Genomic DNA, 139,875 nt, shown 5'->3' with positions numbered 1-139,875 from the left:
AATCAGAATACTCACTAAGAGTTTCCAAATTCTGGAGGGATCAGGTAAAGAGAAAAATTGTTTCATCTTTGTTCACAGAGGTATATGTTTTACTAAATTGCTGTAAGTCATAAGTAGCTCAAGAGAAAAAGTTTCCTTAAATCTGGAAAACAAAGATTAAAGAACCAGTAATATTTCAAATAAAAAGTCATAAAAATTATAATCATATTCATCAGTTAACTTAGTCTCATATATAATTAATTCTTGTTGATCTTGATCTTTTGTTAGCAGTTTTATGAATCCAGTTTTCCCTTAGAGTTCTACAAATTCTTATCCCGTTCAGTTTTATGATCTTAAAGTTATCAGAAACCTATTTGTGTCATATATAAGTCCTTTTTTATTCTTTTTTTTTGGCTGAGGAAGATTTGCCCTGAGCTTACATCTGTTGCCAATCTTCCTCTTTTTCTTCAGGAAGATTCGCCCTCAGCTAACATCCATGCCAATCTTCCTCTATTTTGTATGTGGGTCACTGCCACAGCATGCCTGCTGATGAGTGGTGTAGGTCCGCGCCTGGGAACTGAACCCAGGCTGCTGAAGCAGAGCACACTGAACTTAACCACTAGGCCATGGGGCCAGCCCTCAAATATAACTCCTTTTTATGAATCTTCTTTAAGATGAAGCATTTTTGTAAAAGCATCTGAGTAAAACAACTGTCTATAAATGACAAAAGACAACATTATAATGCAATTGACAAAGAAGCTTGGTTATTTCTTTCACATACAACCTTTTCAGATAATAACTGAAATTATGACTGATAATTATACCAGGACATATCAGAATTTTAGGAGTTCTATATAATTTGTAGAACACTAACATTCATCTGTGCAATGTAACCTAAGAAGATTTATCATTATTCATTTGACAATGTCTCCCATTTAATATAACATGCCAAATAAAGCCTCATTAGTTTAATATCTCTCTTTGAGATGTTTCAGGGGCCCTCTGAAAAATCTGAAAGTTATTTCCAGGTCAAAAGACTTTACTTGGAATTGGATTTTTAGGAAGTTTGTCAAAAATATCAAAAGATTTGGGAGCTGTCCTGGTGGCATGGTGGTTAAGTTTGTGCACTCCTCTTCGGCATCCTGGAGTTCGCAGGTTTGGATCCCAGGCATGGACTTATGCACCGCTTATCAAGCCATGCTGTGGCAGCGTCCCACATATAAAGTAGAGGAAGATGGGCACGGATGTTAGCCCAGGGCCAATCTTCCTCAGCAAAAAAAGGAGGATTGGCAACAGTTTTTAGCTCAGGGCTAATCTTCCTCACCAAACAAAAAAAAAGGTTTGGACTTCTGACTAAATATGATGACAGATCATAATGAAACAATACTTAATTATCTACTTAACCAAAGTGACAAATATTTCAAAGACAAATACAGAAAGTTGAAACAGATTACTTAAAAGGTAAAAAAATGTTTACAATCCGTTATCAAAAGCAGATCAATAGTCCAAGAAAACTTTGTCAGGGCCGGCCCCATGGCATAGTGCTTAAGTTCATGCGTTCAGCTTCGGCGGCCCGGGATTCACAGGTTCAGATCCCAGGAATGGACCTACGCACCACTCATCAAGCCATGCTGTGGAGGCATCCCACGTACAAAATAGAGGAAGATTGGCACGGATATTAGCTCAGAGCTAATCTTTCTCAGAAAAAAGAGGAAAATTGGCAACAGATGTTAGCTCAGGGCTAATCCTCCTCACAAAAAAAAAAAAGAAAGAAAGAAAGAAAACTTTATCCTCTTAACAGAGAGAAAAAACCAAATTCTAGTTTTGTACCAGCTTACTTTTTTTTTGATGAGGAAGATTAGCCCTGAGCTAACATCCATTGCCAATCCTCCTCCTTTTGCTGAGACTGGCCCTGGACTAACATCCGTGCCCATCTTCCTCTACTTTATATGTGGGATGCCTGCTACAGCATGGCTTGATAAGCAGTGCATAGGTCCACACCTGGGATGCGAACCTGCGAACCCCGGGCTGCTGAAGCAGAATGCACGAGCTTAACCACTATGCCGCCGGGCCAGCCCCTGCACCAGCTTACTTTTGATATTAAAATTCAGTCACTCGGTTAAGTTCATTCTAATCATAGCCAGTCCTGACCATGCATAAACCTTCTCTCCAAAGACTTCCCCTTCGTAAACCTTCTATATAACTTCCTTTTTACATCCAGCTTTTGTCCCATCCTTTCTCTCCTTTTTAGCCTCTACTTAGGATGAAAATTAGTTTCCTTTCCTTAACAAAATGCATTTCCGATCCTCATACCTTCTTTTACCAAAAACACATTTCTTTCTTTCCTTGAAATTCAGAGATGTTGTCCCTATTTACAGCAGTCTTAATTACATACATTAGTTAGAATTCTCAGCCCTTAGAAACGTTAATTTCTAGTGAGACCAGCATTTTTTTGGATTGGCAAATGTATGAATACATTTCATAATTTTTAGAAACATTCATTTTATCATAGCATAAATTTGTAAATGTGGTGCAAGATTATTAATAGACCCAAACATCTTTTAGTTTCTCTATAATAAGAAGCCAAAAGTAGATAAAGCTATGTTTAGTTATTAATGTTCAATATTTTATCTTATGTAGAAATGATCTAGATATTCAATGAGTTTCCATCATTTAATTTAATTTAGCAAAATTCTAAGGCTATAAGTTACGAAAGAGATTTGGGAAACTATTTTTTTAAGTACACATACCATAAAACATAAGTTGCTAAAGAGTTCACCCCGAACTCTTATCCCACTTACGTTTATTTAATTTACTTATTTTCAACAATTATGTTTAGATTACTCACGAAAATTTCATCGTATCAAGTTATTTTTCTTGCTGACAAATTTTGTAAGAGATAACATGAACTTATTTGACTTTTAGTAAACCTAGGTAGAATAAAAATTTTATACTTAAAGTTGATAACTCTAAAGATGTGTCTGTTTTAGTAAAACCAATGTAGGGGAGGAAGAGTTTCCTCTACCCACTCTGGGTCCTTTCTGGTTGGAGTACGAATTAAATTGACATGAGACAGAATAACAGGAGAAAATCATACAAAGCTTTGTAACATGTACACATGGGAGAGACCCAGAAAAACTGGGTAACTTGACAAAATGGCAGAGGTTCTCTTCTTAAATAGATTCAGGTCAAGACAAAGGAGGATGTTGGGGGTGAGGGGAGTCAGCTATGGGAGATTACCAGAAAAGAACAGTAAACAAGAATAAGGTTATTAATGCAGATTTAAGGCCTAGCTTTCCACATTGATAAGTTTCTAGAGATGAGGTCATCTCCCCTTCTTCCCAGTACAGAGAGGGAGATACCTTTACAAATGGAGATTTCCCTTACAAATGTAAATGTTTGGTAAACAGAACTTTGATAAGAATGGGCTCAGCAAGGACCCTCCCAGTCGATTGATACTCAGAGTTATCTATGGTGATGGCCTGTCCTGGGGACAGGCCTCTTATCTTAAATTCTTTCAGGCAGTTAGTGGTGGGGCAGGTCAAGGCTTCCCTTGGAGTCCCCTGTTCCCAATATAATCAAGATAAAGAGACACACTTTGAGGTGGCCAATTCTGATCCCCCACACCAACAAACTTAAACTAGCTTTGATATTGAATATTTTCCTAGATCACATAAATTTGAAAAGCACTTGGGTTAGTTTCTATATTTCTGAGTTTTGGAAAACACCAAATCCTTACAAGTGATTGAACTTCAACCCAACTAAATAGAGTGCTTTATAAATTAACTTTAGCAATACCGTCCAGAGGTAGAAAAATATCACACGTCTACAACATACACATATAAACACACACACAAACATACAGGCTGACACAGAGATCTTATAGTTTTTTTTGTGTGTGTGAGGAAGATTGGCCCTGAGCTAACATCTGCCATTCCTCCTCTTTTTGCTGAAGAAGACTGGCCCTGGGCTAACCTCCACGCCCATCTTCCTCCACTTTATATGGGACGCCGCCACAGCATGGCTTGACAAGCTGTGCATCGGTGCGTGCCTGGGATCTGAACTGGCGAACCCTGGGCTGCCGCAGTGGAGTGCACACACTTAACCGCCTGCACCACAGGGCCGCCCCTTATAGTTTTTTTTTTTTTAAGTCATGAGACAGGTACAATAGTACAAAATTCAACTTATAAAAGAACAATTGTATCCTATATTTTTTTTGTTTTTTTGTTTTTTTTCCCTCCCCAAAGCCCCAGTACATGGTAGTATATGCTAGTTGTAAGTTGTTCTAGTTCTGTGAGCCGCTGCCACAGCATGACAACTGACACACAGGTGGTGTGGCTCCACGACCAGGAATCAAACCCAGGCTCCCAAAGCAGTGAGCACCAAACTTGAACCACTAGGCCATCAGAGCTGGCTCCAAATTATTTTTTTGGCAGTTGGAAAAAGTTAAACATCTGCTCAGATGGCTAAAGCCTTTTGTTTTTAAACTAATATTTGGGGAGAAGACACAAGATTTGTATTTGTCTTTGATAAGTCAAGTTTCAAACGACCTTCCTCTTTTGTTTTTTTTTCTTTTTTTTTGCTAAGGAAGATTCACCCTGAGTTAACATCTGTGCCAATCTTCTTCTATTTTGTATGTGGGTTGCCACCACAACAATGGCCTCCAATGAGTAGTGTAGGTCTGCGCCCAGGAACTGAACTCAGGCTGCCAAAGTGGAGCACATCAAACTTAACCACTAGGCCATGGGGCCAGCCCCTTGGTTTGATATGAGTTACCTTCCTTAAGTTTGCATGTTAAGGAGATGGCCTCAATAAGAGTTAAAATTTACATCTCAAAGCCACAGGGAAAGAATGCAAGTTCCTACAGAATGGACTTTGGTTTCCCAAAGCCAATATGTACAAGCTTTTTAGGATAAATCATGGAGGTTTTGGGATTGGTTAAAAGAATAGGTGGGCTTTGGATTGTTTCTGGATCCACACTCTGGTCCTAGAAGATTCACTTTGTAAAACAAGGACAGCTGTTTTTAATTTCTCAAAGAATTGGGTTGCTGCCTAAATAACATCATAGATTGATCCACTTATCTAACTTGTACCTAGTTTCATTTTAGCTTAGGGGAGGAGGCCTAAAACACTTCCTATCAGGCTCCAAACATCAGCTATGGTCACAAGTTCAGTCAGACCAGTGGCTTCCCATCTAATTTTCTGCCTTTTTATCTCTCCACTAATCTCAGGAGGTAATCCATTCACAAAAACTTTTGAGGATCCTCCCTGGGTTTACAAAATTCTTTAGCTATGGCCTTTGCTTTTAAGTGCACATTTTTTTTTTGAGGAAGATTGGCCCTGAGCTAACATCTGTTGCCAATCTTCCTCTTTTTCTTTTTTCTCCCCAAAGCCCCAGCACATAGTTGTATATCCCAGTTGTAGATCCTTCTAGTTCTTCCCTGTGGGACAGTGCCTCTGCGTGGCTTGATGAGTGGTGAGTAGGTCCACACCCAGGATCCAAACTGGTGAACGCCGGCTCGCTGAAGCAGAAGATGTGAACTTAACCACTATGCCACCGGGCTGGCCCCTTAAGTGCACTTTTTAAATGATCTTATCCAATTGAGATCTCATCTAATTGAAACATTTCTCATAATGGCCAGTGTTCTTAATCTAATTTCTGTTCTTTCATCTTATTAAGAGAATTCCCAAGGCTTTTAGTCTTTCCTTAGGTATCAATAAGAGGATGAGAGCTCTCTAAAAATAATTTCAAATATAGCCAATTCAAAGGACCCCTTATCTGGCGATTGATGAGTGGGATCTCAATAGCAACTCAAACCAATAAGCCTTTTTATGGCTTAACCAAGGACATAAGAGGTGTCCCACAGGAGAAGGCTAAGGATGCAGCCCTCACAATATCCATAAAGTTCACTTCCAAGGATAGTCTAAGAAAGTAAAAGACTTCATTGCACAGGCAGACTAACAAAGCAACAAAGGTTGAGACAAGAAAGGCCCCTTATGGACTGGGACCCCTTACTGTAACAGAGCAAGGGCTTGTTCTGCTCACAGCAACCTTGAAGCCAATCAATTGCAAATGAGTTGGTGGTTGAGAAAGGGATTTATTCTATTTGCCAGCAAAAGTGGAAGACGGTGGACTCATGTCCCAAAGACCATCTTAAGCAAGCACATAATCTTGAGGTAGTTGTATAGGGACCAGTGGACTATGAAGGAGGCGCTCAGGAATGTTGACCATCGGTGACTGGAGACGCCACACCAGGTCTTTCAGTTGTCATCAGTGATGCATGCCAGCATAGATGTTCTTCTCTGAGGAGGTCACCATGTTCCTAAGAAACTCAAAAGAACAAAGTTATCATCCATCACTATTACGAGGTATATGTGTCAGTCAGGATTATTTCCCAGAGGGTAGCTATTTATCTCCTAGGCTACGTGCAAGGTAAAACACATACAGCTTGGGTGAGTCAGGGGTTCTTCTAAGCTACAACATGGCTTCCCTCATGTCAACCTTGCTTCAGGCCAGTATCATTATGACAAACTCCCCTGAGAGCTGGCACAGCCAGACAGAGATGCCAGTCACAAGCCCAGGTTGTTACCTGTGCTTCTGACCTCCTGGCACTGCTGTTTGGCATCCCAGTCTATTCTACCGGCTGCCAAGTGCACACTGGCATGTGCACCTTCCAGGTAGCCGAGGCCAGAGAGAACTGGCCACAAAGCCAAGCTCTCAGGACATAGAACAAGAGGAAAGGAAAACCTAATCAGACCAATGGTTTTCCTCCTTAGGATAAATGACACAAAAGACAGAGACAAAGAAAGACAGTGACCATCTCTGGGAGGAAAAGGATTGTTGATGCAAATAACCAATAACCATTCTATAGATGAGAGAAATAAGGTAAGGTTTACTTGAGCCAGAGTGAGGATTATAACCTGGGAAGGCCTTAGAGAGCTTTCTGGAGAAACATGGATTTCAGTACAGTCTTATTTCTTTTTAGATCAAAGAGCATACATTAAACACACCCAGGATACATTTTCAAAGTTTCAAAGGGGTATTTAGTTGCAAATTAGCAGATCAACATGACCCTGATGTCAGGAAAAGGACTAATATGGGCATTACCAATAGGGTATAGGAGGGGAAGTATGCATTCTTTCTTTTTTTTTTTTCTTGGTGAGGAAGATCAGCCCTGAGCTAACATCCATGTTAATCCTCCTCTTTTTGCTGAGAAAGACCGGCTCTGAGCTAACATCTATTGCCAATCCTCCGCCTTTTTTTTGTCCCCAAAGCCCCAGTAGATAGTTGTATGTTATAGTTGCACATCCTTCTAGTTGCTGTATGTGGGACGTGGCCTCAGCATGGCCAGAGAAGCGGTGTGTCAGTGCGCGCCTGGGATCTGAACCCAGGCCGCCAGTAGCGGAGCGCGCGCACTTAACCACTAAGCCACGGGGCTGGCCCCCAATGTATTTTTGATAGGCCATAAGTCAGGCTTCTTTAGTTCAAGCTGAGTTAGTTTTGAACCCAAATATTTACCTCACGTACCTCAATATGTGAAAATCTCTTGTCAGGATCAATAAAACCAAGAGTACTCTACCAAATTTACCATAGTCACTAAGCCCAACTGACTAGTTCCACAAATATTTTCTTTTCTTTTTTTTTGTAAGGAAGATTAGCCCTGAGCTAACGTCTGTCACCAATCCTCCTCTTTTTGCTGAGGAAGATTGGCCCTGGGCTAACATCCGTGCCCATCTTCCTCTACTTTATATGGGACCTCGCCACAGCATGGCTTGATAAGTGGTGTGTATGTCTGCATCCAGGATCCAAACCTGTGAACCCCAGGCTGCAAAAGCGGAGCACACAAACTTAACCGCTACGCCACCAGGCCGGCCTCTCCACAAATATTTTCTCCTGTTCATTCAAAATTTAGGAAAAAAAGACTCTTACCACTCTGGATTTTAACAGACTCTGCAGGCAGAGATCTGGGAGACTGACATTGTAAGAACTCACACCTTCTGCTGGCGCTTGTCAGAGTCCCAGGATCTCTCAGCTGCAGCAGCCTCAGAGGGACAGTGTCAAGCCAGGGAAGTGAATCCTGCCGGCTACGCCAACTGCCAAGGAGGACATTTTCCTTCTACCCTCTAGGTTCTTCTGGCTGGTCTAAGAATTAAATTGACATGAGACAGATTAACAGGAGAAAATCAAACAAAAGTCTAATAGTATGTATACATGGGAGAGACCCACGAAAACTAACTCGCCAAAATGGCCAAAGCTACCACCTTAAATACCATCTTGAGCTAAAGACAAAAGAGAATGTTGGGAGTGGAGAGAGTCAGTTACGGGAGGTTACCAGGAAAATCACAGTACACAAGAGTAAGGTTGTTACTTCTCCATTGGTTGCCTTCCCTATTGATGAGATTCTAGAGATTTAGAGTCATCCTTCTCTTCCTGGTGCAGCGAGGGAGACACCCTTACAAATGGAGATTTCCCTTACAAATGTGTCTTCTCTAAAGGGTAACTTCTACTTGGTTTTCAGAGTTCCTCCCGTGTACGCTATTTCTTAAAAAATAAACAGCCTAAAATAGTCCTTAAGCCGAAGAGACGTATTTTGGGTTGCAAATTGTTCCCCTACAGTCCTTTCACAGATACCTGCTATTCCACTCGTCTTTGCAGCTCGGCTGTGGTGTGCGCTCCAGGCCGCACACAGTGCCCCCCCACCAGTGGGAGGCTGGGGACGGGAGAAGCCTCAATTCCAGTGACAGTGGTGGTCTGGCCATGTCTAGTTTCAAAGCCAGCTGTTTTTCCAAGAGTATCCGGCAGCTCCCCAGAGTCCAGGCCTGTCTGTCTGCTGTGCAAGCTGCAGGGGCCAGGGCCACAGGGGTGCCCGTGGTGTCCTCTGGAGCAGCTCTGCAGAGGAATTTTATTTATTTTTGTGTGTGTGTGAGGAAGATCAGCCCTGAGCTGACATCCGTGCCAATCCTCCTCTTTTTGCCGAGGAAGACTGGCCGTGGGCTAACATCCGTGCCCATCTTCCTCTACTTTATGTGAGACTCCGCCACAGCATGGTCTGACAAGCAGTGTGTCAGTGCGTGCCCGGGATTGGAACCCCGGGGGGCCAGCAGCAGAGCGTGTGCACTTAACCTCTACGCCACGGGGCCGGCCCCTGCAGAGGAATTTTAGATGCTGCTCGTGCTCGACGGCTTCTAGGCCGTGTTCTCTGGCCCTTGCAGAGTCTGAGCTTCCTGGTGTCCTTTGATAAATCCCATTTCTGCTCATATCCACCGGCGTCATTCTCTGCGACATGCAAATAAGAACCTTGCCTGATAGATGACCCCTTGGCACTGCCTCCTGTCAACTGTCGAGTCACACAGCTGGTGGGTGGCACACCTTGGACAACTCCTGAGCTCGCGGTGCTGCCCTGCCTGCCCCACTGTCTGCCCAGGGAGCCGTAGATGGGAGCCGAGGAGTGCCCCACGAGTATCGGGGAGGGACCCATCCTTCCCAGGCTTCTTGGAGTCAGTGGGCCAGAAGAGTGAGTAACCTAAATGGGCTGAGAAGAAAGTGGATGGTTTTCTGGGGAAGAGACATTATACTGTGCCTAACCCTTTGGGCAGTAGAACTAGGAATGGTCTCGAGATCAGGGACTTGGACCCTGTGCCAACGTGTCACCCCCAGCCCCTGGCTCTGAGCTGACAGCAATGGGGAACAGAAAAATGAGCACTTGGCAACAATTAATTGCTAAGATGAAAAGAAAAATTGTTTTGAATGTTGAAATTATAGATATAACGCTATTAGGAACATGATTTAGAGTTTATGAAAACATTATTTATATTGATTTATTCCCAGAGCCATCAAGACTCCTTGAAAATAATTAAAGTTGACATTTCCATTGCTGAAGCTAAATGTTGATATCATATAATGAAAATTATATGCTTGGGATGGGCTGTGCTCTAGAAAGCATTAAAACAAACATCAACATCTGCAGATCTCCCTCCACGCCCCCATTATTAATTACCTCGCCACCCATGGACAGGCCTCTGAGGATCTTGGCCCCTGGCCCAGGCCCCCAGCCATCAGCCACCCAGGGCCTCTCCGAGCTGACAGGGACGGCCAGGACCAGCATCCCAGGGCCTAGAGCAAGGATGCTCAGCAGGGCCAGGAGCCAGGGAGGGGCAGGGGCCAGAGAGGAAGCCAGCTCAGCCAGGTCCTGGGTGGTGACTGAGCTACCCATGCCCGCTGGCCTTGGAGGAAAAAGAGAAGAGAGAGAGGAGAAGGGTGAGGAAGGAAGAGAGGACGAAGGAAGGGGAGGGAGAGCGAGAAGGTCTTCCTCCTTGCCGTGGGAAATTCCTTACAGGTCTCCCACCACAAAGCTGCAGACTCCAGGCGGGCAGCTGAGTGCCAGTCTCCGCTTTTCTTGAGGCAGCCCATGGCCATTAGAGTCTTCATTTGTTGACGGCTTTATAGGAGCCACTTGTCTCCTCTCGGGACCCTGTGTCCTGTCTCATCATCTCACCCTCCAGGGGCAGTTGTTCTGTTCTCTCTGCCCTCTTTCTCCACCAAGCACACAGGCCAGTTGGCCTCTCGCGTCATCTTTTCAAAACCCTAGAGTGGAAGGAGATGCTCTAAGACGCTGAATTCAAACATCAAGATGGAGACCCACTGGTGAGTAGTGAGATCAATTTCATGGGCTGGGACCAGCATTACCAAAAAACAAAAAGATCAGGTAGAATATATCAGAGCATATGCCAAGCAGTGAAGGGTAAGTTTCTACGACACCTTGTTTGAGTAAGCTATGTGCATGGATGTACGGCTCCTGTGTAATGTTTATTTTTGAAAACAATTTGAAGCCTGTTTGTTGTTCCAGGGTTTTGTCCAGATTTTAATGTTTCCATATCAGTTTCTGAAGTGTGGGAGAAAATGGGTATGTTCAACCCCGTTATCACTGTTAATTTCTATTTTGATTCCAAAATGTGTTCCTGAGGGCCAGGATGGGGTGGGGGAAGAGAGGAGAACCAGGTAGAACTACACACACACATACACGCACACACACACATCCACACACACACATTTTCATGCACACACTCACCGACCAGCAGAGACTCAGAGTCCATGCTCTGTCTACATATTCTCTGGGTGCATTTCTTGGCCCTGCACGACCCCTGTGGGAACAGTTAGTCAACACGACAATCCAGGCACCTGGTTTTGTGTTCATTAAAAGCCCACAAACGCGTAACTCACCCACACTAGGTTCTCCCTCGTTGGTGGCTTCCGCGGGCAACAGGTGCGGAAGCAGGAGCTTGTGCCGCTGCCACAGATAGTCAGCGAATCCCTTGTTCTGTGGGTCACCTGAGGGCTTCGGGGTAGAGTGAACCATCGCCGTGCAATACTGGGTGCCTTCGTTTGTCTTTTCAGCAAACCTTGAAGCATCTACTGCGTCCCACGCTCTGTGTTAAGGGCTGGGGATTTTGAGACGTAAGAGCCAAGTCCTGGCGTCGCGTTGTCTCCTCTGGTGGGACAGAGATGCCGGCAACCGTGACAACGCAGGGTCCTATGTGTCAGGCTGGAAGTGGATTTGGCAGCTATGGGCACCAAGGAGGGCAGGGTGGGTGCAAGGACCTTCCTGGCAGAGGACAGCACCCGACACAAAGGCGCAGGAGCCTCTGAGAGCCTGGCCTGGAGGGGAGCGTGTGGGCGCCTGGCCGGCAGAGGCCTCAGGAGCCCAGAACAGGAGTGAAGCTCTTGAGAGGGCTGGGTGGCTCAGGGGGCGAGGGGGTAGGAGGAGACGCTCCAGAGGGAGCGGCTGCTCCACAGGGCTCAGAGGCTCGGCTCACTCCTGGCGAGAACTGGTGCTCAGACTGTGGGTCAAGTCACTGTACCACATGTTTTAAGAAGGGAATTTGCATGAATGAAGGCGCCTCTCCCCTAGGGGATCAGAAACCGCAGTCAAGTGACCGATACCGCGATCGACTCTATAAAGTGGACACTTCACTCCCGTCCTCCCCCACGTCATAACTCAGCTCCAGATCAGCCATTCATGTGAGTGCATTGGACGGCAGAATCCCGACGTATCTGGACCCCGAGGGCGCCTGGGAAATGCAGTTTGTAGCTCTCCAGCCTCCCAGGGCAGAAAGGAAAGCACGGTGGAAAGAGTGGGAATGGAGGTTGAGCTGCCAACCCCCAGTGTCCCCCACACCCCCCCTCTGTCACTTCACTCCTTGTCAGTCCTGTGGGGGCTCCTGAGTCGGGAGCAGGGTTGAGCTCTCCTTGGTGTGATTCGAGCAGTGGAGGTCATGTGATGGGGGCCGTGGGGACCAAACATATCAGCCCGGCTTCTCAGTGACCACCCCACAACCATCTCCATGTAGTTTAAGCAGAAAAGCTATTTATTATGGGACATGTGGAAAGTCAGAGTCATTGGGAGGGCTGGACACCAGGCTTGGCAGCTCCCCAGCAAGGATTATCATCCAAAATCATCCTGCAGAACCATCGCGGCAGGCCCAGCATCCCATCTCACCCCACTGTCACTGAAGATATGACACCAAAACCCCTGCCACTATGGCCACGTCTGCAGCCACCCTCACCACAGCTGATTGCTCAGGGGCCGGCCTCTGGGGTCGTAGCTTCCATCTGGCAGAACACGGGTCACAGGCCTGAGCCCTGGCTGCAGGGGGGTCTGGGAAAGCGAGTTGAGATTCTATAGTGGGAGACAGGGACTTATGGAGTGGGAGGCCCCTCAACTTCTGAGGATCTAGGTGGCCAAAGACAATGACGAATATCACCTTCAAACCCCCAAACCTAGACCAGATGGGGTTAAACCAAGAAAGGGGCCACTGGAGGGTGGGTGGGCCTGCTGCCCTCTCTCACCCAGCCCCGGCCCCTTACACTCCTCTGCCCGTCCAGGCGGGGCGCATCCATCTCCACCTTCTGAGCCCTCCTCTGCCAGGCTGTGTGCTGGCACCTCACGGGTGCTGGCGACACGTCTGGGGATTGAGCTGAGCCGTCTGTGTCGTTAATGTGCCTGGCTCCTGTCAACACTGCGCGGGCAGCCACCTGGCGACGGGGCCATCGTGTTCTCCATCCAGGAACTCTGTGCAGAGGGAGAAGATTGTGCCTTTGCAGGCGTCCCGTTAACTGTCACCCTGACCCTAAAGCCTGGAGATGGTGTGGTGGCCGGGGGAGGAGAGGATGGGAAATCACAACGTGACACAAACAGCCGCTGCCGGTTGTCAGGCACAGAGGAGTGGTCCGTGCGCCGGCTGCAGTGAGGCTGCCTGGGTCCGCACCCCCCCCACCTTATCCATCTGTGCCTCAACTCTCTCACCCCTAAAATGGGGTGACAAAGTCGTATGTGAGGCTTTCATTAGTTAGTGCAAGAAAAGCCTTTAGAGCAGGGCCTGGCGCGAAGAGGATGGTGGCTTTTAAGCGGTGTCCTCTGTGTGCCCGGGGCAGTGCTAAGTGCTGGCAGAATCCTTACACCTGCCTGTGAGGTAAGTTCCATCATGAGCCTCCCTCCTGAGTCGCCTGAGGTCTACACAGCTGGTGAGAGGCAGAACTGGGATCTGAACCCAGATTTGTCTGACTCCAGAGACTCTTATCCCAAAGCTCAAGAGAAAGGGACAAGCTCAAGTCGTGTCTGCTCCCCCTGCACATCTATGCCGACGTGCCTACAATGCGCCTGGCACCGCGCTGGGGGCGGGGGCCACAGGGAGGTGAGCCGCAGACCACAGGAGGCAGCCACGATTGGGTATCTATAATCCAGGGTGGTGAGCAATGAGGCAGAGGTGGTCCAGGGTCCTCCTGGGGCCGACTGGAGGGCACGTGGCCCGGCCAGGGCACCCAGGATGGCTTCCTGGAGGTGATGGCACTGGGCTGAGCTTCTGTTTAAATTTACTTTATTGGGGTATACTTTATAAATAATAAAATGCACCCATTTTAAGGAACAGTTCAATGAATTTTGACTAATGCACGTACCTGTGTAACCACCACCCCAATCAAAGTACGGAACATTTCCATCACCCCGGAAAGTTCGTTAGCGCCTTTTTTCAGTCACTATCTCCCACGCCCTCCCAGGCAACCACTATGGCTGAGCGTTAAAAGATGAGTAGGAACTAGCTAAGAAAGGGAGACGGCAAAGGCACAGAGAAGTACGTGGTTGTGGTTATAGGAAGCTAAGAGCAGTTCCTTGTTATTGGAGTCGAAGGAGCAAACCAGGAGAAGCAGGAGATGAAGCCAGAGACGTGAGGAGGGGCCCATCGTAGAAGACCTTGTACACTTGGAAGGAGTTGGTACTTCATTCTCTGGACCAAAAATCACAAACCCAAATGCCAAAGAAGCCAAATATGAGACCTAACTAAGGGAAGCAGGGCACGTGTGAAAGAGTAGAGAAAGCCCAGTGGTGCTGAGAGGCAATAGGGAGTGGTGGGGACTGCGGCCAACCAGAGAACACAGGCTCTAATGGGAGCCTCCCATACTCAGCCCCTTTGCATTGTTGTCTGCAGAGACTTGGGCCCAATGGGCCCACATCTGGTTTTGTCTTTTCAAGTAAAGCCAGAAACACAGATTCATGTGTGAAATCTCCTGATTTTAAGAGAAACAATTAATTTAAATTTCTCAGAAACACTATGCAGGCCAGTGCCAAGGAGGTCATGATGCATCATGGCTGCAGGCTCTGTTTGACCTGCAGGCCACCAGTTTGAGGCTCTACTCTGGGTGGTGGAGGTGCTTTAAACAGGAGACTGGCAGGTTCAGCTTTGTGTTGTAGCAAAGGGCTCTGGCAGCTGTGAGAATAACTGACAGGCGACAGCCATGAGATGTGGAACCAGCGACTTCTCCACTCCGGACCCTGTACCCTGCGGCCCCCCTCCCCCGCCAGCTACACAAGGAGAGAGATGTCCAAAGTCTCCACCAGCCCCAGAGGCTGAAGACCCTCCTTAAACTCAATCTCATCCTCTGGAAGTCCTTCTAAGCATCTAACCTGCAACACTCTAGCTTGCTGCAAAACTTATGAGCAAGAGTTTGCTCCAGACTGAGAACCCGGGCGCTAGAACAAAGACCTCAGTTGCCCTGGGCTCCCCTCCACAAACCGCCCACCACTCCCTCCCAGGAAGTCTTGATGGAGGTGCTAGAGACAGGGTGCTAATGGGCTGTTGATGATGCTGCTGTGCGGGCAGGCGTGAGAGTTAATTACTCAGAGGCCAGGGACGGGACGGATGAATACTTCATAAAGCTAGAGCCACCCATGAATTATTCATTCATCCTCCATTGTCGTACGAGAGAGAGTGATGGGATGGCTCAGGAGAGGGGGGCACCCAGATTGCAGGGGAGGTCCAGGAGCTGCCTCTCACTGCACACCCAGAAGGACCTGTTCCTCTCTCTCCACCCCCAGCCCTGGCCTAGGCCCAGGTGGGACTTGGCACGACTCCCTGGGGGTCCCCGGGCCCCTCCCTTGCCCTCCCTAATCCTGGTGACACTTCCGGACTAGGTAGCATGCTCGGACATGGGTGTTGAATACCCGTGGGACGTCTGCCCGGACACAGCCCCGTGCCACGTAACCTGAAGGGAGGCGGGGTGTGCAGGGATTAAGACCTTGGCCTGCCACAGGGGGAGAGAAGAACCACGGCCACAATGAACTCCCAAGCAGCCCACGAGCAGGCAACCGCAGAGCTCCGGCCACTGTGGGCAGGAAAGGTGGGCGTGAGCATGCGGTGTGACATTTGCCTCACACACACACACACACACACACACACACACACACTCACACAAGGCTGCAGGGCGTGGGTGGCAGATGCCCTAGGGACCACCTCCCAGCAATTGTCATGGCAGCTCCAGGGCCCCTGAGGGCTTGGTAGGAGCAGACAAAAGAGGCAACTGGCCTTGGCCTGAAAGCAAGTGACACTCCTACAACTTCGTCCTCCTCGATGGCCTCATGAGCCCTCAGAACCTCCTGGGGGGTCCCAGAGGCCCCGTCAGCCATGGGTCCAGTTTATCGGCCCAAACATCAACCTCCTTCCTTGTAGCTTTCTCGGAGGAAGCAGGGGGCGCTGGGCAGGGGAGGGCAGCTGACTGTGTGCCTGGGGGGGCCCTGTGCCCCACTGCCCTGTTCCCGGGTGTTTGTGGCCTGCTCAGAGAGTTGGGGCAGGAGTCACGCTTGGGAATGCTGGACCCAACCCCCACCAGCCCGGGGTGCCTGGAGCAGACCTGACTCTCTGGGGATGGTCCTGCTGGCCCTCAAGGTCCAGGCTCAGCCCCGGGGGTGGTCTGAGGCCCCCCTCTCTGGCTCCTCCCCAGCCCAAGGAGCTCAGCCCCAGAGGAACCCGTCCTCCCACAGCACATAGCGATGGCTCCCTCCAGCCTGGACCTGGCCCTCCGGGCTGCATTGGACAGACGGGGCCCGGGGACCAGGAGGGAGATGTGAGCACAGGGTACACCACGGGGGCCCAGGGAGGGAGGGGAGGCTGCCCCAGGGGGTCTCCCACTCCTGCTTCCCTCCTGCCTGGGCTACTGGCACTTCCATTTCCACAGCCTCCCTAGACTCTAACAGCAGCCCTCATTGCAGGGAACTGAGGCCCCAAGGGGAGGACACTTGTTGGGGTGGGGGTCTGGGGGGGAGGCATCCACTCTGAGGCCTCCTCCCTGGGACCTCATCCCACCTCCATCACTGACCTTCCCTTGAGCCAGTCTCTTTCCTTCTCAGGACCTCAGTCTCCTCATCTGTAAAATGGGCGCTTTGGGCCTGGTGACCCCTAAGGCCCCTTCCTGATTCCGCCGGAGCTTCTTCCCTCTGGGTGAGCTGCATCTCCCAGCCCCCGGCCTGGATTCCCTTTGGCCTCTAACCAGCTGTGCCACCTCAGGCAGGATGTCAGCCTCTCTGAGCCTGGTCACTCCTTTCTACACTGGGGTAATGTATCTTGCTCTGCTGACCTTGGAGCCTGTTGGGAGGGTTAAATGTTATCAAGGATGGGAATGTGCCCTAAAGCCATAAAGCTCCCTGCAGATGTGCGGTAGAGAGATCCTATAATAAAGTGGTTTTAAAGTCGCAGCCCAGCTCTGCTCTGTTTGGCTGTGTGGCCCAGTGTAATTTCATATTTGAATGCCATTAGGCAGAGCACACACGGTCCAGTTTGCCCCAGGCCTCCCCTCCGCCTACTCTCTTAGATCAGCCAGCCATATCTTATGGCTACCTTTGTGTCTGGCCCTCAGTTTGGTGGTATCAGAGACCTTACTCCCAACTGGAAGCTTCTGGGGTCCTGTAGGTGCCTCCAGATAGAGAAACCACACAGCTGGAGCACACAGCTGGCGCGCGGGGTTGGGGGGGGGGTGCGGCCAGCAGGCTGCCTCTGCTTCCTGCTCCCCTCCCCCACCCTCCAACGCCCAGGCACCCCCGCCTCCTGGGCCTGAGGGTAGGAAGGGGCCCCCAGGCGCTGCCTCCTGCCTCGGCTCATGACAAATTATTCCCATGGGTTCTGAAATAGCCGCAGTTTCCCCTTTTTCTGTTTAGAAATTTGCCAAGGTTCCCCCAGCCTGGGCCCCCCCAACATAAACCCTGCCTGTGCTCCTCAGACCTTAAAGAATATTTAACCACCTGTTAAATGATTTATCCCGTCGAGGCTCCAGAGCTCCGGGCATCTCACGGGCCTCCTCGAGAATTAACTAGAGCCATAAATCAAAGCGACGTTTGAGAAATTTCCTGCCGCCGCAGACAGCAGGCAGTGTGGCTCAGGCCCAGACGGGGGAAGTGGCATTCAGGAAGGAGAGGCCAGAGTGCTGGCCGGGAGCGGCCTCCAGGCCGGCTCAGGAGGTGGTGGGGGCCAAGGGCGTCCTGCTTCTAGAGGGCTCTGTCGGACCGCAGGCAGGTCCCCTTGGCTCTTTTCGTCAAACGCAGGCAGCACCTTAACTCCTCACACACGCAGTCGCAGTCGGCAAAGAGCTTTCCCACCTGCTGTCTCATCTGATTTCAAAACAGCTCAGGGGACTGGCGCTGGGAATGAGCACAATCAGGCCCAACGGTGGGATTCTGGGCATCTGCCATCCGGGACAGGGGCAGTCTTGACTTGTGCAGCCCAAGAGTGACAAGCATGGCGGGACATAAGGACCAGACAGAGACTTGAGTCGAGGCACAGAGGAAAAGGAGACTGGGTGAGGCTGTGTTTGGACTCTGGGTCAGGGTTCGAGGAGGGCAGGGGAAGGAGGGTAGAAGTTGAAAATGAGCACCAGCCGTGTGCTAAAGCCAGAGCCAAGCTGCAGAGATGAACCCCTCAAATCCCACAAGAACCTAAGGAGGTAGGTAGAGAGATCTTTAAACCCCATTTTACAGCTGAGCAAACTGAGGTTCACTGACCTGGCCAAGATCACATAGCCAGCAAGTGTCAGAGCCAGGAATTGAACCCAAATTGGCCTGACTTCAAATTCTGTGCTTTTCTTTCCCACTATCAGATCTGCTAAAAAGAAAAATTAAAATGTACCGGCATTTGACAGTGTGCCTGTCACTCCACCAAGGGCCTCACCTGCATTATGGCTTGGAGTCCTTAGAACAACCCAGGGAGGTTGGTTCTCTCATTCTCCCCATTTTACAGATGAGGAAACTGAGGCCCCTAAACCCACAGCTAAGAAACAGTGTCAGGGCTCCCACACCGGCACTCTGACCCCAGAGCCTCTGTCTGCACCCACCACACAGCACAGTCTCCTGTGTCTGGAAGCTGTGTGGAAGGCTTGGTGGCACAGAGTGCTGAGCAAGGAGGCTGCAAGGAGTCCCTGGGGGTTCCATGGGACCCTCGTGCCAGAGCCGTTGGCAGCAGGCCTCAGGTGGGCTCCAGGCACCCAGCCATTGCTGGCTCCAAGGCAGAGGGGGAGGGCCGTGGCCTGGGCTCATTTCCATCCAGGAGACACCCCCAGGGAGGAGTCTGCGCCCCACTGTTTCCCTGCAGTGGTGAAGGGTCACCCTGAACCACCCCCTCTTCCATCCCTTATCGTGGAGGCTTGGCCCCCAGTGAGGGCCTTCCTGCCGACTGGGAGCCATGGTCCTGTGGACAAAGAGAGTCGTGTCCCTCACTATCCCATCCCTTGTCCCCACAACCCTTGAAATGTCCGGGAAATGACAACCTTGGGCTCCTGGATTTTGTCTCCCAGACTGCTTCACCCCAAGAGCAGAATAAAAATCCCTTTTCGATTCATGAGCCCCAGTTTGTGATTTGGAAAACCTCAGATTTGGGAGGAGAGATGTAAAGTCCTACTCGAACCAGCGTGGTCTCCCAGGGGCCCCTGGCCAGTCACTCAGTGTTCCGGGGGGAGGGAGGGGGTTGGAGAGAGTGGCATAAAACGGGCAGCCTCGCCCCCCAAATCTCCCCTCACACTGTCTGAACCCCCTCAAGCTCCAGGATCCTTCATCACCACGGGGGATGGCCTGAGGTGGTTGTGACCCGGCAGCTGGGATGAGCCAAGGCCCTTCCCACAAGGACTGTGGTGTGGGGGATCTCTGCAGGCGGCAGGCCCTGGTACAGGGACCCTGCCTCTCACCTCCCACTCAGCAGCCTGGCAGGTGAGCGCTGCCCCAGAAAGCAGGGCTTGGACATGCCCCTCCCCCATCTACCCCTTCCCAGAGTGTAAATTCAGCCAAGTTCACAGGGAGACCAGCGTCCCCTAGTGTCTGTTTAGAGCACATCCCAGGATCCCCAGGCTTGGAGTGGCTCACCCACCAGGAAAAGGGGCGAGAAGTACCCCATGGATCCCAAACACAGTGGTTAGGAGAGCAGGGTATGTTCCCAACCCCACCTGCCCACCTTCTGGGCCTCATGCTGCCCTCTTACCAACCCCTCTCCTCCCAGCCCCAAATGTTCCACCCAACCACCCTCTCCCCTCCCCATCAGATCCTTCCCATTCTGTGACTCCGTTTCTCAGGCTAGATCCCAGCTGGTCTTGACTCGGAATGTCAGGGCCAGAAGGGGCTCAGAGACCCATCGTCATCGCAGATGTGAAGACTGAGGCGACAGGGGCAAATGACACAAAGTCTTTATCTTGGGCACACAGCGAATGCTTGATTGGCTGATGGGGGATGCCTGCTTCACAGATCCCCAGTCCTGCCGTCGCTGAAGCAATTGCTGTGCTGGGCTTGCCTCCCTCATACAGGCCCCAGCTCCACCTCTGCCCTTGGCCGCCTTCCGGTCCCCAAGCTACAGGCCATGCCAGGGCTTCATGGATTTAGGGAGTCCTGCTTCTGCCTCTGAGGCCCTGAGAGCAGACTTAGGAACGGATATGTAGAGCAATAGCATTCCAAAGGGAGCCGGGTGTGCAAAGGCCCTGCACATTCTGGGGACCCAGGGAGGCCTCTCAGCTGGAGCGGGGTGAGTGTGCTGGGCCCCTGAGAGTGGACTCTTAGAGCCGCCTCTCTGAGTGACAATATCAAAATACCCCTAGCGGGTGGAAGGATTCAGGGGCTTCCAGACAAGCGAAGAGGACGGTCATTCCCACGTTAATCCATGGGCCGTATCACCGTCCTCTGTCCCTGCCAGGAGAGAGGCAGGTCTAAAACTCGTGCCGAGGAGGGATGGGGGCTGGGGGTGGGTGTGATACACCACCTTGGATTCAGGCCAGAAAGAAAGGCCCTACCCCTCCTCATGGCTCCTATTGATGGAGCCCCAGAGTTACCTGCCCCCAAGAGTAGCTTTATGAGGCTTACAGGCTCTGACACAGCTCACTGGGCCTCTGAGTAACATGCATGTGCTATTAGCACCCCAGGTGCTGGGAGGGAGGAATGGGCACCCAGCCCAGCTCTCCTCCCTCCCCTTGGGGTCCACAGTCCTGTGGCTGGAAATGCCCCATGGAGCACTCACCAGGTAGAGCAGGCACTCTGAGCTGGATGCCGTGAAGGTCCCATTTAGCACTCCCTGCAGCGGGAAGGGTCTCTGGAGGCCCTGGGAGGTGCTGGGGAGCAGGGAGGTGGTGATGGTGGTTGGGGGTCCTCCCCAGTGCCCCTCAGGAGACGCAGAGGCAGCTCCAGTTACCTCTCCTCAGCCCCAGGGCTCAGAAGGAGTGGAGGAGATGCAGAGTCTGCAAAGACAAACTGCTATGTTATTTGGGGGTGCAGCTGGAGGGGGCTGATCTCACGTAGAAAGCAGGAGAAACCCAATGCCTGACGCAAACATGAACCTCCCGTATTTTCTAGCTTATAGTGGCTTGTAGCTTATGGTAATTTTGCCTCAGGTCTCTTCTTTGCTTGCATAATTAAAGACGGTAACACACAGAGAGCATTAGCAGCTAGCCTAATGCAGGACCCGCTCAGCATGGTGGCTAGTGTTCTTTGAGAGCTGCAAGGACACAGGACGGAGTGACGCCCCTTGTTCACAAGCGACCCCCTGTTCACAAGAGGCTGGGGCCGAAAGAGGCAAAATGCTCCGGGCAGAGCCAGGACCAGAGTCCACGCTCCCAGCTCCCATTTTCCACCCCTCCCCGTGCTGCCACAGCTCCGGTCCCGGCAGTGCCTGATGCAGACCCCAAGCCAAGCCCAACTCTGCCCCCAGCCCTTAACCAAGCAGCATTCGGAACACAAGTCCCAACCCTGGGCCAAAGCTATGTTCCTAACTTTGAATTGACAGGAATCCCGGTTCTACCCGATCCCAAATCAGATTTCAGTCTCTAAAGCACCCGGAACCCAGTCCTCCCCAGCCCTCCCCAATCCCAGCCCAGGCCTCAGGCATGTGAGTGTCTGGCTCATGCCCTATGGCAAAGCCCTGCCTGGGCCCAAGCCTGGGTCCATCTCCACTCCTGCCGTGGGGCGGGTGGTGTGAGGTTCAGAGAGGTTAGGTGACTTGTCTAAGGTCACACAGAGTGAATAGCGGAGTTGAGCCTGGAGCCCAGGTCCCTGAGGCTCTGGAGTTTCCTAGTGTGGGTGTGCAGCAGGAGGCTTGGAAGGTGCCAGGGGGATGGTGGGCACCCTAGGCTGGTGATGTTGACACGGGCACACCCCTGATGGTACCTGACCTCAAGGGAGCCCCACAGTGCCTGGAGAAGTCAGCAGCCCAGTGATTGTTAATCTCCATTTTACAGATGAGGAGACCGAGGCCCAAGGGAAAAGCCCAGAGTCACCATCAGGCAAATGGCAGAGCAGGGCAAGAGCCCACATCCACTGACAGCCCACCCAGGGCTCTCCCACTGCCCCACACTGCCCTCTGCCCACTCTGTAGGGGCTGGGCAGCAGAGTTGGCATGGAGAAAGAAACAAAGCAGGAAACGGCACAGGATCGCAGACGGGGGGACCCCAGTTTCTGGTCCTTGCCCCTGGAGAAGAGCTGGAAACATTTCCCTTCCCCAGAACGGCCAGTACAAACTCACAGGTGCCTTGAACTGGAGGCTCTATGGGCTCCAGAGCCTGCCCTGCAGACCCCACACACCAACAGTGGGATATTGATCAAATGAGCTAAGTGCCCTGCACCCCCGTGTCCGTATCTGTACAATGGGACCATACAGCTATCTCAAGACGTTGCTGAGTGTTGGGATCAGATGAGGGATTCTGGCCCCAGCTCAGTGCCTGCCTCGTTAGGAGCTCCTGCCTGAGTTCCCTCCTCTGTTTCCCCCACCCCGTCTCCGAGAAGTCACCTCTGGGCAGCCCTTCTCTCCCCTACCTGCCTCTGTAGCCAGCAAACCCCCTGGGACCACCCATTCAGTTCTTGAATCTGGCCTGGGGAGGTGCCTTGTTCACACAAACAGTGGTGGGGTGTGAAGATTGCTACTCTGAATCCTCAGGAATGACCCGAAAGGCCAGATGAAAGTGTTCAGCCCTGCCCACCTGTGGAACATTCTGGCGGACCACTCAGGCATAGCTGGCGAGGCCCCAGGGCCTGTGTGGAAATGCCCAAAGCATGGAATAACCCTGAAGGCCGAAGAATGAGGAGTGACCCTGGGGCACAAGGCCAGGCAGAGAGGCCAAGGAAGAAGCCCCCTGGGGCAGGGAGGATGGAGATCCAGGTGGGGAGCTGGGCGGTGCTCAGGTCCAGAGGGAGGAGCAGTCATCATTCCCCAGGCCGGCAGAGGGTGATCCCACGGGGAGAAGACAAACAGCCAGATGGCAGAGGGAAGGCACCGGCTGCAGCCTCCACTGGGAAAATTAATTAAGCCTTCAATTAGCGCAGGCCTGCCCCTGTCGGCTCCAAGGGGCACCCAGGGCCCCGGCTGCCCTGCCCAAGCCAGGAGTTAATAACTCACCGTCTAATGAACTCAGCAGAAAGGCAGCCAGAACCACCAACACACCCACTGCCTGCCTGCCAGGGCTCAGGGCAGGAGGGAGGGCTGGGTGCCTCTGTGGATCCCTTGTCTATGGAGTCAAGTCACTTCGTAGACTAGCTGGAGGTGGGATGGCATGGTGGACCCTCCTGCCCCCAGGGACCAGTGTGTCCTTGTCCTATTCTCAGAAAAGAAGGAACCAGAACACCAGCCTGTCAGGGCAGGGAGGCCCCGAGGGGTTTCATGTCAACATTTACTGTGCCTGACACCGTGTGGGGTGCTGGGGACAAAGACGAAAAAGAGCCCAGCCTTGCCCTCCAGGAGCTGACTATCAGCAGAAGGGGTGGGGAGTGGGGAGGAAACAGACCTGAAACTGACCCTCACCAGAGCATCCATGGCCAGTGATGCCAACAGAGCAGCCACCAAGAGGTATGGGGGAGGGTCTAAGCTCAGGGCTGGGGAGAGCTGCTTGGAGGTGGCCGGGTGAATAGAGAGGTCAAGGTCATATAGTCTCACCCTTTGTTTTGTGGGTGAACAACCTGAGGTCCAGAGAGGGCAGGCAACTGGCCCAAGGCCACACAGTTTTTCAGGGGCAGAACCAGAATTAGCACTCAGGCTAGAACCCACCTCTGGAAAGAGTGTGCCTCCCCACGTTGAACAAGGCAAACTGAGGCCCAAAGAGTCACTTAATTGGGACATTGAATGGAGCCCGGCTGGCACCCACATGGCACCTCGGGAAAGACTGGCCCTCCAAGGGCCATTTCACACGTCTCACCCTCTGGCAAGCATTGCCCGAGAGGCCACACGCTGTCTTTTCTACTGAGAGTGCTCCGGAGAGCAGCGGCCCCCCAGCCTCCTCCATGCACAGGGTCCTCCTGCCCCTTCTGGGCTGCCCCTTCCACCTCCCCATCTCCTGCTCAGCACTCTCAACCATTCCTGCAGCACCTCAGGCCGACTGGGCAGCCGCCAAGTACCACTCCACCCTCCCGGGGCTGGCCAGGGCCAGGCTTGAAGCCTGCTGCCCAGACACAACCTGCACAGAGTCACCCAGGGCGCTGGTTTAAATGTCCCAGGTCCCACTCAGGACTCGACGAATCAGAATCTCCGGGGTTCCTCCAAATAGGAACCTGCACTTAAAATAAGCTCTCCAGGGTTTTGTTCATGAATGGTGTTAGTGTATACATAAATACAGAGAAGTGTCCAAGCCATAGTGAATTGCTCAGTGCATTTTCACAAATTGCACATCTGTTTCATCCACACCAGATGGAGAAACAGAACCTTCACAGGCCCTCAGCAACCCCTGCACGCCCCCTTCCAGTCACCAGCCCCCTCAGAGGGTACCGCTTTCCTGAGTCCTAACAGCCTAGACCAGTCTTGCCTGTTCTTGAACTTTACGTGTATGGAATTGTACAGACACTGAGTCTGGCCTTTTCTGCTCCACATTGAGAGTTTCATTCATATTGTTGTGTGCAGTTGTGGTTTATTTACTCTCACTGCTGAGTAGGATTCCAGCCTCTGATTGTACCACAATTTGTCTGCATCCTACTGTTGGTGGGCATTGGTTGTTTCCAGCTTTAGGATATCCAAAGTGGGTTGCTATGAAAATTGGATTACGTGTATCTCCGTGGACACTTGTAAGCATTTCTGAAGGGTACATATCTACGAGTGGAATTGTTGCGTCATAGGGTTTGTTTGTGTTTGGGTTTAATAGATATTGCAAATGATTTTCCAAAGTGGCTGGACCAATTTAGACTTCCCCCAACAGCATCTACAAGTTCCAGTCGATTCACACCCTCACCGGCAGTTGGTACATTTCTCTTCATTTGAGCCATTCTGGTGGGTGTGTAGTGCTATCATTTTATGTTTCAGTTTGCATTTCTCTGATGACTAATGATGTTGAGCACATTTTCTTATGTTTATTGGCCATTTGGGCATCCTCTTTTGTGAAGAGCCCATTCAGATCTTTTGCCACTTTTTAAATCGAATTGTCTTTTCCTTAGTGATTTATAGGAGTTCTACATAAATTCTGGATTCCAGTCTTTTATTGGATACACAGATTGCCAATATCCTCTTCAACTTAGTGTCTTGCCTTTTACTCTCAATGATATCTTTTGATGAACAGAGTTTTTAATTTGAATATAGCCCAAATTATCCATTTTTTCCCTTTTGGGTAACAATTCTTGTGTCCTGTGTCCAGGTGATTTTATGCTCGTGAAGGTCTGAGGGCTGGGAGTGGGGCTCTTCCAGAGGGATGGCAGTCCTTGTTATTGCTAACCCCACTTCCTTCTCAGCCAGAGACCCAGAATTGGCATAGTCAGACCTGCTACACTTACCGAGCATTTATCCAGCTTTCGGGCACCCTACGTGTTGCAGCAGACATCCTCATGGGCATCTGCTCAGCCTCTGTCCCCTGTACCATGTGTGCTGAGAACAGCTCCAGAGAGGTGGGCCATGGCATGTGGCACCCCAGCCACAGGCGATTGGACAGGACCCGACACTTACCAAGCTAAGCCAATCAGGCTCTCTCTCCTGAGAGTCTGGAATTTGTCTGAGGGGCACTACTCTCAGTCCAGATCATAGCAAGGAAGAGAGGATGGGAACTCAGGAGCTGAGGCTGCCATGCGGCTGGGGATAAGCCCGTCTGTCCCCACACCCCTGGAAGCCACAAACGTGGCCTGCAGAGGAGGACAGAGGAAGCAGACGTGCAGGGAGAAGCAGAGATGAAGGATGGAGTGTGGACACTGCCAAGGTGACCTCTCACCTCCTGGGTCTTGGCCCTCATGGTGCCTTCCTGCCCCAGGAGTCCCCAAAGACACCCAGCATCTTTCCGATAAATTCCCCTTTGGTTTAATGTGAATCCTGTTCTTGCACCGAGAGAGTCTTCACCAAGATGTGATGATCATCTTGAATCCTCAGAGCAATGGATTCTTCCCCTTTTAGAGATGAAGAAACTGAGAATTGAAAGATGGCAAATGCTTTTCCCAAAACCTGGCTGCTGCTAAGAACCAGAGCCAGGACTCCAGCCTTGTCCACATGGCTCAAAGCCGGCTCTTCCTCCTCTACGGCACAGAGCCACACACCCTGGGCCTGAGATCAGGGTTTCCCAAAGTGTGTTCTGCAGAACCCTGGGCTCAGGGGATGAGTCGTTGGGGGGAAAGAAGTATTTTGGTTCCCTGATCCAGCTGGGGGGACACCAGGCACATATTGAATGGGATATTCTTTACTGCAGAGCATTTCAGAGACTTTGGTAGAAGGGAACGCATGGGAAGTCTACAGAATGCAGAGTTTCTCTAACTTATTTGACCACAGAACCCCCTTTTGTAAGGAACATTTATTGAGATTAGTGTTTTATGGAAAATGCTGCAGGGAACCAAATTTCTCCTCCCCACTCCAACGTAGTCCCCCTGGAAGGGGTGTCCTGGGCAAATAACTGGCAATGTCCCCCAACCTGGGCAGGTGACCCCTTGTGAGATGCACTGAAGAAGTTGATAAATCTGCTTCCTGAGGGTTTGACTACCCTGAAGCAGCTTCCCCCCCAGATGAATCCACTGTAACTGAGTCTCACAATCTTCAAGTGGGTGATGGGACTCCAGGCCCCACCAGGCCATGTCACCCCAGGAGTCTGGCCCTCAAGGCCCTGGTTCTGTCCAGCCAGCCCCTTCCCCGCAGGAATGAGCCCCGGGAGGGGCAAAAGAGCAAAGAGGAGAGAAGGAAAGGACTAAAGAAGGGGGAGAGGACCAGAGTGAAGGAAACAGTCAGGAAGCAGAGGCCCCTCAAACGGGGACCATCTGCCAGAGGTGCACGTGGGACTCCAGAAAACCATCAAAGGTGGTGCCAGCCTGAGGCTGGCAGCATGGGGAGCCAGGGCCACCCCCCCGACCTGCAGGGGCAAGAGAGAGAGTGTGCCCAGAGAGGGTGGGCACAGAGGAGCCGCTGCACAGGAGCTGCCAGGGCCTCTGGTGCTGTCAGCCTATAAACACCCCATCCCATTGTCCCTCACCCTCTGATCTCCTGTTGGGGCCTCCCGTTGGCCCACAGGACAGGGAGCCGCTGCTGCAAACAGCAGCAGGCAGGGTGGGGAGGGTGAGGAGCTCAGCTGAGGGGCGAATGGAGGTTGTTCAGTGAAGGGAGGACGGGGACGGGGAGAAGGCTGTGGGGAGCGGAAGAGGAGGGAGGAGAGATGAAAACACAGGGCTGATCAAAAGAGAAGGCCTGGGAAGAAGCAAGCAGAGAGTGGAGGGGAGCCTCGGGGGTGGAAGCAGCTTTGTTCTGCCCCTCCTAGAAGCAGGGGGTCATCGCCAAGGTCCAAACCTCAGATGGCTAAGCTAAGTATCAGAAGAGCCCACCCTGGGAGGCAGACATGTGAGCACACGCCGCCTCCTCCCCACTCCTGCCGGCTCCCACGTCTCTGGTGGGTGGATGGGTCTCTGCTGAGATCAGCTGAGCAGACCTGCCTCTGATGTGCGCGGTCCTCCCTCTATGCAAGCCCGAGTGCTGAAAGGTTGGGAGCATAAATCGATGCAGGCGGAAGGGTCCTCGTTGCAATTCACCAGGAAAACGCATCGCTGAGTGAGTGAGTTCCTCTCTAGAGAGCAGTGGTCCCCCCACTCGGTTTTTGTCTAAAAGCAGATGTTCACGCACTGGAATGGTTGAAAGTGGGCCTGCTCTGTCTGGAGGATTACATCACAGGGACGTTCTGGCCCGACCAGGATGGGCGATGGGCCACTTCTGCCTCCCAGACCCCAGGGTTGGGGGAAGCTTGCCGGTGCTCACACCTCGCTCTCTGCTTCCCCCTCCAGGTTCCGGTCACTCTGAGGAGGGAAAGTACGTGCGCCTCTACCCATTCTGCAGAGAGGTAAGCTGATGGACCAGCACTCAGAGACCACTCAGACCTGCCAGTCACCCAGCCCTGCCATCAGTGGGGCCCGACTCCCTCACCACCAGCTGCCTCCCAGGACCTGGCTGGATGGGGACACAGGGAGAATCACCTTCCCAGTTCCTTCCAAGCACAGCAGCACCAGCTCCTTCTGCAAGATGAATCCGGGTACACTGTGACCAGGCCTGGGAAAGTGATTTCTGAGGCCAGGAAATCCATCGCGGAGGGAGGCAGCTGCTGTAGATCAAAGCCTGCTCCCTCAGCCTCTACATCATCATTAGCGGAGGGCAGGGTGGGGGAGGCCGGGGGGCACGAGTGGAACCGGAGGAGAGATCTTTGGATCCACAGAGTAAAGCTGGATGCCCCAGAGGGCAGCTCCAACGCCCTCTGAGCCCAAGCTGTGGTGGGGCCAAAGGAGGGGCTCCAGGCCCAAGACACATGCCAGGGAAGGCTTCCTGGAGGAGGAAGCATCTGAGCTGAGTCCTGAGGAGGCACTGGTGGTATCCAAACTATGCTTGGGTAGGCAGACCCCTATATTGAGTGAGTCTTCACCTTTAGGGGCTTAATAGAAAGACAAGACACCACTAGGAGAAGTCTTGAATCCAGAGACCCATCACGATGAGCAAATTAATGTGGTATATGGATGGGCAATCAGGGAAGGCTTCTTGGAGGAGGTAAACTTAAGCAGACCTTTAAAGGAAGGGAGTGGAGAGACTGCAGACTGGGCAGACTCCCCAGGACCATGCCTTCATTGTGCCCAAGACCTGTCCTCTTCAGCTGCTGTCTCGGTTTGAGGTTGTACACTTCTCTAATTGTTCAGTTAACGTCTGCCATCCATGGACTGTGGGCTCATGGTTTTGCTCACCATTGTGACACAGTGAATGCTCAATGTTTTCTGAATGAATGAATGAGTGAATGAATGAATGAATAGTCCTAACTCCCATGATGGGCTGGAGATGGAGTGGGTCAGTCCCACCGAGTGTTTGGAAGGCAGCAGAAGGCCCTGGAGATTTCTCAGCATAAGTGGAGCCGGGGTGGTTGAGCTTGGCAGAGAACAGTTTGGGGCAGGAGGACAATCAGCACAAGGTGCGTGGACTTGTTTTGGGGTGATGAAGGACACCCAGGCAGGGAACGGGGAAGGGGGTTCGAGGTTAGGACTGGATACGGAGCGGGTGATCTGGAACCATGGGGGTGCTGGAGCTTCCAGGGGGCAGGCGTGGAGGGAATAGAGGGCCCAGGGTGGAGCAAACCTATGATGAGCACCCTGACCCCACGGCCCCTTTCCCCGGCCTGGTGTCCTCCGGAAGCCACTGGGCCCCTGCCTCCTGTCTCCCCCACCGCCTCCTTGGTCTGATGGCGCAGAGTGATTTGTGGCCCTGACAAGCTGAATTGTGGGTAAAGCAGCTGTCCAAATGGGGAGCAAATTGGAACCGTGGCTCCAGCCAGCGGGCCATCCATCACAGGGAGAAAGGCTCCATTAGCACCTCGCTGCCCCTAGCCTGGCCAAGCCCAGCCTCTCACTGCGCCTGCCCTCCTCCTCTCTCCACCTCGGATCTGGGGGCACTGGGGTGAGGCCTGGGCTGAGGGCCCAGCTGGGGGAGGGACAGGGAAGAGGAGGACTGAGCTCACCATTCCCCACGGGGCTTCCATTTACAGGGTCTCCTTTGGGCTTCTTCCTAGCATTTTATGCTGATATGTGTCACACAAGCCTCCCGAGAGGTGTCTATATTTACAAATTAGGAAACTGAGGCACAGTGTACTCGGGTGACAGGCCCAGACTTGCACGGCGTTAGCAGAAACCAGAGCATGAAAATTGCTCCTGGAATATCTGGAACTCTTAACAAAGCAGCAGTTTCCTGCAACATGGAAAAATTCAAAAGCAAATAAACATTCCGTCTGGCAAAACTCCTAGTTCCTGGAGGTGACATCGCAGTGGCTCCATTATGGACCAATGGGGTGAAGGAACCACAAAAGCCCTAGAACAAATGCCAAGCCCTGCCTAGAGGGTCTCGCCATCTGTGAGAAGAGCTGGTGTGTCTGTTGTGCCCCCACCTGCAGCCCCTTCTAAGCCTCCATGTGTGGGCCCCACACTCCATCCACGTGACCCAGCTCCTGGCCATGACCAGAGGTGGTCACCGAAGCCAAAGGCCATGTCCTCGTAGGCTGGTCGCTGACCTTCACTTGGGGCCTGGCTGAAAAAGATGAGCTAAGCCGATCAGACTGGAGGAATTTGGAAGTGAGACTCTGCGCAACCCGATCAGGTAGCAGAGTGAGCCAAGGTGAGAGGTCATGTGACTTCAGGACTCATCTCTCTCAGAGGCCCAAGCTCTCTCTGCCCTGCTGCTTTCCCTCTGCCTCTCCCCCAAGTCCCGGTCCAGAAAACTCTGTGTGTGGAGGGGGAAGGGTGAGGATCTTGCTCTGTGTCATCCACCTGCCCCATCCTGAACTGTTCAGCCACATGAGTCATTTCTGGTCCCCTGGAGGCTGCGATTTTGAAACTCAAAAGCCAGGCCAGGACTGCTGGGTTCTCTCTTTATGCTGAGTCATCCCTTCCTGAGACAACAGCTGTCCTGCTAGCTACCAAACAGGACACAGCCAAGGTCGGGATGGGGGTCACCACAGAAAATGAATTAACGTTTGGACACGTCATCCAGCCACACAAGGCTACACGTGGCCAGAGACCCCAACACTGAAGCATCAGGGAGGGAGAAAGTGCCTCTCTGCCTCCTCCCGGGCGCGCGTGTTGGGGAGGGGTGTCTCTGCAGACTCTACTCCCAATTTCACTTTTCTGTGTCCTTTCGTGTCTACCCTGGTCCTGGGGCCCCTCGTGGCCTGTTAGCTTCAACCCGAAAGTCCAAACTGTTAGCACAAAGTGCATTTGTGTCTGTTTCAATCAGGGTCCAGTGCAGGAGACAGAAACAGCACTGGGATTTTAAGCAGGGAGGGGATTAACACAGGGAATTAGGTGCTGACAAAGCGATGAATAAATGAAAAGCCATAGGATATATTGGAGTATATGAGGAAGCCATTTGGAGTAAAACTAATTCGGCCTGACCTTGTTATTCCAAAAGAGCCTGATGTGGCCTGTTAAGCATGCATTGTACATCTGCTTTAAACATTTACAATGTCTCAGAGACAAGAGTGATGCTCTTAAAGATAGGATGTGGCTTCCCGCCATATTGGCATTTCCTTAAGGATAAGCATCTCTTCCTAGAAACTAATGATTAATTATTGACCTCCTGTGCTCCCCTTGTGACCATGGATCTGCTGCGCCAGCTAAGCATCTCATGACAGTAGTAAAAGAGATCTTCCTGTCATCTGTGACGTATGCTCTTTGTTCCAAGACCATATGTAACCACTCTGTACACCCCACTTCTTTGGTGCCCTTCCTTCCTTGGGGAAGGGGTATAGTCCTCAGACCTGGCTCATGATAAACTCACCCCAATTTTGATTTATGGATTGATTATTTGCGTTGACAAAAGTCAGAGGAAGTGCTATAGGTGTCAGCTCTAGGCTGGGCATCCAGGAATGACAGAACAACACTGCTGAACTGGCCCAACAGAAAGATGGGGAGCCTGGAGCCACCGCTGGGACACAGGGCCACAGCTGCAATCCCAGGATCTAGAAGCCACCGTCACCATAATACCTGCATCTGGGCTCCCACAAAGCCAGTGACCGGACATGGAACGCTGCTGAAGGAAAACCCTTGTGCCGTCAGCAAACAGCCAAAGGCCCGGGAAGCTGGCTCCGTCTCATGTCTGCCTTCCACGTCTCATGCAGGCACGTGTGTTGAGCAGAACCTACCACATGAACTAAGATCCTGGGTACACAGGAGTCTGGGAAACCTAGTATTTAGCCTTGCAGCCCCTGTGGCGCCAGAAGGACTAGAATGGATGCTGAGTCTGAGCGCATATCTCAGAGCCCAATTCCAGATTCCCCAGAGACCCCATGGGCAGATGCGGCCCGTCTTTTACAGCCAGTGCGGGCTGACTGCCCTTGGTTGAAGCCTGGCCGGGGCAGGCTGTGTAAACACAAGATGGTTTATCTGGCCGCGGAGGGTCGGTGGAAAGCCACGTACACATCTATGAGTGTGTGTGTGTGTGTGTGTGCACTTGCACACGCCTGTGTGGGGAAGAGGAGTAGAGAGGACCTTAGGGGCTGGGAGGTCGACCCCTCCTCTACCCACATTCTCACTGGGCCTCTGATCACAGGAGCAGCCAAGTTAGTTAGAATCAAGTGGCCAAGTCAGAGGCAGGGGTGGACCTCACGAATTCCCAAGTCTCCCTCTGGCCCTCCTCAGTCACTGTAGTCATTTTTGATAAGCCGAAGTCTGTGTCTCTCCCTGAGCTACATTTGTTCAAACCCAGGGCACCCAGAATGTCCTTCTCTTCAACATATAGTTGTGACACAAACACTCCGGCCGCAGTTCCCTGAGGTGAGGCACCCCAGCACTGGGGCTCAGACCCCCCGACAGTGGCTGGCTCTGTGGCCCCGGCCCAGGGCAGGCCTGAGAGGGCGAGAGACGCCAGAGCCAGGAGCGGTGTGACCACGCAGCTGCAGCCTCCTCTGCTGAAGCCCTCGGCGGAGCTGCTCTCTCCTCTGCACTTATTGAATAGTTCGTCTGCTGCCCTCACTGCTCCCTGGGAGGATGAAGGGCCCCTGCTCCGGAGGAGGGAGAGCGCACTCCAGGCTGAGCACAGGTGCTGGAGGGTAGGGATGCAACTTGCTGCGCGGCAGACAAGACACCCTCTCTCCGCCCTCCTCCCCATGGAGAAGTGCTCCAGCCTGTCTCCCTCAGGGGCGACCTTGACCGGCTCCCAGCCCAGGGCCGCCCAGAGGAGTGCTCAGAGGTTAACGAAGGACTTCGTCACCGTCACCTCAACTCAGTACATCCCACATGGAGTAGCCCCTCCTGCCCCCTGCCCTGTCTGTGTCACTGGGGGTCTCCAGTCTGAGACCTGCTGCTCTGTGCCCTGAGGGGTCTTCCAGATGTGGCCCCTCCTCCTCACTCCCACCCTTGGGCCCTCCTGCAGACCCTCCTCTCCTCTGCGCCCATCGCCCATCCCCTCCCTCACTCCCTTCTCTCTCACCCCCCCAAAGCTGTCTGGGTCACGTGACTCCTCTGCTCTAACATCCCTGGGGCCCTGTGATCTCCTAAACAGAGCCCTAGGGCCTCAGCCTGACCTCAGGCTTCCTACAGCCTGCTTCACAAACCTTTCCAGGCTATCACCCACACCTCCTCTACCTTCTTGCCAAACTCTATCACTTATTACTTCAAGAATAGCGGGGCTGGCCCCGTGGCTTAGCAGTTAAGTGTGTGAGCTCCGCTACTGGCAGCCCAGGTTCGGATCCCGGGCGCGCACCGACGCACCGCTTCTCCAGCCGCGCTGAGGCCGCGTCCCACATACAGCAACTAGAAGGATGTGCAACTATGACATACAACTATCTACTGGGGCTTTGGGGAAAAAAAAAAAAAGGTGGAGGATTGGCAATAGAGGTTAGCTCAGAGCCAGTCTTCCTCAGCAAAAAGAGGAGGATTAGCACGGATGTTAGCTCAGGGCTGATCTTCCTCACACACACAAAAAATCTTTAAAAAAAATAAAAACAAAGAGTAGTGGTTAAGAGTAGGGACTTGGGCACCTACCTCCTCAGCTCAAATCCTGCTTCTTAGCTGTGAGAACTTGGGAAGTTGGTTAATCCCTGTGGCTCAGTTTCCTCATCTGTAAAAATGGAACATTTTTACATGAACAACAGTGCGTCCACGTCGGAGATGCTGTAAGTAATAAAGGAGGTAGTGCAAGCGAGATGCTGAGCACAGTGTCTGGCACAAATAAGTACTCAATAAAGTGAGCGGTTGTTTTTATCATTCTTCTGAATTGATGCTCCCAATCCTAAGCCTTTGCTCATGCTGTATCTCCTTCTGGATTGCCCATCAAATGCCTCCCATCCCTAAGAGACATGGACTTTGCCTGCCCAGCATCCCGCTCTTTGGGGAGCTGCCCTTCCTCCATCCCACAGTGACACCACTCAGTCCATGTGACTAGGTGGGGCTGGCCCACTCACCAGCTGCGGGGCTGGGAGTGTGGTCCAGGCTTGACCAAGCAGAGGCCCCCTGAGCCCTGGCCACAGGGATCCAGTTAGGAATGGGCACGTGACCCAAGCTGGCCAATGAGAGCCCTCCCCTGAGACTGCCTGAGCTGGTCCTCTGGGATCCTGAGCTGTAAGGAGGGGGTGGCAGGCTGAAAAAAATACCTCCCTCTCAAAGACATATTCCCTTCCTAATACCTGGAACTTGTGAATATCACCTTAGATGCCAGAAGGTCTGGTTAAGCTCAGGGTCTTGAGAAGAGAAGCTTATTCTGGATTATCCACGTGGGCCCTAAATGCCATCACAAGCATCCCTATAGGAGAGATTAGACACACAGAGGAGGAGGCGAAGTGAAAACCGAGCAAAGAGATGTGGCCACAAGCCAAGAAACACTGGCTGTCACCAGAAGCTGAGGAGGAAGGAACGGATTCTTCCCTAGAGCCTCTGGAGGGAGAAAGCGCAGCACTGTAGGCACCTTGATTTCAGACTTCTGGCTCCAAAACTGTGAAAGAATGCATTTCTGTTGTTTGAAGCCACCAAGTCTGTTGTAATTTGTTACCGCAGCCCTAGGAACCTAACACAGACCGTGAACACCAGGAGGCGCGGGGGCTGTCCTGTGCCATGTGGAGGGGCCTGCCTGCGGGGAAGCTCATTCGAGGAGAGCAGAGCTGAGGGATGGAGACAGGGGGACTAGGAGGGTAGGCAGAGACCCCAGGACACTGGGACGCCCCTGAAGGCAGCCTTCCTTCCCTGGCCTTTTCAGCAACATGAGCCAACACAGGTCCCTTCTTACTTAAGCCAGTTTCAACTGGTCTGTCACTTGCCACCCAAAGTTCTGACTAACGTTTTCACCCACTAATTATCAAGAGCATTAAAAACAGCTCAAGTCTTTGCGCCAGTAATCCCAGCTTTCCACCCTAAGGAAATAATTTGTACATGGACAGTCACTGCAGTGTGAAAAAAATAGAAAGAAACCTAGAGATGTAACCACAGGACATGGGTTCACAAATTATGGCACAACCCTATGGGGGGATATTATGCAGCCATTAAAAATCATGTTTTCATGCTTATTATAGAATGTTAAGTGAACAGCAAGACATTAAAAATATATACATACACACAAAAACACAGATATATACATTTATGTATTTATATATATAAACAGAATGATTTTATTTTATTTTTATTTTGCTTTAGATTATTTTTAAAGAAATAAAGCATTACACATACAGTGGAAATCATTTGTATACCTCTCCCCAGTTCTTTATGTAGCTCCCTCCCTCTCCAACGGCAGCCACTCACTCTGAGTTGGTCTCATTCCCATACATGATTTTAAACATTTACTACCTATGTATGTATCCATAAATAATATATAATATTTGTCCATGTTTTTACATTTTAATAAATAGTAGGAGACTTTCTGCAACTTGCTTTTATTCGAACAACGATATGTTTGTGCACTTAATCCATCTTGATAACGTGTAACATTAGTTTTAACTGCTGCCGAGAATTCCATTTCTGAGTATCCCACACTTTATTTGTCCTTTCTCGTTAATAAACGCTGAGGTTATTGACAACGTTTTTTCCCATAAAACGCTGCAGCTCTTATGTTCCCTTATGCGCACAAATGAGATTGTCTCTGGGGATTTATACCCCAGCGCGCAGTAGCTGCGTCCCAGGGCGTGCTCGCCTTCCTCTTCGCGACGCCGCTGAGGGGTGCTTCTAAGTGATGGTACCAAGAGCGAGTGGAGAGTCACATCCTTGACGGAGAAGCATTGTCATTTTTGTCAATCCAGTGGGTGGGAAATTGTATGTCATTGTGGTTTTCGTGTGCACTTCCCTGATTACAATGCTGTCCCTCATCACTCCAGATGTGCCCCATTCAGTTTCCTCTTCTGTAAATACCTTCATCTGTTCTTCTGCTGAGGGGTTTGCCTTTTGAATAGAACATCTATTAGCATGAACTACACCCAAATGTTAACAGTGGTTTAACAGGTAGTTTTTATTTTCTTCTTTGTAGTAACAGGACACTTAATTTGTCTGCCCTCCCTACTTTGGGAAACACCACCCCACCCAGCCCCTGGCCTCACCTCCCCGCCCACAGGAGCCACGTGGACGAATGGGAGCTGCCAGCCTCTGACCTGATCCCGCCTCACAGGCCACTGTGATTGGCCCGGGCATAGGCATGTGACCCAAGCCAGGCCAATCAGAGCCCTTCCCTAGGGTTTCTAGAACTGGAGCTGGAGGAGAGCACTTTTTTCCTCCTTGATCATGAAATTATATTCCAGCCTCATAGAGACAAGCAGCCTAAGACCAAGAAACATACCTGCTGAGGAGAAAAGCAGCAGCGAGGGTAGAGAGAGGCCTGGGGGCAACCAGGCCTGGCATTCACGTCTAACACCCCTCAGCCCTCCCAGCCCACCACAGTGACCTCCCTCCTGTCCTGATGGGCTCTAGTTGGTGTCCCCCCACGTGCAACCACAAGGGCTCTGACTAACATAAGACTTCTCTACATTTTTCAAATTTTCTACGATAGACACAGGTTACTATTTATAATCAGAAATTTAATAATTATTATTTTTCTTAAATCTCACTCATCTTTCAAAGTTAGATCCAAACATCTCTTTTCCATGAAGGCTTTTCTAATCACCGAGCCAAAAGCCCTGCCCAGCTGCAGTCAGAGCTGAGGCCTGGCCTGGGGCACTGTGGGAAAAGGGGTCAGTGGTGGGTTCCTCCCGGGACAGGGTCCCGATGGAGATGGGGAGCAGAGGGACAAGGGAAGTGAAGGTCTGTTAGGGAAGTGGGGGCCGAGTGGGGCTCAGGTCTCCACTGAATTGCAGGGAATTGGAGGATGGGGCCTGGCCGGAAATCTGCCCCTACAGCCAAGGGTTGGCAGCTGTCTGCAGGGCACCCACCAGCCTCTGGCCCGCCCAGGGTCAGGGGCCACAGCATAGGCTCTGGCTCTTTTGGTCCAGGGCTGCGGAGAAGCCTGCTCCTGGCGCTGGAGGGGTAACATCAACAAGCCGCCGCCGGGCTTCTGTGCAGGCCCCGGGCCCGCTGACCTGTGGGGGGACGCCTGCCGGGCACGGCCCTCGAAGCCCGCTCCTGCCCCCACCTGTCTTGCACGTCCCCTTCTCACTCAGTCTAGAGGCTTAAAATGAGAAGCGTGTCCCAAAAGATGTGGCTTATGGGAAAACTTCAGCCAAATCAATTAATGATAAAACCCTTGAGCAAACACAGCTACTTTTATCATTTTAGAATGTTGTGATTCGAGCAGCAAAATAAATTAAATTAAAAACGCAGAGACTCCGGGTCAGAACCCCAGCCGCTCTCGTTAGTTTTTAATCTCCTGTGAAACGATATATCTTCTGACGGCTTTTGTCAGAAGATATATCTTCTGACGGCTTTTTATTCAATGTAATAACCCAGGACACGCGGCTGCTGACCCTCTTCATCTGCTCCACACGGCTGACGGCGAGGGTGCCGCTGGCAGCCGGGTCAACTGCCAAGCTTAAAATGGGGATGGGTGGGTGGGCCAGGGGCAGGGGGAATGACAAGGGGCCACACAGCACCCTAGAGATGACGTCACCAGAGCTGTATGGCAAAGGGCAGGGTGTGAGGTGCCCTGGGGCTGCCTGTCTAACCCCTCATATTACAGATGAGGCTCCTGGAGCCCAGAGAGCAAAGCTTTCCTGAATCACACTGAGTCAAGATTGGAACGCAGGTGTCCCGACGCCCAGCCCACAGCTCATTCTCTTGGATCCCCCATGCAGCAGCATCCACGAAGAGCCTGGGCTTGGTGCAGGGAGTGTGGTCCCCAGCTCTGTGCTGCTCTCAGGGCATATCAGCGGGACTTACTGAGCTCAGTCTGGGAGACAGAGTTAGGAGGAGTCCAGTCCCCATCTTTGGGGAGATGCTGGCCCGATGACAGAGGCAGTTCTCATTCCTGGGAACCTCCCAGTCTGATGACGGCAGCACAACCCTGCCCTCAGGAAGCTCCCAATCTGATGGTGACACAGACAAATACGGATAGTCAATCCTACAAGTAAACTGTTTTGGTGAGAACACAGCGTGACAAGAAACGACAGCTTGGAATTTGTGTTGGCTTCACCAAGGATGGCTTCCTGGAGGAGGCTGAGGTAGAAGGAGAAGGAGCTGGTCTGAAGACAGCTTAGGCAGAGGATCCGAGGCAAGAGAGAGGCTGGAGCTGGTGAGGGAGATGACACACAGGATGAGTTGCCTCCGTGAGCTGTACCCACACGCAAGCACATTGATAAACATACGGGCGTGTTTGCACACACTCACACCTACGTGCATGTACTCATCCATCCACACTCATAACCACATGCTATGTGCCAGGTATAAGCACACACAAGCTTTCTCATACCTCCATGTACACACGCCTATATGCACACATGCACTTGTACATGTACCTGTACCTGCAATCATATACAGACCTACACACTGGCCAAGCCACTGTTGAATGTAGCTCAAATATGCTCTGCTCTGCTCATAGGTAAGGGGGTCCAGCACTGCCCCCAGCCATACTTGGGGTCCCCCAGCAGCTGTATCGCCTGTCAAACGTCCCTGAGCCCCCCTGTCTGGGCTCCATCTGCATCCCCTGCCCCTGCCGTGGTCCAGATCCATGGTTCATTATCTGCTGCCTCTCCTCCAGCTCTGTGGGTGGGCAGGGGGCTGGGCTGACCTGGAGCACACTCCCAAGGAAGCCCCCCTAGAGCTCCCTCCCGCCCAGAGGACCCACAGGCTGGGGAAGAGTCTCCAGGGGCTGTCCAGGTCACCCCCCAGCCTCAGAGGGGGACTCTCTGGTTCTCTCGGCAGCCGCTCACTGCCTCCCTCTTGTTCCCTCAAGGTCCCTGTGACAGGTCAGGTTCCCGCGAAACAGACTCTGAGACAGAGATCTGTGTGCAGGTTTCCTGGAACAGCACCAGGCGGGGGCGGTGGAGGAGGCAGGACTGGGCAGAGGGAGAAGCTGGGCCGCGATGCAGTCATAGCAAGGGCCTCAGCCACCCCCGGGAGCTGCAGATCGGGGATGGCCCTGCAGGCGGCCCCCCATGGGACAAGGGGGACTCTCCTTTATGCTTGCATTTACCAGTCACTGGACGCAGGCTGCCCCCAGAAAATGGGGTGGCCTTGAGGGAGCAGGTTCCCTTCAGCCAAGAGCACTCACAAGGAGGAGGGGCTCACCTTGGAGCTGGCAGTTGCTAACATGCCCCCGCTGGGAGAAGGGGCACTTGAGTCTTGAAGGGCGGTCTGTGGGCAGTGTCCACTCTCGTCGGCACAGGATGAGACACCCAACTCCCTTCCTACTGCAGGTCTCACTCGAGCCCCTCCAGCTTCAGTTGGATGCTCCTCTGTTGAGTTTTTCCAGGCCTTGCTCCCTTGTTGTCCCTCCCACATCATCCTGTCTCCCTGGACTGGTGCTGACAGCTCCAGGTGGCAGGCTGTTTCCGTGGTGGAAAACAGAGGGCGAGGCCCCTCCTGCACCCTCCTTTCCTGGGAGCCGAGATCATCTCTGAACACAGGGAGTTGAGTAAGCGGGAGAGGGGTTAGGACAGTCCGCCCCCTTGCTAGTCCTCGTGACTCACATTGGTGGGACAGGGGCTGAGGCCATCAGTTTTGCTCTGGGCTGATGAGGCAGTGGCGTGGGCTTGCGACTATTATGCAGCAGGCTGTGTGGGTGGCAGATTGCTTTCCACTGTCTCTGACAGGATCCCCTTCTCTGCTTCCCCAGCCTCTGTTGATATCACCACCTCTCGTCTCCTCTCGCACAGGCAGCCCTGGCAAGAGTGGGAGCCAAAAGCCTTTGGGTCCAAGGCAAACCTTTCATTCATTCCCTCCTTTCCGGGGAAGGTGTGAGCCAGACAGTGGCTAGCGCGGAGAGGGAGGGGCCGCTCCACCTCCACGACGACCATGTTTCATCTAAGATGTTTGTTTTCACATTTTAATATCCCTGGGATTGGCATATATCTAACAATCAATGGTTTATCCTGGTTTAATCAGCAGCAGTTTTTTCCCTTCATCATACCTAAAATAATGATTACTTTTAGAATGGTAACCTAGGTTTGATGAGATCGGTTCTTTGCATCCATCTGAGAGGTGACGCCTCTTGTCCACCCAGACGTGGTGGAGGGGAGGGAACGGAGCTGAACAACCTTCCAGCACCTCCTGCGTCAGATGTTCACGGCACCGCTTCACCATCTCGGCCCTCCCAAGGCCTCCTGCAGGCAGATGAAGAGCAGAACCAGGTTCTGGAGCCAAAGAGAAAATTATTTTTAGAGACTCAGGGCCGAGCTTTACTTCCAGGGCCCCGCAGACCACATCTGCTGACTGCCACAACCATCCTTCTGAAGCCTGAATCAAAGTTGCTGGAAGCAGGTCTCGCCACAGCTGGGAGGATGTCAGAGATGCAGATGTGGGTGCCCACGTTCTGGGGAAGAGGGCTTGGGGCTGCAGTGCCAAGTGTCTCCCGGTGAGGGGATCAGCCCTGCGGACAGCCAGATGTAAACAGCCCGGGAATGAAGGAAAATACTGCACTGGAGGAGAAGCAAGGCAGGGGAGCCGACGGAGGAGCAGCACGTACCGGGCTTTGTCTGGCTGCAGGCAGCGGGAGATCCCTGAGGCGGGCTCCCTGGGGATGCCTTCCTGGCCCGGCCACACTCTGCACCCAGGCATCCGCTCTTGCTGCTCCCCAGAGCCTTGGTGAACTCCCAAACGGCCATCTGAGCAGACTCCCAGGGGAGGGAGTGGCAGGTGGATGACATTGAGATCTGAGCCTCAACAGCAAGGGAGGTCTCAACAAGCAGCAGAGACCAGAGGAAGCCATTCCAGGCGCAGGGGCAGGTGTGAGCAAGGCCCAAAGCGGTACACCGGGTGCGGAGCAGGCTGGAGGACCGCCGGCAGCGTATGCTCCCTTCTCGCCCTCTAACAGAGCCAGAAGACCACAGCCAGGGGCCCTGGGAAGTGTATTTAGCAGGAGAAAGGCAGGAAGGCTCGGAAAGAGCACTGGCAGCACCCCAGGTCTGCAGGGCTCCCTGCCAGCCCCACCAGCTCTCATGCATTCCTCCACTCCCCAGATACGTACTGAGCACCCGCTGCAGGGCAAACACTGCGCTGGGTGCTGGGGACCCAAGCAAACAGGCAAAAATCCCTGCTCTCAGGGAGTCTATGTTCTAGTCGGGAGAGGTAATAAAACAAACATATAGAACGTCAGTGGTAAGTGCCATGGAGAGAGATACAACAGGGTAAGGTGGTGGTGAGGGATAGGAATGCTGCTTTCTACAGTGTGCTCAGGGAAGTCCCTCTGGAAAGATCTGACTAGAGACCTAAATGAAATGAGGGGGTGCACCGGGAGAAATCTGCAGGCAGTGTGCTTCAGGCTCAGCAAGCAGTAGGTGCAAAGGCCCTGGGGCAGGGGTGAACTTGAGATAGTCGAGAACTCACAAGAAGGCCAGTGGCTGGAGTGGAGGAAGCCAGGGAGAGAGGAGGAGAGGGCGAGGGCAGGGAAGTAAGTGGGGTCAGATCCCACAGGGTTTTATGGGCCATGGAAAGGACTTTGGCTGTCACTCTGAGTGAATCGGGGAGCCTGTAGAGGTTTGGAGAGAAGAGTGTGAGCTGACTTAGGTTTTAACAGGAGAATAGACTGGGGGGACAAGGGGCCGGAGGCAGGGAGACCCCTTAGGATGCTATTGTAATCTTCCAAGCAAGAGCTGACGGAGGGTGGATTTGGGATGTATTTAGAAGGCAGAGCTGACAAGATTTGCTGACAGATTGGATTCAGGATGAGTTTCACTCATCTATTGCTCCACAACAAGCCACCTCCCATACTTGGTAGCCTAAAACAACCAGTCATTGTCTTTGCTCACAAGTCTGCAGTTAGGCGGGGCTCGACAGGGAAGGCTCGTGTGCTCCATGTGACATCGCCGGGCGGCCTGAGTGGAGCTGCTGGAGCCGCTTCCAAGACAGCTCGGTCATGGCAAGCGTGTGCTGCCAGGCTGGGAGCTTAGCCCAGCTGGTGGCCCAAGGTCTCGGCTCCTCCTCACACGAGCCTCTCAACAGGGCAACTTGCGATTCCCATGACACGGCCACTGGGTGACAAGGCAAGGGGTCCAGGAAATATCCTGACCTTGCAAAGGCAGCGTAATCACTTGTTCTCTAAACAAGGACTGTACGAATAGCCACAAAGTGGAAGCTACGAGGCTCCTTATGATCAAGCCTCAAGCCCCAGAACGTTATTTCTACCGCCTTCTATTGGTCAAGCCACTCACCAAGGCTAGCCCTGATTCAAGGGGAGGAGGATTAGATGCCACCTTCATCTCTCAGTGGGAGTTGGAACAGAGAATTTTGGGCCATCACTCATCTGCCACAGGGTGTGAGAGAAAGAGTTGAGTGGAAGGTGACTCCAGGATTTGGGGGCTGGGCCACTTACATCCCAATTATCTTACCTCCAGAGACAAAGCCATGTGACCTTAGCCAAGTCCCTTCCTCTGGCTGGACCTGTTTCTTCCTGTCCAGTGAGGGGTTGGATTAGAAGACAGCTGCCCTCCAGCCCTGGTGCACTAGCCACAGGGGCTGGGAGCGGCCTGCCCTGTGGGTTCCCAGGAGACCAACAACCTCTCCTCCCAGGGCTGCTCCCAGAACCGCGGCGGGGGGCCTGAGACTAGGGCCGGGGGAGCTGGACTTGAGAGGCACCACTGAGCAGGATCCCCGCTCTCAGCCGCCCCCCCCCACTGTCCTGCCTCCACTTCCGGGCTGGGCTCGGATGCGCCCCTCCCCACCACAGTGGGCCCGGCCCAGGCCACAGCCCCCCCCCAGGAAAGAGTTGGAGGCGCCCAGCCTGCTAATGCCAGCTTGCGGTCTCTGTGTCGGCAACCCCTTATTTATTAGGGCATAATCGAGCATCAGGAGACCCAGCGGCAATGCGCCCGGCCCCTGCCCACTGCCGCCCCCACTCCGGGCCAGGCAGCCTGGTGGGGACTCTGACACGCCTCCCCTGATGCAGAAGAGGGGCAGGAGCGGGGTGGCCTCGGTGGCTGTGAGCACACACCCGGGAAGGCTGAGAGGTATGCAGTTCCCCCTCCTGGAGGCAAGACTGGCAGGATGGGGACCCTCCCCTGGAAACCCTCCAGCCAAACTCTCATGTGCCCATGACTCACCTGGAGGGTATTGTTAAAATGCTGAATCTGATTCAAAAGGTCTGTGTGGGGCCCTAGACCCTGTCTTTCTAACCAGCTCCCAGGTGACGCCGATGCTGCTGGTCCACAGCCAGGGTCTGGTCTAGCCAGACCTGTGGTTTCCCAGGTGGACACTGCAACACAAGCACCCTGGCTGGAAGGCCCACCATCCAGCCTCTGTGCTACAGATGACGTGAGCAGTAGCCAAGGGCACGGAGCACGTGTAAGGTCACCGACCACCCAGGGGAGAAGCTATGTGACCTGGGCAAGTTCGGGCTCTCTGAGTCTGCTTGCTCATCTGCAAAATAGGGAGAGGCCTGGAAAGTGGGAGAGAGAAGGAAAGGTTGAGTGAGGAGGGGCTGGGGAGGAATGTAGCACGAGGGAGAGGGAAGGATTGAAGAGGAGAGGGGAGTGGGGGAGGGGGCAGAGTGACAGGGGGCAGTCAAGGAGGCCCCTGTCAAGAAGACAAAGGGATCTAGCAGGAGTCCCAGCTGGCAGCCGGCGCTGAGAGTGAGTGTGAGGAGGGGATGAGGGGCTGGGGCGGGAGGGGACCCGTGTGAGAGGAGGAGGTGGCAGGGGAGGGCAGGACGGAGGGGCAGCATTTTCTCTCATCTCTTCCCAACCTCTAAGGCACTGGGGAGAAATGAGATTCTAGCTGCAACCCTTCTGGGAAACTTCTGCCTTTTCATTTATGAGGAAAAAGTGGAAAAATGACCCGGGGAGGTGCCGCTGTTTTTTTAAGCAATCGCAGCAAAAATGTCACCACTGGGAGCGTAAAGCCCATCAAGATGGTTAAGTAATGACCTGGCCCTGGCGGCCTTCACCAGGCTCGGCCGCCCACACGCCTCCCCTTCCCTGAGCCATATTTCACCCCAGGCCCCGTGGCCCAGCCTTGCCTGTAAGCCTGTAATGAGCTGCAGGACCAATGTAAACACCCACCATTGGTCATCTTACTGGTGAGCCAGGCCCTTCTGATGCAAGATCCAGAACCCGCAAGGCCTGAACTGACTGTCTCACCCCTGTTCCATCACACAACACCAAGTAGGGAAACTGAGGCACAGGACTATTTTCGATCCCTCTCTGGACCACCAGACCTACTCATTGTACGGGCTTTCTCCACTCAAGGGGCTGCAGGGGACCAGAGTTGTCCTTGGATTCATGGAATGACAGTTTTGGGGCCTCCTTGAAGAAAAGAGAAACGCATATCTGTGCCTTCCTGTAGCCCACCCCTGGATGGAAACTTTCTCTTTGGATTTTTGCCAGAAACAGTTCCTGTGGGGTGAGGATGCCAGTGGGGAGGGGACAGGGAGGCCTTGGAAGAAACAAAGGAATGAGGTCAACGCAGCACCCAGGTAGGCGTTGGCATCCCAGGCCTCGACAAGGTGCCAGGGCTCAGCGTTTGCACAGGGTGTGGTGAGCAAGGACTCTGCGCTGGCAACGCCTGCTAAGCTCAGGGCGGGGGCTGGGCTTGGAGTAGAAGAGGAGGTCTGGGGCAGCCCATCCCCTCCTGGGCTGGGGCTGGGGTGGGTTGAGCAGCCCCTGCCATATCTTGGCTCACACTGTTCCTTGTCCTGGAGTGCCCTCTGCCCCTTGTGCGGTTGTGCATTTACTCATCCTTCAAGGCCCAGCCGGGGTGCCGCCTCCTCTAGGAAGCCCACTCTGAACCCTCCAACCTACTGACTCCCACCTTCCCTGACCTGCCCAAGACAGCTCATAAAGGGAATCCTGTCCCTGAAAGAATCACAGAGCACCCCGTGGCCAGCCTTGTCTGTTCTCTAAACCACCAGATGCCGCTTAAGGGCAGAGCCTGGCACTCGCTCTGGCTCATGTGAAGAACGTCTGGAAATTCCCTCTTCCTGTTTCACAGGAGGGACCTTCCAGGCCGTGGCCCCCGGCTCTGTGCTCTGAGAGCCACTCCGGCTAGGCCGCCCCACCCTGCTTCATTCCTCTCCACGGCCCTTCCCCCTCTCATGCTCTGTACCTTAGTCCTTTATTTGTTTACTGTCTATTTCTCCCGTGTGGAATGTAAACTTCATTGGGGCGGTGTTTTTTCCCCATTTTCTTCGCTGCTGTGTCCCCAGCATTTGGACTAGTGCCTGGCACAGAGTAGGTGCAAAATAAATGTTTCTCACATCCTGTTCTCTGCAGCGTGAATTTATGCAGCAGAGGTCTTCTTTGCTTTGATCCAAAAACCCGGGTCACATGGGCAACTGACCGGCAGTGGTGTGTCCTGCAGGGCAAGCTCAAGGGAGGAAGCAGTCCTTTCATACTGCCGTGGGGGTCTTGCCCCTTCCCCTTGAAAACCTGGAAATGAGTATCATCTTCCTACAAAATTCTCTTTATCTGGACCACAGGACCTCAGAAAGCTCAAAACACAGATCGTTGTTGTTCATGTATTTTGTCCAAGCAAAATACATGAACGCTGGAGAATATTTAGCGAACAATCGCCTTTTTGAGATTGGAGAAGTATAGTGACTTGCCAAACATCACACAGCAAGTTAGTGGCCCAGCCAGAGCGCCACCCCCATCCCCAGGGGCAGGGCACTCCAGCCCACACTGGCTCTCTTCTGCCACCCACTGAGGCTGAAGGAGGCAAAAGATGAGGAATTAGCTGACTTTGCAGCTTTGCTCCAAGATAAAATGTGCGAGTCTGTGATGGAGGCTGCACCTGCCGCCCCTCCCCTCGTGGCTGGACCAGGGGCTTCAGCACTGATGGAGCTGGTTCTCAGGCTGGGACTCCACCTGGAGACGGAGTGCTGGGCCTGGGCCCCCCGCCCCCAGCTGTGGCTCCAGCAGGTCTGGGGTGGGCTCAGAGTCTGCATTTCTAACAAGGCTGATGCTGCTGGGAGGGGCCCCGGCTCTGAGAACCCCTGGTGGAGGCCTAGATGGGGAGGGAGAGAGGGGCGAGGGAGGGCCTTTTGCTTTTATTTATCCACTTCGGTGTGGTTGTGAATGTTTAAAAGCCATAGGGATTATTTTTGTAATAATTTTTCAAGTTTTAAAAGAAAACGAGCAATTCATGCATGGTGTGAGTGGCAATTATCTATTCAACCTAACAAGCATTTATTATGTGCCTACTGTGTGCAGGGGAGAATTTTAAATGAACAAGACACAGTCCCGACTGTCTGGACACTGAAGAGTCAGGATGGGGAGTGAGACAGATAAAACAGCATTAAGAGAAAGAAGGAGGGACCACACTCGTGTTTACAGGTACAGTGGGAGCACAAGTGCAATTAATGCCACCTGAAGAGTCGGGAACGCTGCCAGAGGAGGTAGCATTTGCACTCAGCCTTGAACCACCCCAGCCAAGGGGAACAGCGAGCAGAGCTTGAAGAAACACGATACGTGCGTTTTTAAAGAACTGGACCAAAAGCCTGGGGTGCCAGGATGCCTCCGGGATGGGGGGATGGAAGGCGCTGGAGGCAGGCCAGAAAAAGCAGGTGGCAGGCAGGAGGTGAAAGTCTTTGTCCACGAAGCTAAGTGGCTGTGACTTCACAGAGAGCCCTCCGAGTTATGGAGCAGAAAGATGAGACCCTCAGTTGTGCATTTCAGAAGGACATCTTGGTGGCCATGAGGGTGGCTTGGATGGGACAAGGCAGAGAGGCTGGATACTAGGGAGGGTGATGGGGTCCTAGGTTGGGGGACAATGGGGGACCGGGCACGGAGAATGCCCCTTGTTGACACCAGGCCTCAGGAAGGGAGAGGAGAGGGAGAAGGAGGGACGGACATACTCTGAGATTCTTGGCTTGGGGACTGGGGGGGGATGCCATGATCTGAATCACGTGACCCTGCCCTATTTCCCTGGTCACAGCCGATTGGTTCACGTCCAGGCACGTCCAGTGGCAGGGAGGGGCTGGGCAGGAGCAGAGTGAGATTCTGCCTGAGACCTGCTCTAGAGGATTCCTTGCAAGATATATATAATTAAGGGCTCAGCCCTGATACCCCCACCCTCCTAGTCCCAGCACAGCACTGGGCACTCAGCATGGAATTCACTGAAAAGGAGGGCAGAAAGGGCTGGTGCAATCAGGGAGGGTCTCCTGGAGGAGAGAGTTGGATTTGGATGGGCATAGGGAAGGGCAGAAGCCATGGCAGGAGCCCAGGGCCAGGCAGGTCCTTAGAGGCCATTTCTCCCTCTCCAGCCTTCTCAGGGCAGGAGTCCCCGTGCAGCCCTGCACCTCGGAAGGAGCTCTGACTCCCTGGCCCACTTGGCCCCTCTGGCCTAGGGTCTACAAGAGCAGCTCTGGCAGAGGGTGTGGCCCCCCAGCAGCTGAGGAAATGAGCCCAGGGAGAGCAGCGACTCGCCTCAGGTCAAACAGCCAGTTAATGGCCCTGCAGGACACCAAATCCAGGCTCTTTCCCACGGGGAGGTGCTCAGGGCTGGCCAGACCTCCATGTGGGGAAATCGCCCGGCCTTCTGTGTGAGACACCGCGGACCAGCCCAGAAACGCTGACTCAGCGCCTCGAGCCCGGGACGCACTGCAGACCTGGTGCAGGCCAGCCCAGAAAGGCCGTCAGCTCCCACCAAGGCCCCTTGAGGCCCAGGAGAGGAGGCTGGGCCTGGGGGTGAGGGGTCAGGAGGCTAACCGTGCTGTGACCTCAGGAAACTCAGACACACGCCTCCCGCCCCCCAATCCTAACGGCCACCCATGCAGCCTGGGGTTCTCTAAAGCCTCCCTCCAGAGCTTCAGCCACAAGCTGCCAGCCCCGAGGGAGAGGGGAGAGGGGGTGAAAGAGGCCCTGCCAGGCCGAGTGCCCGCAGACCTCTCCTCGGTGGCGTGAGAGTGATTGCTGCCCAGACCTGCAGATCAACCCGCCAGGACATCGGGCCTGTGAGTGTGCTGCCCCAGGAGAAGTAGGATGGAGACGTATCTACGGCTGGAGTCCCTCTGGATCAGGATTATCCCCCTCTGGTGACCCGTCCAGGCCTGGGTGGCAGCAGGAAACACTGCCAGCCCCTCCATTTCCTGCCTCCCTCTGCACCAAACCCTAATCTCTCCCAGAATTGGAAGCGCACCCTCCACCCTTCTTCCTCTCACCAACCCGGCCTCGGCTCCCACCCCCACCCCCACCGTCTTTGCTTCCTTCTTGCTCCCCTCTCCCCGCTGTCTCTCCCCTCCCTCCTCCTCCCAGTGGTTGTTCCTGTGCGTTAAGCATTGCCCTCCTGTGTCCCCTTCCTAAACACCCCTGGGGAAGTTCCCAGGGAACATCAGTGACTGCCCTTGATGACAGAAAGAAACCTTAGCACTCAGGCCCTGACAGGAGGAGAGTGAGAACACATGGGGGATGGAGTGGGTGGAGAGCCTCTCCTCCATCCGCAGCAGGGGTAGGAGGTCCCACCAGACGCCTTGAACCCTGCTTTGCAACAAGAGGAGAAGCAGACAGAGAAAGAGGAGGCTGGGAAAGCAAAGAGAGTGTTGGCACCTGCCCTCAGGGAAGGGTTGGGGCAGGCGGGGAGAAATCTGGGCTGACCCAAAATTTCAACCCCCCAAGAGCCCAGAGACCCCGCCTGGCAGGGGCAGGGACTGGGAGAGCCACCTTCCTCCCCGTCCCTGGGCCTGGAAGAATCATGCTGCCTGCCTAATGTGACACAGCAGGTGGAATTAGGTCACATGGTGCAAATGAGGCCATTCCCCACTGCACACCACGCACAGTAACCAAGTGTGGCATGTCCTCAGCAGGGACCGGCCCAGTGCCCCTCCCGCATCTCCAGGGAGGCCCCGAGCCCCCTGGGTCCCTGTCCCCCTCCTGGGGAGCCTCACAGCACGTCACTGCTTCACCACCCCCCAAGGGCCGTCATCAACCTGCACACCCCAGTCCCCAGGCGGCTTTCAAATTATGTCAAAATCTCCTCCATCGAACGCCAGCCAGACGCAGTGGAGAGAGAACATATTGTCCCACACACTTGCTCTACCATTTTCCACATGTCTGCAGATGCTATTGTGATTAATAAAACACAGACTCATCCAGAGCGTCCCTGAATCCGTGGCGGATTTTCGCCATTGTGAATTTCCTACGCACAGTGACAGATTACTGAAAGTGTGGTTGAAAGTTTTTCTTTTCAAACAAGGTAGTGCTGAGAGGGAGTCAAGATGGCGGCGTAGGCAGACTCTGAACTCACCTCCTCCCGTGGACACAGCCAATTTACAACTACTCGTGGAAAAATTACCCCTGAGACAGAACTGAAAACTGGATAAGAGGAACTCCTGCAACAACGGACAATCCTAACTGGGGTAGAAGAGGCAGAGACTCCCTTCTGGAGAGGAAAAACGCCACCTTCACAAGCCGCCAGCTTCACGGCCGCCGGGAGCAGCTCACAGGTACGCAGCCTCCCTGGAGGCGCGGGGCCCTGAGCCGGGGAGCGCCCCCGCTGTGGGCATTTTGTGGACCCAGCACAATTGAGACCAGCAGCATAATATCTGACTTTGCCTGCTACTCAAACAAGGTAGTGCTGGTTTTTATTCTTTTATTTTATTTTTTATTATAGAGAATTTCAAAAATACACAAAAGTACAGAAAATAGTCTAATGAAGCCCCAGGTGCCCATCGCCCAGCCACAACCGTCCTCAACTCCTGGCTAGTCTCGGCGGCCACACACCCAGCCTGGCCCCCAGCCCTGTTATTTTAAAGGAAATCCCAGCCATCGTATCATTTCATCTGTCAATATTTCACTACATATCTCTAAAAGATAAGGGCTCTTCATTTTTAAACAGAGTCAAAATACCATTATCACACATAATGGTGAGTCTTTCTTATCCAGCCAGTGTTCAAAGCTGTTGAAAGTTTTTATGTCAAATATGGATCCTTATACTTGAAAAGGCAGGGAGCCACTGGCCTCCAGGTCTCCCTCTCATTTGACTGGAACTGTGCATGCCTCTTAGTCCCCACCCCAACCCCCCCTCCAACACGGCAGATGGGAGCAATTTCAGGCCGGAAACCCAGTCAACATCCTCTTCTCTCCTCCAACCTACAGGGGAGAAGCAGGTTAGCACCACCACTTGTGGGCTCCAGAGTGGATGCTCCATAAACATCTGTTCCACTGCGTTGAGTTCCACTCTTGCGCTGGCACACAGCTGTGGATCTAAGGCCTCAAAGCTCGGAGGGCAGTGAGAAGCAGTGGGCACCCCCCCCCCCCCAGCAGGAGCAGACCCACCAGGAGAGGATCCAGGTCCAGACACTGGGGCAGGGGGCGAATGGGTGTGCCCATTCCCAGCCACTCTCCTGAAGGACCTTGCCCACCTAACCTCTCCCCAACTCCATCAGGCCCTGTGAGAAGCTGTCCCTAAGCACCCTACTCTCCATGCCATCTAAATGCAACTCCTCCAGGTAGCCCTCTTAGAGCCCACCTACCAGTGAAGGCCCCCGACTTTTGTCCTTTCTGTCCTCTGGACCTTGCCCGGCCTACCCGTTGCTGTGGATCATTTGCTGTGAGCTCCTGAAGGGGGGGACCGTGCCCTGTCCATCTCTGTATCCCCCACCATGAGCTCTCCATAACTGCTCACAGCTGAATGAATAGCAGACCATCTGTCTACCCTGACATAGTCCTTCTCCCACCCACCCTACCCATTCTTTCCACCCCTTTGGCCATTTCTCACTTTTTAAACCAGGGCTCCTTACCCACAAATCCATTTATTTCATAAACTCGAATTAAGCACCACTATGTGTCAGGCACAGGGCACAGCCCTTGGGGTCAGGGGCATAGAGAGAGGAGAAGGCGAGGTCACTCCACCCAAGGTGAGGTCAGCAGGGGTGCAGTGACAAGGACAACGCCATGCCTCTGTAGGCGTGACTGCAGGCTTCTCCAAACCCTCCACACAAAGTGGGCCCTAGGACCCCTCAGCTCACACGACCCCAGGAGGCCTGGCTCTGCCCCACATCCAGGGGTTGGCCACTCGGACCTGAATCAGATACTCAGGCCTGTCCTTGGCAGAGATCACACTTAAGCTGGAAAAATATTTTCACACCCACATCCCATTAAATCTCAGGCCAATCCAGGAGTGGAGTGCGGTTTGGTGGGATTAACAGGCCCAGTTGTCAGTTGATAAAATTGAGACACAGAGAAGTTGTGCCTTGCCCAAGGGGCACACAGCAAGGTAGGGACAGAGAGAGCCTGGACAGGAACCCAGCTCTTTACACCTTTCACTGGTCTGCACAGCCAACCTCCAGGGACCACAGTGAGCAGAGACCCGGCCCCACATCCACCATGCTTGGTCTGGCCCCTCCCAAGCCCCCTTTATCATCACCTGGAAAAGCCACCCTCCTCTCTGCCCCTGGCATTCAGAGAGTTGGAAGGGGCACCCAGAACACCCCAGTACCACCTTCTTTTCCCCAACTCCTCATATTACAGTTGAAGTAGCTGAGCCAACATGGGGGAAACGCCTGGGCACTTATTGAGCACCTACCGTATACACCAGGCTCTTGACATCCGTTATCTATTTAATGCTCACAACGTCCCCAGCAAGGCAGACCTTAGGATCCCCGTCATCCACAGGAAAAGGGGCTCTAACCAAGCTGAGCCCTAATATTTCTGTAACCTCAATGGGCAGAAGTGGGAACAAACTTCCAATCAGAGCTGTCAGCAATTCTCTGATCCATGCTGTGGAGATAGCTCTTTTGTTCTGGGAAAAAATCATTTAGTAGGTTCTTTGTGTAAAAAAAACACAGCCAAACTCCTCTTCTTGATTAGAGAAGATGGATCTGATGAGAAGCGCACGATTTTGGCGGCATCATGGCCTCTCTCCCTCTCCCTCTCTGAGCCCAGCAGAGGTTGGGGGCCTGGGTTCTGGGTCCCAGGGCCATGGCCAAAGGTCATGAAGGGTCTGAGCAGGCCCCGTGGCACCAGGTCCAAGATAAGGTGAGAGCCGCCCTGAGGGAAGGGGTTGGGGAGGTGCCCAGGGAAACACCGGGCCTTCAGACCAGGATTGGGCACCTGCTGACCCATCTTACTTTACCGCAGGCTAACCCCCGAGTGAAGCTTGCTTAAGCTCCTGAGCCTGGTCTTAGCCAGGGTTTGTGAATTACAGGAATTGGGCCTGTCTCCTAGCTTGGAGGGAAGGAGTTTGAGGAGGAAGGAATTGGCCTGAAAACGCTCACAGTGAGGAGGCGGCAGGCAGAGCCCGGGAACAGCCATCATCCGGAGCGAGATGCTGGTGAAGCCACTACCGCGGATTTGGGGGATGTGCAAGAATTCCTGGAGGATCCCCAGAACGCTTTTGGAGGGGAACCTGGGAGAGACTGGACTTCCGGCCGACAGCTGGAGTATTATTGCGCGGGCGTTGACGGACGCCCCGTCCCGCAGACTGGAGAAGCAGGAGGCATCTGGTTACTACAGAGAGAAAAACGGAGGCCCCGAGGGGCGAGGCCGGTTGCCCAAGGCTCCCCAAAGCCCCAGCTGTCCCGCCGGGAACAAGGATGCCGCCGTCCCGCCTCAGCTCCCCGCCGCCCGTTCCTCATTGGAACCAGAGCGCCCCCTCTGGGCCGAGCGAGTGATCGGCGACTTCCCTTTGGTCACCATCTCCTCGCCTCTCAATCAGAGGCTCCTCCACCTCGCGAAGGGATCCCGGGTTCTTAGCCGGGTGCAGCCCGCCCCCACACGTGTGTCTGCCCTCTACCTCGGCTCTGATTGACTTCTTACTTCCCTGCCTGCCCAAACAATAATTAGGATCCCTTTCTCCTTATTGGGCAGCTGCTGCCATCTCCATTTCCGCCGCTCCTAATCACGTCTCCCTTCCTTCTCTTTATCCTGGAGGCAGGTTTCTGACAAGTCCGCTGTTTCCATTTCCCTGTGAAAAAGGCAGAAGGAGGCTGGGGAAGGGGACTGGGGGTGGGGGGACTTTCTTAGAATATGAACAAGGCCGGTTCTGCTTCCAAGGTGGACCGACCCGTCCTAGATGGACTAGAAGGTCACTTCCAGTCTCTCTGCAGGGAAACTAGGAGAGACCCTCATAACCCCATGGCCCCCCAACTCACCTGTCCCTGATGTCTGAATCCCCTCATTAGAGATTCATCCCTTTGAGTATGACATTTGAAAATACAAATATTCCTGGCGGGGCACTAAACTGTCGCTGATTTCCGGTAGTGACAACTGCTTTGCCTGCCTTTCCCTGCTCTGTTCTGTATCACAGAGGCTGCCTCCATAAAACTGCATTTCCCAGGCTCCGTGTCTGCTGGCGTCCTGTCAGTTTCGGCCAATGGAAGCCACTGGCTGGAGACTGGTGGGAGGGAGAAGAGGAGAAGCCAGGGTATTTCTTCCCTCTCTCTGATTTGTGGTGTCTTTGCCTGTGGCCACTTCTCTGGCAGCGGCCACATCTCTGCTGTGGCCTCAGTTTCCCCAGTTTGACCCCTCCCCTTGGGCAGCCCCTCCTCCACACCCCTGCTCCCACAGGGCAGCCCCAGCTCCTGGGCTGGTCCCATCTCCTCTTTTCCTTGTGCCTCCATCCTCGGGTGGGGCAGATTCCTGCCATCAGCAATCTCTGGGTTCTTGTCTCATCTCCTGTTTTAGCTCTTCCAGCACCTCTGTGACTGGTTCTGCATATTGTATTCCCTCGATTGAACCTCCTGGCAAAGGTTCTGTTTTCCTGCTTGGACCCTCACTAACAGAACAGCTCACACTTAAAATATGCAACATGGAACTGTCCACCCCACCTCCCCCAAAACACATCTCTTTCTTCCTCAGTCTTCTCCAGTTCAACAAATACCACCACTGTCCGCACAGTACTCAAGTCAGAAACCTAAACACCATCCTCGATTCTTTTTTCCATACGTCCAATCTATCACCAAATCCATTTGCAAGTGTATGTCTTGAACCCTCGGTGTCCATCACCACCATCGTCTCTCACCTGGCCTGTAGCTCCCAACTGGTGTCCCTGCTTCTTTTCCTGCCTCCCCACAATCTACTCTCTACATAGCGCCCAGAATGATCTTTTAAAAACAAAACTCAGATCATGTCCTCCCCTCCTAAAACCCCTTAACGGCATCCCATTTCAATCCTGACTCCTGTCCAGGATCAATCAGGAAGTGCTTGTTCGTATGTAATACCACCCGTTTCTGGCTAGTTTAAGAGAAAAGGCTCTGCTGGAGGATATTGGGGCCCTCAGAATTGATGCCAGGAGACTCTAGGTTTAGAAAACAGGCAAGAAGCATCTTTTGGCAGGAACAACCTGGACAGAACACACCCAAGGCTGTTAGGCCCCACATCCCTCATCACTGCCCAGAGGGAGCCTGACTTTCTTCCCATCTTTGGCTACTTGAGATTCAAAGTCCAGGGCAGGAGGAAGCAGTCAGCCAAGTCAGGTCAAGTGTCATATCATCGCTAAGAGAGAGACAATGAACCCTCTGGCTTCCCTCTCTCTGCCCTAAAAGAGAAGAAAGGTGGATGCTGGTCAGCCAAAGCATGATAAATGTCCACAGGTGGCCTTCAGGCATGGCGTGATCCAGCTTCTGCCTCTTCCTCATCCCCGGCTCATCTACTTCCCCTAATTCCCCACACCATGCTGACCTATCAGTTTCTAAAACACAGCCAAGGTCTTTCCTGCCTCTACCTTCTCCATCAGGGCTGCCCCTTGCAGAGGAGCCCCATTACCCTGGCTGCCCACAGTCTTCTTACATGCTCCACTTTCCCTGCTGGAGGAGTGGAAGGGGTGAGGGACCTAATCCCATGTCTGATAGGTGCCCAGGCCATGCTCCAGTCAGCCGTGGTGGGTGACGCTCATCCAACCTTTGGGGCCAGCACATTCGCAAAGCCTGGGTATTGTCAGAGTGGCCTAGGGCCCAGGGCTGCTTCCCCCAAGGGAGCACCCTCAGGTGCCAGCTGCACCCTCCCCTAGGCCTGGCATCTTCGAGGAGGTGCTTCTCCCAGAGGCAGGGCTCACCGTCCTCAGTGGGCACAGAAATCCTGTCCCTGTGTCCCTTCTCCCAAACATGCCTCCTTCCGCCTCCCCCCGCCTCCCCCAACCTCCTTCACTACCAACAGCTGCAAAATTTCAGCCAAGAGCATAAAAGACAGGTGTTTGTCTCTGGCTTTATTCTTTTAAGAAGAAAAACAATGAACAGACAAACCCTAGGAAATCAAGTGGAGAAAAAAACCCAACCCTGTGTTCTGGGGAAATGTTAAATCAGTGAATTGAAATGCCGGAGATGAAAGTGGGACGGCCGGGTGGAGCCTGTCACACCCGCGCTCTGACAATGACAGTGTAGTGATGGCCCGGGGGGTGGGGGTGGGGGGGCACAGGCAGTGCCAGGCTGCAAGACTTGACATCAGTGCCCCCATTCTGCTGGCTCCTGAGTTCCCTGCCCCCCTGCTCCCTCCTGGCCCCTGGGCCCTCCTCCCGTGCTGCCCCCCGGCCCCTGGGCCCTCCTCGTCTCCCCCTCCAGCTTAGACAGTATGGGTCGGGGAGAGCTCTCTTGCCTCTGCCCCTCCCCCCCACCAAATTGCACTTAAGTCCCCCACCCCACCCATCATGTAGGAGAGTGCTCCCCAATGGTGATGTGATGCTGCGATTTATAATAAGAAATTCATATTTGGTCTTCCTCCCACTTCTGGAACAGAGCTCCTAAAACCCTTGGAATTTCCTGAGTGATAAGAGCAATGGGAGCACATTTTGTTATAATATTTGATCTTTTGTCCTCAGTTCCTGAAACAGCTCCAGAGCCATAAAAGTGAAGGAGTGTCTTGTTTTCATAAGGAGCCCATTTCAACCACACCTGAGTTGATGTTATGAGATGACTTTTGGAAAGCCCTTAAGGATGGGGGTTGGTTGCCAAGGGAACCAACCATGTGATTAGAGGGTGGGCACTTTCATCCCACCCCCCTCCAGGGAGGGGAGAGGGGCTGGAGATTGAGTTCAATTGCTGAAGGCCAATGATTTCATCAATCACATCTTTGTAAGGAAGCCTCCATAAAAAATGCAAAAGGACGGATTTGGAGAACTTCAGGTTGGTGAACACATCTGCATTCCGGGAGAGTGGTGCACTCCATGGGGTCAGAAGCTCCTGCACTCGGGACCCCTCTGAACCCTACCCTAGGTAGCTCTGTATCTGTCTATTCATCTGTATCCACTATAATAAACTGGTAAACTTAAGTAAATGTTTCTCTGAGGTCTGTGAGCCGCTCTAGCAAATTAATTGAAGCAGAGGAAAGGGTCATGGGAACCTCCAATTCATAGCCTGTTGGTCAGAAGCACAAGTAACAACCTGCACTTGCAATTGGTGTTTGGGGGGGAGGGTGGTCTTGTGGGACTGAGCCCTTGACCTGTGAGATCTGACTCTATCTTCAGGTAGATAGTGTCAGAATTGAGTTAAACTGTAGGACACCCAGCTGGTGCTGCAGAATTGCTTGGTGGTGTTGCAGAAAACACACATCAGAGGTGGCCTCAGCAAGTTTGGTGAAGAGACAGTGGCCTCCTCGGCTCTCCAGAAATTGCCCCCCTCAGGGCCTAGACCTCCTGTGTGGGAAGCGGCCCCCTGCCCTCCTCTGTCCCAGAGAGGGTTTAGCCCTCAAAGAGGTAGATTGCATTCCTGTTTCCACAGCACCAACACTCAGTCCCCTGGTCACTGACTATGACCATAGGTCTACTGGACACAGGAGGGTTCCAAGTGGATTAAGTTCTCAGGGGGAAGGAAAGAAGAGAAAGAGGTGGCTGAGACCTGTGGAGAGGGGCCCATCAAATGTACTACTCAACCCTAGGCTGTGAGATGGGGTGAGGGAGGGAGCAAAGACTATTTGGAGAGGAGAGCCGAACCCCCAACAGGCAGCCAGCAAGGTGGAGCAGGGTCCAGTGAGAGGAAAGGGGGGCCATGGGTACCCCTCCCTGGAACCTGAGCTGGACCCAGGCCTGAAAGGGTCATGCAAGACCTCAGGGATGGCAGCTTGTGAGTTGTTTGGCAAAGAAAAGCCCTGCTGCCTGCCCAAGCAGTTACCCCCACACCCAGACTGTTTCATCTCCTAATGAGCCATCTCCTCCTGCACAGCAGCTGCCCGCTTGTGTCTATGTGGAGCTGGTGTCTGTGGGAGCCTGGCCCCACTAAGGGGCTGTGGGTCTTTTAGGACAAAGTGGGGCCTTCTTTTTGGCACAGTGCTGGGCCTGTCATCATGAGCTTTGAGGGGAAATAATGAGGGGACAAATTGCCCCCCCCATATGGGTCTGACAAGGCCAGAGGCTGAGGGCATGGCTGCCAGGGATGGTTCTTTTCAGGGCTCCTCTCCCTTGAGAGCTAATAGTGGGCCCACCCACAGCAGGAAGGCCGTAGCGGAGCCTGCTCACACTTCCCTCTCCATCCTCCCCAATCTCTTGTTCTCCCAGCTCCCACAGGGACACGCAATGCCACTCTGCCTCTGAGTACCCTTGAATGAGGGGTAATCATTCCAGAGACGCAGTAGGGGATGTTTTGCTGTCCTTGGGGGAAAGGGAAATATGTCCGAGTCCATTTGTTTAAATTATTCAGCCCTCCAAGTTCCACAGCTACATGAAGGAGTGCCCCCGGCTCGCCCGGGTGCCTAGTTAGCTGGGGCAGCCTGGGACCATCAGCACCATGGACAGCACCCTGGGCCCAATTGGCCCCCAGGCACCTGCAGGCTGGAGGATGGCGAGGGGGTGGCTCAAGGCCTAAGAAAACCCCACCCCTGAGGCCCTGAGAGCCCGTCCCTTTCACTGCAGCTTGAAGGGACATCAGATAACGAATGTCACCGCCAGGCCCAGTTGCCTGGTAATCAAACATTCTCAGTGCTCTGCGTGGAAAGGCAATTAAAGCAAGAATTAAAAAGCCATAGCATCATTTAAAATCCAATAACACGGCTGGCCTGAAATGTGTCCTCAGTCTCTGGGGAGGGTGGAGGTGGGGTGTGGGGAGGTGCTGAGGGCAAAAGAATGCGGCAACGAGGGAAGAGAAAGAGGCAGAAAAGGAGAACATGGTGGCATGGGAATGGAGAAGGTTTCTGAGGCTTGCATACTTTCCCACCATGTAGCCAAAGTCTGCTCACCCACACCTCACCTCTTCCTGGAAGCCCTCCCTGATGACTCCAGACTTAAGGAAGTCCTCTCCTTTGGAGTCCTCTAGAGCCTACAACCATCTCATGGTATTCAGCGCTGGTTCCTGGCTGTTCATCCTTCCTTCTCAACCAGAACATGTGCTCCTGCAGGGATGGGCTATGCTTATGTCATCCGTGTTCCCCCCAACCAGTGCCTAGCACAGAGCAACACTGGGTAGGTGAACATCAACTACTCACTGACTGGTTCATTGGCTGAAGCTTTTAACATAGTCCCACCCTTCCCCCCCCATTACCCCCCAACCCAGCAAAGCCATCCCTAGAATGAGAATAACCCAACTCATGATCCTCGTGAGCCTGTGTGTTAGACACAAAGCACGTTTGGCCATTCCCCTCTTTTGTTTCCCATGTCTGAAAAGGGTTCATGCACATTCCTTCATGTAAAAGCTCTGAATTTGCTTTTCATTCCTAAGAGACCCAGAGAATTTCTAATCTACTAAGATGACATTAACCCTTTTCACATCAAATAAAGCCCTCCTGCAGGTAATCTTCCTGTCACAGGCTGACTGCCTTGATGTGACTTGGAAGTGAGTGAGGATACTCAGTTCCCTTTCATTTTCCATCCTCCTTAGTAAAATCCGAAACCGGGAGGATTCAGGTTTGATTGGAGCTGTTCTTGCAATTTATGCCTCCTGTCCCTTGGGAGCTTACACGTGTCTATTTTAAATAAATCCCCCTTTTTTCTCTTCTTTTTTACAAAGAACAACTGCAAATCTTCTCTGAGGATAGCTTTTCTTTGGGGTGTAATTCAGTTCTGACAGTCAAACATGCATGAGACGGGCCCTGGGTGAATAATGATTCGATGAATTAGCTCTGTGATGGGGTCTTGCCTGAGACCTGGGGATGTTCTCTCAAAGTCCTGTGGTGTTTTTCACTGCAGTTTCCCAATAAGTTGGTTGCTGTTTCAAGAAGACTATTATTCTAAGAAGTGGAAAAGGAAAAAGAGGGGTGGGTGCTGCCAGAGGAGATGAAGGTGAGCTCTAACGCCCCCATCTTCAGAGCTGCCCTGGGCAGCTCTCTCTGGTTTTAGATCTAGGTAGGACTAACCAAGCTCGCCACTATCTTAAGTGCACTCTCCAAGTTCATCCTGTCTGTGTCCTGGATTCTGCAGTGTGAACACAAGATCGTGCCTCTGGCTGGCCCTACTATCCGACTGGGATTTTAGGACCTGCCCATTTGGCACATACTTCACTTAGATGTGGCGCACAAGAGACCACAAGGGTTCAGGACCTCAGGAGCATGCTCATTGTGGTGGCAGACCTGGTCTCTGCTCAGCCAGACATCTATGAAGGGGCTGGAGCTGTGGATGGCCCCTGAGCACCAGACCTGAGCAGCAACAGCCCCCCTTCATTCCTGGGGGAACTCACCTTCCTCCACCGCTCCCCACACTTCCCCAGACCCCACCCGGCCACGCAGCCCAAACCCTGGACCACAGCAGAAACAGAACCCTCCCCCTTTCCCCGCCACTCACTCCAGAGCAGGCTGGTGGGAAGGAGGCCTGTGTGACTGCCACAGCTGTCAAGGGCAGGGCCGCATGTGGTCCGCTGCTCCCATTAGCAGCCGCTGGCAGCTCCCCAATTCCAAAATCCGTCAGCCCAGCAGACATGGGGAGGTCGATGACTGAGGTTTGCTAATGCAACGGGAGAGAAAAAGTTTGGGCAGCTAACACCTTTCACCAACTCTACCCCGGATTAGGCTGACACTTGAAACAACTCTGGCTCCCGTCCCCACGGCGTAAAACCTCTACCAAGACGTCTCTGCTCTTTACACATGAAAGCACAAACTTTTCTCAACCACAGACTTCCTTAATCATTTATGAAAATGTGTCGGCTGTCCCTGCCTCCTCATTCCAGCGCCTCGTGCTCTCAGATCAGGGAGGTGGGAGCCGCCTGACCCGAAGGAGTTGAAGAGAAAGGAGATGCTTCGGCTTATGAAAGGCCAACCTTTCCTTATAATTAATTCATCACCTCCAAAGCCATCTGCTTTCTCTTCATGCACATCCATCATCTCCATAAAAATATAAATACATATATTTAAAATTCAATTAAAAGGAGGCCCAGTGTCACCAGCTCAATTCATAGAAAGAGCAGGAAAAACAAATCCCACTAAAGTCCAGCCCACAGACCGAGCTCTTAGCACTGGCATCCTGTCCCTGGAAAAAGAGTTATGTGGCCTCGTCTTGAAGTTTTGTGGTTGCAGCTTTCATGATAAACCCCCATAAATAGAAAGGGAACCCAGAAGCAAGTGGGTGACTGGGGCATTTGTGGGAGTGTATTACCCCCCGGGGAAGTATTGACCAGGAAGGCGGCAGGAATGTGATTGTAAAGCTCAGCGGAGGCCCCACGTTCTGCACACGCTGTCAACAGTCCAGGAGGCTGAACTGAAAAGGAGAGCATTTTATTGGATTGTTTTGGGTCCGGGTTGTCGGTGCGCATTGAAAGGACTCAACAGGAAATCGGAGATGCAGGAATGTTAATTCGAGGAGCGGATGGGTAACACACGAACAAGGAGCTCAACAAATTGGAAGTTAATTCTGGGTGGACCCTCTCTGCTTTTGTATATTTTCCTCTCCACCTGCACTATTTCTATACCAGGGGTTCTTGGGGTACAGTGGTGTCTGCTGTGTATCATTTGTCAACGAATCGTTTGTGAGTTCTGAGAAAAGACCCTGAGCCGTAGAAGGAAAAGAATAAAAATACCCCACAGGTCACCAAAGCCTGTGTCCCCTGGGCCAGGGCACAGTTGTTGCCTAAAATACATCTCTCGGTGCTTTGCTTGCCCTAGTTTCAAATGCCGTCACCATCAACTAGTATTTTTGCTCCTGAGCCCAGTGGCACACCTCTAGCTCTGTGAGGACATCTAGGACTTTAACCAGAAGGTGGAGCAACAGCTGTCCCGCCCCTCCCCCACTGCCCCTGCCCTTGAGCAGCTGGGTTCTTTGCCTTTCCTTGGCCTCTGCTTACGTGAGCAACGCACGTTTAATTCTTCCCAGCGCTCTGGGCAAGCCGACCTTTGGAAACCTTTCATTTTTCATTTTTAGACCTTAAGCTTTGCACTCCCAGCAATCCGTGGGCTACTTTGGCTCATCTGAACTCTGTCTTCCTCTAGCCTCCATCCTCTGCCTCTTTGAGGGCGCCATAGGGAAAACAGGGCCGCGTTTGAGCTGCCATGCCTCCCCCCGGGTGCCCCCTGTTGAAGCTTTCCTTCTCCGCTGGCCCTTCCCCACCACCCACATCCTCCATCCAGTATCCTCGGGGCCAGGGTGACATATGCCCAGCAGCTCACCTACCATTTCCAGCTCGTAGTTCTAATCTCCCCATGTCTTCTTGTATTAGCTCTCTGTCCTCCCTGATGTTTGCTACATCTCCCAGTTTAGTATCATCTGCAAATTTAATTAACATGCCGGTGCCTCCCTGTTCCAGGCCATTAATGAAGATGTTATGGCGTCCTCGGTGAACAGTCTTCTCAAGGTCAGGAGCAGAGGAGAGCTCACGACTAACACCCTGCCCGACATGGGCAGAGGCCATCAAGTGCCCGCATGTGGTTTGAGTCATTTCCTCTGAGTTTTGTGGACTTCCTTTCCCAGACTTGGGTTAGGTTTTATGCTGCCCACTGCCTCAGCCGCTGCACATCTGTGGCAACTCCCATCGGGAGAATGAAGAACAGCAGACTATGCCTTCTTTTTATTTTTGTCCAGTTTCTAGCAGAGAAACAGCCACTAATTGAGCATTTGTAGAGAGAGACAGCATACATGGTGGAGACAAAGTGTCCTTATTAGGCTTGTTATCCGCCCATCTCTCTATTTCTGAAGCACTAGCCATGACAGTGGAAAATACACATCGAGGACCAGGGCACCTGACAGAGAGGGGAGAGAAGACCTGTTCCTGGTGGGACGGTTCCTAAAGGGCAGCCCACAAGATCTGCAGCCCAGAGGGGCCCGAAGGAGAGGCCCTTCATCCTTGCAGTGTGTGCCACTAACACTGTTGTGACCCCATAGCAGACCCTGAGCCCCGTTAGTCTACACTCCCCTCTGCATTACCAGGAGTAGCCCATCGTGAGCCCTGCGTTGCTTTCTTTCCGCACCAGCCTGGAGCTGTCCTGCTGTAATGCTGCAGATTGCCTAGGTCAGAAGTACTGAATCCCGAGAGAGACCCAGGATAATGCTCTTCACGTCCAGAAAATTGATCCCGTGTTATTTACTGTTCCCAGCACTTCCCTTCTCCCCGTGTCTCACTGCAGGCCCGTCTCAGGTTCCGAGTCTCCTAATCATTTCTCAGACAGAGTCTCTTGAGGATGTCTCTGGACCGGAGCCCAGGCTGGCCCAGCAGAGCCCGGTGTGGAGGGGCAGCAGAGCGGCTTCCTGTTTCCCCTGTGCTTAGCGGACAGGCCCGACCCACCATCTGCAGTCCTCCCTGGGTCCAAACCTGAGAACAACCTGCGCTTGTCCCAGCCAGCCAGCTCAGACCGTGTCATGTCGGACGCCTTGCCAGCGGACAGCCCACGGAGAGAGTGGCAGGCTTGGAGAACTTGTATTGGCCTCTGTTAAGGGCCTTCCTCAGCTGTAGACATCCAGTGCTCACTCATCAAAAGCTGAGAGTCAAGAAAGCCCAGTGGATTCTAAAGCCAGACTCCTCACTTCGAATCCTGGCCCTGTCGTCTTAGTGGCTATGTGACCTTGGGCCAGTTGTTTCACCTCAGTTTTCCCACCTGTAGAATAGGATTATAGCCACACCCACCTCTCGGGGTTGTTGTGAGATTTTTAAAAGCTGATATGTGTGATGTCTGGCTGTTATTTATTACATATCAAACACCTTCCAGACTCCAGACACTGTTGAGGTCAGAAGTCAGAAAACTTTTTCTATAAGGTCCAGATAATAAATATTTTTGGTTTTGTGGGCCATAATATCTCTGTCACAACTATTCAACTCTGCTGTCGTAGCCCAAGGGCAGCCACAGACAATCCACAAACGAATGAGAGTGGCTGTGGTCCAATGAAACTTTATGGACATGGAAATTTGAATTTCATATAAACTCACTACACTAAATATTATTCTTCTTTTGGTTTTTTTAATTATTAAAAAAAGAAAAAATTACTCTTAGCTTACAGGCTGTATAAAATTAGGTGGGGGGCTGGATTTGGCCCATATTTCACCTATCATAGTCTACGGGTTGGAGATGCAGATGCTGACTTGTCTGTAGAAGGAGCCTCCCTGGGGTCTCCCGGAGCCTGGGAAGCCAGCAGGCTCCTTCATGGCTCTCATGCTACTTTGCCCCCCACAAAGGTCTCTGATCTTGTCTAAAAGCCCCTCTTGAAACAGTGGCAGTGAGACTCCGATCAGACCAAGGTTACGGATGGCACCTCAGTTCCAAACCCTGGCATTCTGAGCTCTAATTCCTCTGAGATCAATCTCAAAGATTATGGAGATCCAACGCACAAGTCCAACAGTCCCCAGTCCGCCGTGCTGGAGGAGTTCCAACCTCACATCAGGACTGGAACAGAGACCCTGCTGGTAGAAAGCCTTGCTGAGCGGGGAGTTTAGAGGTTATCTGGGTTGTTTGTTGAACATTTGTTTCTTTCTGAGGGGAAAAGCCAGAGCAGATGGAAGGATGACAGGATAGGGGTTCCTGGACAAGAAGCAGCCCCCATCTGGATGTTTGGGGCAGCCTCTCTGGAAGGCACTAATGGTCAATGAGGTTCACCTGGGGAAATGGCCTTGGCCTGCCCAGACCCTCAGGACTTCACACCAGTCTGCCCCAGTCATTTCGCCACTGGTCCCCCAGCCTTGCCTCTCCCTGCTCCAACGCCTGCACCCCACCTCTGAGCGATCTTCCCGCACGACGCTTTCGTCATATCATCCCCTTCAAGGCACCATGGAGGACCCCCAATTTCCTCCCCAGCAAATCTAAATCCTTCTACCTGGTTTCTAAGGGCCCCACACTCAGGCGCCAGACTGACCCTCTCCCAACCCACGCAGGGGACGTCCTGTGACACCCCATCCTATGCCATCCTCCACACCTGTGTGTGCCCTGCATCCCAGAAGCCCCCACTCCCATCCTCTGCCACACCTGGCCACGTCCAGCCTTGACCCTTGCATGAAAAGAGCTTGTGATGGGGTCACAGAGGAGTGATTTAATCGTACCTCAGTTTCCTTATCTGTAAAATGGGGGAAACAAGAGCACCCACCTCACGGAGGGGCTGAGGTTTAACTAGAACATGCATGTCAAGCATTCCCTGAGTGGTGCCAGAGGCGCCACCAGGTTCAGACACGGCACCGGCCAGCAGCAGCAGCAGCAAGCCCTGTCTGACTCCAGAATACATTCACCTCTTCCCTCTTTCAGTCTTTCAATTTACCATTTGAATGACACGATGACCATGAAAGGCTTCCTGGATAGGTGTCCCGTCTCCCCATTTAGGCTGCCAACCTATAAACCTTCTGTACTGCACACCTTACACATTTCCTCGGCTCCCACGGCGCCTCTGCTTCTCACAGCCCTGGGTCTGGACTGTTATTTCTTTTCGTCAATTGATTGAAACACTGCCACATGCTCCTGAGCCCTTTTTTTTGTAAGGGGCTCCCGGGGGAAGACTGAAGACAAACCAATTTTCTAATACAGCCCTCCGACAGGCTGAGAATCTGATCAGTAAAGAGTTGGCCTGGAGATGCTCAGCATCATCACATATTTAAATAACAAAAAAGAACAGGCTTTCGTCACAATGACCCTCTGGGCAGCAGCTGAGCTGTAAGTGGACAGGAGAGTGCCATCTGTGGGAGCTGGCTTCCGCCAAACCCTGTCTATCGCTTGAGGAAGAGGCCTTCCAGGAAAGCCCCAGAAGTCCACGGCATGGCAGGCCCTGCCTGCTGTTTCCATGAGCCCCAAGAATCCAGGCTCCCCACCCGGAGCCCCCAAAGGTGTGGCCAAAGGTTAATGGGCTCCAAAGGGAGGACAGGAGGCATATAAGGGCCCTTCAGACCAGCCAGACACAGAGGACAAGCAGAGAGAGACCCCGCCCAACCCACGCAGACCACGTTCTCGCTGTGAGTAGCCATAGAAGACAGTGGGTGGAGAGGAGTCAGCATGAGCCCTAGGGCAGAAGGGTGGTGTGAGCTGAGCAGCCCAGCCCAGAGGTGAGCTGGGGTGAGGTGACCCACTCCTGGGCCCCTCTGCCACCTTCAGATACCTAGCTGGGCTTCAGACTGAGAGCCCCCAGCTAATTTCCAGAGTGTGGGATAAAGTGGCACAGAGTGAGCAGTAGCAGAGATGCCCCGAGGCACAGAGGCTGGAGGGAGCAGCAGGGGTTGCAGTTCCTGGCAAAAGAGAGGCTGTTTGGGGTGGGTGGGGTCATCGACTGCAGGCCAGGAACCCAGGCCAGAGCTCTGCATGGACGCAGGACCCCGCTGGGCACAGAAGCTTTGCTCTGGGAAGTTAAGGAGAAAAGCTGGTCCCTAGGGAGAGGACATGGCCAGGCAAGACGAGCACGGCCTGGTGCCACCACGGGAGGAGCGGGGAGGAGACAGGAGCCCCTCATCCAGAGCTGAGCACCTGAGGGCTGGAGCCCGTCCTGACGACGGGAAGGGAAGTCAGCACCCCACCATACATGAAAAGTCTCTCTCCCACTCGAGCTCCCCGAACACAAAGGAATGTCGGTGACAGGCCGACTGCCAGTTGGATCAAGAAAATGAGCAGCAATTGGATTTTGCCTTTTTCTATTCAAAGTTTTTATTGATTCTTATGGAGTGAATTAAATGCGAACAGCAGAATGAAAAGGGCTCTATAGCACCTCCTTGAAGGAAATGGGACGCTGTAAATGTGACACATCCGCCTCCACTGGGAGGGAGCGCGGGCCCGAGATGCGGTGGGGAAAGGATGGGAACGGAGGGGAGGAACAGGATTTGGAGCTCCCACCCCCACCTGCCCTCTGTTCCCTAAAGAGCCTCCTGGGGCTGGGGGCTTGGGGCTGGGGCTCAGTACAGGGCCTCGGCCTCCCAGGGTGGTCTTCTGTGAGTGGGTGGTCCTTCCCACCCTCCTGGGAATTTGTAAGCAGCTGGCACGGGAGACTTCGGCTGTCTGAGCTCTCGTGTTCTTGCTCATGGAGTCTTTGCAAGATGGAGAGAGAAATTAGGACAGGTCAGCAGAGTCACAAGAAGGCAGAGAGAGTGTTGTGCTGAAAGGAGGTGGCTTCAGATGACCGAGGGACAAGTCCTAGCAGAGAGGCAAGACACAAGCCTTGGAAGATTCTGTCCAAAAGGTGAGTTGGGTTGCACCTGCAGAGAAGCCTTGAGGCCCACTCAGGGCAGGATCCTCTCTGACCAACAGAATCCAGGCTGGCCCAGGGCTGTGGGAGCCCCGAGTTGACCCCCGGAAGCTCTTTATCTGGAACCCTGTAGTCACCCCCACCCCGCTGCAGCAGAGGCTGCCCCGGTCTCCCCTCTCTGCTCTGGGGATCTGGTCCCTGTGCTCCGCAGCCCGCCCAGCACAGGAATGTTGGCACCCAAGATACATTCAGCAGGCCTGCCCCCTGCGATGCCCTTCTCCGCCTTCTGTGAGCAGAGGCAGTGTGGAGTGGGGTACTGGGATAAACAACAGGCCTCAGGAGGAGGCTTCCAGCCCCTACTGCCTTTGAATGAGCCCCTTCACCTCCCCAGGTCTCCTCCCCTCCCCACATTGCACCTGCTCCCAGGTGGGCCTGAGGGTCGTGGGAGGGGGCTTGGAATGGATGCCATGCACTGGTGTAAGGAAACAGCTGAGGCTGGCACCCAGCAAGCAGCACCCCCTCCTCACAGGACCATCCTGAGCCTGCCCAAAGTCTGCCCAGCTGACCCCCTTTCTCAAGCCTCTGCACCCCTACAGTCACCACACCCACCTGTTCCCCGGCAGGTCTCCGCAGCCCACCTTCCCACCAGCCACACCCACTTCCTGGGATGCAGGAGGGCCCCCCTCACCCCACCAGCACTCATGGCATTCTGAGGGGTGTGCGGTGGGCTGGCAGGGAGGAGGTGCCCTCCCTGTTGTTTCTAGATGGTGGCCGACAGGCAGCTAGACTCACTGGAGCTGGGGTGGGGCTTGTTCCAGGGCCGGTGCTGGCCCCAGCGGGGAGGAGACCCTCTCCCAGCTGTTGGATGCTACTGAACTTGTCCATCTAGCTCTGTCTCCACGTGGGCAGAGGGTCTCAGCCTGTTTCTCTCTAGACCCGGGGTCTTGGCCTAGTGCTCCCAAGTAGAGCCTGGGCCATCTGGGCCTGGGCCCATGCCTTTTGTCACCCTAATTGCTTCAGGGAGCAGGGAGGGCTCCCTGGGCATAGTTCTGTTGATAATCTAGGAGTTTTTTCTCTGAGACATGAGGTCCTTCTCACTTCATGAGCCCAGCTGACCCCAGAAGACCTTGCCTGTAACAAAGAGAAGGGCCAACAAGTGGAATGATTCTTCCCCAGGATGTGGCAGGAGGCTGGGTGGCCTCTCCCAGGTGCTTGGTTAGCTCTCAAGGCTCTGGGGCAGAGAGGAGCCTCTGAGCTCATCTGGTAAAGCCCCATACCAAGCCCAAGTCCAGAGAGGCTAAGCGGCTTGCTCAAGATCACACAGCTACAGGCGGGGCGTGGGTCAGAGCTGAGGGCTCCTGCCTCCAATACAGCAGTCCGTCACTGCACCCTGACCTTGGTGACAGGAGCTCCTTGTCCTTGCCCAGCTCCAGGATGGTGTCCCGCAAGGCCGTGGCTGCCCTGCTGGTGGTGCACGCGGCCGCCATGCTGGCCTCCCAGACAGAAGCCGTTGTTCCCATCTTCACCTACAGTGAACTCAAGAAGATGCAGGTAAGAATCCCACAGGCTGCCCGCCTCCCCAGCACAGCCGAGGTGACACAGCCCTGTCCAGCACTGGAGTGGTGTTAGTCTATCTAAGGTACAAGTGTCCCTTTGGTAAACCCATGTTTAATCAACTCTGCTGGTGACACCAGGGAGACCATGAAGGACAAGGACCCACGATAACCCCAAACTCCAGCCATCTCCCTGGCACCTCTGCTCCTTCACTAGCATCACCAAGGTGTCAGTGGCTCCCACGAGCAACATCCTGTCCCACCTCACCCATCCTTCAGAGGAAATTTTCAGTTAACAAGCCAATAAATATTTGTTGAGCATCTCTCTAGAACGAAGGGCCGCCGGGAGTGAGAGGCCAGACATGCAGGGCCATCTAAGAAGCACCCGTCTTCAAGGAGCAGGCTCGGGAGCAAGACACAAACAGATGAAAAATTCCCTAACAATAGAAGATAAAAGGGAGATGTCACAAGGCAGGACATGATTAATTGTCCAATAAGTGATGCTGATGGTAAGAGCTGAGCTCCGGGAGGGAGAAATCACCGTGGGCTGGCGCGCGTTCGGAAGCCTGCAGGAAAGAGGTGAGAGCTGAGCTGGGGGCCTTGGGAGAGAGGGAAACAGGAATTGGTGGGAGCAAAGGTCCAGAATGGGAAAGAAGTGGCTTTCCATGTAGTGGTGGCCAACGCCTCCTTCTCTTGAGCTCAGAAGAAAACAAGGCAGGCTTAATGGAACTCAGGCAGCGGGGCATAAGAAAAACTGGACAGCTGGACGTGCCTCCTTGCACCTTTCACTTTAGACATCAAGGGATCCTGAGTGTCTTGTGCAGACATTTGTTTCTCTTTAACCGAGGAGATGAAGAAATGGGACTTTCATCTCCCACCTGTCTCAAAACGAGGATCCGACAGGGACAAAGACACAAGTCAGTTCTCTGGGAGGTCGCGTGGCCCTGTGTGCATCCCTGTATCTACACACTCTGTCCCGGGCTGGCTTCCACAGACCCAGTGAACAGTGTCCCTTGCAGAGACAAGGCTGGACGCAGCTCCCCTCTTCAGGGACAGATATGGAAACTGAGAGGGGAGATGCAGAGGGCCCTGAACACACCTTCCTCCATCCCTGGCTCCCTCTCCCAAAGAGATGACCAATTGTTCTAGAATCACTGCGTCTTGGGGGAGGCTTAGGCTGACTCTCAAGAGTGTCATTAGAGAAACCAAAGGAATGGGGTGTGTCTGATCTGGGTGTTCGGGGACCTGGCAAGCAGGAAGCCAGGCCGGATTTGGGACTGGACAGAAGCAGTCAAACCCAGTGGAACATCAACTAGCAAAATGGCAACCAAAGCACCCTTCGCATCAATCTGCTCTGTGGTTTTTCTCCTCGTAATTCCCAGGCGCCGGGATTTTTACGAAGAACCTGCAAACTCCTGCCTCCGTAATTCATCTCCCTGTCTTGCCTCTTATAAATCACCGCCCAGGGACTCCAGTTTCCGGGCCACCCCATGGCACCCTCGCAGACTCAGCTGTCTTGCCACGTTTTTTTTTATAGGCTCTTTGCTGAGAAAAACACATTTTCACACTTAATACGCATGAAGGGCGGCCATTATTTTCAGCATTTTAACTTAATTAACAGTAGCAATCGGAGCGCAAGGTTTGAACTGCAAAGGCATGAGTTCCTCTTCAAGCTGACCTGTTGGTGGGCAACGCTGGGGCTGTTCTCAAGCCACTGGGCGTCTGAGGCTCCTTGTGCAGGACGCACCTGGGAGAAGGGGGTCTTTTGGCCTGTGGGGGGCTCGGGCCACTTAGCACCCTGGGCAGAGACAGGCACAGGGCCATCGGGCAGTCAAGGGAGGGCGGGTTTTGGGCAATTTTGTGCTCTGCCCCCAGGAAAAGGAGCGGAATAAAAGGCAAAAGAAATCCACGAGCGTACAGCAGATGTCTGAGGAGGCGGGCCTTCTGGACCCCGCAGAGGCTGCAGGGGAAGAAAGAAACCAAATTATCAAGGTGAGCAGACGGGGGGACAATGCAGGGAAACTTAGTCAGGGGATGGTTCCCTTGGCCAGCCACAGAACCTTCTAGGATACAGCTGTGAGCAGGATATTCAGCCAACGAGCTCCATCCTGGGAGGGAGAGACAGACACCGATGATGAGACAACAAATCATTTTAGGCCCCAATAAGGAGGTATGAAAGAGAGGGACAGGGTGGAGACTGGGGGCACTGCTTTGGCTAGCCAAGGGGTCCGGGAAGGCTTCTCAGAGGAGGTGACATTTGATTTGAAACCTGAATGATGAGAAGGAGCCACCCATGCAAAGAGCTAAGCAAGAACATCCGAAGAAGGAATAGCAAGTGCAAAGGCCCTGTTCAGGAAGCATCTGGTTGGTTGGAGGCCCTCAAGGCCAGGGCAGGCTGGGAGAGGGCAAGAGGTCGGCAGGGCTGGGGGGCCAGGCAAGACATCCAGGAGGCCACTGGGGTTCCAAGCAGGGAAGTCACCTGATCCGACCTAGAAAGATCCAGGGCAGCAAGAGTGGAGGCAGGAGAACAGTCAGAAGGAAGCTTCAGTCCTCAGGAGAGAGACAACCAGGCTGCCAGTTCCTCCCCCGGACAGGAGCCCAGGAGACGCTGCAGCATCAGGACCAGGGCTGGGGCCATCAGTGCCCATTAGGATACACAGGCTGTGGGGGCTGCAGAGAGCCCTGAGTTTGTCCGGAACAGCTATGAAATTTCACAGACGTGTTTATTCAGGCATGAACACCTGCTTGGCCCCTGCTCCCTGTGAGGCACGGTTCTAGGCCCTGGGGATAGACTGGTGAACAAAACAGACAAATCCTCTGCCCTCTTGGAGCTCACACTCCAGTGGGGGACCCGAAACAAGATCCTGGAAGGACCAGCAACAGATGACAAACAGGATAAATGAGCAAACTTTACAGTGTGGCAGTAGTGACAGGTGCTAGGGAGGAAAATAAAGCAGGGCAAGGAGATGGGGTGTGTTGTCATTTTAAATAGAGTGAGCAGAGCAGCTGCAAAGACCTGAAGAGAGCCAGGGAGTGAACCATAGGGACATCTGGGGAAAGAGCATCCAGGCAGAAGAAACAGCCAGTGCAAAGGCCCTGAGGCAAGAGTGGGCCTGGTGCATTCTGGGAGCAGTGAGGGAGCTGGAGTGGCTGGAGCAGAGGGCGTCTGGGTGAGCCTGGGTTGTGAGACCAGACTGTGGACTTCAGAGGCCAGTGTTTGGACTTTGCCCTCACTGCTGAGGTGGGAGCCCTTGGGGGCTTTTGAGCAGAGGAAGAACATGATGTGATTTACATTTTAAAAGAGTCTCTCCAGCTTCCATGTTGAGAACAGACTGGAGGGGCAGAGGCAGAATCAGGGAGACCACTGAGGAGGTTGCTGCAGCATCCGAGAGAGAAAGAGTGGCTCAGCCCAGGGTGGTCATGGTGGAGGCAGGGCAAAGTGGTCGGATTCTGGAAACATTTTGGAAGTAGAAGCCCACAGGATTTGCTGAAAGAATGGATATAGGATGTGATGGAAGAGAAAAGTAAAAGCTGAGGTTTTCAAGGTTTGGGCTGGAACACGTGGGAAGATGGATCTGCCACTAACAGAGACAGGGAAGCCTGTGGCTGGCTGCAAGCTGCAGAGGAGGATCAGGAGGTCAGACCAGACTCGTGAATTGTGAGATGCCTGAGCGGCATCCAGGTAGAGACCTTGCGTGGCAGGTAGATACGTGAGTGTGGCCTTCAAGGGAGGTTAGAGCCGGAGACAAACAGGGGCGAGTCATCAGCGGTGAGATGGGTTTTCAAGGTCCCCGAGGGAGCAAGTGGATGGAGAAGGAAGGGCTCCAGGACTGAGCGTGGGGCACTCCCTGTGAAGGGACCTGGGAGGGGAGGAGACTGATATCTAGAGAGTGACGGTCTGGCCAAGGTCACACAGGGGTCAGGGCAGAACCAAGTGGGACTTGACACCTCCCGCCTCCCACTGGACACTGGCCAGTGATCTTTCCACTCCTTCGGGTCGCCACGGCATGCTGTGCATAAACAGCGAGATCAGAGTGTGGCCCAGAGAGGGACCTCGGTGCTGTCACTGCACTCAGTGGGGGTGGGGGGGAGGCTCCTCTCCTTCCCACATGCTCTTTGGGCTCTCAAGGAGGGAGCCGAGCAGCTGGCAAAGGGGGGGCTCGCTCAGAACTGCCCTCCACACACACCCGAGGCAGAGTTTAAGGCACTAACTCCATGGTACGGGTTACATCCAATGTAACATCCTTCTCGGGGAGGCTGTGGTGCGGTACCTCTCATCCCCTTTCCATCTCCCTAGAACCATGATATATAGGCCAGGAGGTCCTTCTGGATTGTCCAGTCCAGCTTCCTCATTTTCAAGTGAGGACACGGAGGCCGAGAGAGAGGCGTCACCACATCAAGGGAACGGCATACCAGGGCTCAAACCCAGAGCCCCGTGGAGACGTCTCTGTGGTTGCCCTTCAGGCCTCCCGAGCCCGTTTCCCACGCCCAGGGGGCCTGCTGGGCCTGGGACTCCTCTCGGGAGATGCGGGGAGTCTCTGAGTTGTTGACTGGTTTGGGCAAGACCACGAACCAGGAAGCTCTGGGAGTGACAGGGAGGTCAGGCAGTGTCCTGGCTCATCCGCACAACCTCTCCTGGTGGAGAGCCTCTAGACAGCTCCTCTGGGTCTCACTCATGTCCCCATAGTGCTAGACAAAGTGTAGCCTGGTGGTCGCGGGCACAGACCCTGCAGCCGGGTCCCCTGGGTATACCGTCTTCTCCCTCTCCTACTTAATACCTGTGTGGTCTTGAGTAAGTCACTCGACCTCTTTGTCCTCAGTTGCCTCATCTGCAAAATGCGGACACGATAGTCTCCGCATCATAGGGTTATTGAGAGGCTTAATATACATGAAGCATTTAGAGCAACTCCTGGCACGCGGTAAGACTCCACAGGGTTAGCTATTACTATGGTGGGGTGAGTTCCCTCCTCATATGAAGAGCCCGGGGGGTTCCAGCCGACCCCACCCCTCCAGTTCCAGCTTCTCCACCAGGGGAGCTTTGTTGATGTTCCTCCCAGCAGGTCTCAGCGACTTCCAGGATCCAGCCCCCTATTAGAATTGGGGGGAGGTGCCAGAATTCCCAGCTGGCCCTAGAAGCCCAGAGGACCCCAGAGGATCCTGGAGAGTGGGGCCAGCAGGGTGCTGTGGCTCCTGGCGGCCCTCTTGCCACCTGTAGGGCACCCAGGGGTTAACGGTGCTCTCCGCGCCTCTCTCTTCTTGTTAACGCTGCCTTATTTCACAGCTGACTGCTCCTGTGGAAATTGGAATGAGGATGAACTCCAGGCAGCTGGAAAAGTACCGGGCGGCCCTGGAAGGGCTGCTGAGCAAGGTGCTGCTGTCTACAGAGAAGGGTATGAGGAGGGCAAGCGCCTCTGCAGCTGGGGCCTGGCCTCTGCCCACCCCAGTTAATATTCCTGGAGCGTGGCTGAGCAGGGCTTGGGGACGACGTTTGCACTTGAGAACATAAAGCTGTCTTCTGCAAGTGCACCATCCTTCTCCAAGGGGAGCCCAGTCACAGAGTAGGGTGGGCTCTGATGGCTTCCGGTGGCTTTGGAGTCCCAATTCCCCAGCCAGGGGCATCTCAAGGCCCTGCCTCGATGGCTCAGGCCCATTTCCCAAACGCCTTTCTGGCAGAGGGCCACAACCCCCCATCCTTCCCCTTGCTCCAGATGTTCATTCCCTCCCAAAACTGCACCGAGGCTCTGGTTACTCTGAGGGAGACCCTGGTGCAGTCTGGTCAGAAAAGCCTGCATTTTTTCATTGCATTCATTTGTTCTGCAAATCAAAGTCTTGAGCCCCCCTTTGGCCACGCCCAGTTCAAGGTCTGCCCAAGTTACTTGTCCCATCTGACAAACAGCCACTAATGACTTCTCCCAGTCCCTAGGAGGAGAGGAAAGGCGCAGGGAGGAAGCGTGGTTAGAGGTGGAGGAACTGGGAGGTTAAACGACTTGCCCCAGGCTACAGAGAAAGCTGGAGGTAGAGCTTCAAGAAGCCTGGCAAAACCTCCCATCCTGGGTGCCCCCCTCCTTCGGACCTGCAGGCAGGTATAGACGGCGGTTTCATAAGCTGACCTGCTGACACTACTGAGCTGCAAACCCCCTTTTGCTTTCTCTAGCACCCAAGTGACGGCAGCTCCAGGGAGAAGGTAGACGGATCTGGGAGCCCCTCCCACCCAAGAGAGGCCCTGTAATCTGCATGGCCCATCAGCTAGGCTTGGAAGGAAAACCCCTCTCCCAAGAAAATCCCCCTCCAGCAAATAAAGCATGAAATATACAGAAGTGACTCTTTTATTTAATATTTTAATTTCCAAAGGTCAAACTCAGGTCATGGCATAAAGGGGAAAAAAACAAAGCTCAGAAGGAGTCGGCCATAAATGGTGCACACATTAGCAGAACGTGTGCCTTTTCTAACTTCTAAGTTCCAATATTAACTTAGACACATGGAATCGGAAGATTGGCACCGGCGCTTCCTTTACAGGTGAGGAAACAGAGGCCCAGAGAGATGGCATTTCACGCCCACACAGAGTCAGTGGCAGAGCAAAGACTGGAATTCGCATCTCCTGAATCCCGGTCCATGTTCTGTTTACTGATGAGCTTGAGGTCTAATGAACCAGAGAGTTTTAAGGCCTCTGCACTCAACCCCTTACTGAGTAACTTCCAGCTAGCCCTTTAACCTCAATGAGCCTTTGCAAAAGCAAAGTCATAGTATCTGCCTTGAGATCTGGGGACAGAGGCACCAGCAAACAGCAAATTACTATTATTATTATCACCTCGTGACTACATGCTCCAGCATCCGCAGCAAAATTACACAGCCAACCCACTTATTTCTGCCTTCTAAACAAAACTGGATGGGAAATTTCATCCTAATTTAATTTTACATTAATGAAGTTTCATTTATTTATAAGCTGGGGCTGTATAGGAATAGCAGCTCCCTCCATTCATAGGTCACCAGCAATAAGACACTGCCCGTTCCGTATTTCTACCCCCCTCAACCACTGTTAAGGGCTTAGCCACAGATAGTAGTTACCGAAACAAGAAGACCCCAACTCATAAAAAGGACTCCCGTTTGGGGTGCTCTGAATGCTCCTGAGGAACACCCAAACCTTACATGGGACCCAGCCCCTGCATGCTGCACATTCACACAATTTCCAGGGCACGTGCCGATCAACACAAGCACAGCTGTGGGTTCCCGGGAAATGCTGCCAGGACACCCCATAGTAAATGGAGAGAGAGGGCTGCAGCAGGGCATGTGGGGAGAGAAAGGAGGCAAAGACACAGGAATCTATAAAGCTGTGATTGGGAGAAAGTGGAGCCAAGACGACTCCTCGCCCCTCCGAGTTCTACCACGCCAGCTTACTCCATTATCGGTAACGCACTCCAAGGAGCAGAAAAACAAAATGCTCACTGTCTCCTTCCGTGTGGAAAACACAGACTTGGTGTCTTTTCCTCACCCTCTGCTCAGATCTCCTCCTACAGTGAGACCACCCTCCCCCAACACCAGCAGGGGGCGCCCAATCCTGGGGCAGGGGCCCCAGCACCCTCTGGAGAATGTTCCTTAAGATCCTGGGGGTTGTAGAGCAGAGTTGAAAGAGGTGTCACAGAGGGAAACGAGAGCCCCCAGGAGACGTCGCCCCAGGCGGTCTGCATTTTTGTTCATGGGAATTGGTTCAGCAACCACAGCACCAGGGAAGCGTGAGGGTGCTGTCTGTTGTGCAGAGCAGCCCTGTTCAAAGCTCAGTGCTGCAGCCAGGTTGTCCCCGACCCACACCCTGCGGCCTCTGACGTGCTTCTCGGTAATGAGCCACACCAGGGACCCAGCCACCAGCCGCATCTGCATGCACAGGGCCCCAGCCGCCTGTTCAGATGTGTCGGCTCCTTTCTTTCGTTTTCCTCCTCTGGCCACTGTTCCATTTCTCACAATGGGCTCAAATAATCCTTTTTCTCCTATGAGCTCCTCCAGTTTCCAGGACAGCTGACTCGATTGCTTTCAGGACATGCACAGCCCTGGAAGAAATTAAAATTCGGAGGAGGTTGGGGAGGATTCTGTGAGCTGAGCCAAGAGAAAATGACCATGTTTTCACACAACAGAAGTAAAGAGAGACACACCTTGGTTAAAACCATAGAATGCCTGGACCAGGACCCAGCCAGGATCGGGAGATCAGGAGAGAGACCAGAGAAAGCAGTAGGGAGAGGATGCTGCTCATCCTCACATCTCGCTGAGGTTTATCCAGCAAAATCTGCAAGAATCTCTCCAGATACCTGGCAATTACGGAGTTACAGATTCCCCGTCTTCATCTGAAATGTACTTTACACTTAACAGGACCTTGGGTAATTATAGGGCAAGCTGAACCTCGCTTCACAAGATGGAGATGATGAGGTATTTTCTCCGTAACCACATTGGCGGGATTTTATAACTACTGAGGTACGTGGATTTGCCATGAAATCGAATAGTTAAAAGCAAAGAGTAATTGCCTGATATCTGTACTCTGTAATTTAGTATAATCTAATCATGGACAAAGCCCAAAAGAAAATGTTCTGAAAGCATTACATTTTTCTTCATACACAATTTGTTATTGACGTCGGGAAATGTATTACATGCCTCTAAAGGAACGCTTACCTACAGATATCAAAGCATGAGAGTGTCCAAAAGATCGAGAGTTTTCATTTTCTACCAATTATGAAAAGCAGGTGACATAACCGCCCATTAAACCCATTCTGACGTTTCTCTGTGACTGTATTTGCCCCTTTGTTGACGTAGAGAGATGAAAAGGGTGACGGTCCCCTTCCACGGGGCACTGAGATGAGGCAGCAGGAAGTTGGGCGATGCTGGGGCCATTCCAGTCAAAACTGGAGCCCAAGATGGCACCCACTTTGTCCCGCCTTTTCAACCACACTCTCCCAGTGTCCCCCACTGCAGTGTGACACCACCCGTGATGTGGTTCACAGGAAGCCCAGAATAGCTGAGAGGGATGCACGAGGCCAGTGACGAGGTGGATCAAGGACAAGACCGCAGTCCCCGAGCATCTTTAAGGACCTGATAAATGTGTGCAGGGCTTTTTGCAGGAGGAGAAGGAGAATGGAACCCACTAAAAGATTTATGGCTGTTATTATTATAAGGCTCCGCTGAGACAGAGAGAGGTCAGGACAGCAGGCGCATGGCAGCCCTCCGGGAATGCAGAGCATCCGCTGAGCGGCCCTCACCTCTGCTAAATGTGTGGATGTGGTTACTAAGTAGATTTAGACACTGGAGCTTGTTTTTCCTCTTTTGCCTTTAATACATCGGGAAGACTGACCACAGGCTGAGCTGCTCACCTTAAAAAAACCCCACAACAAAGTGATGAGAAAGGAGGGCACGCAGGGCAGCCATTGACTTTGCAACATTGCCCTTTTCTTTAAAATATGTGTGCCCATACTCGACAGGCCCAGCCAAAGAACCGCATGGAAGACATAGAAAGGCAGACTCTGAGAGGGCCCCAAGGGCCTTGGGGGCAGCTCCCGACATGAGGCAGTGGTGGCAAAGAAGCCCGGAGGCCGAGCCCTCGCGTGCTGGGGAGACACGAGGGTCAGTGAAGGAAGTGTGGAGGTGGTCGCATGGAGGAAAGTGAACAGCAATGAGCTGACTTCACAAAGCTCGTAAAAGGGCCTTGGGGGCGCAGGATGCTGATGGCGGACCACAGAGGATTATCAACACAGGGAGGGGCAGGACCGGAGCAGGGAGTTCAGGAGGCAAATGGAAAGGTCCAAGACCTGGGAGGAACGATTGACTTGTGAGGTTTTTTCTGATTGACTTTCTCAATCAGATTGTGAGATTTCTTCTCGGAGGGGGTGGGAAAGGGAAGCACTGATTGGCAAAGACGCTGTAAGTGGTAGCAACTACACCAAAAGTTTACTAAACTCAGCAAGACAGGGCCAGGGACCGCCAGAAGCCACCGTGGAGGCAGAAGGGTGGACCACAGGGGGCAAAAGGCCACTGCTGCAAACATGATGGGTTCTAGTCTAGAGGGAAGACAACCGGGTTGGGGTGCGGCTATGGGTCATTTGGCCCTAGCTGTGTGTAGCAGCAGCAGTGTCCCCAAACACAAGGAAGGCTGACAAAGCCCGCACTGGGGACCACCGCTTGGGGATGGCTCCAGTTCAGTACATATTTTTAAATCGCCTTGAGATCCATTGTGATGAAATACACGATAACTCTGCAAAACACTGTAACGTTAACTTTGTTTAAGCATCGGTTTCAAGCCCTCTTAGAATACACAGGGCCAGTATTGATGCCGAAAGGCTCATTCTTTATATATCGAACTGCACAGCTGCAAGGAATTGCACAAATGTTACCAACTCATTTGTCATGCAAACAGTGCTTCAGAAAGAAATAAAATACTATTATGTGGTATATGTGTTAGGCAATCACTATATCAAATTCATGGCATTCCGTGCAAACACAGGCAGGGAAAAGGAAAACAACACTTGGTGAGAGAAATCACACCACATGGGAGCAGCTAAGTGGGGCAAGATGGGGAGGCTAACGACGGAAGCCTGACCAAGCTGAGGCTGTAATTTTCCCAGCAATTGTGGTCAGTGTTGAATACCCCCATGGTTGAGCAAGTAGCAGGAATGCAAACCACTGGCCCACTTGCCCTGGGACTCAGGAAGGGGATGGGAGGGGACAAGGTGGGGCTGGGGGATGGGACTGCAGGGGAGGAGGGGAGCATAGGGGAAGAAGAGAACTGAATCAGAGGGGTAGAATGGAATGGAACCTACAGGCCGGCAATAAATGTTTGGGAAAGGCAGCTGATGAGGTACGTGGAAGGAATACAAAGCAGGAGAGGGAGGCGGAAGGAAGACTATGAACCATGGCTCTATTTCCACTTGCCACCACTCCCCACGCTTCCGTTAGGGGTTTCTCGCCAAGAGCCTTCATGTAATCAAATAGCGTGCCCTGTGGGAGGTTCTACACAGAACTGATGCTGCAGAGACACCGGTTAAGCATAAACACTTAGAAGCATGTGCCAGCGCTGTCCTAAGCACCTTATACAAATTACCTCTCTAATCCTCACAGCAACCCTATGAGGTTTACTGGCCAACAGGCTAGAAATGTTAATTGAATAGATCACACATCAAATGGTGGTGGAGTAGGGATTCGAGAGCCCCCAACTTAAATCCACAAGTGACACAGACTGTGTCTCTGGGGTGCTCCCCTACCCATCTCTCCTTATGAAAACCCCACCATCCGGCCACACGGCCTCCTCCCAGAAGCCTGAACTGCCCGCGGTGGCTGTGATGCGGTGTCCCTCTCCCGCAGGAGCCCCCAGAAGGCCAGTGTCTGTCTGTCCTGGGGCAGGGCCCGCACCCCCTCGGCGCTCAGTGGCGGCCACGACCTGAGGTCGGATCCGTCTCAGAACAGGCCCGGGTCTACTCCACGACCCAAACAAGGCCCCTCCCCGAGCGCAGAAGAGGACACACATCGGTCCCCAAGCTCAGAAAGACGCAAAGGATCCTCATTCGGCAGTGGCTTGTCTTTCACCGTTAAGTAATTCATCCATTAAATCCACACGACTTTACTGAGCGCCTACCACGTGCCAGGGACCGCGCGAGGGGCGGAGGATTCAGAGAGCAACACCTCTTGGTTTTACAGACGAGGAGAAGGACTGAACAAGAAGGGGAAGGCAAAAAGGAAGAAAAACAAACCAACCAGCAAACAAAACCCCTCGGACCTCCCCAACATGGCGGCCGTAAAGGCCGGGTCTGACCTCCTCATCATGGCTGGCTCGTCGGGCAGGCGCCGACCTTCTCAACATGGCGGCGCGACCGACCTTCCCGTCATGGCGCGCGGCCCCGCCCGCTCCGCCGCCGGCGGGAGCAGTTCCGGGTGCGGCGCGCGCCGGGGGCGGGCGGACGGGGGCGGCGTCCTGGCCATGGCCGGCCTGTCGGACCTGGAGCTGCGGCGGGAGCTGCAGGCCCTGGGCTTCCAGCCAGGCCCCATCACCGACACCACCCGGGACGTCTACCGGAACAAGCTGCGCCGCCTGCGCGGCGAGGCCCGGCTGCGCGGCGAGGAGCGGCTGCGCGAGGAGGCCCGGCCGCGGAGCCAGGAGCGGCCGCGGGAGGAGGCCCGGCTGCGCGAGGAGGCGCCGCTGCGCGCCCGGCCCGCCGCGGCCTCTCTGCGGGCGGAACCCTGGCTCCCGCCGCCGGCCCCGGGCTCGGCCTTCGCGACCTCTGGGGCCTACGGCGACCTCGGGGCCTCTGCGGCTTCCTGGTCCGGGAGCCGCGGCCTCGCCTACCCCGCGCGCCCCGCGCCCCTCCGGCGCCGCGCCTCCGTCCGGGGCAGCTCCGAGGAGGACGAGGACGCCCGGCCCCTCGACAGGGCCGCGCCGGGCCCGGGCCCCGCAGTCCGTCGCTGGTGGGCCGCGGCCCCGGCCCCGGCGCGGCCGCACTCCGCCCTCCTCGGCCCCGACCCGCGCCCGGGCCTGCGGGCCACGCGAGCGGGCTCAGCGGGCGCGGCGCGGGCCCGGCCCGAGGCGGGGCGGCGGCTGGAGCGCTGCCTGTCCCGGCTCCTGTTCTGGGCCAGCCTGGGGCTGCTGCTCGTCTTCCTGGGCATCCTCTGGGTGAAGATGGGCAAGCCCTCGGCGCCGCAGGAGGCGGAGGACAACAGTACGTCCCGGGCCGGCGCAGGGGAGGGCCCCGGGCGCGCGTGTGTCCACCACCAGGACCACCTTCAGCGCGAGGCTGCACGCTCCGGCCTGGTCAGCCGCCTCTTCCCACCTCCAGACCTTGACTTTCCTTCCTCCAGCTGTGGGAGGAGAGGGCCGGAATTCCTGCATCTGCAATAATTTCTGTCTTCACTTTCTCCTACTCTCATTTTCTGCCCTTGCCCTCCCTACGAATCTCCCTTTCAACCACGTGCTGGAAGCAGTCTTCATTCCTAGTCACTTGTACCCCAACTTCTGGTTTTCCCTCTCCAGAGAAAGCCACACCCCCCTCTAACAGACAGTCCACCCCCATTCCTTTTTCTTTCTTCCCTTTTGATCTCTTGCTCCTTCACACATTAGTGTGCATTTGAAGGCACCCAGCTTTCACTGCCCACAGATGGGATCTGGTTGGGGTCCCAGCTTTGCAGCACCAGAAAGGCCACAGGCCCCACTTCTTTGGACTACAAGGCCCTCATTTGTCAGAAGGAGGTTGTGCTAGCCCTGCTTATGAGACAGGTGTGCAAGAACCTTTTAAAGAGTTTAAACTGATGTAAACGGAGGCGTTTGTCATTGCTTGCAGCATCTTCCTGGAGTGTTGAGAGGGTCCTGTGGGTCAAGGACATGCCCAGCCGTGCTTCTGTCCACACTTAGTTATATGATTAGACATGTCAATAAGAGTTCTGCAGGAGACGGTATGTTTCCTGAATAGTTGAGGATTTGTAAGTTTCCTAAAAGGGAACTTTGCCTCCCACCTAATTCTGGGCTCTAGTCTAAGAGGAACAACATAGAGATCATCTCTTTATCATTTTAAGTGTAAAATGACACTGTAGTTCACCAACTTTTAATATTCTTTGCAAAGCATAAATGTGGGTCATACCGTTCCCAGCTGTGAGCCAAGGCCACGTCTTTCCACGCCTCGCCAGAACAGCCAAAATGCAGAGAAAAGCTAAATTATGTCTTAGCTGGTGCAGCAGATGGATGTTTGGATGTATGAACAAGTCTGGGCATGGGGATCCCAGACTCGTGCACACACCCAAATAATTTCTTGACTATGAGAGCAGTTTATCCACCTGCTAAAGAAATTAAGCAGGCCCAGGAGTGTCATGGTACCATACTGGTACTGTAAGTCAACAGTATACTGTCATACTCACTGCCGAGATGCTTTAAAACAACAGCTCTTGGATATATACTGGGATTTACCTGGAGTTCCCCTCCCCTGATGGTATTAATCCCTGTTTAACATACCATTGTTTACAATTTACAGAACCATCCTGTATGTCATTTGTTTGAGGCTAACTCCCTGAGTTAAGCAGGGAAGGCTTTATTGATCCCATTTTACAGATGAGGAAACAGGTTCAGAGTGGTTAAGTGAGTTGCCCAAGAGCCCTTGGCTAATCGTTTTCACCTGGAGTTAGGACCCAGCTGTCCTAATTCCTAATCCAGGATTGGGAAACCCTTATGTTTTACTGTCTGCATTTTAAAAGTGCCTCCTTTAGATGAACATCTTTCTAACCACCCCCCTTAAGTTGGTAATGTTTTACTTCCCCTGAATTTGAGAGTGATCCCTTTTGTACTCTTTTCCTCAACCCACATAATTTCCTCTGTGTTTCTTTTCTTGGTCTCAGTGAAATTATTGCCAGTGGAGTGTGAGAAAAAAACAGACGAGGTGAGTTGAAGTTTCTCTAGCTTTTGTTATCCCTCCCAAGGATGTTAGCCTCCATCAGGAGGTAAACTTCCCCAGAAAAAGATTCTAATAGGATCATTCTCAAGAGTGCTTCCCGTAATGTCCCAGAATCACATCGTGTTCTGTGATGTTTGTGTCAGACTCAATTGTGGCAGAGAAGGAGTATTTGAAACGGAGAATTGAGCTCCCCAGATCCAAACCTGGGCTTGTTACGGAAGCGCTCCCATCAGTCACAGCGTTGGAGACTTTGATCTGCTGCCGAATTGGATCTAGGGGATGCAGTAGGTTGTGGTTGGAGGACCTCTCAAGCTCCCTGGCTCCAGGAGGAGGGGCTGGCAGGTTTTAAGCATGAGGATGCCAAGTTCTCGATTCCACATTCTCCATCCGGTAGTCCGGCTGTAGCTCTGAAAATGCCACTCTCATTTGAAACATCATCAGGGGGGAGGAGTGGTTAAACACATCTGAAGTGGCATTAGGCCTCTTAGTCTATACATTTGTTTTATGAAGCTTTAATATTCCCTACAAATATTTGGGGAAGGTGAGCAGCCCCATTCATTTGTGAGTTGCGAAGGCAGCATTAGCAGGGAGCAGGTTTGCTGGTACAGGTGGTAGTCTGGGGAAGATTGGAGGCAGTAAATTTTCAGGTCATAAATCCTACCAGGAGGAGCTTTGTGCTGCCAGAGGGCATGACTTAGTCTAATTATTATTAAGTGTGCGATGCCAGGTCTCCCTGAGCCCAGTTCACGCCTCTGGCAGCCTGGGGGCTGGGAAAGAAATGATGCGTGGTCGGGAAAGAAATGACACATGGTCATCTCCATGTTCCTACACTGACTCTCGTACCCACGTTCATGAAGGGGCGTCCTGGTGCAGATAACTGGTTTTATTTCTCTTTGGCTTCTGCTGTGTCATATTTGGGGATGTGTTATTATATTTATTTATTGCATTCATCCACCAGATATCTTTGCTTCCCAACTGTTTTGTGAAAACAGATTCATAATAAGTTTACTCTGCTTTCCATCATAAAAACCACAGTTGATGCTTAGAGGAAGTGGCCCAGAAACATAGGCAGCGGCCAGAGGGGAAACTAGAATTTTAAGACTGAAAACAAAAATAGGAAAAAATAACTTTTCTGTTAGACTCCTCTGCTGATGTTAGTTTTGTTTGTCTTTTAGTTAGAAAAGGGCTCCCTGGGTTCTATGTCTTGGTCCTTCCCATCTCTAAATGTATCAGACCCACGACTGAATGACAGCTTTGCTCCCCGGGCCTCCTCTGAGCCAGACACGCTCACGCCCCACGTGAGTGAGCCCAGACGGGCACAGTCCAGGTCCTGCTAGAGACGAGCTCACTGAGCAGCCTGGGTGCATGCAACCTCAGCGCACCGGAAGGCAGAGTCTGGGCCCTATCTTCGCAGGCTTTGTGGAACTGAGACTTCACGGGGCGCCCTTGGCCTTTGTGGAGGGTGGACGCAGGAACAGGCAGGTCAGGAGGCATGTCTTGGCTCTGGTGTGGCTCAGGCTCACCCAGACCCCGACAGGCGTTAGAGTTCAAATACACGTGTTCTGTCTCTCCTCAGCCGACTGGCACACTTTGTGTTTGTCTTTCTGCCTTTGTGCTGCTGAAAATGTGGGGAGAGCTAGGGGTGGGTGTGTTGCCTTAATCAGGCCGTCTCATTGTCTGGTACCTTCTGTCCTCCAGTTTCCTTTAGGTGGTATCAGCCCTGCTTTGCTTAATTTGGAACAGTGTTAATTGTTACTGCTTTTTTTCCTAGTTGTGACAGTAATAGATGTTTAGCGTAGAAAATTTGAAAAATGTGCCAACGAAAAATCACCCATGATTCTGCCACCTAAAGATAATCACCATTACGTTTTGGGGGCATTTCCTTCCCATCTTACCTCTCTGTGTAGGTGTGTTTACAGCACTGGGATCTCGATGTATATTCAATTACGTTTAACACTTATTATCAATAATTGCCATACTGTTAAATATTCTTTAAAAAGTAGTGTGGGTACGGAACTCTAGTAGTAGCCACGTGAGTTGTTTCTGAACATTTAGTCATGTGTATAATCTTGGTTACCTCATTTGGTACCTTGTAAAGGCTTTAGGGTCTTTAGGTAACATAAGGGGCAAATCCTGGCCTCCGAGACTATTAGGAAACAAGTCAGATGAGGGCAACTAATGAGCACAAGAAGGAAAGCGACTGGTTCCTTCTATAGTTGCAGAGCCAGGTCCAGAAGCCAGCCCCTTGGCTTCCCGTCCAGGGCTCTGCCTAGTGACACCCCACACGAGGCCCAAAGTGTAGGGCATGGAGTCTCACTAGCGGGACTCCATACTTATGAGCTGTGGGACCTTGGTGGCCTGAAGTCTCTAAACCTCAGGCTCCTCATCTGAGACATTGAGGTACTAAGGATTGCAGTGAGGATTCAGTGCATGCTCACAGTTAGACCGCTCCACACAGCGCCTGGCCCATCGTCCACTCTCAACAGAGAGCAACCTTTTCTTGAATGCTAAATCCAGTAAGTCTAGCAAAATGGCATCAGTTCTGTCACAGGTGCTAGAGGACTAGGTATGCTTATATTCCTCTTCCTATTTTCTTATACAGATGACTCTTTCCCCAGGCAGTTTCAAGATTTCTAGAAATTTTTTTTTTTTTTTAAAGATTTTTTATTTATTTATTTTCCCCCCAAAGCCCCAGTAGATAGGTGTATGTCATAGCTGCACATCCTTCTAGTTGCTGTACGTGGGACACGGCCCCAGCATGGCCGGAGAAGCAGTGCGTCGGCGCGCACCCGGGATCCGAACCCCGGGCCGCCAGCAGCGGAGCGCACGCACTTAACCGCTAAGCCACTGGGCCGACCCGAAATTTTCCATTTCTAGGGGAATACAGTTTAAGATTAAACATTTGCAAGAGATAATCCACAAAGCAGACAATCCACAGGCAGGTCGTAGACAATGGACTCTCCAGAAACGGACGGAAGTGACCCGGAGGGAGCGTCTGCTTTTCCCTCCTAGGAAGCCGGGCTCCTGCATGTCCCCTGCAGCCATATCACCTCTGTGCCACAGCCCTACTCCATGGCCTTTATTCCAGCAGGAGCCGTGGCGCAGAGGCCAGGGAGCCTCCAGGATGGCAGACCCCTGGTTACTGTGTCTGCGTTCAGCCCGGCCTCTGCTTTTACGGTGTTCCTTTCATTCAGTTAACCTGATATTTATCGACGCTGTCCCTGGGCCCACCACTTTGCAGAGGTTGTATTTATCTTCTAAAAGCGTGAAGTGTTCCCTGCCTCTTAGTAGTTGGCAGTGTGGCTGAGGAGGTAAACCAGGCAGACAGAGCCCCTCCCGCCCACCCCTCCTCGCTGACCGCCTGTCCTGTGCCGTTTCAGTTCTGTCAGGCCAAGCAGAAGGCCGCCTTGCTGGAGCTGCTGCACGAACTGTACAACTTCCTGGCCGTCCAAGCCGGTGAGTAGGTCTCGTGAGGCCGAGATTCCTCGGGAGCAGGTTGTGGGCCTCTGTCTTGATCAGGCAGGGTGACGCTGACTGGCAGGCAGGCTGCTGAGACACTGTGGTCATCTCCCAAAAGACATACTCAGAAACCGAGTCTTGCCTTCCCCCTTCGCCACTCAGACACATCTTTTTAAAGCCTTGCGTCTGGGCAAAACACATTTGGTTCTCGCATCCCCTTTAAGGATCCCAGGGGTCCTGGCACGTGCACAGGCCTTTCACAGATGTGCTGCCTTCTCTGGATGCCCCCCACCTGATGCTTTGGGGGTCTGTGTTGCATTGGAAGGGGCAAGGCCCTAGGTCTTCTCAGAGTCTGGGTCCTCTGACCTAGAGGGCCTCTCCTACCAGATAGTTGGCTGGGCCAGTGGAAAGGCCTGTGTAGGAGGCAGGTCTGCGTGGTGGGCCGAGCCCACTTAGGCCCGTCCAGCCCGCCAGGTCCCTGGTGTCACATCTGGTCCTGATCACCCCATTTGGCTGCGGGACCTTAGACAAGTCCCTGATCCTCTCAGGGCCTCAGTCTCCCCATCTGACCAAGTAATCTCGGGTCTGTTTTTTCTTTACAAAATGAAAATCAAGTGCTGTACTGTAGAGGGGTGTATTCTCAGCACCCTCATGAAATAACTCCTGAAAACTCATCCATCCAGAAGGCTCCCCTACTATTTTATTTGGTAAACGCGTTCCTTGAGGGCAAGAGGTGTCACCTGCATTATTGTGTCCTCTCCCATACCTGGCGTCTCAGCAGCTCTCAGAATCACTTGCTGACAACACAGGTGAAGGTCCAGGGCTTGTGCCCCGTGTTAAATAGACTTGACAGGAGAACCAGACGGAGCTGTTCAGACTTATGGGATGTCAAGAGGTGCCCCTTACCTGCGGGCAGCCCCTGTCTGAGGCTGTTGCTGGGAAGTCATGGTTGGGTGGACTTGGACTGGGCCCTCAGTCCTCAAGGCCAGTCTTGTGGGCTTCAGCTCTGCCACCTCCTCCCTCCTGACTGGTAGGAGACTGGAGATGGTCAGGAGGCATCTGTGAGCTCCTCGGAGGGACGGTGGGAGTTGGGGCTCACAGCGTGAAGGTCATCATGGGTAATTCTTTAGGGCCCAGTGCTTGGCATATGAATTCTGGCCTAAGAGGGTGTTCCAAACCTTAGTGACTCCACTGTGGTCCAAGGACCAGCAGCGTCAGCATCACCTGGGAGCTTACTGGAAGTGCAGAATCTCAGGTCCGGTCCCAAACCTTTTGAATCAGAATCTGCATTTTAATAAGGCCCCCAGGGGATGAAGTGGAGAAGCTTTGCTCTTAAACTGTGGGTCCTAGTAAACATTTCTCTTCCAGCCCGCCCTCCATATGTGCTCCTGGCTTACGCTGTCAAGGGTCCTCTGACTAGCCTGGCAGAGGCAGCCCTGAGGGTGTGTATCTCACTGAGAGAGGATGCAGGGGAGTGCGGGCTTGCTGCTAGGCCCTGCTCCCTCCCCACACCTCCTGTGGAGATCAGCTATGGGTAGCGCACTGTGCTGGCCTTTTAGGATAGAGATGACTCAGCCCAGGGTTCTACCCGCAGGCTGCTTGTGGTCTGGTAGAAGAGACAGGCCACCTACCTCCCTGACCACTGGGTGATATAAGATGCAATTAGATGAGAACCGAGCCAGAAGTTCCGGGAGGCAAGATGCTTTTTAGCTGGAGTTATCAGGAAAGTGACACGAGGGAGGTGGCATCTGTGCCAGGCCCTGAAGCCCAGCTAGGAGTGGGTATGTGTATGTGGGGGAGGGCAGGGCCAAAGAGCGGGAAATTACAGGGTCAGGGGTGGAAGCAGTTGGCTTCAATGGGTGAGAGAGAAGCAGAGGGAATGGAGTTTGGAAAGGTGGGTTGGGCCAGGCCACCGAGGGTTGATCCTGCAGCCAGTGCGGGCCAGGGAGGCCTTTGAGCGGGGGAGTGACGTGCAGAGAGCCAGGTGCCAGGAAGGCACATGTGGCAGCAGCTTGAGTGGAGTAGTGTCATTGAAGCAGAACCATTGGAAGGCTTTGTTGACCAAATGTGGATGAGAAAGGGGAGAGAAGGAACCCAGTCAGGAGGCCATGGCGGTGGTCCAGGCAGGCCTCCTCAGGGCAGGGCAGTCTGGGTCGGGGCAGGAGGACGGGAGAAACTTGGTCTCAGGGGACCCAGAGGGCCAAGATCAACCTTGAAGTTGATCTTGAGGATTTGGCTGTGTTGAGGGTCGAGGGATAGGCTTCAGCTCATTGTCAAGGTTTTTTAGTATTACCTCAGGTACTTCTTCCGCAGCACACAGTCACAGACTGGCCATCTGAAGCCCCGGCCTGTGCCAGGTCAGGGCAGCTAGGCCACGTGTGAGGGCTGAGGATCTTGCACGTGCCCAGCCCTGTGCTGTCCGTGTTCTCAAGGAGCCTCGTGGACCCACGGGAAGCAGCGCGTGGTGGGTGAACCAGAGTGGGCGAGAGAGCCAGGGGCTGTGGCAGACCCCCCAGTCCAGAGCGATTTGGCCAAACAAGAAAAGTCCCCATGGGGTGGGGCCTTTTTAGAGGAGGTGGTCGGTGGGCTGGGCCCGGAAGGAGGGGCAGGACTGAGGGGGACGCTCCCACCTCCATCCTCGGTGGGAGCCCACCGCCCAGGGTGCTCAGAAGGGAGCTGCCCCTTGGAGCACCACGCAGAGGCCCTGCTGCCCAGCACGCAGACACCCCCTTCCTCCATGGGGCATTCTGGACATCCCAGGACCCCTCAAAACAGTGAGCCTGGCATTCCAGGTCACCTGCCTGTGTCACGAGTCAAAATCCCTGCGATGCCTATGGCCTCCCTGCCTTTCTATTTTCCCAGCCTGTGTTTATTTATAGTGCCATTCCAGTACCTTCCAAAGCTATCTGTCTGATCCTTTTAGGGATCAATTGCAAACAGACCTTGGTATTGGGCAGCTTTTTAGTCATTTAATGCAAATTGCCGCACTGCTTTGCAGGTCAGGTTTTAATGATCTGGAATCGATCCAAGCTAAGTGGCTTTTGATCCTGCTGCAGAGTGAAGATGCCCCACAGAAGCGGGAGCCGCCAGGCCACATGCTCCCTATCAGAGCTGATGGCTTGATTCTGCTGCATTTTTTAGTCCATTTCAGAGTAATTTTTTTTCACCTCTTCTTTGTGTTTGAATGTGTGTTTTTTCCCTCCTAGGTAATTTTGAATGTGGAAATCCAGAGAAGCTAAAAAGCAAATGCATCCCTGTAATGGAGGCGCAGGAATATATAGCAGTAAGTAGGCTGCAGAGCGTCTCTGCTCCCGGAGGTCCTGGGGCTTTTGTATTGATCTTCCAAAAGCCCAGTGGTTTTTTTCTGTTTGCTTTTTGGCATGTTTTCTTTTTTTTAACTTAGTTGCGAGTTAGGCTACCTGAGTTAAGGCAGCAGTGGGAGTGACTGGGCCCAAGGTGAGCCGTGAGCATGAGCCAGGCCTGCTGTGCAGGCGGGCAGCTCACCACCGACCTGCTGCTCCCTGACTGGTTGGTGTGGCCGCTGCAGGTGCCCTGGCTTTAGGAGGCCCTGTTACTTGCTCCTCCTTTGGTTCACTTTTCTTCCCTTCTCGGCGGCTTTAAGGACACACATTCAACCTGTCCGTTCTCTCCCTTTGTGATAACCATGTGGATTGCTCAGGTCCATCTGATTTTCCACATGGCCTCAGGATGATAGAATTATGGATCTTGGGAGCTGGCAGAAACCTTAGGGGTACCTAGTCCAATTTTCATTTCACAGATGAGGAAACTGAGGCCCAGAGAGGTGCAGGGACTTGCTCAAGGCCACACAGCTGGGACTGGCCACCAGGCCCCCCACCCCCACACTTTTTTTCACTTTACCCAAGATGAGCTGCCAGCTCTCCTGCCTGATGCTTTAGTCCTTGAGAAGATTATATACTTTTGGCTGTCTCAGACCTGCATTGTTTTCCTGTGTGTGCTTCTACGTCGCCTCCTTTGGTTATAGCCTCTTCCTTGGCTCTCATCAGCCCCAGATTTCCTTCCTGCCAGTCCTCCAGTTTGCTGTGCATTTAGCGGAACGGGGCTTGGGGCATGCAGAGGACACGGCAGAGGGCTTCCTTAATCCAGCAGCAGAATACTGTGGCTCCACTGCTCCGCCGAGATGCAGAACTAATCTTCTCCCGCCCCCTCCCACAGAATGTGACTGGCAGCTCCTCCACCAAGTTTGAAGCCGCACTGACCTGGATACTGAGCAGTAACAAGGACGTGGGCATCTGGTGAGTGTGGGTCGGGCATTACGAGGTGGTGGCACAGCCGTGGGCGCCTGCGGCCACTGTCCTCACCCATCAGCTGACTCTCGTGCTCCAGCAGAGGTGTCACGGGTCTCAGGTTAGAGGGCGGGTCCCCTCACTGAGTCGTGGGCTAGGCTTGCAGCTGGGCAGCGTTAGGAATGCAGTGTAAGGAGCAGTTTCAAGACAAGACACAAAATCCAGGTGTCAGGAAGTTAGCCTGGTGTTCCAGCAAACCCTGTTTCAAGTCACTCAGTCTGTGCCCTGTTAATTCACTGGCCCCACGTGGTTTGCTGGAGAAGGCATTTTCTGCACTTCCTTTCCTCGGGTGCTAGTTTTCTTTTGTAGATGAAATGATTCGGTATGTTGATTTCACTCAGTATGGAAATTGCAAAAGGAAAGACTGGATTGTATTCTGACCGGCAGTCTGCCTCATTTCTCTCTCTGGCAAGCCCTGTTAGCAGAGATAGCGAGCCCTTTCACCCCCTCTGAAAGGCCCCACCTGGCTTCTCAGCCCCGGGGGGACGCACCAGCCAGTGGGGGACAACCCCGAGAAGTCCCCTACTGGGAAAGCACTCTCCTTGGCACCGCTCCGCTCTCTCAGGGCTTGTCAGGGTTTCTGTTCAGGTTATGGCTCCTGATATTAGAATGCACTCCGGGGTGTTGTTCTCTGCCTCCCTAATCCACCCAAATTACTAATTCCGTCAGCAGTGCATCTAGCAGGGGCCCCTCGGGCGCTCAGCCTAAAACTTGATAACTGGATGCGTGGCACAATTAAAATTAGTTGGCTTGAAAAAAAAAAGAGAAAGCTTCCCTGAGTGGCTGAGCGATTTTCCCTTGTGTTGGAAAAGGCCGAGGAGAGTGCGGATTTTCTCCTCGGCAGCGCTCGCAGAGGTTGCTGACACAGAAGAGGGATGACACCCGCCTTTTCACACTGGGGGCACCAGCCTGGAGGTGGCTGAGCCCAGCTCGGACGACTGGTGTTAGAAGTGGGTCGTGAGAAATCGGGATTTTCAGGTACCAGCCATTCCAGTGTGCGGTCCAGAGCATGAGGTTGTCCCCTAGCTGGAGGAAGGTGCAGGTGTCAGCATCCCCACGGGTCTGACACCTCCTGGGCAGGGCAAGGCGGAGGTGCTGTGGCTGGGGTCTGGCCTTGGAGAGCCTGGCAGTTTTCATTCCCTTGGGCCTCGTGCGCCACATGATGTCTACACTTAAACAGCTTATGCGCCTCCTCGTCGCCGAGGACAAGCACACCCTCCCAGACTTTGCCTTTCAGTTCTTGCCATGCAGCGCGAAGCCGGCGATTCAGTAAACATTTCCATTTCTCTGTGCTGGGAGGTGGGAATCCAATTTACAGTTTAATCTTCCTCACGCTGAGAGGGGCTGTCAAAGACCCGACAGAGGGGGACGTCACTTTAGCGGCAGGGGTTCAAGCCTGCTGCCGTCTTTAAAGCTTTATTCTTTCTAAGTAGCCGACGTGGGAAATTTCTGGAAAGAGTGCAACCAGGATACCAAGTCTATTTTATAAGCAAGTAAAGACCTCGAAGCTCCTCCTTCCTTCTCCTCCTTCTGCTTAAAGTGGGACTTATACTGCGGCTGCTCAGAGCTTTTGAACATGTTTACAATCCTGTGTCCTGTTTCAGGTTGAAGGGGGAAGACCCGTCGGAGTTGGTGACAACCGTGGACAAGGTGGTCTGCCTGGAATCCGCCCGCCCTCGCATGGGTGTTGGCTGCCGCCTGAGCCGCGCCCTGCTCACTGCCGTCACCAACGTGCTCATCTTCTTCTGGTGTAAGTCCTCAGCTGCCCTTCCCACCCCTTCCCCCCGCCATCAGGACTGCTCGCGTTGCACACAGCGCCTCCCGGGAGCCTGGCTCAGCCAACACTTCTAGGTGTGAGTGCTGTTACAGAAGCCCAGGCCAGGAGAGGTCATGTCTGTCCAGTGAACCTGAGGTCTGTCTAATAAGACAGAGGAGATGAACGACTGTGCCTCTGCCCTGGCTTGTCTTTACCTTTGGAGATCGGTGGCAGGAGCAAGAGGATAACTAGAAAATGTCCTTGACTCAGGGCAGGGGACTGTCAGCGTCCCTCAGAGGGAGGCTGGCCTGGGCTGGAGCCGAGCATCATCCCTTCCCGGACCCCGGAGTCCATGCCGCCCCGAGGGGGGAGCGCAGCACCTGATTTTACTCCTTGAGCAATGTAAACATGTCCCAGGGGAGCCAGATACCTGATGAAGGCAGGAAGGACGCAGGGTGCTGAGCTGAGAAGGAGAGCACAGGTCTTGTCTCCCGGCCTCCGGGGCTGCCTTTGAGCAGAGACCCCGGGGTGGCTCTGAAGGCGAGAGGCCAAGTCACAGAACCGCCGGGTCTGCAGAGAGGGCTCAGTTACAAATCGCAGGCTGTCTGGGCGTGCACACAGCTCCCTCACCCATGCCATCAGGCGCAGACATCATTATTGGCAGCAGCATCTCAGAATACAAAGGCCCGGCATGTATATATGTATGAAACACCATGTTCTGGTTCACAGGGGAGGAGATGAAAGCCCCGCACTGAGGCTGGGAGGAGCCGAGATCTGGATGGCTGGGGATACCTCTGTGGTGACAGCCGCAGGAGGAGGATGATCACTTAATAGCCTGTTCTCCCGTTGCATTCCTGTGTCCTTTGTTTCCTGCATGCCAGCCCTGGGCCCAACACATAGTAGGTGCTCAGAGCACGTTGGCAGCTCACCCACAGCCTCCAGCACAGCCACCTGCCCCAGGGAGAGCCAGTGAGCACCTGATCAGCCGGAGGCGACACAGGGATTAACGGTGCTTTCTTCCCTCACAGGCTTGGCCTTTTTGTGGGGGCTCCTGATCCTCCTGAAATATCGGTGGCGGAAGTTGGAAGAGGAGGAGCAGGCCATGTATGAGATGGTGAAGAAGATTATAGGTGCGTGGTCCCTGGTGAAAGGGCTGCTGGCATCCACCAGAAGGTCCTCACCCTAAACAGTGCCCTCTGTCCTGCAGATGTGGTCCAGGACCATTATGTGGACTGGGAGCAGGACATGGAGCGCTACCCCTACGTGGGCATCCTGCACGTGCGCGACACCCTGATCCCTCCACAGAGCCGGTGAGTCTGGGTCTGACTCCAGAGTGCCCCACGGAAGGAGGCCCAGAGCCTCGCGTCAGTTGTGGGGGTGGGGGCACCGTCCACAGCTCCTGCCGCTCCTCCAGCAATCTGCTCTTCACGGCAGAATGCACAGACGGGAGGGTCTAGAAGCACAGTCCCAGTCCTCTGTAGAGGTGCAGCACTGTTGGTGTTCATACTGTAGAGGACGTTTTGGTGGCAAGTACCAGACCCCCCCGCCCCCAGGGGCTCAGGCAGGGGAGGACCCGATGAGTTTCCATGCGTGGAAGTCCAGCGTCGTGTGGGCTCCCAGCACAGACCAGTCAGGTCTCTGGTTCCGTGTCTCTGTGATTCTCGTGGTCCTGCCCTCCATGGATGTTGTCGGCTGGCTGGAGCTCCTTGTGGCCCCAAGATGGTGGCCAACATCAGCTAGAGCAACGTCTGCCTTATCACAGCCAGCACGGGAGAGGGGGCTTCCTATCACTCATGAGCAAGAGAACACATTCCAGTGACACACTAGAGGCTCCGCTGGCCAGAATTGGTTACTTATCTATTCTTGAATCAATTACTGGCAAGGAGGAGATTGTTTTTCAAATGTTTTGAACCATGACCCACAGTCAGAAACCCGTATTACCTAAAATACGGTCCAGTTCCCACCACGCACGCACACACGTGCATACATGTCGTTGAAATCAGTGTCACAGCAGCGAGTGGCATCAGCTTCCAGGGCACATGGCTGCGTGGGCAGAGGTGGCAGACCACTGTCACGCACGACTCCAGCACCACCTTCCACACGGGCTGCAGATGCTGGCTGGAGCCCTGACAAAACCAGGGGTGGGGCAGAGCCAGGGCCAGCCCCCGGAGGCAGCTCAGCCTGCGGGCCCTCCACGGCAGGTGCTGCTGCGGTCTCTGGCTGGACGCCGTCATCTCAGATGATGCTGAGCGCTCGCTATGAGCCCTCCACAGTACAGACTCACTTGCTTGCTCCTCGCCATGGCCCTGGGAGGTCAGAACAAGGAGTACCCCATTTTATGGATGAGGAAACTGAGGCACAGGAGGTTAAGGAACTTAGAGGCCCATGGTTGGTGGCATTTCTGTGCTCTCCTGGCCAGACCTGCAGTTGAGGTCACCCCTTTCTGCGCAACCCAAGAGGAGCTTGAAGAGCAGAACATTTAAGGGCCCCTTTTAAATGTGTAGGTGTTTAATAACATTCATGCCCACCCCATCCCCTGGAAGGTGGTGGGCAGGAAGCTTAGAGAGAGCAGACTGGCCATGGTGTGGGGCTGGTTCTTGCTGCTGGTCCCCAGCACGAGGCAGCCACACAGCCCTCCAGCCCCCAGGGGAGGCCACTTGGTGTATTCAGACTCCCGCCTGATTCCTGGCCCTGCCTCGAGTCGTCATGTGACCATGGTAGACGACCTCTCTGAGCCACAGTTTCCTTCTCCATAAAACAGAGGTAACACCAGCTGCCTCATGGAGGGCTGTGGGGACGAGAGGCTGTCGTTCATTCACTCCACGAGTGCTCCCTGAGCGCCCCTAGCTGCCCCGTACTGGGTCAGGGGAGACAGTGGGGAGTGGAAGGAGCAAAAATCCCTGCCCTGCGGGAGCACTGGCTCCAGAGATGAAGCTGGATGACAAGATGCATGAGAAAATGTGCTGTTAGGTGGTGACAGGTCCTGAGGAAAAGGGGAGCAGAGATGTCAGGAAGATGGCCTCCCGGCTCACTAAGTCAGTGCCTGGCACTTGAGCCCCCATCAAAGGGCAGCCGTCCTCGCTTGGGCTTAAATGATATGAATGCACATGCTCACTTAAATCAGAGCAGGAAGTGGCATCGTAGCTTCTCATGGGCCTGAGCCACCATGCCTCAGCTCCAGTCTGCAGGCAGGCAGCCGCTCCACAGGGTCTGAGCCCCCAGCGGTGAACCTTGGGAGGCTCACGCCCTTTGGCTCTCAGCCTCTTGATTCATCTCCCAAGCCCCCCAGTCAGTGCAGAGCTCTCGACTCGTGTGGGGACATTAGCCTCCGTCGATTGGCCCTGTGTGGGCGCACTTGGGTCTGCCCTGTGGATGAGGGCCTGCTTGTGAGCCTGAGGGAGATCTGAAGAGCTTGTTCAGGGAGGAGAGCAGGGGAGCTGATGAGAGCAGCTGGCTCGGGCAGGCTTGGTCATTACCTGTTAATGGGCAGCCTGGGAAGGAGGGGGGGGGCACCAGCCCCACACAGAGCTGGCTGCCTCCCCTCAGGGACCCAGGATGAGGGGCTCAGTCCCCAGGGCGTGTGTGGCCCCGGCCAGACCAGCCAAGTGGGGGTTGCTAAGAGCTGTGGGGTTTGGTTGGTGACAGGACCTGACCTCTGGGGAAGAAAACCCCGATAACCCCGGGTTGAACCTTCCTGCTCCCCAGCACACGCTCACATTCACCCTCCACGTGTGGGGTCAGGGGGGTGGTCTGCAGTGCTGATGGAAGGCGGGCTCATCAAAGGGAAGACACCAAAGCCACTGGAATCTTCCTGTCTAGCCTGGAAGGGGGGATGAGGAAATAGGGGCTGTCCGAGGGGATGCAAGGCCCCGGGCACACAGCAGAGCAGGAACTCTGGCCACTAGTCCGGGGCCCAAGGCCTGCCAGCTGGGAAGGGGCCCTGCGTGGTGGCTCTGTTTGCAAGAGCGGCTCCAGCTGCTTCTTCTCCCCAGTTGGATGCTTAGCTCATCCCCACCCCCTGAAGCGCTGTGGAGTTTGCACTTGACAGCCCCGTGGCCACTCTTTAATTAGCTCACCAGAGGCATTAAAATGCAGCCAGCCCTGGTGGTGGGGCCACCAAGCCAGGGCTGCTGCAGTAACAGGTCCCAGCAAAAGTCGGCAAAGCACAGCCCCTTCCCAGTTGGACACCCGGGGGTGCCCTGGACACCTCCAGCCCCTTTCAGCTCCCTTTAATTGAATGCTTTTGGAACAGAGAAGGTTGAGGAATTATTTCTCCATGGCCCAAGAAATTTCTCTCCTCTGCAGGAGTCCCGTTAGTACCTGCCGGTTTCTCCTCCCGCAGATTTAACCTGCGCGGGATCTTGGAGCTTGGTCCCCGCTTGGTACTGAGGGCACCCGCAGACCCGCTCGCCTCTCGACAGGGCTGGGCAGAGCGGCCGAGGGCACGCTTGCCCACTGAATCTGGCCTCTCTCGTTGCAGGAGGCGCATGAAGCGGGTCTGGGACCGGGCCGTGGAGTTCCTGGCCTCCAATGAATCCCGGATCCAGACGGAGTCCCACCGTGTGGCTGGAGAAGATATGCTGGTGTGGAGATGGACTAAGCCCTCTTCCTTCTCTGACTCTGAGCGATAAACCCTGGGCGGGGCCTGTTCCCGTTCAGCCTGCCCCAGGCCCGTCCACTCTGCGGGCTCGAAAGGGCGCCAGCCCTGCCGGTGCTGAATTCACACTTGCCTTGACTTGCACCCTCCTCCCACCCCTGGTTCCAAAGGTCTCTGTGGACTCCACAGAGCCAGCTCAGTAGGGAAGTGTGGGCTTCCTGGAAGGGCGGAGGGAAGAAGCCAGAGGCTGGGTGGGCAGCTTGTCCTCCGCATGGGTCGGATCCTCTCTGCCCTGCTTTGCTGGCAGAAAGGGGAGAAGGGTTTGTTTTTCATGAGTAGAGAAGATAAAAGAGCAGCAGCTCTGAGGCCCTGCAGAGCACGTGTGCGGTTGGGTGGGCTGGAGCTCGGCCCCCGCCAGTGAGCGCTCAGCAGTGACGTGGGCGTCACGCCTGTGGGAGGTGGGTCGGGCTGGTGGCTGGGGCAGCAGGGGTGGGGGAGCAGCTTGGTCCATGTGCCTTTAGGGGGTGTTACCTGGGAGCTCAAGGGTGAGGGGAGAGAGCCTGTCCTCCCATTGGATTGGGTCTCTTTTATCCTGAAGGGAGAAGGTGCTAGAAATTAGAACAAGTACTATAGGAGAACTATCTAGAAACACCCGGCCCTTGCACACGGGGCCCTCTGGTCAGGAGGAGTGAGCTGCTGATGTGGCCTCCGGGGAGGAACCTGGAGTAGGCACAGGGGCCTGAGGACAGAGAGGGCCAGGGCTGCCACCAGCCACCGTCTCCACAGGCACAACCACGGCAGCCTCCCGGGGTGGGCCTCTTAGGTGCTGCTTCACACAGAGTGGCCGTTTCAGACCAGCCCTGCAGCCACGGCCCTGCCTCAGGCTGAGAATGGCGATTCCAGGACCTCGGGTGTCTCGCTCTTCTAGTGCGCGGAGATCACCTTCTTTACTGCGCCGCAGCCTCCCCACCTGGGCTGTTTAACTAGAACTTCCAGCACAGCGTTGGTTTCTGTGCATGGGGGAGGCGCAGTGGCTGCACCACTGCCCCCTGCTGGCCACCCGAGAGCAGTGCCCACGCTGCTGCAGACCTTCCTCATGGCCCCCTGCCAGCTCATCAGCGGCCGGCGGGAGGCAGTCTCCAGAAACACCCCTGCAGGGGGCCTTGTTAGTTAAGCGCGAGGAGCCTCTGCAGCAGAGCCTCATCCCCACGTTCTCATCTGCAGACCCGAGAGGGGCCAGTGGAGGAGACGCAGCAGCTGCCTCCGGAAGGCATTCACCACCCCCTTCTGGTCTTAGTGGTGTTTTCTGTTTCCTTAATAAAGCTCCAGTCTCCCTCATTTGAGCAATACTCTCGTTTCCTCTGATGCCTGGATGATCGGCGGGGCTGGAGTCTGAGTGCCAGCCCCACGGCAGAGAAACGGTTTCATAATCAGGCTCCAGCCGGAAGAGAAGAAACTGCAACAGGCTTCAGCGTCAGGGCTGAAACTGTTGGAGAAATAAACTATTTATTTAAAATGGATGTTTCTCGTCCATGGTTCTTTCCCTTTCCCCCCAAAGCAATGCAGGAGGAATGGTGTGTGGAGTTATTAAGCGCTGGCTGTGGAGAGGTTAGCTGAAGAGGCGGAGCAGGCTGAGCAGGGGCTCAGGGCCTTTGCATGCCGGCCTTCCTCCCTCTGGGCCTCAGCCTCAGTGACGGGGTTCTCCGGCAAACTGCATCACCTGGGCCTCCACATTCATAACATGGTGTGACGACCCCACCCTGCAGGGTGAACTCACAAGACGCCCGCCTGGTCCCAGTGCGGGTGGACAGAACCTCTTTCCTTCTGCCCCATCTCTGCCTCCCCTCAGAGGCTCCCCTGGGGTGCCCAGCACCAGCCCTGGGAGAGGGAGAAAGAAAGGGCAGAGTGAGGTTGGACGGGGCTCCTTGGCAGTTGAAGGTGTCCCCTAAAGAGGCAGGAGGTTGACATTGGCAGCAGACCTGTCTCCTCTGGGCCCCCACCACTGTGGAGAACACCAATGTGGCCTGGGGGACATGTGGGAGTCCCCCACCTGCCACAGGGGGTTGGACTTTGCAAGGCAGAGGTTTGCTGAGTGTGTTTTGGGGCCCTACCATTCTCCATCAGCACCGCCTCTACCCTAGGGGCGCAGTGGGCGTGTGGGGAGAGCTGGAGGCGTTTGACATTTGCATCAAGATCCAGCCGCGCCTTCCTTTTGCAGGGGCCCCAAGGTCTTGGTCAGCCCTGAAAGAAGGCAGCCTCTGAGCTACTGGCCGCCCCCACTGCCCTGCTGTCCCTGTCCACGCTGGTCCGTCTGGGTGGTGAATGGCACGTGAGCACCATCCTGCCATCCTCCTATCAGCTGGAAACTTGGTGGGTAAACTGAGTCAAAGGACCCAGAAACAACCCAGAAAAAGATGAGCCCATCTGTCCCTTTTCTGTCTCAGTAAAAGACTTTTCCCTCTGCTATGTTTTGTCTGAAGCTGAGAAGGGAGCTAATGCAGGGCTCTATTTCTGTGAAGCTGTTTGGAGAGCAGGAGCCAGATCAAAATAAACGAAATAACAAAAGGCCCCTGCCAGCCCGGCCCCTTCCTTTCTGGCGCACGGAGCAAGCGCTCGGCACAAAGGCCCCAAGGTGCGTGCTCAGCGCCGCAGACGTCTCAGATCCGGCTCTCCGGACTCTTTCAGCTTTGAAGGGCCACGTCTCCCTTTTAAGCAGCTCTTAATTCACAAGGGACAGTGCAGGGTGGTGGGACTTGCCTGAGGAGGGGCTCCAAGGACATCTTGAGGGGAGCCATAGTGAGAAGTTTCTGCTGCTCTGTCCAGTCCCTTCCAGCCACTCAGACCTCTTTCCTCAGTGACAAAACAGCCCTCTCGGGCTCAGTGGGCACCGATTAAGAAGCTTTGGGGGGTGAGGGAGGGAAAGGCTGTACCCCACAAATCTCGGCCATGGACGTCCACCCAGGAGCTCCAGGCCACCTTCCGGAGTCTCTTCCCTGGAAAAAGGTAAACACGGCCATTTGTCACTGACTTAGCATAAGGACTGCACTAGCGGCTGTTCTCCCTTAATTAATACACCATTGACCTTGAGTCTCAAAAAAAAAAAAAATCCCTTTGTGGGGTCAGGTGTGTGGACTCAAATCCGTTATCCTGTCGGCCTCCCCCTAAGGGAAGGGCCAGGGGAGCGTTTGCAGTACGTCAACTCAACTGTTCCAAAGCAGCCCTCTTTGGGCAGCCAGGCCAGCTTCTCCCCCCCTGCCCCAGAGAAAGTTCTAGAGAGAAGGAGAGAATCTGGACAGAGGGTCCCAGGATACTCCCAGGAAAAGAGAGGCAGAGGGGATGGGTGGGGGCACCATGCTGCCTGGTGCTGCCATGTTTCCACAGGATGATGCTGCACTGGGAGGCGGGCCGGGTGGAGGTGGGGATCAGCATCCTCAGGACCAGCTCTGCCCTTTATCAGCCGGGATACTGGGCTAATCGCTTTATCTCTGTAGCAAGAGAAGTTATTAAGAAAGAAATGATAAAATTAGCCAACACGTGATAGCATTATGACACGCTCCTAGTGAGCTGTAGCCCACTGAATCCTCACAATGACCCCTTACCGTAGGTGCTGTTGTTATCCCCTGTATATGGGGGGAAACTGAGGCACAGGGAGGTCAGGCAAGTGGTAGAGCTGTTTGAACTCAGATAGCCCAGCTCCAGTCTGTGCTCTCAGCCTTGCTCTCCTCCCTTCTCCAAAGAAAGGCAGGGGAAGCCACGCTCAGATTTCTTGTGCTGCTGTGGATTTGCCAGAACAGAATAAAACCATCTCGTTCCAGAGGAAGAACAGAGAGAGGCTCTGGGAGGCTCCTCTGATCTGCCCTCCTGCTCTCCCCCATCTGCTCAGGCCACGCCTTGCTGCCCTCACCTTCACCAGGCCCGCTCCTGCCCCCCAGCCTCTGCACTTGCTGTCCCACCCACTCTGCTGTTCCCCCAGATCTCCATGCGGCTCACCTCCTCCTCTCCTTCAGACCACGGTCCCTGTTTGGAGCTGTAGCCACACCCCACCTATATACCCTCTGGGGCCCAGCCCTCGTTTATTTCTCTCCTAACACCAGAGGTGCTACTTATGCACCTCCCCCTGCAGGTTATCAGCCTGTCACCTGAAGATCCATATGCCCCTCCCCAGGGAAACACTGGCCACAGAAGGAATCAGGCTGGCCTGTCCAAGACAGGCCAGGGCTCTCAGGCAGAGAAGCAGAGAGGAAACCAGCTTCCCCGGACAGGAGGGTGTGTTTGCTGGGTTTCCTCACAAGGGCACTCGAGGACCTGCCGGCCCACAGCATCAAATGACAGAAGGAGCCTTGGTGAAGATGGTCTAGAGGCCAGGCCCCCTCCCCTCTGCTAGGCACCAGTATGGAGAAGCCCCAGGATTTGTGCAAGACGCTGGTTGGGGAGGGCCTTCATCACAACTGACTTCTCTGCAGCCCCCATGAGTGAGGGCTTGGAGCAGATTCCATGTGATTTCTAAGAAAGTGACGGGACATTTCTTCCTGCCGAGAGTGTGGGCCAGCCCGCGGCTGAGGCCCCCGTGAAGTCGCGGGTGATCCTCTCAACATCGCAGGGGCGTGGGGAGACTCCAGGCAAACCGGGGAGGGCTGCCCACCGCAGGGGGCCAGGACTGGGCTGCCCCAGCCAGGCGGAGGAGAAAGAACCGTCCAGAGCAGGGTCTCGGGAGCGGGGAAGCGCTGAACAAGGTCTGAGGAGAAGGAGGAGGAGAGGTATCACTGGTGATTACAGCCCAATTTCTAAGCCGCTTCTGTTTAGGAAGGAGACAGGGGAAAGTACAGTAATTTTCTTCAATGAAAACAGGCAACAGAATTCCCTTTGCCTCATTCCCCTTGCAATTAAGCCCTTCTCTGCAAATGAAATGATTTGGTTTTCATGGGGACTAATTTAAGCACACTGGAAGGGCCGCTGAACTTTTTGATTGCAAACACCAGAGTGTGCAAAACAGAATCCCAAGCAGCGATGCCAGACTGGGGAGGGCCTGGCCCTGGAATCAGAGCCTCCATGGGGTGGGGTTGGAAGAGCCCTGGGTTGGGAATCCAGCTCTGCCCCTAAATCTATGACCCTTTCCATGTGGCTGACCTCTTGTCCTCTCTAGCCTCCATCCCCACATCCCAAGTGAGGAGGCTGGACTAGACCCTGGGGAGCAAATTCAGAAGCTCTGACACATTTGGGGACAGCAGTGAGTTAAAGATGCCACATGTTCTCCGCCACTCCTTTCACCAAGAGGTGAGTCTATTTCCCTTCCCTTGAATCTGGGCCAGCCCTGGGACTGCTCTGACCAATGCAATATGGCCAGAGGGACACTGGCCAGTTCCAGCCAAGGCCTTATCACTTCCCCTTTCGCCCTCTTGGGCCCGGAGCCACTATGTGAAGAGGAGCCAGCTGCCCTGCTGGAGAGACCTTGTGGGGAGAGAGATACCCGATGGCCCCAGCTGTTCCAGCATCCCAGCTGGCATGCCAAATGTTTGAGTGAAGCCACTTGTGCCAGCCCTGTGTGAACACAGATAAGCTGTCCCCACCCAGCCCTGCCCAAGTGGCAGAATCGTGAGGAAGCACGTGGTTGCTGTCTTAAACCAGCAAGTCCGTATTATTATAACTTTTTAATTTGAAATAGTTTGAGACTCACAGAAGATGCAAAAATAGTGCAGAGATTTCTCATGTACCCTTCACCTGGCTCCCCCCAATGACACCATCCCACATAACCATGGCATGCTGCCAAAACCAGGAACTGACTTGATACAATACTATTCACTCAGGCCCAGACCTTATTTAGGTTTGAGCAGTTTTACACGTACTTCACAGTGCGTGTGTAGATCTGTGAAATTTTATCACATGAAGCCACTAAATTTTGGGGTGGTCTGTTACTTGTAACAAACTACTGATACAGTATGGACGAGCCCCCCAGGAGTGTGTCTTACTCAGCAGTCTGCAACTGAAAGTGACAGAAACGAAGCTCAAACTTCAGCACAGGCGGACGCCGGCTCACATGAACCAATCCACTGAGAGGCAGGGTGGGCGGGCGGGCCTCAGAGCAGCCCCATGGGGGCAGGGGGAGCATCAGGCCACACTCTCAGAGGGCTCCTCCACCTGGCTGCCACCCTCTGAGGACAGGAGAGAGAAGGGAGGAAGGGAAGGACTCAGCTGGCCCAGCATGTCAGGGGCCCCCTCAGGGCAATCCCTAGGAAGAGAGCAGGTTGGTCAGAACAGAACCCCGGCCTTCCAGGGTCAGGGCATGTCTCGGGCTGAAGGTAGGAGGTGGGAGGAGCAGCTCTCAGGAAGGGGGGTGCCCTGAGACCCGAGGAAGGAAAGACAGGTCCTGCAGAACAAAAACGGTGAGAGACGAGAGCAAAACCTGGGCACGCGGACCCCAGGGTGGGAAGTGGAAGACTGTCCACGCTGGACTCAGAGAACCAGCGTCCAGTGTTTGGTGCGAACCTGGGGTGGCTCTGAGGGACGGGAACAGCCAGTATGTAGGTAGCCACTGAGGCCATGTGCCAAAATTCCGGGCACAAGAAAAGATTAGACTCCCCACTCCCTTTGCAATTAGATGTGGCCAGCTAATTGGAAGTGACAAATGGCACTTGGACACAGAAACATTAGGAGTTAGCACACAGTCTGCCTCCTCTTTTCCTCTGCCGTGGTGTGATGCTGGATCCCAGAGCAACAATGGCTTGGACCAGAATCCCCAGCTGACCCACAATGTAGCAGTGTGAGCCAGAAATCAACATATGTTGGTATAAGCCACCAGGAATCCGAGGCTGTTTGTTACTAGCCTCAGCTGACTGATACAGGTAACTAACTTTCGTCACCTTCCCTGAGGGAAGAACAAACAGCTCGCATTGCAGTATGGGAGGTGTAGGAACATGCCTGAGTCCTCTACACCCCAACATATAGCGCCTGCAGGCTGGGGGATGGACTAGAAGACTCTGGAAAGTCTGTCCAGGCCCTGGGATTTTTTCATTCTGTTAAGGCAGCGTCTGGCAGGCTCTGTAGTAAGGATCTGGATCTTTCCGAGCTGGCTATGCCTGCTATGCAATTAACACAAAGACAAGGTCTGGGGTCCCCTGAAGAGAAGGATCAGAGAAACAGCGCGCAGCGGGTGCACGGGCAGAAGGAGTCCTCGCGCCACGCAGTCGTGTGAGCTCCACCACCAGCAGCCACTGCCATGACCAAGAGGAGGATGCACTGCGCATTCAGGCACTGCATCTTGTGTGTTTAGCAGTAGGGAGGGCCACACAGCCATCCAGGAGAGGCAAGGCCCATGCTGGCTGGCCAGCCTTGCCCCAAGCTTGATAGAAGAGCCAGGCGAGGCATGGCCAGGTCAGAGGCTGTTTATTTTTTTTTTTTAAAGATTTTATTTATTTTATTTTTTCCCCCCAAAGCCCCAGTAGATAGTTGTATGTCATAGCTGCACATCCTTCTAGTTGCTGTATGTGGGACTTGGCCTCAGGATGGAGGGAGAAGTGGTGCCTCGATGCGCACCCGGGATCCGAACCCGGGCCTCCAGCATTGCAGCGCGCACACTTAACCACCAAGCCACAGGGCCGGCCCAGAGGCTGTTTAAATGGCAGCCAGTGGAGATAAGGAGGTGCGTAAGTCCCCAGAGCATCCCATCCCCTACAGGGACACACGAGCACAGCAAGTGGCTGCTGAGTGCCAGGCCCTCGGTAGGGCACAGGTGCCCAGGATCCCCACTGGGATCTTGAAGGTGGCTGGACAGGGCTGACAAGCCTCGGCCAGAGAGAGGGAAGTGGGTATGTGTGTGTACGGGCGTGTGTGCATGTGTGTGCACGCTTGTGCTGAGCGCGGGGTGGCAGCTTCCTCTGACAAACACGCTCCATGTACTTTATCAAATTTGCAAATGCCACACAGCTGGGGGGACGATGGCAAATCCGCCAGATGACAGAGCTGGGATCTAAAGAGAAGCTGACAGGCTGGAGCGATGGGGTTGATCTAACGAGATGAAACTTAACAGGGACAAACGTGTTTATTTCGTCTTGTTTGTTTATTTGTGCCCTGCCTCCACCTAGGAGGAATGGAGGAACAGCAGCTCCCAGGAGGAAGGGAGTGAAACACCCACAGCCCAGACCTGAGTGCACAGAGCCCCATACGGTCAGCCTGTCCTGTTGGGCAAGGACCTCTGGGCAGCTCAAGCCTGGCCGTCCTGCATGCCGTCCCCCTGGGAAGCAGGCCCCATGCCTCTCTCTCCTTTCCTATGGCTAGGGTGCCCCCAGGCAGCCTTTCCCTTTACACACGTCCCAGCAAGAGTCAGGCTTGGGCCTAACACAGGTGGATTCTGCCAAGAACTCTCCACTCTCCACTCAGAGGTGACAGGGCTGGGCTCAGAATTTCACCAGCTCAGCTGAAGATGCCTCTCTCCTCTCTGGTGGGCACCTCCCAGTTTCTTCAAGGGGTCTTTTACCACTTTGGCTGGGGAGAAGATTCAACAGGAAGATGGCCACTTGTTCCAAACATCATAAGGAGAAGAGTTAGGTTGGTTCTGAGGACTCCCGAGAGAGTGGGGCTGGGCCTTGTGAGCGGAAGCCTCAGACAGACAAACCTCAGCTCTGCAGCAGAAGGAAGACCTTCACTATTTTGAGCCTTGGGCTGCCTTGAGAGGTAACGAGCCTCCCGTCACTGGAAGTATGTCAGGAGAGGCTGCATGGGCACTCAGCAGAGATGCTGGCATGGAATAGATGGAGGGAACTACATGAGTTTGAAAGTCTTGCCCTACACTGAGATGGTGCGACACTAGGCAAGCTTTTGGTTAAAGCTTGACAGAGTTTTTCACCCCTGGGAATCTTCCTGAACGTGGCGCCTCTCCCTGAGGTCTAATAGATTGAGACATAAAAGGAGCTTGAGGTGGCAGCCAGGGGTGAGGGTCCCTGAGCATTGCCAAGGGCATTGTGGCCGTGGCGTGTGGCCAGGGGTCACCAGAAAACAGGGGAGACTCCAGACCCCTGGTCCCCAGAACTGTCCTGCGTCCCATCCCTCGCATACCCACTCAGCTTCTCAGCCTGCAGGGGGCCTGGTGCTCCAGGAGGTGGCCGGAATCCAGGAAGTCTCTCCACGCCCCTGCCCTGCTCCTTGTCCTCTGAGGGGCAGTGAAGTCTGCATCCCCAGCCCTGCCCTCTCAGCACTGCTGAGAACCCAATGGAGCCTGGTGTACACAGGGCTGGGCCACAGGCCTGCAGGAAGATGTCGCCCCCATCGCCACATGCCCCACCATCCTGCCAAGCATCATTATGAGACCAGGCCCAGGCCAGCTTTCCAAATGCTGACTCCTGGGGCCCTGCCAGGCACCAAGTGGGGGCATCAGGTCCTTGACCAAAGCCTGTCCTGGAGGGAGGAGGAGAATAGGAAAAGACCTGCCCCGTTGCGTCACTGCAGACTCACCAGCATCACAGACACGCCCCGTTATCCCCTCCCCTCCTCTCACCTGGGGAGGAAGGCTCTCTCCCTACCCTATGGCTTCCCAGGAGGGCTTCCTGGAGGAGGAGTTAATCCAGCTGCAGGGTCTGGGGGAGAATGTAGGAGTTTACGTGGGGCAACAGGGGCTGGTGGGGAAATAAGAATGAGCTGGAGAGGGAGCCAAGAGGGCGGTGGGGGTGGGTGGGCACATCCCTAGCTGGCAAGGGCATGGGCCTGGATTTGAATCCCGGGTTCTTCGACTTCCTGGCTGTGTGACACACTTAGATGACACACTTCCTCTGGACCTCAGGTTTCCCATCTATATAATGGGGATGATACAGGTACCCACCTCACAGGTGTTGAAAGGACTAAATGACATAATGCACTGTGCCTGGTACATGCACAGTATTGATGATGATGATGATGAAAATGTGTGACTCCAGAGGGTGTGACTACAAATAAACAGATGGAAGTAACCAGTATTCAGACTTCAGCTGATTACAAAGAACTTGTCTAAGAAGCAGACGCATCTCTGCCTGGAGCAGGCTGCTGCATGAAGTGGTGAGCCCCCTGTCCCCAGAAGCATTCAAGCACCGGGGCCCTGTGGAGGAATGCCTGTGCAGAGGGGAGGCCTCCGAGGGTGTGTGAGGATGGCCAGCAGGGGTCAGCAGCACAGCGGGAGGGAAGGGAGGTGGCCCGCGCACCTCCCACCAGCTGTGGGGACAGTCGCGAGGTCAGGCTTGGGCAGGCTGCCTTGCTCTGGCCTGGGCCGAGGCACGTCCTGCAGGGTCAGCTGGCTGGGTGCGGGTGATGGGCAAAGGAGGGCTGTGAGGCTTCCAATGAGCAGCCCTGAGGGTGAACACATGGTGGACCTGAGGGGGGCTCTGGGCAGACTGGGGAGGCCAGCACAGGGGTGCTGGCACCCCAGGAGACGAAGTTCTCCGTACAAGCCCCCGGAAGAGTCGCTCGGGTGGCCAGTGATAGGGCCTGCTGACCCAGCCACCTGTGCTGAGCCTCCCCAGCTCTCTATCTGAGGAGTGAGGCCTTCTTCCCCTTCTGATCCCCACAGTGGGGGCCGGCAGGGTCTGTTGCACCCCACCTCCAGGACCCAGCTCTCCCTCAGCTCCACAGGGTGCCTCTTGAGGCCAGGAGACTGAGGATGAGGAGACTGGGTCCAGGGAGCCCCAGGGACTCAGCCATGTCCCCAGACCCTTGTCCCAGCCGGCACAGCCAAACAGAGAACCCCAAAGCTGGTGCTTCTCTCTCTGCATCCTCCAGGACTGAAGAGGGAGGGGCCTGCAATACAGCTGCTCTGGGAGAGAAGGGGGCACTGGGGCGGGGAGCAGGGTGGGGAGGGGAGAGCCTCATACCTCCCCTGCAGCCTGCCCTGGTGCAGCCCCCTGGTTGGCTGTCGGGGCACTCACCTAGGGCAGAGGGTGCATGAGGGGTTCCTTCCTTCTTTGGTCCAGCAGAGCCCTCCATCAGAGATAGCAGCTGCAGCCTCAGACTGAGGCGGGGGAGCCGGGTCCAGGTAGGAGCCGAGGATGTGTCACAGCTGTCGGAGGAGACTCGGGTGTGGCTGGAGTGCCCTCTGCCCAGCCCCGGCACTGCAGGAGGGGGCGCAGGTCACTCCTGGCCCCCAGAGTGCCCTCCACCTCCCTCTGTGGAGGGTGTGCCAGGGCAGGGCAGGAGGGGAAGGGGCAGGTTAAAGGCGGGAGCAGAGGAGGAGGGAGCAGACCTTCCCCGGCTGGGAGCCAGAGGGAGCTGATGACTCCCCCATCCCAGGAAATGCTCTGGCAACTGATGGGGAAAATGACCTGGCCAACAGCGTCCAGGAGGGGGCCTGGGGCTTCAGGGTGGCTCCAGGGACACAGGGAAGCTTCTCTGACAAAACCAAACCAAAGCCAAAGCAAATAAAACTTCTCCTAAGAGGAAGAGGCCTGAAATTCCACCATTAAAGATTCATTCCTTTAGCTTAACACTTTGTCCTTTTTAAAAATGCAAACCTATCAAAGCCTCACCTATAAGTCGGTTTGTCAAAGGAAAGGAGAGAGAATGTACAGCATCCCAGTGAAGAGAAACGTGAGGAGGCCGAGGGAGAGAGCAGGGGGGCCCGTTTCCCAGGATTTACTTTGCTGGCTACACAGCTTTGGCCACGGGCCAGCTCTAAAGTCACCTGTGAGGGAGAGGAAGCTGCGTCTCCCAGTGCTGTTCCTGTGTTCCGGGAGTGATTCACAGGACAGACTCACAGCCCTTCACCCAGACACCACTCACATATGCACACGCCCCCACATACGTGTCAACATGTGCACACCTGTGTACACGTGCGTGTGACAAACTACACAGGCAAGCACGCACCCCCACCCCTGTCCCCACTCTCACCTGGGCGTGACATGGAATCCGGGAAACAGAAGATTCTGGGCCCAGCTGACCCCTAGGGGAAGACAGCGGGGAACGGTCTCCACTGTCCCCCGGGGGGGTGCTTCCCGACACAGGGTCGAAGCTTGCAGCCAGTGAATATTTACGGAGAGTCTGTGGGAAGCTGCTGAAGCGCCTTGTGACATCTGAGAGGCGGAGCCATGAACCCATTAGCAGGATTAGTTCTCAGGTTAACATCTGCCTGGACCTCCCGCAGCCTTGGCCCTCCGCGTCCTCAGTCCATCCTGCCTGCAGGATCCGCCTGCACCGCAGCTATTTCTCTGTGGCTTCAGCAGGGCAAGGGGGGTCCACATCGGGGCATGGGGCCAATATACTTGGGGCCTCTTCAATTCCTTTCCTTCTTTCTGTTTCAATTGTGGTAAAATACCCTTCCCTTCTTTTTCAGTAAGTTTCATTTTTATACAAGTAACACATGGACGTAATTTTTACAATCAAATAGTATTTCATGGCTGGTACACAGCAGGTGCCACATAAATGAAGGAATGAATGAAAGAGGGGCCCCCTTGAGGTCTCTCCAGCTCCTCACAGGGGGGGCACCCAGTGAGCATGGCAGGGAGCACGGACGTCCTGCAGGACTGGTGAGAAACCGGAAGCCACAGCTGCAGGGAGCCAGGCTTGTCAGATGAAATGCAGGAAGCCCAGGGACTTGCCTGAGGTCACTGCCCTTTGGGCTCGACCAGCCCCGCCCCTGCTCCCCGCCCGTTCCGGCACTGTCCCGGGGCCACTATGGCTGCCCGGGCCTGGGCAGGTGACTGGCTTCTCACGTTCCAGGCCTGACTGTATCTGCTCCCTCAGCGCGGGAAAGGGCGCCAGAGGGGCGACGGCCAGAGGGAAGAGCTTTGGAAACGGAGCCGGCCCGTGCCTGCGGGGGCTCCTCCTGCCTTGGAACTTGGGGGCCAGGCGTCTACCCTGGTCTTCCTGAAGGGCAGTGGTGGCCAGCAGGCTAAAATAGGACGAGAGGTGAGAAAGAAATCTCGCAGGGCCCTGTGGGACCCGCCGGGCCAGGTCCTCTCAGCACCTCACGGGGATCACTGCTGCCCCCCGATAGGGCCCCCCAGAATCTCAGCGCCTCCCAGGGGCTTCTCGATCCCGTGCAAGGAGTCAGCAGTCAGGGCCTCAGTTTCCTCAGCTGTGAAATGTGGGCTAATAATTGCACTTCCCTCGCAGAGCGATTAACCAAGTTCAGACAATCAGTGGCTAGAAGAGGGCCTGGCACATACAAGGCTTCATACGTGTCTGCTGATGGTGCTGCTCCACACGTCATGATCTGACCCCCTGCTCTTGCTGCCAGGTCTCAGCATCCCCCCGCCCTCCCGGTCCTCCCAGTCCCCTCACGGTCCGTGGCAGCCTGTGGGCATGCGGCATGGGGCATAGGCTGCCCAGAGAACTCCCTGACCACCAGCCTGCCCAGGCCCTGGAGGTGGGGGGGACGGCTGCCAGGGGACAGGGTCGGGGCAGGCCAAGGATGGATAGCCACTCTGGCCCCGCTTGCCAGACTCAGCAGAAACCAGGGCCAGCGGTAATGGGCTGGCAGCCCCCAGCTATAAGCACCTTCATTTTCTGCCACAATTAAATGAGCGCCTGTGTCTGTTCACGCTCACTTATTCAATTACCTTCGCGGCCCTGAAGAGAAACAGCCATAAATAACACACATTAGCCGCCCCCCGGGCTGTCATCCCTGCCCATCACTCTCACAGGCCCACCCCAGCCCTTCCTGAGGCCCCCGACCATCGCCTTGTGCATCCCATTTCTCCAAGGAAATCCTCCCAGCGCCCACCATCCACGTCTGAAAGTCAGTCCCTGGCCTGAGAGTCGGCAGATCTGGGTCCCCATCAGGTTCTACCCGCCCAGCTGTGGGTCTCTCGGGGGCCACCCGCCTCTGCAGGCCTCTCATCTGTGAAAGAACAGAAAAAGTCTGCGTGAGCTGTAAAGTGTTGCCCTTGCAAGAGGCTGTGGTCCTGGCTGCACAGTCAAAATGTGGGCACCCCAGAAGGGAGGAGAGATGAGGTGTCCTCTCTCTGCCTGCCCCCACCCTACCCCCACTCCAGCTGCCTGAAGGCTTCCAGAAGTGCCATGCTCTTGTGTGCCTCCATGCCTTTGTGGGTGCTATTCCCCTTGCTGTTCCCTTCATTCACTTCTCTGTCAGGGGACTCCTATGTACCCTTCAAGGCCCAGCTTGGGCGCCACCTCCCCTGGGAGGCCTGAAGCCCACCCTCCATAGCAAGCCGATTAACCTCTCCCTTTCCTCCCTTCCTTATGCTCCCACAGCACCTTATATGCGCCTCTGTGGTACCCACGGGTCCTGCATTGGGGGACAGTGCCAGGTTCAAGTATTCTGGGCCACTGTCCCCATAACCATGTCAGGCATGAATCTGAATTCAGGACTGGGAAGTGGAGCCACTGCGGTTCCCCTCCCTGATGGAGGCCCGTCTGCACGAGGCCTCGCTAGCCATTTCTAATGACAATAATACTAGCCAACATTGTGGAGGCCTTGTGTCAGACACTGTGAACCCTAAGAAAATTATCCCGCAATACAGACGAGGAAACTGAGGCTCAGGGAGGCTAAGATGCTTGTCCAAGGTCACATCTCCAGGAAAGGGCAGCCCAGGTCTGTCACATCCATAGCCCGTGCTCTTCGCCAGCCTCCACGCCGTGCAGCACGAAGAACCGGCAGCTGTGGGCCTCGGGTTCAAGTCTGGCTCTTGTGCTGGGTGCCGTGTGACTCTGGGCAGGTCCTTTCCTCTCTTTGCAGCCTGGTTTTGTCTCTCCTCCCCTCTAAAATGGAAAGATTGTGACAGATGGCCTCTGAGGGACCCTGCAGCTCTGACGTTCCGGGATTTCTTTTCTTTCTGTAAAGCACTGCTCCGACCAGCGGGACCCACAAAGCTGTTAAAACTAAAGGCAGGAATGGTGGGTTCACCCCCTGGGGAGACGCTCCGGGGCAGGGGCCCCCGTGCCCCCCGCTCCTGCCTGGAAGGCAGGTGACAGCCTGTTCTCTGAAGAGGGCAGCCCTCCACCCTAGAGTCGTGGCCAAGTTCTCTGGGACTCTCGGGAAGGCAGCGCAGGGTCCCCCCTCTGACGGCCTTTGATGTCAGCCTCCCGGGAGGCCTCATAAGTGTAACACGCAGACTATTTACGGGCCGAGGAGACACGCGCTGCCACACGGATGGCGCGTAACTGGGTTCTCAGTCACACGCTGGCTCTTTCCCAGATTAACAGTCCGCAGGAGTCCAGCCCTGAGAGCTGTCTTGGGAAGGCGCCTCTCTGAGCCTCAGCCAGACGGGAGCTGGGGACGCGGCTCGTAACCCAGAACCAGCCAGTGCCAAGTCCCCCACCCGTGTCCCCGCACGGGGACCAGCCAGCACCTCCCTCCTGACCCTCCCCAGCCCAAACCTGGTCCTGGGCTTTCCCACGCTTTCCCCCTCGGCGTGGGGATGTGTCCTTCTCCGTGTGTGACTGCAGGGCTGCCTGGTGAAGAAGAGAGTGGTAAGGAGCAGGGCCCTGGTTCAAATCCCGGCTCTGCCACTTACTCGCCGTGTGACATGAGGGAGCCTCCATTTCTCCCTGGGCCTCCATTTCTCAGCGTAAAACAAGGGTAACAGCCCTCCCCTCACAGGGCTGTTGTGAGGGTCAGAATGCTCGCTGCCCCTGCTGAATGACGGCGTGCCAGTGGCTGTGGTGGCTCCCTCAGCACCACCTCCCACCCTGAGCCACCTCCCCATCCCCCCCCTACCTGGTGGGCTCTTGACACTGTCCGCGGAGCTGGTTGATGACATCCCTGCAGCTCCCTGGTCACGGGAGCCCAGCTGACTCACAGAGGGTTTAACACGCGCCCCCACTGTGCACAGTCCCCTCAGATTCCGGGGTCCCCTGGGGCAGGTGGAGGCCGAGGATGGGGAGTGGCTGCCCTGGCCAGGGCGGGGGCCCTCCTTCTCGAGAGGTCTTAGCTCATCAGCCGTTTGGGACCCCAGAGGAACCAGGCAGGCTCTGCTGCAGAGACCTGGACGGGATCCAGGCTAGAAGTTCCCATGTGGGGTCGGGGACCGGTCAGGCTGGCACAGATGCCATTCTGGGGGAGCCGCCAGCCCACCGGCCTCGAGCTGTCCTCTGACTGTGAAGGGCAGGGTGACCTCTCTCAGCGTGTGCTCCCTCCTGGGCTTTCTAGGGACTGGGTGGCAGCTGATGGGGGAGGCGGCCAACCCCCAGAGGACCCAGGGCACTGCCATCTGGAGAGGCTCTGGTCGACTCGGAGACCTAGGGAGGTAGATGTGTGAGATCAACGCGTCAACCACGAAGGAAGCTGACGGGCTCCGTCCCTGGGACCTTGCTCCGGGACTCCCTTTGGGGAACAGGGCCTGTGTGAGGTCACTCAGTACCCAAGCCTCTGGGCAGAATCCCACAGCCCTGCCCTCCCCAGGGCCCCGGGTCCCAAAGGCCCACTAATTAGGATGCACCTGTTCAGCCCAATGTGCTCCCCCACCTGGGGCGCTCACATGTCCACAGCCGGAGGCTGACCCGCACCCACACGCATGCACACACACACACTCACGCATACACACTCACAGAGCACACTGAACACAGCAGAATGAGAACAAGAAGTATCAGCAGAAACAGAAACGTTAACAAGAGAATGCAAGAGAAAAAAAGAAAAACCAGAGACAGAAAAAACCAAGACAGCACAGGAAATAGCTGATAGGCAGGAAACGGAGGGGGACACAGAGAGACTGTGGAGGGACTCACAGGACTGAGGGTGCTTCCCCTCTGAGCCTTGGCATCCCGGCCTGTAAAATGGGGCTCTTTACACTGAGGGAGGGCAGGAGGGGGCCAGTCTGCACACTTGTCTCGGAGGCCCCCACACGGCGCGGGGCGGGGGAAGAGGAGAAGGAAGAGGAGGGCGGCATGCCAAGCTGGGGTGCAGCAAGAGAGGGCCTGCTAAGGAAGGATGTCACAGGGTGACGGTGACCAGGCCGAGGCCCCCACGCCCGAGGTCAGGAAGAAGAAAGGAAACCCCCAGACACCACCAGTGGGGGGTTCCCGACTCCACACACCCCCAGCTGTGAAAGCCAGAGCATCAAGAGGCTGGGAAGGGAAACCAGAGACCCAGAGTGCATTCACGCATTCATTCATTCATTCATTCATGCACCAAACATGTCCTGGGAGGCTGGTGCTGTGCTGCATGCTGGGGACACAGTGTGGAGCAAAATGAGCCAAGTCACCAAGGACTTGGTGACTCAAGGAAGGGAAACGTGGGGAGAAAATAGTCACACAGGTAAAAGGGCGACTATATCTGGGATCAGTGCTTCTGAAGAAAGGTACGTGTCAGAGAGATCAGGGAGGGCTTCTTGGAAGTGGTGACACTTGAGCTGGCATCTGAAGTGCAAAGAGGAGTTAGGCAGGTGAAGAGGTGAGGGAAGGGCACCCCAGGAAGAAGGGACAGCAGGTGCAAAGGCCCTGCACAAGGTGTGGCTAGACCATAGAAGGTGAAGGGAACACCTCAGGAGATGGGGCAGGAGAGGTGGGCAGGGGCTGGGCCCTGGGGAGGGCTTTGGACTTTATTCCAAGGACAGGGAGTCCCTGAAGAGTATTAAGCAGGTAAGTAGCATGACCCAAATTGTTTCAAAACATCGCTCTGGGCAATGGATTGTAGGAGTGGGGACGTGAGGAAAAGGGAGGGCACCATAAGGAGCCACTGAAGTCATGCGTGCGGGACATGTCAGGGCAGTGGGCCAGGGTGGTGGCGGTGGACATGGAGAAGAAGGGACTAGTCTGGGACGTGAAATCCACAGAATGTGGTGATGGATGAACTTCCAGGGAAGGCGGCAGTGAGGGGACAGTCCTAAATGGTCAGGGTAGGCTGGGGTGGGAGAGGTGAAGGGTGAGGGCCAGGGAGGGACTAGCCCACCCCTTTGCCTTGAGGGGACGGTCCCCAAATTGTTAGCATGTGCTTAGGAGCCCCAAGCATCTGCCTCCAAGTGGTGGCATCCAAGAGCTGGCCTGGAACGCTCTGTCCACAGGAGAGTGCGCTGGTCAGGGCTGATTCCTGGGAGGAGAGGCAGGGGCCAGGCCCAGAGGGTGGACGGGGCGGGGAGTCGTCGGGTCACAGGGGCAGGTCACAGCCACGGCTGCAGAAAGAGGCTGAGCAGCAGGCATCTTGCAAGCGAAGCTGAGCTTCAGAAAAACGACCACAGGAAGAACTTGGCCACAGTCAGGAAACACCAGTCAAGTGGCCGGTTTGATTGCGTAACAGAAAGCGCCAGATCACCAGCTCGCCGCGGCAGGGCCCTGCGCTTTTGGTTCCCTGCCATGTGTCTCGGATCACATATTAGGGGCTCAAAAATGTTAAATAAATGTATGATGAAGTCGGGATGGAACCTTGCTCTTTACAACAAAACAAAAACAGAAACCAGGTACTGAAATGTGGACTGAGCCCCTCGAGGCCCTGGGTTCACCCAGGCTCAGCCACTCCCTGGCCATCGGCTCAGGTGGGAGGTCCGTTCCCTCTGCACCCCTGAGGGCCTCCCGGCTCAGCCCTATGGGGGCTCCAGGGTTCCCAGAACAGGGATCTCAGTCCAGCCGGGCGGAAGGGGAGGTGGGGGAGGGCTGGGGGAAAGGAGATCACATTCTGTCTTCCAGGGCCAGGTAACAGGAGCCGCACATAGCTGGGCAGGGAGAGGGACAAGCATGCAGGAGGCGCGCCCAGCAGCCTGACCATCTGCCTTCCCTAGTGAAATGCGATCCACTGCCCCAGGCCAGGGAGCGAGGGGGGCATGCATGGGATCCTCATTCCACTTTAAACCAGGCCTCAGGGCGCCCTGGGAATCCCTGCCTGGGTGTGGGGAGGACTGGGGTGGGGGCGGGATGGGAAAGAATGCCCACCACAGGAAGGGCAGCTGGGCGGGCGGCCCCCAGACCTGCTGCGTTGAGACCTTCCCGTGACACCTTTTGCTGCTAACACACTGTTGAGCAGCTCATCTATGCCAGGCCCTGGAGTGGGTGCAGAGGGCACTAAATGGACAATGGCCGAGGGGACCTCTGGGACGAGGGGCGGAGACCTGGGTTCCAGTCCCGCCTCATGTCCCATTTCACCTTCTGTCAGAACTGGGGGATCATCTGCTCCGTGATGGGAGTGAGGGAGGAGAGGCTGTCTGTACTGAATGAGTTCTCCACGGACACCTGGAAATGCGGGAAGGGGGAGACGGAAAAGCCATCATAGCTCAGGGCTGCAGCAATGGGCTGCGGGGACCCTGGGGGAAGCAAGAACATGCGGGATGTGGCCCAGAGTCAGAGAGAGGCTGGACCAGACGGGGTGGGGGACGTTGTCTGCCCGGCCTCAGGCCCAGGAGGAGGCTGAGCCCCAAGGCTGCTGAGCCTCTGGGGGCCGATGGCCCACACACGGAGAAGCCCAGAAGCCCAGCAAGAGACAGGCTGGGGCCGAGGGCAAGTGGATGCCCAGTGTCCAGGGGAACTGCAGCCAGAAGTCCGGGGTAGCTTGAGTCGCCTGAGGAGCAGACTTCAGACCTTCCTAATATTCGGTCCAGGGTCACTCAGACCCAAAGCCCGTCCCTTGACAAACCCCTGTCCTTTGCCCCCAGCCCATCCCTCCCCGCCCACACATCACCAGACCTTGTCAAGCCTGCCTCCTCAACATCCCAAGAACTCGCCCCCTCCCTTCCGCCACTGCCTCTCTCCCCACCAGGCTAGGACTCACCTGGGGACGGCACTGGGGGTCCTCAGATCCTGCCTTCCCACCTTTGATCCGCTCCTCCCCAATCGGCTCTCCTCAAAGCAGGGCGAGCACTATGAACACAAGCCTGAGCCTGGCCCTTCCTGGCATAAAGCCCTTCAGTTCCTCCGGAGAAGCTAAGGAGAGAGGCCTGTGAGGCCCACCTCCCCCACCCCAGCCTCATCTGTCATCACTCCCCTCTCCCTGCATGTTCGGCTACTCTGAGCACCTCTGCCTCCCTGAACACCCCTCCTCCCCACTGCCTCTGGGCCTTTGCACATACTCTTCCCCTAGAAAGAGCATTCTTCTCACCACCCTCCACCCAACTCAATCTGGATGACCCTATTTCTCCTTCAGGTCTCCATTGGTCAGTTCCTTCAGGATGCCTTCCCTGCTCCCTAGAGGCTGGGTGAGGGGCCCCCTAAGCCCCATGTTCTCCCACCAAACACACTGGAATTGCCCTTTGACTTGCTGAACCCTACCCCCTACCCCCTACCCCCACTGTAATCCCCTGACAACAGGCACTGGTCCAGCAGGTTCCCGGGTCAGCCTAGCAGAGCGCCCAGCACACACAAGGGCCTCAAAAAATACTTGATTGACTGACTTCAAGCTGATTGAGTGTTGACTGACTGACTGTCCTGAAGCTGATTAACTACTGATTGACTGAATGTCTTGCTGCAGGATTTTCCTTCTCTCAGGCAGCCACAGCTTAGACCAGACTGGCACTGAGGTTGTGGGGATGGGCTGGGGGCAGGGGGACCAGTGGAAGGGAGAACACTACCCCCAACCCTAGCCTTACCCCATGAACAAGGAATCAAAAAATAACCAGGGGCCTTTGTGTGCAGGGACCTGACATCCCTCCAGGCAGCAGAGCTGAACCAGACCACTCCTCCTCTTCCTCCCCCACCCACCCCCTCCCCCTGCCCGGCCCTCTGGCCCTGCTCCACTGCAGCCCAACACCAGCTGACAGCTGGACATGCCAGCCCTTCCCCAGGGTCAGGTGACCTCCCCTCCCCAGGCCACCTCCCCAGGCAGCCTAGCCCTCTGGGCAGACCTGAGTCTGGGCAGACCTCTCTACCAGTGCGACAGTGGACAGGGACTTCTCTATGCTGGACACTGGGAAGGGCCTTTGCCCGACGCCTGCAGTCAGTGGGTCCTGAAAGAGAAGATTACTTTCTGCTGGACCCCTCCCTTCCACACACTCCCCACGACCCCTCCAGGAAGAGGCCCAGGTGAGTGCTGCCTTGGGGGATAGCGATGGGCAGGGAGGGCCTTGCCGAACCCTTGATGGTGCCTGAGTGAGGGGAGAGAGGGTCTCATGGCCACAGGGCCTGTTCATACCATGGGGGACTGAGGCGGTGGGCCTCGTCTCCATCCAGGATCTCCTGACCAGGGGTCGGCCCTGTGGAGGTGCCAGCGTGTCTGTACATCTGTGTGTGCCTGTGTGTCTATGTGGGGGATGCTGGGACAGTTCAGCAACATCGAAATCCTGTCATTTGCTCCTCTCCCACCTCTCTCCCCCTTCCCCTAGAGTAATTCAAACCCTCCGTTTCCTAAGGTGTTCCAGAATCTCTAACTTTGGCCCCTGAGTGAAGGCAGGGAGGGCTGGGGTGAGCTGGGATGGCAGAGGAAGCTGTAGGGGCGGGGGTTGGAGCCAATGATTCCCACTCCATGCTGGATTAACCCTTAACAAGGCCGCTGTCCCAGGGAAGTGAGCAGCACCCCCTGGGCCCCTGGAACAGCGTGTCCTATCCCAGCAGCCCCACCCTTCCGCCCTGGTCTGGACGACATCAGCGCCTGTGGGCAGCGGCCCAGGGCTGGGTGTGGGGCGCCCCCATGGAGTGGGGCGTGGTGGACCGTGGGCAGTGGAGGCATGTCACCACCAGGGGTCCCCCTGCCCTGGGCAGTGGCAGTCTTTGGGGCCCCCCTCCCCATGGGCTCTTCTGGGCCCTCCCGTGAACCTAAGACCTGAACCTGAGCCTGCCATGGTCCTCAGGATCTCTGGGGGCCTTAACAACATCTGGGCCAGGCCTGGTCCCCGGAGATTCAGACCCCACAGGGCAGGACCCAGGCTTCTAGAGTTTTTAAAAGCTACGTTTACTTTTTACCACGAAAAACGTTAAGCCTACAGGAAAACACAGGGGGAACGATATCGTGCACACCTGCGTGTCCTGACGGCGTCGGGATTTACACAGCGCATAGTTTTGCCACATTTGCTTCACGGAAAACTCTAAGGCTAAAGTATTTTCAAGTAATTTATGGACATCACAGCTTTGCCCCCCAAAGTACAGGTTCCCACATGGCCCCAAAGCCATTATCCCACCAACAAAATGAACGACTCCCCAAGAACGTCCACACCCAGTCCATGTTCACACTTCCCCAACTGCCCCCTAAGTGTTTTGATGCTTCATTTAGACCAGAACCCAGTCAAGGTGCCGCGGGTCAGTATGTCTTCTAAGTATCTCAATCTGGAATTGTCTCTGCCAACCCCCTGCCCAATTCTCCCCCCACCACACTGACTCGCTGAATCGAAGGGCCAGTTGTCGCATAGGAGGGTAAGAACATGGCCGGGTCAGACAGCTCTCAGTACAGATAGGGAAACTGAGGCCCAGAGAGGAAGGGACAGGGAGTCTGAGACAGAACCAGAATCCCTGGTGCCCCCTGTGCTGTGCTCCCCCAGAGCTGCCTCTTTCTGGCGATTTGAGAAACTCCTCTCCTGCGAGGGGCCTGCGGCTCCTGGGATCCTCCTTGTGCTCTGCCCAGGGCCTCCTGGGGGTGGCAGGCCAGGCTGAGCCCACCCCGCGGCCAGCAGCGTGTCCTTGCTTTCTCCTGCTCTGAGCAGGGCACCTGAATAAATCCTTTCTGTATGGCTGCTATCTTGTTCACCAGTGGCCGGAGGGAACAGCAATCGACTTTATGAGCATCGTGCATTGCACGTCGAGCATCGGGTTGTTCAGGGAACCGGCTGGGGGAGGTGGGTGGTGGGCGAGGGGAGGTGAGAGGATAGGGCACACTGTGCCGCTTTGGCAGCCCCTCACCTCATATCGGTTACTTCTCCTCATCAGCCAGGCCGCCCAGCTGGCAGCTGAAGGGGTGAGGAGTCCGCTGCCCCGGGGAGGGAGGGACCTGTGGAGTGGAGAAGCAGAGGATCCCGTTTCCTCGGCTCAGACGTGCTCTGCAGCACCCTCACCCTACCTCCTCCTTGGCAAGCCCTGGCCCCCGGTTTTGGGGTCCATCCCCCTGTGGATGGAACAGGCACCCCACTCCTCAGAACATGCCTCATGCAGGGCAGGAAGCTCCCCGACCCAGACAAGCTTTAGAAAAAGCAGGCGTGACAAGGGGAGAAGGGAGTGTGGGGGACATCCACCCCATGACGACTCTTTAAAAACAGTCCCTGGGAAAGGCAGGGGCCCTCCAGCCGCAGTCTGGGCTCTCTGAGGACAGGGCAGGCCTGGCGAACCCACGGCAGTTTGAGAATGTGGCCCCTGGTCGCTGGGCCAAGCTGCTTGCTGGCTGTGCAGTTTGGCTGGAATGACTCCTGCTCTGGGCGGTTCTGGCTTGTCCGCTGCTGCCCTCTGCTGGGCACAGGCTCCCGCGTTCTTCCCGGACAGGCTCGCTCCTCAGAGGTGGACAATTCAGCTCAGAGGCCTGAAGGACCATGACCACACACTCACACACACACGGTCACACACTCATCTACACACTCATACACACACGCTCCACCCATTATTGTGTTTTGACCCTAAAAGGCTGCTGCTTCTTGCAGCCATGAAGTTGCCATGCTAACCACTGCCAAAACCTCCTCTCCGGCTCGTAGAACTCTTACATAAGGCAGGTGGGGGTCATGTTACCTAGAGAAAGGCAGGGAGGTGTGGAGAAGAGTGTCAGAGGTTGGAAAACGTGCAGGTCTGGGTGTTTAGCAATATCCAAGACCCTGAGTGCAACTTCAAGGGGGCCCGTGCGTGGGGAGAGCTGATGGAATAGTAACTAACCACGCCCCAGGACCCGCTGTTGTGAGGTCACGATATGCTAGGCAGCAGGGAGGAGAAGCCTGTCAGCCTCTGCCTCCCCCAGAACGGCCCTCCAGTGGCTCGGCTCCTCGAGTCCTCTTTGCCCCATGCGTCTCCCGCCCTGACACCAAGCTCAGAACACTGCCGTGCTGCTAAGGGCATTTGTCAGGGGCTGAGGAGCTTCTCAGCTAATAATCGCTGTGTTAAAATCACACGTGGTCCTCAAGCTGGAGGAACGCTGGGAGGTTTTAAATGTTGGAGGAAAAAATCTCTGAAAGGATAAAATCAGCCCCCGAATAAGTTTCTGCGACTGAGGAATATGAAATATCGCTCAGAGCTTTTGGAAATCAAGCCTTCCTGGGAAATGGATGCTCTCCAAAGCCACATATTTGAGGCACGGCTGGGAAGATGATGTGTGAAGTCCCCTGGCATTTGGTATTGATCCCACCAGGCTGGGGACCACGCAGATGGAGGGCACACGGTCCTATGGCCCTTGAATCATTTCTAGAATGGATTTTAAAACAAGATTTTCTTTCCACAGAAAAATACCTTGTGCCTTCCCAGCCTGGATGGGCCCAGATGATACACAACCCTCCACTAAGTGAGAAACTCCAAAGTTCTCCTGCCCATTATGACCTAAGCGGTTTTAAATGGTTTTCGGGTCCTCTCCTCTCTAATAGATTAAAACATGCTGCCTTGGGCATTACAAAGACATTGAATGGTACTGGTACCAAACCTCTGGTTCCGGGAGGCCTGCGAAATGTATGGTAGAGCTTCAGAGGCGAGAGGGCCGGCCATAAACCATGCTGCTTTTGAATCTGCAGCTGGACACGTTTTATATGGCAGTCTTCTTCCACTACAAGCTGTTTCTTAATTATCTCCTCCCCAGAATGCCCCCCTCTCTGATTTATTGGGATCACCTCTGTGATCTCAGGCTAACCCCTCCTGCAGGCACCAGATAGGCACCTCTGGTCTGTGTGGCCATCCCCCTCTCTGCCCCTCCACTGCAGGGGGGGTTGGGGGGAGCATGAAACTGGATCCCGCCTCTTCCTCCCCACACAGCCTCCCCTCTGGTCCCGTCTCCAGCCCACCCTTGCACTTCCCTATTGCTCCCTGCACACACACTCCCCGAAACAGGCCCTCCTCCCCCAGGCTGAACCCCCTTCTCTCCCCACCTCAGACTCCTTCCTGGGCCCCTCATACCCCATCTCAGCTGAGAGCACTCTCTCTCCCAACCTTTTCAACTATGACTCATTTTTCAGCATAATTTCTTCCCTACGAGTCCCCCTTTGGTACTCATTATACTTTTAGTATCTGCTGATTGAGAAAATAGATGATGACAAAAACTACCAGGAACTCAATAATGCCTTTAAATGAATTTATATTTTGGTAATCACCAAAGTGTTCACATACATTTGAGAAATTATCGAGCCCCATGGGTGTCACTTGTCTAGTCTGCAGATAATGCTTGTGGTGGTGTGCCTTTCGGTAAGGTCCTGAGCCCAGTACAAGCTCCTGGAAGGCTCTGTTTCTGATGTCAGTCATTGAGGCACACAGTGTGGAGAGGGCCTTGGACAGGACCTGGCCCTGAGAGCCTGACTTGGGTCTCAGGACCCCCAGAGGAGCCTGACGGTGGGGCAGAATGGGCATGGGCTTTAGAATGAGACAGACTCACTGCAGCCAACCCGCAGCTCTAGGGCTCACTCGCTCTGGACCCTGGGAAAGTGCTTCAACTTTTCTCCATCTGAAAATTACTCTCTTGAGAAACAGGGTGATTGTCAAGCCAGTGGTCCATGTAGATGCTTCATAGGAGTGGCTATTACTGTGTAGAGAAATTTATGCAATGAAATATCTGAGTGCCTGACTCAAGTGAGGTTGCTTTCAACTTAAGGGCTTCACACTGGTATTTGGCTGTTAGCTGATGAATTAGCCAGGACGGATTAGGCTGTGCTGTGTAACAAACCACCCCAAACCTCCATGGCCTAATATAGCAGAGGTTTATTTCTCCATCATGCTTCATATCCAACATGTGCAGTCACTCAGGGAGTAACTGGGCATCTAAGATCACCATGGTCAAGGAAGGAAAATGTGGGGATGGCCTGCCCTTAAAGCTCCCACCCAGAAGTGACATGTCCCTCCCATCCACACCATGTGGCCACACTTACTTCAAAGAGCAGGGGAAGTGCAGTCATACCATGTTCCTGCAGGGAAAACCAGAATATCTGTGAACCGCCCTCTAATTTAGTCCAAGTCTGACTTGTGGTTTTGCCTGCCATCTTCCCTAAAATGGGAGCAGTGAGTTCTAAAAGATGCATATCTTCTGTCATTTTTCATGAACTCAGGTTTAGCACATGGGTAGAGCTTATATACCCACAGGCTCTCAGGAAATAAAAAGTGCTGACTGGTAGTGACGAGCCACAGAGGCCCTCATCCACCTCAGCTCGATGGGTTGCATCTGTCATTGTGGCTGGCATCACTGGTATTGTCATCTGTCCCCACTCTGGAAGCCAAATACAACCGCAGGCCCTGCTATCTGTAACCCTCCTTTCAGACTGGGGAATGTCTTGCAACCCAGCGGCAGGCTGGCTGTCGCTCAGGCCCTGTGGTGCTGCAGAGCAGGGTTTATACCAACACAGACAACTCAGGGCCTCATTTAACAACCAGCTCGATGGCCGATGGCCGGGCCTCATCAGAGAAATTAGCCCCTGAGTCTCCTGGAGTGAGGCCCAGAGTTATTCCATTCAGAACACGACCCAATGATAGGGCAGGAAGACACAGGGACCTGAGGCCATTTGTCCACTGTCCCTGGGGGCGGGGAGCTTTAAGCTGAGCTCTTCTGGCTGGGGGCATCTCACCCTCTTCCCGCCCTCCCTCCCTCTCTCATCCTTACTCCCTTCTATCCCTCCCCAGGGAACACTAGGGAAGGATGTTGAGTGAGGGGTCTGGGCTGTGGACTGTGGGAGGAGGCGTGGGCTGGAGAGAGGGACATTTGTCTCCCTCCGAAGCACTAAAGGGAGCCCAGTGTATTCAGTAGATGTGTGAGAGAGGGCGTGAGGTCCTGTCTCAGGCTCATCTGCCTTCCCAGCACCCAGGCTGAGTCAGTCCCGAGAATAACCCGCGCAGTGACGAACCTCAAGTGGTGGCGACGCTGGGGAAGAGGATGCCACAGAGGAGAGCTGTGCATTTTGTCATCTGAGCATCGTGAGAGGCTATAGCAGTGGGCGGGAAACCAAGACTCAGAGTAGTTACCCAGTTCATCCAGGGGCTTCCGCCAGCTGGTGGGAATGCCTGGAACAGACCTGGGCTCCTGACTCCTTGCCCAGTGCTCTTAGGAAACAGAGCAGAGTCCAGAGGCATCGATCAAAGAACACGGCCCAGCCAGTGACAGAAGTGCCTGCATGTGGCAAAAGGAAGGGCTGGGTTGAGAAAGGGCTGTCGACTGGAATTATTTATTTGGGACTTCCGAGGGAGGAATGGGAAGAATGGAGGCCTTCCCTCACTCAGTCCCACAGAGCAAGAGGCTATGCACAAAGATGGCAACAGAGTCCAAGGTCACCATCAGTGCCAAGGGGAAGCCACAGAGTGCCTCCCTGAGCAGCAGCAAAGCCCACCCACCCACCTCAGCCAGGTGCTCCAGGTGCCCAAGCCACTGCCCATGCGTCCTCCCTCCAACCCTTCCCACCACCCTGTGTCAGAACCGCAGACCATACAGCTCAGGAGCAGGAGGACCCTCAGACGTTACCTAATCTACACCCTGAGATAACCCTTGAGGGGCAGGGCCTCAGTTTCCCCAGCTGTCGATTCAGCTTTTTGAAAAGTGTAGGCTGACTACCCAGCAGACACTCCATCACTCCCGACCCACCCTCAGTCTAGGGGCAGCAGAGTTTGCATCGCTGTGCTGTGGGCTGTCTTGGAGGCCCAGGGTCTTCCTGACTTGCTCTATGCTCTCTGAGAAGGTTTGGCCAGGGCTCCTGAGGACATCTGGAAATGACAGTGCCTCACGGGTCTGGCTGACATCCCCAGCCAGAGAACCCCAGCTCTAGGTGGGCCTCCCGCCCCCTCATGATGGTTTCTGCAGAGGCGGGAGCCCACCCACCACTAGGACACAAACTCACTGTCAGCAGGATGGGGGAGGGCAGGCCAGGGGGACAAGAAACGCTGGGTCCTGTCCCAGCACAGCCAGTGACTTGCAGGTGACTTTGGCCAAGTCCCAGCCTCCTAGGGGCTCGTTTTCCTGACTAGATAAAGAGCCCACAGCATGGTGGGTAAGCACGCTCTGGGACTAATGTGCCCGGGTTCGAACCTCATACTAGCTGGGTGCACATAGGCAAGTAACTTAATCTCTCTGTGCCTCATTTTCCTCATCTGTAAAGGCTGGAACTTGGTAGCTGTGATGCTCTGATGGGTTGACCTATACATGGCACCTAGAACCCCGCCTGGCACACAGTGAGCACTGTGTTACCATTTTGTGTTATTATTTCCTCCCCACGCTCCACTGTGAGGTGACATCCATGTCCTCAGAGCTCCATAGGAGACGGGAGTGGGGAAAGAAGGGCGGTGGACTGCCCAGCATGGCAGCGAGGGTTTGCCTGGGACACTGCCGGGATGCATCGGCAGAGCCGGGCGTGCTCAGCAAGGTCAGGCCTGGTTAGTGTGGGCCAGGCCCTGGGGAGACAGGTGTGAGGGACAGGCTCTAGGCTCCTTCCAGGAGTGACTATAAATGAATTCACAACCTGGCTGGCCCTCTGGCTACCAGAAGCGCCTCTGCCTCCCCGCCGGGGACAGGTCAGCTGGCAAACGCCAACGTCCGAGCGAGCCCAGACAGAGGAGAGGGGTTGGGTAGCCTTGGTTTCTCTCTAACCAAAGGGTTATGAGACTGAAGATTTCAACTCATCTCTGGCTGATTCCTGATTTCCCTCAGCATCTGCATGCCTCCCACCAACTTCTCCTCTCAGCCCCTGGAACAGGCTCCCGAGTAGGGCTCGCCTCTGCGCAGTCGTAGAGCAGAGCTGGGAATCACCTAGGCAGCTGTCTCAGGCACAGCCCCCTGCCCATCAGGCCTCCCGCCTCCCCACCCCAACACCTCACCCAGCAACCCCGACCCCCCTCCAGGCATGCTCCAGCCCTGGAGGCAACTCTCAGAAGCTCCACCCTCCGTCAGGGAAAGCCAATGCACATACCAGGCAGCACCCCGCCCCTGCCACCCCCCTACCCCCGCCTTCCCTTTCCTAAAGGGGCACTCTGAGGCCTGTAGGACAGCAGCCAGTGCAGGAGAGGCGCCTGGGGGGGTACGAATGGGCCGGGCTGAGGCCTTCAATGCCACCTGGTGCTGGAGGTCCAGGCGGGTGGCGGGAGGCCCTCTGAGCCAGGGTCCTGAACAAACTGATAGGCAGTGCTGTGAGTGGAGCCAGCCATCCATGCCCGTGGTCTGGACTAAAGGTCATTCAGAGGGTTCATCACACCCCACGCTGCCCAGCCTGCTCACATCCTCGGCCAGGAGTCCAGCAGCGGAGAGTATTAATAACCCGGTGGTGACAGGCATCACTGCGGGAATGTCCTCTTGGACAGGACGAACACGGCCAGGAGAGCCTCCCCTCACAGCTCTCCTTGGCTCTCTCCTGAGACAAAGTCAGGATGACTTTAGGGCTGCATTTCCAGCCCAGAGTTCCAGCATTAGCCTGAGGCCCAGCAAGCCCGCCCTCAGGGAGGGTAAAGGACCAGGCGAGAGACAAGGAGCCCCAAGGGCCTCAGGCAAGGCAGTGCAGGCCTGCTCTCCTCATCCGCAAAGTGGCCGTGATAAAGCCTGCCTTCCCTACAACCCAGAGCTGTTGGGAAAATACGACCACCAAGGCAATAACGCTAGGAATAATAACGATAAATAACATTTATTGAGCACTTAGCTCTGGGCCCTGGGCTAACCTTTGCATGGACTTTATCTCATTTCGTCCCTAACTCCATGAGGTAGGTATCATCATCCCATTCTACAGATGAGGAAACAGGCCCAGAGAGGTTTCTGACTTGCCTTCCCAAGGTCACACGGCAATTATGCTGTGGAGCCATGATGCAACTCGATGGTGCACAGCTATGCTATACAAAAATGAAGCATTCCTGTACCCCCAAAGCCCCTGCAAGATGCTGAGTGTCCCAACAGCAGGGACTGTGCCCTTCTCCTGGGCCTGGGATCAATGTCCGCAAAGGAAGGCAAGCAACACGACGTGAGAAGCTGAGACACAGTCTCTGCCCTCTGGAAGCTTACAGTTGCATGTATTGTTTGATTTTTTTAAATGTTTTAATATTTAAATTCAAAAGGTACAAAACAGTATTTAGTGAAAAGTCTCCCTCTCAGCCTGGCTCCCTGAGGGAACCACCATTACCAGTTTCTTGTAACGTATTATTCCAGAAGTAATCGATGCCTATTTACAGTCTTGTTTAACTACCGGTGCATCGTGGCTGGGGACTGTGGGTCCTTCCAAATGCTGCCCCGGCACACCATCTCCCTCACATCACGTCCACCTCCCTGCTCTGCTTTCCAGGGACCCCGCCAAGAGCCCACAGATGGGAGGACAACTGTGCTATGACAGTGATAGAGGCCAAGAAGGAGACAGCTGAGGACCGCTGACGGCCCCACGTCCTGTCCAGGAGCTGCCACTTCTACCTCGCGCCTTCCTCCCGTGGATTCACGGGGAGGCCCTCTCCCTGAGCAAAAGCATGGTGGTACAGGACAGCACAGACGCTGGGGACACCAGGACAGGCGTGCTGCTGGAGCCCTTCCTGCACCAGGTCGGGGGGCACCTGAGCGTAATGAGGTACGACGAGCACACCGTGTGCAAGCCCCTCATCTCCCAGGAGCAGAGGTTCTACGAATCCCTGCCGTTGGCCATGAAGCGGTTCACCCCACAGTACAAAGGTGAGTGTCCAGGCAGCGGACGGGCTCAGGGTCCGCCGCACCGGGCCAGGCTCCTCTGCATGCACCCTCCGCTTCCTCGTGCACTGCGGTGTGTGGAAGGGTTGCCATGGAGACATGCCCCTCTCCTGCAGCCCGGTGGCCTTCGCTGTCCTAGTTTCTCTGAACTCTTCAAGCTTCCAGGTCTGGAGCATAATGCCATTTGGCATCCCTACAAATTAGCTCAAGCCACCAGGCTTCGAGGAATTGAGAATGGGATGAAACGATACCCCAGCCCCACCATGCCCTGAGGCGGCATTCTCTTCTGCGCTCTGGGTGTGCCATGGCTGGGTCCTGTGACCGTGGCTGGGAAACACAGGACAGGTTGAGGCCTCCTTCCCTTCGCCTCCCTCTGGAGACCCAGGCGGGTGGCGGGAGCCTTGGGCCTGGGACACAGCGTGTTTAGGAAACCAGAATTCCCGCCCTCATCCAGGAAGGGGCAAAGCCAAGGGGATGGGCTGCCTTCCAGGTGTAGCTGGGGAAACACTGCATGGAGCAGCGTGTGTTGTGTTCTGCATCTGAGCACAAGGTGGGCTCTGGGGAGAGAAGGCCCAGTGGTGGGGGGCTGCCATTTGGGGGCCTCAGGGCAGGGGCACTCTGGGTAGCCGGCCGGGATTCATGGGGCAGGCTGTTTTGTCCACACCCGGCCTTCGGTGAACGAGGTTCAAGGGGCTCGGGGTATGACTCTGCCAGCCGCCGACCCCGCAATAGGAATGAGTGCTCAGAAAAGAGACCTCCTTTAAAGATTTTAGACTTCATGACTGCAACCTTCTGCCCTCACTGTCCCTGTATTTGCGAAGGCAGTGATAATATTCAAGTCAGTCAAAAATTCCCTTGCACTTCACTGATCAAGATAACTGGGAAGGATGGGTTCTGTTTCTCAAAGTGTGATCTGAGATCAACCAACTTTACCAGGATTGCCGTGTGTGTGTGTGTGTGTGTGTGTGAAAATGCAGGTTCCCTCCCAGACCTGTGAATCAGAATCCCTGGGGTCAAGGCCCAGGAATCTGCATTCAGCATGCTCCAGATTGTGACCCACGGGCAAGGGGCCAAGGCCTGGAGCCCTGGGCACTGCTTCAGTCCCGCCCTACCAGGACTCCTGAGAGTACAAGACAAGACCGATGTGCATCACACACTGAGACAGGGCCAGAAGGTTGGTGTGCAGGCTGTGCCGGCCTCCCTGGGGCCTTCTGGGGCCGCAGGCCAGTGTTGCTCGTAGGTTGTGGGTCACTGCCCATCTTGTTGGAGCACCCACTGGAATTAACGTCTGTCCTTTCGCAACTGAACTCGACCTAGCAAAGGGGTGGCAGGATCTCATGTGGGGCAGCCTCCTGCCTGCAGCACTTCACGCTTGTTCGACACAGCTCTGGAGCTGAGACAGACTGCCAGGGTGGCACAGGCAAGGCAGGGAAGTGAAAGAGGCTGGGTCTCCAGGACCCCATCTTGGCGTCCTCCCTGTGCCCTGTCTGCACGTGCCCATTCCTCTGTGGGGGTAGGGCGGCACCACTCTTGGGCAGCCCCGGGCACCGGTCTACTGTCCAGACCTCTACTCCACCCTGCTTCCCCCTTCGGGTTGGGCCCATCCCCGGTGCCACCCGCCCTGGGGCTCTGCTAACGTGATAGGTTAATTTGAGCCAGGGCACCCTAGCTACACGCATCAATGGCCACAGAGGGTGCTTCAGCCTCTGCCTTGGGACTCCACTCAGGAGACGATGAGGAGGGGCTGGGCCAGGGAACTGCATGACAGCCCTTAGGGGAGACCACGCAGCCCTGCTGAGGGTGGGCAGAGCCCACAGGCTGGGGTGACACCCACACGAGGTCTCAGTGATGCAGAGACGCTGACTCACTCACTAGCCAGAACCCGACCCACGTGGTGCCACAGGCCAGGCACCACTGGAGGAAACGCACGTTTACTGAGACACTAGAAGAAGCCCAGAGACCCCCAGCTCTCAGACCCTGGGGCAGCACCTGGGGTCAGGTTTTAGATGGGAAAGAGTCCCTAAAAGGTCCCTCAGACTCTCAGGCTTCTTGTTTCCCCGATAAGAAAAGTAGCATCAGCAAACCCCCAGTGCTCGCTCAGTGCTGGACACACTGCAAGCAGTTTCCTGTGCTAACTCACTGACTCCCCACAACCACCCAATGAGGTAGGTCCTGTCATCCCTATTCACAGGTGAGGAGGCTCAGAGAGGTTACCCAACTCGCCTCAGGCCACACAGCCCATGACAGGCAGAGCCAGGACTCGAAGCCCCAAGGTCTGGCTCCCGAGTGTGGGCCTCGGCCACCCAGGCCTGCTCCACTGGCGACTGTTACTGAAGAGACAGACTCCTGAGGTGCCAGTGCTCGGGGGCCATCTAGCCCAACAAGGGAGGGGATGTGACTTGCCGGGGGTCACTCGGCTAATCACTTCAGGTCAGGGGGACTCAAATGCCCACAAGGCTGCCACAGGGGTCTCCCTTTTTCTCCCCAATGGGAACAGCCCCAGAGAAAGTGGTCATTTCTGAAGTGGCCACCACATGCCATGAAGCACACCCTCTCCCTTCTTGCCGCCGACCACGGTGGTGTCAGGGGGAGCTGGGCAGGGACGTCATTCCCAAGGGCAGTCTCCCCGTGCCAGGAGCTTGCCCTGACCTTTTGCTGGGCTCCTGGGGCATGACGGGGTCTTGGGGCTACATCCCTCTGCCTCCCAGTTCTCCTGTCAGCCCTGGGCGAGCAAGGACATGCTCCTGGTTAATGGATGAGCCAGATTCATATTACAGACGGCGGTAAATAAATGCTCTCATGAGCTTAAAAATAAATACAGGACAGAATATTCACGGAGCCTGGGGAAGATGCGCGGCCAAACTGAAATTGCTGAGATGCTCTGGGCATGTCAGTCATGGCATTAAGCACTCCTATCTGCCCAACTGGCATGCTGGAAGGCTGAGGTGCGTGGGGAGGGCTGGCGAGTGGGCAGACGGGGGCTCTGGCTATGTCCCCCACTCTTCCGGCCAGGCAGGGGTGCCAGAGTGCTGGGAGCCCATGGGCCTCTGAGGCCTAGTCCCCAAGGATACACAGGGCAACCTGGAGGCCAGGCCGGGGCCAACATGGCTCTTGACTAAACGAACAATCCAAGCCCCAAGGAGTCTGGATTCCACTGACATGCTGCTCCTGTCAAGGACAGGCAACTGGGGATTGTGTGCACGGCGGCTCTCTGCCATGGGTCCCGGGCTTCAGGGCAAGGCTGGGCTGAGCCGTGGGGGGCTGTGGAAGAGGGAGGGAAGACAGATAGATGGAGACACAGAGCCAGTCAGAGGCACGCGGGAAGACGGAGCAAGAAGGCAGGGACACGGAGCCTGGCTGTGTAGCTCTGACAATATGAGAAATAGAAATGACTTTTGGATTTTATTGGTTTTGGGTTATTTGCACCTCTGCTCGCCTCCATTTATTTAGACACTCAGAAGTGATGGGACCAGACAAGAGCTGGAGCCTGGAGCAGCGGGTGAAGGTCACATTGCCTGTCCCTCCAGGGAGGCCTCCTGGGCTGGGGCTGCCCGAGAAGGTCTGGCAGGCCCGTCACCACAGCCTCACAAGTGGGACAGGCCAGGGGGCCGCCGCATGGTAACTTGAACTTTACAAGATCTGAAAGGCCTTGCCCTTGGCTGGCTCTGCAGGAGTTGGGGTGAGCGGGCTCCCAGCTGCTCAGGTGGTTTCCAGGTCAGTCCCCCTGACTGGAGCAAGCACCGCAACCCCCCTGCCTGAGGACACAGGGCTGGAAATGTAAACGCCACGTCCTGGGGCTTCCAGGCGCTTCCAGCCCTCTGCACTGACGACTCTCTCACGAGGTGCTGGGATCACGGCTTCTCTGTTCCTCCCACGGAACAGAATGACCCGAACAAATGTGATGGGGACACAGCAGGAGTGTTCCTCATCCATACACGGGTAAACACGGCGTGACGACACCGGAGTCTCCCAGTAAAGCCCTTGCCCCCAGGTGACCGCCTGTTCCTCCTTCCACATGGACGCCTGGTGTGACCCTCTCAGAGCTCCACCCCTCTTGCCACCTGTGTGACCTCAGGCAAGTCATTCAATCTCTCTGGGCCTCAGTGACCACAGTCACCGGCCTCCCAGGCTCGCTATAACTTAGTGATAACAAATGAAAAGCACACAGTGCTGGCACACAGTAGGTGTAAAAGACATGGCAGTGATGAGTACTGTTGTGGTTGTTTCCTCCACCTGCCGTCAGCCTCCTGCTCTCATGAGCAGAACGGCTCTGGAGGGCCCGGTGCCGCCATGCATGGCGTGTTCAGGTAAGCTAGAAATGCCAGGTTAGGTACAGCAGTATTGTTAGGATCACTGTGACTTCACAGGACACAGGGGCTGGGGATGAGCTGAGGGAGAGCAGAGATTTTAGGAGCTAAAGAGAACTGAACATCACTCTCAGGCTGCAAAATTGGGGCACTGGGAATCTGAGATGACAGGACTAGCCCAGGGAGACTGCTGAGCTAGGCACAGACGACCCTGAAGAGTGACATGCTGAATTATAGAGCAGCCCTGAAAATGAGTGTCTGCGCCACCCAGCCCAAGAGGGCCAGGTGGGATGCATACAGGAAGTCAGCTGCCCTGACTGCTGGGTCAGCAGAAATGACCCCTTACGCCGAGAAGGTGACCAAGTAGCCGGGGGAGGAAATAAATACCCTGGAGAACATGATCACATGCCACCTACCCTCTCTGTCAGGTCCCAGCAGAAAATGAGTGGTACATTCAAAGGGGTTTAAATGAAGAGAAGTTTTAAAGGGACTATTTGCAGAAGTGTGTGCAGGATTAAGGCAACCACTGGGGATGGTGAGGCACCCACGCACCAGCACCACTGGAAAGCTGCAAGCACCCCAGGGCCTGAGGGGCCACCTCTCCCTCCCAGGGAGAGGGAGGCCAGAGAGGAACACGGCCATGGCAGAGCCCCACTGCAGCAGGGAGGGAACCAGTGGGACAAATACCTCAGCTTTCTCCTCCCCCACCATCTCCTGCCAACGGCCCCCACTGGCCAAACCCACTGGAAACCAGGGGCAAGGAAGCCATTGGTGACTCGGCAGGGTCAACCTCTCAGGCACAAAGCAGGGTACAGACAGCGGAGGCGGGTTAGCGGGGGAGGGAGCAACAGAGAAGCCCCACTGCATCAGCTGCGGGAAGAACAGGGAACCAGGCACCCTAGAGACCCAGTTCTCGCAAAACCATCTGTGCAGCTGTCTCCGGTGCCACCGCCAAGAGTATCAGTCCCTCTTCACGAGACCTCTGGCGAGGCTGGGCACCCACTGGATGCCAAGCCCCACAGCGGAAGGCCTGGACTCTGCCACAGAGCGAGAAATCCAGGGGTTGACCACAGAGCCATTAGTGCACATGCCAGAGCTAATTACCGACCGGCCAACGTCCCAGAGGAGAAGCCCAATTAGCACATTCATTCATTGGGTTTCCTCGCACTCTTCACGTTCACAACCAGCGGCTGGAGTAGGATGTCGTGCCTTGATTACAAACACTGATGGTGAGGAGGCACTGCGAGCTGGAGATCTCACCAGTCTGTTTTATATCAACCATGTTCCGCCACTAATCTTCGTGTGCTGTGCATCTAACCAAAGGAAATGGAGTACTAAAGCCAGAGATGGGGGAGGGTGAATGAAGGGGCGACAGAGAGTCCTGAGCCCAGAAGGCGGTCTGAGGAAGGCTTCCTGGAAGAAGCTGGCAGATACAGATAAACGGAGGGGAGAGAAAGGATGACGAAGGAGGCGAAGGAGAAGGGGAAGGAGTGGGATGGGCCCCAACTTCCCTCACTGCCGCTCCGTGGTGGGGGCCTTCTTTGCAGAGAACCAGCTCTGATGCCCCAAGGGTGGGCCCAGTTGGGACGGCTGTGGTGTGACTGGGAAGGTATGACTGCACGAAGGAACCAGAACGGAGAACAAAACGTACAAGGCTGGCTTTGTTTAAAGCAGGAAGGGGCAGAGAAGTATGATGAGGCAGAGGCTGTGCCAAGATCAACCCAAGGCTATTTTCTGCAGGCTCCTGGGCTCTGGGCTCATTCTGGAACAGGACTGCGTTCAGGCTAAACCAGGCCAGTCCCCATAGCTCTTCCTTGAAAGAGGAGTTGAGGAAAGGGGGAGGCTGACCAGTGCCATTAAACTACAATTCAAAAGGATGTCACCCATTGCACCGTGTCCACTCAGGTAAATTCCATCTGGTTTCTCCCCTCCCCCCCTCATGTGCTCTGCAGGCACCATCACTGTGCACCTCCGGAAAGACAGCCTCGGCCACCTCAGGCTGGTTGCCAACCCACTGAAGGAGAACCGGGAGCCCTTCAAGGTCTCCACAGAGTCAGCGGCAGTGGCGATATGGCAGACGCTCCAGCAGACCACCAGTGGCAGGGGTGGCGCCTGCCCCCTTGCCGAGTGGCAGCACGCCCAACTGGCACACTCGCTCAAGGAGAGGTGAGGGCCACTTGGCAGGATGACAGAAACCAAGCAGCTTGTCCCTAGCAGAGACCACCATCACTCCCACCTGTGCCGAGGCTGACCGCTCCCCATTAGGGCCGGAGCCGAGAAAATGAGAAATTCAGATGAGGGCTCTGTCTAGAATAACCAATATGACCAAAGAAAGGAATGAATTTTCTTTCACGTCACTTCTAGGGGGAGGATTCCGATGTATTTCACCTCGGAAGCTGATGCACATGCAGAGTCCTATACAGAGCAGGCATTCGGTATATACTTGTTTAATTAAATACCAGTTTCACTGAGACCATAAAGTGTCTCCGGGGAGAAAATGTGCAGAGCAAAAACCCCCAGAATAGTTGACATAAAGGAAAACGGCTAATGTCTCTCGGAAATCATCTTTCCTTAGCGGTCGGGATGGGACAAGGGGAGAGGTCAACGCAGCCCTCAGTGGGGCCTCGGAGACGCAGGGAGCTCAGGGCACCCGAGGTCCTCGGAGAGTCTCCAAAACCTCTGATAATGTTAGCTGACCTCTCTCAGATGAGAAGGATCCTGGGGGTTTTTAAAACATTTATGGGAATCAAAAGGGAGCTAATACAACGAAAGTACCTCCCTTCCCCAAGAAGCACAGCGGATCTAATTAAGCCTCTTGGCTCAGTGGCAGGAAGCGGGTGCACATTACCTCCGTTTCACAGATGGGGAAGCCAAGATGCAGAGGCAGGAGAGGGACTGGACCAAGGACCATGATTCCCACCCCCTGTGGCATTTTGAGGTCTTGAGGAGATGACCACACACCACGCCACAGTAACAGCCCAAACCCCCAGCCCTCTGATGCCAGGCGAGGTCGCTGCCCCCACACTATACTGCCTCAACAGTGAGATAATAATCACATCACTTACATGTGAATTTAAACCCGCTCAGCCCTTTGAGGAGGTGACATGGTCTAATGAGTTGTTCTGGGTTAGAGAAACTGCCCACGAGGATTGCACCAGGGCCTGATCTGGTGCCCGGGGCCTGAGTAGGTCCCCTGTGGGCATTCTGGAGAGTAGTCAGGGACAGTCCATGTCACACTGCAGCCCAAGAGAGCCCAGTCAGTCAGAGGGACAGGCACCTTTCCCCGGACCTCTGCCCAGGGCTGCCCTGTCATCTGCTACTCTCGCCCACAGCCCGGCCACGGCGCTCCTGAGGTCCGAGTTGCACCTCAACGCCCAAGTCTCCTCGCTGGTGCAAGATGCTAATGGGAACCAGGCCGAGAGGACGAGCTTTAACCCCTGGGGCCTCTACTGCCACCAGGCCCACCTGACCCGCCTGTGCACCGAGTACCCAGAGAACAAGCGGCACCGTATCCTTGCCGGCCCTCCCCACTGCGCACGGCGCACCTATCAGGGGGTGCACCTGTCACGGGGTGGGGGAGTGAAGGGAGGTGACAGAGACAGAGAGACACATGGGGGCAGGGGTGGGAGGGGGAGACACACACACACACACACACAGGGCCAGGGAGGGGCGGGTGGGGAGAGAGAGAGGCCAAGGTGAGAGAGAGTTTGAGGCATAAGCCCTCAAATCTGGGCTCTAGAAGATATCAGATCTCTCCAGAAGAAAACTCAGAGAGTATGGGCAAGTCAGACTAGCAATTAAGCTGAACTCCACTCAGGCCATTGGCCATGTCTCTGCCACCTGGGCAGTGTGTGTAGGCTGGCCTGGGGGGTCTCTGTGGGCAGACAGGAATGAGAGCTGCCATGCTGGGTGGGGGTGGCAGGGGGCTCCGAGGGCTAGGTGGATCCCCACACCCCAACTTCCCATCTACCCCTCCAAATTCTCCCTGAAGACTCTTCCCATGGAGATGATGGGGTGAGAAGGGGGTCCTCCCTTAGGGAGGTGCCCCAGAGTGGGCTCTCAGGGGAAGCACTTCCCCTCCCTCCATGCTGCCATGTTCTCAGTGAGCAAATTTAGGCTTGAAATGCCCCTTTGTCACCACTGGGCTCCTTCCTGCAAATGGGCGGCTGGTTTCACAGTATTTACTGAGACACATCTGCAACCCTAATCCCTAAGAAGCTTTTGCAGGATAATTACTCCGCTGAAATTAATATTCCTGCAATTCATCTCCGAAGCTAACATCAACCCACTTCTCCCAAAAGGTACTGGCCCATTCAATGACTCGAGATTTTAGCCTTATGATTTTCTGCCATAAAATGTAAATTGGGCATGGCCTGCCAGGGATTTCATGCCTGCATTTAAATTTCAACCTCAGAGCAAAAAGGAAAAGAAGCTCACATACTCATAAACTCCTCCTAAATAAATGGGAATATTAAAGCAGTCTGCAAAGCTAATCCCTTGAATTCTTAATAGTGACGATGTGCTTGTCTGTAATGAAAGAAACAGGAGAGAAGGGTGGGCGCTCACGGTACAATCTCCAGCCAGCTCTGGAGGCTGCCAACTGCCTCCCGGGGGGGGCAGCGGCCTTGAGGTCCTTGGAGCCCTCCTTAACTTGGGGGGACCAGGGTTCTTGTTGCTGGAAAACGTCGTGTCACAGTACAAGCATCCCTGCATCCTGGACCTGAAGATGGGGACCCGGCAGCACGGGGACAACGTGTCCGAGGAGAAGAAGGCCCGCCACATAAGGAAGTGTGCACAGAGCACCTCAGCCTGCCTGGGCGTGCGCATCTGCGGCATGCAGGTAGGTGGCAAAGGGCCCACTGCAGGGCTGGGCACCATGGCATGTCCACTGTGGGGCAAAGATGTCTCGCATCCAGACACCACTGTCCCACAAGCCCTTCACTTTGGGGCAGCAATAGAGGTGGCCAGGCACAGCTCTTCCAGCGAGGAAATGCATATCCTGGTCTATGACACGCTAGGTTTTTTGAAGAACACCTTTCAGGATAGTGGTGTCAGAAGCTCACCATTATTTAACTCGGTCTCAGGGTCTCTGGCAGCTGCAACTTTCCACAATGGCCACGTGGGTCCTGCCCATGTTGAGAGCAGACCTTTGATGACAGTGTGCAGTCAGGGGCTGGGGAAAGAACTAGGAGAAGGAGCTTTTCCACACACTCTGTGGATTCCTCATTCCCTTGAATGATAAAGCTGAACCCTCTCGTTCTCAGATCCCGTGAGGCAGTCTGCTCTTTGAATTCTTATTAGCCATTCCCTCTTCTTAACTCCACCTTTTCTGCTGCTTCTTGCTACCTGTTCTGGTTAACAAAGTGGGAAGGTCGTAACCTGCTAAGTTCGGCAATGGAATGGTTAATTTTTTATTGCCCAGACTCCACTCTTCATTTTTGCTGCTCTGATGTGGCTATGGCAAGGGCTGCAGAACAGGAGGAAATACACTTTCTCCACTCGCTCACTCTTACGGTCTATCTACTCAAAGCAAAACCAGACACCGATTTGACGGTAAACGTTCTAGCTTTCCTTAATTGAAGCTGCCACCCCTTGAAGCTGGAAGTTGAGTCTATAAATTTGTTGCACAGTGTCCCTTGGAAGGCTTGGAATGCAATCCTCAGGAGAATGGAGCGTGATGATTTGTGGTGTAAATGGAATCTTCCTCTGGACCTCAAACCTTCTGAAATTGATCTGATTTATTTAGAAAGTGATGCCTCTCATGTCTTTACGATGGCTAAATTAGCAGCCCATCTCCAGCCCTCCAAAGGCAACTCCAAGTCTACCATATCTTTCTGATTTTTTTCAACACTGGTTTTCTGTAAACATATCATGTAATCTGAAGGCAGGAAACACCTGAGAAACTGTCTTGGCTATGGGTAGCCCTTCCCTGGTGTGCCAGGCAGAGGTGTGCCAAGTTACCCTTTGGCCATGCCAGCCACTGGCCTTGGTTCAGCCTTTGCTGCTGCCTGTGCCATCTGAATGAAATGGGGGTGGCTGCCACTGTCCCCCCATCAGCATCTCTCCTCCATCTGCTCCCTTCTGGTGGCCAAGACCTGACAGGGGAGAGGAGAGGAGCTGCCAGCCCCACAGAGCTGCGTGGACCTCCCTGTTCCATCCTGGCTCCCCTCAGCTGCACTGGCTACCTGAAAACTCCGTCCACACCTGAACCAGTCTGTGTTTTATCTTCAAACAATTCACCCCACTCTACCCCAAGCCATTACTCTCTCCTTAGAATCTGCAGAGAAAGGACTTTACAAACTTTGTTGGGGAAAATTTAATCTAGTTGGCTTTCCAAGGCCATTGGCTGTGATTTCAGACTCCTACTAAAGCTTTGTAGCTTGGGTTTGCTAATATTTGAATTGAAGAGGGCCAGAAGCCAGAGTTTAAATCATGATTTGGAGGTGGATATTGGAAATTCACAAGAAAGGCGATCCAAACCTTTTCCTAGTGGGTGGAGGGTCACCTCTGTGGGCTGAAGGATCTTTAGACCTTGGGTTCCTATTAAAGGCTTGCACAGAAAGTATTCTAAAATGTAAAAGCTACACTGGTGCTTGAAGATAGATCATCTTTCTGTTCATTTCAGCCATTCTTGCCCTGTGTCTCCTGGAAATCTGTTTATATATTACGTTACCTTGTGACACTGCAACCATAGCAAATGCAATTTTTTCTTAAAGTGTGCAGTTCTTCACATTTTCTTTCTTCTTTCTAATGTAAGGTTTATCAAGTTGATAAGAAGCACTTTCTCTGCAAAGACAAGTACTACGGAAGAAAACTCTCAGTCGAGGGGTTCAGACAAGCGCTCTCTCAGTTCCTGCACGACGGAACGCGCCTCCGGGCAGAGCTCCTGGAGCCCATCCAGCACCAACTCCGGGCCCTCCTCTCGGTCATTAGGAGCCAGAGTTCATACCGGTTCTACTCCAGCTCTCTCCTCATCATCTATGATGGGCAGGAGTTGCTGGAAAGAACCCTGGGTGGTCTGCACCCTCAGGAGGCTCCGCAGACGGCCCACTGCAGCGCCTCCTGTGGTGTCGCCAAAGTTGACATCCGGATGATCGACTTTGCTCACACGACATACAAAGGCTCCTGGAATGAGCACACCACCTACGAGGGACCAGATTCAGGCTATATTTTTGGCCTGGAAAACCTTATCCAGATCCTGCAGGATATCCAGGAGGGAGAATAAGACTTGTTGGGCCCATACAGATTTTTCTGCAGTATAGATCTTATAAGGGACATATCGGTAGCTGGGATAGTCTAGACACCCCTTAGATGTCTTTGCAATAATTATATCTACATTCAAAAGCCATCTCTTTACATGGCAAGCTATATTAACAGCTGCTAAAGAAATCAGCTCTGGAGGTAATTCCACATACCCTGGCACCTTGGCTAATGCTGGTCATTGCAGGCTGGACAGTCAGTACAAAATGGCACCATTTTGGAGTCCACTGGAGGGGTGTAGTGTGAGTTGGAGGCCAGCATTACAGTGAGATTCTGGAGTAGTTGCATTTAAACATGCTTTCTTGTTGTCATGCTGCAGTCCTCACAAGCTGTGAGGCAAACAACCTTACTTGAAGAAGCCTTGAAGAATGAGTTCACGAGTTCATGGTTTTCTGCTCATATGAGCTGCCCGTCCAAGAGCAGACAGAGCTAACGAATGCCTCTTACCTTCCTAAGAAGCACTGTAGGCGGGGCAGGATGAAGGGGGACAGATCCACCCATCTCACAAGCTTTGTCCCCAGGTTCTAAATGGACGAGGACAATCCCAGACACGACACTGGCAAACCAAGAGCCCAGGTTCTCCACTTTTGCCTGGGGAGGGAAGGGTCTCTTTACAGACTTCCAAGTACCTATCAGAAGCAATGATTCTGCCAGATTCTGTACACGAAATGGCTCTGACCATGAAATGTAGCTTCCAGTGGTGGTGGACTGTGCATACGGAGAAGCCACTGATATTACACCACATTCTCAGCTTAGGCTTACTATTTATTTATTTTGGGGGTGGGGGGGTGGTTAGAAGTGAGGAGCCTGGAGGACAGAGGGAAACCAGGCACGATGTTTACAAGACTGGTGGACAAGTGTAAATCCGGAACAAAGAGCAAAGTTCTAATTAATTCCGTCTTCTGCAGTGTGGAAACCTATTATAATGCCTTTGAGTCAAGCACTGAGATACGTTACCCAATTAGGGAAATAAATTTCTTAATAAAACTGCTGAGGTCACCAGTGATTATTTGGTGTGCCTTATTACCCTTTCTGTTTATTTA

The 139,875-nt window shown here is 54.4% G+C and overlaps 3 protein-coding genes and 2 long non-coding RNA genes across 8 annotated transcripts; 3 read left to right on the top strand and 2 right to left on the bottom strand.

Moving 5' to 3' along the window:
- The first annotated feature begins 68,054 nt into the window (after positions 1-68,054).
- MLN (motilin) lies at positions 68,055-73,679 on the top strand. The gene is made up of 3 exons (XM_014782570.2): positions 68,055-68,171; positions 70,049-70,165; positions 73,455-73,679. Exons 1-3 carry the CDS (start codon positions 68,055-68,057, stop codon positions 73,677-73,679), a joined length of 459 nt encoding a protein of 152 aa, XP_014638056.2.
- Positions 73,680-80,105: 6,426 nt separating this feature from the next.
- On the top strand, positions 80,106-98,232 carry LEMD2 (LEM domain nuclear envelope protein 2). 2 transcript variants are annotated; one of them, XM_087438465.1, is made up of 9 exons: positions 80,106-80,856; positions 82,520-82,560; positions 85,956-86,031; positions 89,241-89,317; positions 90,229-90,308; positions 91,964-92,109; positions 93,144-93,245; positions 93,323-93,425; positions 96,596-98,232. In XM_087438465.1, exons 1-9 carry the CDS (start codon positions 80,121-80,123, stop codon positions 96,744-96,746), a joined length of 1,512 nt encoding a protein of 503 aa, XP_087294591.1. In that variant the 5' UTR covers positions 80,106-80,120; the 3' UTR covers positions 96,747-98,232. The 2 variants fall into 2 exon arrangements, with proteins under 2 accessions (XP_087294591.1, XP_087294592.1); XM_087438466.1 differs by lacking the exon at positions 80,106-80,856 and adding an exon at positions 81,279-81,410.
- LOC147915689 (uncharacterized) lies at positions 98,110-102,286 on the bottom strand. Its single transcript, XR_015554106.1, has 2 exons — positions 100,312-102,286; positions 98,110-100,197 (listed from the first exon to the last, which is right to left on the bottom strand). It is a non-coding gene; the product is annotated as an uncharacterized LOC147915689 (long non-coding RNA).
- Positions 102,287-102,301: 15 nt separating this feature from the next.
- LOC147915688 (uncharacterized) lies at positions 102,302-118,085 on the bottom strand. Of its 3 annotated transcripts, XR_015554102.1 has the most exons (8): positions 117,388-118,085; positions 116,319-116,470; positions 112,344-115,783; positions 112,004-112,078; positions 107,596-111,385; positions 106,521-106,623; positions 105,761-106,278; positions 102,302-105,190 (listed from the first exon to the last, which is right to left on the bottom strand). It is a non-coding gene; the product is annotated as an uncharacterized LOC147915688 (long non-coding RNA). The 3 variants fall into 3 exon arrangements; XR_015554101.1 differs by having other exon boundaries at positions 105,761-106,623; XR_015554100.1 differs by having other exon boundaries at positions 105,761-111,385.
- Positions 117,412-139,603, top strand: IP6K3 (inositol hexakisphosphate kinase 3). The gene is made up of 6 exons (XM_014782810.2): positions 117,412-117,565; positions 126,877-127,250; positions 133,525-133,738; positions 134,905-135,080; positions 136,237-136,412; positions 138,330-139,603. Exons 2-6 carry the CDS (start codon positions 127,052-127,054, stop codon positions 138,795-138,797), a joined length of 1,233 nt encoding a protein of 410 aa, XP_014638296.1. The 5' UTR covers positions 117,412-117,565; positions 126,877-127,051; the 3' UTR covers positions 138,798-139,603.
- The last annotated feature ends 272 nt before the right edge of the window (positions 139,604-139,875 follow it).

This window comes from Ceratotherium simum, chromosome 13, assembly GCF_057802395.1.
Source record: "Ceratotherium simum simum isolate JZ-2026a chromosome 13, ASM5780239v1, whole genome shotgun sequence".
Classification (NCBI taxonomy): domain Eukaryota; kingdom Metazoa; phylum Chordata; class Mammalia; order Perissodactyla; family Rhinocerotidae; genus Ceratotherium; species Ceratotherium simum.
This window is presented reverse-complemented; position numbering and strand designations above follow the sequence as displayed.

Bases quoted from the DNA above. Each gene is read 5' to 3' on its own strand.
- MLN (XM_014782570.2), top strand. From the start codon at position 68,055: ATGGTGTCCCGCAAGGCCGTGGCTGCCCTGCTGGTGGTGCACGCGGCC. The intron at 68,172-70,048 runs GTAAGAATCCCA...CTCTGCCCCCAG, and splicing joins GTGAACTCAAGAAGATGCAG to GAAAAGGAGCGGAATAAAAG. The intron at 70,166-73,454 runs GTGAGCAGACGG...CTTATTTCACAG, and splicing joins AAAGAAACCAAATTATCAAG to CTGACTGCTCCTGTGGAAAT.
- LEMD2 (XM_087438465.1), top strand. From the start codon at position 80,121: ATGGCCGGCCTGTCGGACCTGGAGCTGCGGCGGGAGCTGCAGGCCCTG. The intron at 90,309-91,963 runs GTGAGTGTGGGT...GTCCTGTTTCAG, and splicing joins AACAAGGACGTGGGCATCTG to GTTGAAGGGGGAAGACCCGT. The intron at 93,246-93,322 runs GTGCGTGGTCCC...TCTGTCCTGCAG, and splicing joins GATGGTGAAGAAGATTATAG to ATGTGGTCCAGGACCATTAT.
- IP6K3 (XM_014782810.2), top strand. From the start codon at position 127,052: ATGGTGGTACAGGACAGCACAGACGCTGGGGACACCAGGACAGGCGTG. The intron at 133,739-134,904 runs GTGAGGGCCACT...TCTCGCCCACAG, and splicing joins GCACACTCGCTCAAGGAGAG to CCCGGCCACGGCGCTCCTGA. The intron at 136,413-138,329 runs GTAGGTGGCAAA...TTCTAATGTAAG, and splicing joins TGCGCATCTGCGGCATGCAG to GTTTATCAAGTTGATAAGAA.